The 132362-nt window shown below is 33.0% G+C and overlaps 2 protein-coding genes across 2 annotated transcripts; one reads left to right on the top strand and one right to left on the bottom strand.

Moving 5' to 3' along the window:
• Window positions 1-16710: 16710 nt before the first annotated feature.
• LOC129226932 (dual specificity mitogen-activated protein kinase kinase 6-like) lies at window positions 16711-66868 on the bottom strand. Its single transcript, XM_054861561.1, has 9 exons — window positions 66745-66868; window positions 41701-41788; window positions 38779-38944; window positions 37614-37733; window positions 33974-34090; window positions 33645-33824; window positions 25184-25261; window positions 18433-18572; window positions 16711-16867 (listed from the first exon to the last, which is right to left on the bottom strand). The coding sequence occupies exons 2-9, from the start codon at window positions 41763-41765 to the stop codon at window positions 16711-16713; spliced, it is 1023 nt and encodes a 340-aa protein (XP_054717536.1). The 5' UTR covers window positions 41766-41788; window positions 66745-66868.
• Window positions 66869-67146: 278 nt separating this feature from the next.
• Window positions 67147-120160, top strand: LOC129225637 (splicing factor U2AF 50 kDa subunit-like). Its single transcript, XM_054860105.1, has 13 exons — window positions 67147-67192; window positions 67952-67980; window positions 72709-72862; window positions 89955-90070; window positions 94813-94946; window positions 101272-101388; window positions 101626-101764; window positions 103111-103190; window positions 107372-107494; window positions 109802-109891; window positions 110122-110245; window positions 118130-118233; window positions 119579-120160. The coding sequence occupies exons 2-13, from the start codon at window positions 67965-67967 to the stop codon at window positions 119723-119725; spliced, it is 1344 nt and encodes a 447-aa protein (XP_054716080.1). The 5' UTR covers window positions 67147-67192; window positions 67952-67964; the 3' UTR covers window positions 119726-120160.
• Window positions 120161-132362: the final 12202 nt, after the last annotated feature.

The following is a 132362-nucleotide window of genomic DNA, read 5'->3' as shown; positions in this document are numbered from 1 at the left end:
TGGGGACGTTGCAGCGGGATTTCCCGTTTGTTTCAGATGGGTAGTTAGTTTTTTACACGTAATATCTGAGGACGATTTTCATCCTTTGAGTATGGCTGAAGCAACAAATCATAAATTTTATAAAGATCTTTCAAGTACACGAAAAAAAAAGTTAATAAAACAACTGCTCAGTGGACATTAGATAAATCAAGTTGTAATAAATATACGCCTTCTAACACCAACAGCTTAAAATATTTTCTTTTCACTTATTTTTGTCAACAAAAAGGTTCAAATACTTGATAGTTTATTGAAAATTTTCAACTTTTCAATTTACAAAGTTTAAACAGAACAACGTTTGTCGGGTCCTCTAGTATATATATATATATAGTCAGGGTCTTTAGAAGAGGAGACTAGGGTTGGACCATCTCCCGAAACAGGTTGTGGGGGGATGAAATTGGTGACGTAGCTCCGGAAGCACTCGCGGAGCACTTTAAGACGGTTTCAATAGGAAATGGCATTGCTTCGCTCCTATTTTTGGACATAAAAGCATAATTTGAAAAAAAAAAAAAAAAATCAAGTCTTCGTGTCTTAATTTACCTTCTTTGATACTACTACCCTTACGAAAATGATTGATAGAGCTTAATAGAATTCTATAGAAAACTATATAGAAGTCTATAAGAAAGTTCCTATAGAAATTATTTCTATATAATTCTATAGATATCCATATAGAATTTGAGAATGAAGTTTCTATAGAGAATTTATTCTATAAAGTTCTATAGAATTTGCTATAGAATTTGACCATAAGGTTTCTGTAGATGATAAATTCTATAGAATTTGATCAAAAAAACTTCCCTTACTGTAGAATTTTGTAAAAAGTTGAGAATTCGTTCATTTTGTTTACAATTATAGTTTTCATTAGTGTTTATACAATACTTCTAGTTTGGAAAGTCTAAAAAGCTCTAATTAATTAGGAAGTTTAATCCCTAAAATGAAATAGTTTAATTCCTAATTAATCTATATAATTTTAAGAATAAATAATTTTAACAATTAATTATTTGTTAAGGTCATATTTTTTATAACAATGGCGGATTTAGTATGGTCTTTAATAATAATACTGTTAAATTTTGTAATTGTTCGAAGAAAAAAAAAACTTAATTAAATAAAAAAAAAATCATAAAAGTTAAACATTATTTATTATTTACAATGTTTAAGTTATTTTATAATAATAATAAAACTTCTAAACATTGAAATTAATTCTAAGTGCGTGAGAAATCGTATATAACTTCTTGTCACTGTTTAGTAAATAAAATAATCAAAATTCCAAGATGCAATCTCCATATTTTGTTGCGAGAGCTTCCAGCAATATTTCTCTCAAACTCTTTGCGCATGCGCCAGTCTGTTTTCCCCTTTCTGTCCCGAACGGCGAATCGTCCATTTTGCATTGCACGTGCTATATAACATAACGCTGAAAATGGCCGAAACTTGCGGAATTCGTTAGAAAGTATGTATTATTTTTGTGTTGTTTTGTTATATTTATATTTTTATTGTTATTTTAAGCCAATTGGGAATGAATAAATTTATGAATAGTAGTTATAAAACAAAACTTGAATTTTAAATCCAGAATGAATTTCATTATACATCGGAAATAGCATTTGATTTTACTACATAAATAGAGCTCATGACTGAGTAATGACATTAATTTACTAGTGATTTTTGCATTATTAATTGATATGTAAGTAACAATAACCGAAAGTTTAGACATGTTAACATTGTTTTTTATACTGATAGGGGTTTTAATATTTAATCAGCACTCCCAAATGGTACCACTGTCCAGTTTTATGAAGTGTCTTTATCTAACAATGCTGTGTAATCGTTGTAATAAATTGCTGCATCTAATATTTTTAGGCATAATTTGGTTTTGTCAAACGTATATTAATTATGTAAAGAATTGTCATTGTGTTTTATGAAGCTCTTAATAGGATCTAGAGGCTGTACAGGAAGATCTGTAGAGGCTCTATAAAAAGATCTATAGAAGTTCTATAAAAAGATTTATAGAGGCTCTATAAGAAATACCTATATAGAGTTTTATAGAATTATGGCCCAATTTTCTATAGGGCATTTCTATAGGATTCTATAAAAATAACTCTATAGAATTCTATAAGAAGTATATAGAATTCTATAGAACTAATTTTATAGAAACCTATAGAATTTTTCACTATAGAATTCTATAGGAAACGACCTATAGAAAATTGGGCCATAATTCTATAAGATTCTATATAGGTATTTCTAAAGATTTTTTTTATAGAATTCCATAGACCATTTTCATAAGGGTAGTTTCTCACCCATATTTTACGAGAATTGTTTTGAATTCGAATAAAATGGAGAACAAAACCTGATCATGAGTGATTTCAAACGATAATTATTATGAAACTAAACCAAGTTTGACTACAACTTAAAATAATTTTATTAGAAGAAAATGGTAATCTATTTGAGTCATTAAATTCGTAAACTGCTACAAAAAACTTTTTCCTGATTTGGAAGAGAAAGTAATGTTATTCATTTATTAAAAGTTTATCTTCACAAAATTGTAGAAGAGAGAAAGAATCATTATTAATATTGATAACATAATAAATTAATATTAATTCTAAGAAGTAAAAAACGAATTTTTCAATGAATAATGATTGAATTTAATAATATATAGCAACTATATTAGTTCAAAATAGTTATATATTTACATTTATAAAATATATACAACAGCATAGAAGGAAAAATACAAATACTCAGAAACTGATTACCACATGGTAATACTTCATTTATACGTCTTTTATGAAAGTAATTAAATATCTCATGAAGCATTTTTAAAGCAATTACTGTTATTACAAGCGGATATTTCCCAAGTACTGTTACTCGTGTATAATGGAAAGATTTTGTAACTACTATGTTGATTCAAAATGCAAATAGCTGTGTACATAAATGACTACAATAAATACATATATTAAAATATTATTTTTGCAGAATATTAAAATAACTATAGAGGAGTAAGTACGGAATATCAGAAGCTGGTTGGTACATAACGTTTCTTTAATAAACCCTCAAAAAAATTATCCTATGAAATATTTTTAATATCAAACCTTTACTTTAAACTGATATTTCCAAGAACTATTGGCCATGACTTTTCAAATGGATACCACTGATGAACATTCAAAGTATGATCAACTATGTAATTCCTGATGTTTATGATTCAAATAAATGAAATAAGCTATAATAAATACATATACTGAAATAATTGCATTTGTAGAATATATGCGCAACTCTAGATGGAAAAATATGCGTTATACGAAATTGAACATCAAAGAGATGCACCGCCAACCCTTTCATGTTTTCGACTTGATGCTCAATTGAAGAAATTTCGAACCTATGTTAAGCAATTTTTGTTAAATATTTTGCTTCTTGTGTACAGGTAAGTATGTTTCATAAGAAGATTTTAAACTCGAAAAAAAAAAGTAAAGAATAACCACTCAGGTACACAACTATAAAACGGAAATAATTGTGAAGCGATCCGAATTAATACGAATTGAAATGAAAAGATGCACAAGTCATCAAATATATGCATATTTTTTTTATTAATCTCCAATTAATTTACATTCTTAAATAATTTCTATCAATAAACATCATTGATTATGAAATAACAAAAAAGTGCATAACATTTCAAATTCATTGGTATTTTTTAAAAAACCACTCTGAAATCCATAACTATTCAGGGGCGAACAGGATTCCCCAAGATAGAATCAACCTTGACTCGTAAAGGTTTCAAAAAAAAAAAAAAAAAACCTCGAAAGTTTACAGGTTTAAGGGCGGGGGGGGGGGGGGGACACCCCTAAAGCGCACAGGTTTTAGTCCGTAAAAAATTAAGTAAAATAAAATAAATAAACCGAAGGTACACAGGTTCAAGGGATGAAAGAAAAACTGAGTTTAGGTTTGAGGAAGAAAGGAAAAAAAAAGAGGCTCATGATTGAAGGGGTGCAAAAAAAAAAAAAAAAAAAAAAAAAAAAGAATGAATGGGAAAAAAAAAAAAAAAAAAAACCCGAAGTCACACAAATTTGAGATTGCAAAAAAGAAAATAATAATAACCAAGGTACATTGAGGGCGCATCGGTCGGCGGGCCCGTCCGCCCCTATCACTGTCTGACCCCTTTTTTTCCAATATACCAAAACCTATGTTGCAGCTGCTCTTAATTTTCGTCATTAGTTATTTTATTTTTGCTTCTGTGTTTTAAATTCATTATAAACTACACCCCCCCCCCTCCACCGAACGAAAAAGGGAAAAAAATATAGGAAGGAATATTAAGAATTAAAGAATTTATTTCAAAGCACTGGGATAGTTTTTGAAAAATAATTTAAATAAAGTATAAAAAATTCTCCTGTTTCTTGGAAATGTCATGCCCAGGGCACGGGCAAGGGGAGCCCGTGCGATAAACAGTGCGAGCAGAAAAATTAAAATTGAAGATGCAAACCAGTATTGAGCTATGGAAATACGCAAGTCAGTGCTTCCAGGATGACGTCAGAGACGGCCGTTTCACCCCTCCTTTAGCCACGAGCGGCGAAACTGAAACATCAAAGACACGGTCCCACCCTAGTATTTTTATCATTATCATCTATGCCAATAACAGATGATCTGGGCTAAGTAAGGAGATACAGGATTGCATCACAAGCAACTTGTATGCTGTGAAATGTAAATTAGTTAGGGTAAATGTAATATTTAAATGGTTCTAATTAAATTAACACACAAATGAATTCCAGAGAGGAACCAAGATAATTTTTTTAGTGCCAATTGTTTAAAGTTTAAGGAGAGAGCAATTTAGAGCAATTTTGAAGTCGGTTCTTTTTTTTCAAAATCTTTTTTTATAGTTGATGTATTCTTATTTAGATATTAGTAAATCAATTGCTTCACTTAAATAAGCCATACTTGCTTACTGAAATTATTACCAAGTGTTCGTGAAATCGCAAAATACTTAGGAGAAAATAATGTGAGTCTAATTCATGTCTAAGTGTTTCTTCCGGGAAAGTTATTGTGTATATAATTCATCAAAATCTGAAGAAAAACATGTGTTTAAGTGGCCCTAATTATCACTCATATGCTATCAAAACTAGCTTTAGCAAAATTTTGTATTTTTTTCTTCTTTGCTGCCGCTAAACATCCTATGGTGAAAACCATAGGATTTTTAGTTTTAGTTTTTTTTTTTTTTTTTTTGCCCATTCCCCTCACTTTTCAGTCCCAATCTCAGCCTCTGTTTGAAGTTATAAAAATTTTTGAAGTTATTTCTTAGAGGGAGGGTCCCACTCCCTAAATACTCTCTTGACCCCTCCGCACTCTGCCCGGAGCAAAAGGTCTGAAAGAAACGTTGGAATCCACTCTTCCTGAAAAGACAGAAGTAATGGTGTTGGCTTTCTTCTAGTCTTTCTCAGCAATTGTCATGGCAGACAGTATTGTAAAATAGAAACATCTTTACAATGCCTTAAAAGTTTTAAATCAGGATTTGTGTAACATGTTGGTACGTGCATGCTATTTAAGGATATCAAAGAATGGAAATTGTTTATTTCTTAACATTTTTCAAATATAGCAGCTTTAACTTCAAGATTATTATTATTTTTAAACAGCCTTTTCTTAAGATGTCATATTTTTTTCCAGCATTTTTTTTCTGTTCTGGAGTCATTCCGTCCCTTCTAAAGAATGTGATGTGAAATCAATGAAGAAAAAATTAGTAGAATAATCTCTTTCACAAGAATATTTTCAAGAATAATCCCGAGAATGTTCCTCCCTAAATTAATTACCAAGGGTTTTACACCACTAATTTCTTGCAATTCTTTGCTCCAGGCTATACATGTTAAGCCTATTAAGTCTGGTATCATAATCTAAATCTGAGAGTCCCTTTACTAATTTAGTTACCCTTCTTTGAACCCTTATGAAGCCCCCCAATGAAGCCTGAAATAAGTTTAATAGGCTTTGAAATGAAAAACCTAGCTGCTATTTTGAATAAATTAAAACAGTATGAGTTAGAAAAAAATCTAGAAATAATGCCCATTTGCAATTAAAAAATTTCAAAATTGAAGACCGTTTTTTTTTTTTTAAAAATCATTCACATTATTTGTAAGTTGTATTGCGATGACTTGAAGGAAAGAAAGGTTCAATAAAATTGAAAAGTTTCGGTTCAAACTTGGCACCTAGGATTGCAAATTTGGGTAGGAAACTGAAGTTTTGGGTAGGAAAACACACGACTACTTTTGTCTAACTCTGTTTAAATTTTACAATGATTGGAAGTAATGAGACAAAAACCAAATGGTAATCACTAATATTTACATTCTTTTATTCACAACTAAGATTTAAAACATCACCACAATTTAACATAATACAATTCACGGTGTCATTAACATCTTTTAGGTTGTACTACCTTCCATAAAACAAACTTTTTTGTACTTTAAAACAGAACTAGAGAATAAAAAACAGATGAAGGTACTGGTGTTATGTACATATTTTGTGTACATGTTTAACAAATTACAACAAGATGCACCAGATTACGTATAATTATATACAGATAAAAACTTCAACTCTAACACATTTTTAAAACTTTTAAATTGAAACAACAACATAGAATTCAAGTATTTTCATTCCATTTTAACAAGTTTTGGGATAAGAGGTCATACATACCAATCCAATTGCACATAGTTGTAAGTTAAAGTATAAAAACTAATTTGCATTAAAATACTCTTGAAAAACATTTTATAGATTTAATAAATATTTGAGCATAAACACAAATAAATTTACAGAGAATTAATACTATAATGATTATGAGGAGCCTAAACGCCGCAAGATATAAGAAGTTACTGAACTTATTCTATTCTGCCGTGCTAAGTACAAAAGTGGTATCTGTAGCTCAGTTCAAAAGGAGAAATGCCTGATTAAAATTTTACGCCTCCATATATTTGAGATAGATGTCACCTTTTCAAAAAAAAAATTTCTGACATTTCCCATCCACAAATGACCAAAAAACATTGTGTTTAGGTAAAGCTTGATCACGGAGAGATGGATGATAACTTTGAAGTAGAAACATCATTTGTACCATCCTCATATAAATAATAGCTGATGATCAAGTAACCCGCGTGTTTCAACAATGAAACTCGAGTCACAGCCATAATAATTTGATAATGTGTTTTGGTAATGTTTAACAGGCAGGGAAAGGTTTTATTGGGATAAGGCTGAACTCGATCACATAACTTAACTGTTTGACTGGTAAGACTGTCATTTCAGGGTAGTGAAGAAACGAAAAAATGGTTAACAATGAAGGCTACCAACTTGAGTTTAGGGTTAATCCACTGGAGTTAGGGTTACAATTTCAACTATCCAAATATCACCAAACAGGCAATGGCTTCGTTCAAATGTAAAAGAGTAGAAGCAATTTTCACTCATCATACCTTGATGGGCGACTTTCTAGTTTGTAATAGTAGTTTGTTATTATTTTGCAATAGATAGGATCAGCAAGGCCATGCCCCCCGTACTACTCAGCACTTTCTGGCTAATTCTAATAATTTAAATGATACAAATGATGTTTCTGCTTCAAGGTCATCCGCCATCTCTCTGTAGTTAAGACTTAAAATGTACCACGAAGAGCCACTTAGAGACAATACTTCATTTTTTATAAAAACTGCAGATACAATGTTTTCTTAGCAGGGCAGTATTGTTTAGTAACATAATTAAAAGTAAGAAAAATATGTGTCACAGATATAACATGAATATGATAAATAACACACCAGGCTAATATACACACCAGGGTGAATAATTTTGAAAGTTTTCTCTGTCAAAGTTTTTTCTTGAATACTTATCAAGATCATCAATAAGTCAAGAAACTGGTTACATGGATTAGTCCTTGTTGCATAATTATTTTCAATTTTCCTCTAGGACGGACAGTTAAGGCATTCAATTCTCAGCAAGCATATACTTTTACAAATACACTTCGGCCAATATTCTAAATTGTATCGACACCAATAGAGAGAAGACGGAAGTTAATTCATTTCTACGGATTCAACAAAGACAGCAGCTTTCCAAGACAGAATTTGTGGATAATTTTTTTCTATCAAATTAAAGTGTAACCATGGAAAGCTAATGAGCACAACTTGCAATGGATCCAGAATGTTGTCTTGTTTGTACTGGTGGAATTAAATTTTAAAATCAAATGAAAGAATTCACTCGCTCACACAATCGGTAACTAAAGTAAAGCCTGGATTGTCTGTAGAATACAGTGGCACGGCAAGAGTGGATAAGCGAATTTCATGGATAATCCACAAAATAGGCAAAAAATGATACTAATGCATTAGCTAAAAACATTGATAGCACTTACTTATGTAAAATTAAACTATAGCTAAAACTAAAAATGGTGGGCGCAAAAAATTTACTGTATTTACTCACATATAAGTAGAGAAATTTAGCACAAAAAATGAAGTCCAACGTTGGGAAAGGGGGGGGGGAGGGGAGTAAACTCTCACGCAGGGTAGAATTTCCAAAAAAAAAAAAAAAATTGTGAGTAATTTATGGGGGAAAAAAACTCAAAAACCTGAAGATGTTTCCGGTTTTAGTCTAACCATTTTAAACCAATGCTAAAGATGTTGATACTCACACATTCTGCTATAATTTTACATTTTCTGACTGTAAAATAAACTAAATAATTACAGCAAAGGCTGGCTATGGTAAAGTGCTGGAATTGCCAACTCAGGAATTTCCCGAAAGTTGGTAGTGTGGAATTTAATACTCATTTCCAAAAATGAATAGCCACAGCTCAAAATTTTACCGAGATTAATTCAAAATAAAAGCAACAAGTAACAATAATCGTAACTGTAAAAATGAACTTTTTACAAAAACTGCAAACCTTAAAATAAAACCTTTTTGTACAAAAGTATAAAATCAAGAGCTTTCGATCGTAAGAAAGTTCATTACAATTCGTTTCCTCCTTTTTAAAACGTTTACTTTCAAATTTTACCTACAAAACATTCCTGATTTTTTTCAGAAAGTAAGGGCTCAACTTTAGGGTTTATATTTTTTACTGATTTTCTTCTTAAAAATAGGGGTGTCAACTTACAGAGGAGATTGACTTTTATGTGCGTATATTAAGGGTGCAAAAGCTAACAAAAGAATTGTTCATTACTGCAGATGAATTACATATAGACAAGTATATAGTGCAAACAGATTAACGAAAACAGAAAAAGGTAACGAAAAACATATAGGGAAGGGGAATTTTTTTGAACAAAACTGATCAGTCCAGTTATCTATAATAATTATACAGTGAGAACTGTAAGTTGACCACTTGCGGTACTTTAGTAGTAAACTTATAAAGGTTGAATTATATGATATAGATAAAATTCTCAGCCTGAAAATTGCAATCGACGTAGACAGGTGGTCAACTTTTTAGGTTTTACTGAATAAAGTTGTAGAGTTTGTTTGTTTGAACGAGCTAATCTCAGGAACTACTGGTTTGAATTGAAAAATTATTTTTGTGTTGAATAGTGCATTCATTGAGGAAGGCTATAGGCTATATAACATCTCGTTATGACTAATAGGAGTGGGGCAGCAATAAAAAATGTTATGAAAACGGGAAAATTTAAATTGTTATATAAAATGCTTGGAACGCAGAATAAGCGTAGCCACGGTGGCTCAATCTGAAAATGCGGGCAACGCAATCTAGCGGGCGTAGGTTCGAGTCGGTCATGGGGCAAATCTCGACCATACTTTTTAGAGAAAATCCAACAAGGCTAAAAATGATTTGTAAAAAAAATAATAATAAATATGTATATGTATCATTATCTTAATTTTTGTATTGATTAACTATATAATATAAAGCTGAAGAGTTGGTTTGAACTCGCTAATCTCAGGAACTACTGGTTTGAATTGAAAAATTATTTTTGTGTTGAATAGTCCATTTATTAAGGAAGGCTATAGGCTTCTTTTTTTTTTTTTAAATCAGATTGACGGAAATATTTGTAATTGCAAATTAAATGCTTAATTAATTATTTAGTTCTATGAATTCCCAATGGGTGGCGGGGTAAGTTTAGTTTTATGAATTCCTAATAGACGGCGGGGTAAGTTCGAGAGGGCGCTGGCCGAGAGTGTCGATAGCTGCAAGGAACCATGCCCATGCTACGCTGTTGGGATCAGAGAACAGATTTTTTAATGCTTTTTTTCGATGTTCTGGTACATAATTCGATTTTGTAGGATTTTTCTATTGAGTTTTGTTTTCCTTATTTCTTCAAAGTTTGTTTTTGTTCTTATAGTTGAAGATAGTTACTTATCCAAGTTTCTAATTTTATTTGTTTGTATTATTCAATTGTGATTGTTCTTTATAACGTTTTTATAATAGCATTGTTTATTTGGCGAAACACTTTAAATTTCAGGGGGAAAAACCTGCTTCACTTGCTAAAGGGCAGGGTTAGGGTAGCAAGGTTACTTGGCGCGTTAAGTGATGAACTATGTAGTTGAAGGATTATTTGGAGTTTTAAAGCTACTGTTAATCTTTTTATGTGCTTTGGCGAATAGTTTTAAATTCCAAAGAGACTTTAATAGGACTTTTGAAAAGGTGTGTATGCATTTTAGTTGAAGAAAGATGATCATTTCACATCAGAAGGGGGGTGGAGGATGTTGATTTTTTTTTTTTTTTTTTTTTGTTCAACAGGCTGCTAGTTTGTAGGAGATAGATGTAAGGAGGGTAGATGTAAAAATCAGGTTTCAGGGACCTTGGAAGATTTGATGTCAATAAAAGGGAGGGGAAAGAAAAAACAGGAGTCTCAAAAAATAGATTTTGCCCTTGTTAAGTAAAAACGGGTGCATTTTGTTAAATTCGACAAATTATCATAACATTTTTTTTAGTGAAAGACTACACATAATTGGCAGTTACTGTATATTGAAAGATTTTTGGTCCAGAAAATGATATTGATTGCTGAAGTATAGGACGGCAGTTCTAATAATGATTCTTTTCACATTCTTCCTATTAGGAAAACAATTGGTTCAAAATATTGTTCAATACAGAACAAGGGTAGCTAGGATAAGGTTTTTTTGCTGTTTTATCTCATTCTAAAAATATTTTGTTCAGCTTATTACATAGTTTATGGCTTAATTTCATATTGTTTTTTAATGACCTTCATTGCAAAATGCATTACTAGACTGTATTTGGAGCAAAAAATAGCAGGATAACTCATGTGACTAGAAAAATAATTTTGATACATTATTACAAAGATGTAAGAAGTGATTGAAGTTATACCTCTATCGTACAGTCTAAAATTGAGTTCACTAAAAGCAGGTTAATCATAAAAGGAGGTTAGAAAAATATTGCACTTAAAAATGCACTATAACCAGTAAAAATACAACAGATTTTATCAATATTGAGAAAAAATTCCTTGCAAACTTGTGTCTCAAACAAGTTAAGGCTGTTACTACAGTGTTCAAAGCCATATTCATGATCCTTTCTATGGGATTTGAATTGCAGAAACAATATAACTGCTTCGTTTTAACACATGTGCTGTGTTCAAACTATTAACGTCGAGTTTTAACTTTTAACTTTTGTCGAAAAATGTTAAGAGGAAATGCTAGCATTTGCTTTGTTAACCTTTAAATAAATTAGTGGTATAAAATAACTGAGCAACTATGCAATACATTTAAGCAATGTCTATTCATTAATATTTTACACAATGAAAAATTGCCTGCAAAATGCTTTGCCATATTTTAAAACATTTTTTCCCATAACTGACTTATGGTGCAACTTGCAAAGCAACAGCTTAAACAGTCATTTTTAAACTGATTTCATAAAATAATAATAATAATAAGTAAACATTTAGTAACTTAAAAAAAAAAAATAAATAAATAAATTCTGGATTACTTCTCTAGTATATTTTAAGGAGTTCAGGGGGCAAGAAAACCAGACTGGTGGTTGATTACTTCCATCAGAATAAATAACTCTAAGTAGCAATAGAGCTTAAGTTATGCTAAGGAGTTTGGTTTTATCTTAAAATAAGCTTTTTGCTTCATATTTAAAATTAATTTACAAACATATTTCAGGACTATACCAGATTAACAATTGCTTAATAAACATTCAAACACTTCAAGGTAAAAATCAGATGCCAATTTTCAAAAGAAAACATGCTTATTCAATTTGAAGAATTCCTTTTTTACGTTGGGTTGCAGTGGATTATGAAACATGGTTACAGTGGCAAATTCCCTTTTGGGGGTCTGTGTAATGCATTTTGGGGCCCTTTTATCGATTGCAAAACTATGCAAAGTATTTATCACATTCATTTTCGTATTCCCTTTAGGGTCCCTTGCAATAGTGACATGGTAAATCTGCCACATAGTTTACCATTTCCGCTGAAAACCTTAAAAGATTCCAGTTACATAATCTAACACAACTTGTCTGACAAATTTATAAATTGTTAAAAAGTGAATTTCCAAAATGAATAAGTGCATATGATTCCTTCAGAAAATAAGCTGTTTCCTTCAGTAAACAATACATTCAAGAACAATGATTTTTACACCCATATATACTTGAGCAGTATACTTTGATAAAAATCTAACAACTGTACATTTCAAGAGTATAATACATGGATAAATTCCATACACAAAATAATTTGCAATCACATGACTAAGGAAAAAAAAGAAAAACTAGCTGCTTCCCTTGAAAGGTTTGAAAGCGTGCTTAAATTGTTTCATTTCAATGTACATTACACAGTGTCAAAGCTACCAAAATATTATCAGCTTAGCAAAATAAATGATTTAAAACAGACCTCTCTTTCTCTTTTATTCTGGAGGGCCATGAATGGAATGGGGGTATGAGAATAGGGGGGGGGACAGTAAAGAGGTAAAAGAGGCATTTTGCTCAGCCGTTTCTTTAAAGTGGGCACTTAAGGCATATTCTTGAAGCTTAAGACTGTACTGTTGTATATTCAATATTATATAGGACTTTGTCATGCTATGATAAAAAAACAGTATTCATGGCGATGCAGTTATTGTTGCACAGTAAAAAAATATATATTTTTTAAATCTATAACTTATGAAATTAGTCTTACGGCATATTTTTCACTGAGTAGGCACAATACTGAAGCTGCCAAAAAGGAAGCACACTTCATTAAAGCACTATTTTTAAGTAGTACATATTCAGATACATTCTATTACATAAATTTAAACTACTTTCAATGGCTGGAACTCATAGTGCTTGGTCCCTTGTCCCTCGACAATAATTTTAAAATGTTCTAAATTACTCACTTAGATCTTTAGAAATGTTGAAATAGATAATAAATACTATTTGTCTAACACAGTGACTAAACGTAAAAAGAAGCAGTTGTACTTTTTAAATTACTTGCTCCTAATTTAACCAATAACAAGTGCGTGTTCATAGAAAAAAAAAAAAAAGGTCAATACTCAATAACTTATTTTCTCTCACTTAATAGTTTTTTGGAAATGTGATAGACATAAAGAGTTTGATTTTAGCATGCTGCTAGCAAGCTAACAGAAAACACTTGCATCTAAAACAGACTTTCCTGGACATAAAAAGCAAAATTTTCTAAACATTCACTTGCATGCTTCTTGTAATCTACATAAATGAATTATATGGATAAAAATCATAAAAATTTGATTTATTCAAAAGTATTTACAATATTAAATGGTAGTTTAGAATTTTTAGGATCATTTGCTGATTTACACACCCTTCATATAAATGCTGTCAAAGGCAAGACCAAGAAATGTTTCATAATTTTTTATCTGCTGTTAATATGAATACTAATACATCCAATTTCTTACTACTATAGGTTATATGACTTCCTTACAGTATGACAAATTTAACTTTAAATTCATGCAACAAAATGATGGAAAAATATATCAGAAACACCAGACAAAATTAGTTAAGAACAGATTCTTAAAAAGCTATATTCATTTAATAATAGGCATAGCCAAAAAAAAAAATTCGAACCTAACCACCAAAACAAATGTTTCAAAACAATGCTTGTATGCAAACACACAAGATGAAAAGAAAAAGTAACAAGCAAATTCTGTATCTAAGAAGGTCATAATATCAATGAGAGATCTCAGAAACATTCCCTTATTCTACATTTTAAAGACATGATTTCATTTGAAATTATTATTAAACAAAAAGATAGCTTTATCTCAATACACAGACATAAATATTTATTTATCACTCAAGTTGCTCATTACTTTCATACTTATACAGGGTGTTCCGTTTTAACCTGCAAGACCTTTATTTTTTGCAATCGTTAGTCCTAGATGTATACTTACAATGGGAAAAATGTTCAAAATCAGATGCAGAGTTAAGATATTAAAAATTTGAAGCAAAAATAAAAATGTCAAAAAATAAAAAATTTAACTTTTTATACGAACTCTAGGTCTCTTAACTAATATTTATAAAAATAATCTCCACTAAAAACTATTACTGACACAAAAAACTTGACATTTGTGCGACCAAAATTGAAGGAGCTATTCCAGTTCAATGTTTTAAGGGACCATACAGAAGGTGACTAATCGCCTTTTCAGAAGAATGACAGGTCGTCAAAGTAAGAAAAAAGAGGTATTTATATTTTCCATTGCTAATATAAAATAAATGCAAATGTTATGCCGTGATATGCAAAAACGCACTACAAAACTCCGAACAATTTGAAAAACCACACTCTATGCACACATATAATTTTGAACACTTGTTAACAGCTATATTTTCCCCCAAAATGTTTTTTTGACAGTGAGTGAAAAGTGGTGTAAGTCACAAAATGCTGTGTTTCATCTCTTATTTTTTAAAGGAGATTATTCCCCTAAATATAATTTAGGGGACCTGGGACCTGTATAAAAAGTTAAATTTTGTACTTTTTGACTTATTTTTCTTTTCACTTCAAATGTTCAATTTTGCAGTTGGAAGTATAAATCTAGGACTAAAGGTTGCGAAAATAAAGGTCTTGCAGGTTAAAATGGAACACCCTGTATACATAGATATACCAGTCAAAAATTTAACTCATCAGCATGCAAGCACATTTTAAAGGGTTTTTTTTATGATGAAATAAATTTTAAATTCTGCATTGCAACGAATAATAGCAAAAAGAGTTACAGATATTTAATTCAACTGTCATTTGTTTATTTAATTATAACGCACAAATTTATTAATCACAAATGATTTTTACAGGCCCCCCTCCATATTGTTGACTTCTATATTTCACCCCTCATTTTAAAAATGAGGGGGGGGGAATTGGGCCCCTTCAGGCTAGGGCCCGGGCCAACACGTGACCCTTCTCTCGCCCCCCCCCCCTCCTGTGCACGCCCTTACATGTTAATGAAAAAGTAAGCTACTTTACTTTACACAATTTCTGAATGTTGAGTAGCAATCTCTAAACATCTGCTACTGGTTATTTATATTACTTATTGTTTCTTAAACAGTGGAAAACACAAATCATGCTGAGCAAAAACACAAAGTCATTTTTTGAAAGTATGGTTTTTTTGGAGGGAGGGGGGGGGGGGTGCAAATCTGTAGATTAATATTTGCAGATGAGCCACATAGCAAAAAAATTAAATGTATGTACATCGGAAGGAAGAGGTGTTTTAGTGTGTGTTCACAAAACTTAACATAAAAAAATATCAAGCTCTTTCATTAATTGCATGAAAAAGATTCATAAGTCTAAGTTTATCATTTATCTTTCCTAAAGTACATAATCCCCACTAAAATGTTGAAATGCTTTTGATTTCTTATAATTTAAAATTATTTCTACTGTGTTTGTGATATTTATAATATAACAATAATAGATTACAATAAAATATTCTTTTAACATGCATATACACACATGAAAGGCTTCATGGATTCATACATTTTAATGTACTTATGAATACAGAATAGTAAAATAACACTTTATTTTTGTCAAGGATGAACAAAAAATGCAAAAATAATTTCATTGAATAATGGAATTAAAATAATGCATTTTAAATTTTTAACTACAATTCATTGTACCTATGCATTCATCTAAGGCTTTAGTAAAAAAAAAAAAAAAAAAGCTTGAGCTACTTAAACAGTAAAAAAAAAAAAAAAAAAGTTCTTAAAAACATTTTAATGAATATTTAAAATGGTAAAAACAAAATAACAAACAAATCAATAAGTAAGCTTACAACACATTTAAACAAGAAATAAGTTGTAATACTTAAAGCTCTAACATACTGATTCAATCAGATTTTTTTCATTCAATAAATTACAATGGTAGCTGAAGCCTACAATACAGCACACATAGGATTGAATATCAATACTGATTAAGAATTTTATAATTCATAAAATAATAAACAATTATCATAAAAAATTATATGATACTGCTGTTCAAACAATTATCATGAGAGCACACATTGTAGAAAAATATTTTAAATAACTGTACATAACAATTTTGTAATTAATTCATTTAAGCAAATAAACAAATTCATAACAAAATTATCTGAGTAATTGAGTTAAAATACAATGTGATTGATTTCAATAGGTCTTAATAGAAAAACAATCTAATAAAATTTTAAAACGTAATTTGTTAACTTTTTTGTTAATTAATAACAATCATGGTTTAAAAGCTTCAACTCTGAACCTTCTAAACAAGAGCTCACTATAGTTGATATAAATGAATAAAACCTACAAGATTTAGGTTAAGTCATGAAAAAATGAAAACTATTCTAATTATACTAAGAATGAGAACTCAATTGAGGCACTCGTTCATAAAGGTTCAACACAAATGAAACAAATTTTGCGATGTCATAATTGCGAGTAGAATCTGATGATATAAATGGATGTTGCAGCAGCATTTGATAATTGGGCCTTTTCCTGTAATCCTTCTGCAAACTAAAAAAGAAAGTTGTATATTAAGCACTATCTATTTCAGTAGAAAAAGAAAAATAAAGGAATGGGGTCGTTTCCAAAATTTTAAAAATATTTTTTTCGGAAAGAGCAAGCTTAAAAACATAGAATCTGACCATTTTTTAAAATAATTTCTTTAAGTTTAATATTTTTAAAAAAATTACTTAAATCGGTGCTCTTTCATCGTTCAACGCTTCTGCCGATGACATCACAAATGATGAAATGCCATTTAGTGTTGCCATTTTCACGGTCCAAAATATTTAATTCGCATCTTTACTCACATGTATTGTCAACGATATGGGTGGTAGTAAGCGTAGGTCGCAATTTTAATTCGCTGCTTGATTATCATAACGTGGAAACGTAGTAGAAAGATGCGGCAAAGTGCATCATTTGTGACGCCATAAAGACCATGCCTTGTTTGAAAAATTGGACATTTAAAAAAATTAATTAAAAAAAATTGTTGGGAAAATGAAAGCATTTTCTGGGTCCATGTTATTTTTTTTGCTCATTCTATCTATTCCAATGACTAAAAGTAGTACTTTTGACTGAAGGAAACCAGCCCATTATATGCTCTGGTGGATTCGCCTGAGAAAAATAAAAGTAAAGAGAAAGACAGTAAAGTATCGATTTCAGTGGTGCAGCAAGGAGCCGAAGCTTTAATCTTAAGACAGGCTGTCTTCAGACAAACTCTTCACAATCCCTCCTGATTTCCTTTAGAAAAGTCCTGGCCGTTTTGTGGCTCACTTGATGAAAATATTTGGGACTTTTAAGTATTCATAAAGAGCAGTAAAATAATCAAAGTAAAGATATTTTCAAGTCAAATGAATACAAAATTCGGGTGAAACTAACGTAGGTCCAAAAAGTGCTACATGCAGGTCAAGTAGGTAAAAAGGGAGTTGTTTAAAACAATTCTAGCCCCTCCACCCCACCCCAAATTAACAATATCCTTAATAATAGTCATTTTCGGTATCACTTAAATTCTGGCAAAATTATTCAAAAACCTTTCATTAAAATATTTTCACAGAACATTAAAATTATTAAAAGCATTCAGATTAAGAGTTTCACTTCTCCTTTTCTTGCAAAGAATATCCTTCTCCTTTTCATTTGAAAAATTTCTTTCACTCTTGATCATTTTAGCACAAATTTCGCCAAGTATTTTTGTGATGTCCGTATTATGTAAGTGTGAATATATGCAAATCACATGTATATCTATATCTCATCAGGGGCAGATACAGGCTTTCACTTTGTGGGGGGGGGGGGGGTGTCATGGCCAGGGGTAAAAGTGGCCTCAAGTAAAATTTTTTGAAAACACTGAAATTTCCAAAAACTAATCAGAAAATGTAAGTCCTGAGAAGCCCAAAAAACCTAACTAAAACTTTTTGCCCCCTTTCCTATGCCATTTTGTTATTACTTTACTATGATTATGACCTTGTTATCTCGAAAACTAGATTTTTTTTACCGTCTCTTCGACTTTATGATATCGAGAGTATACTGCACTTAAAATACATACATTTGAAAAGAAAAAAAATCAGAAGATAATTTGTATTTACCACTGAGAGATAAAATCTTCATGATCCTTGGAGAATTTGCCACTAGGAAGGCGTGGAGGATCATCTTTAACTACTTGTTTTAATTGGTCAAAAGGTGTACCCCAAGGCTTGTAAGGGAAAACTCCAGTTGAAAGTTCAAACTAAGGGGGAAAAGGAATACAGAAAATGCTTAGTTCAATTGTTATCAAACAAATTAAAACAATTTAAATTATAATATTTTTCATAAATCATTGTTACAAAACATATTGATTTTACATAATGTTTTCTTATTTAATATATATTTTTTAATACAGGACTAAAAGATCACTAAGAGTTATTGCCTGCCAATCAATATACCGATTTTACCTTACCCTCTCAGATTTTGATGAAATTTGGTACAGAGGTAGTGTTATCTCTCACATAAAAAAATGTAAAAATTTTTTTGAAAAGTACGAAACGGTTTTGAAGATACAGCATTGTAAAAGTACCAAAAATAGGTCAAAACATGTGAATGATCCAATTTTCAAAATGACCTAGAATATTTTTTTTTAAGATAGAGAGCTGAAACAAGTGCCATTGGACAGCCTCATTAATGACCTTTCCAATGATATGCAACATGATTAGATTTGAAAATAATTTTTTTTAATTAAATTAAAATTTTAATTTTAAATTTCTCAAATGCAGCATTTCAATTTCTTCAAAATATTTTGAAAAATGTTTATACATTACTGAAATGGCTGTAGAAGTTTCAAGATGGGATCACTATGGGTTCATGTGGAAATATTTCATTGAATATAGCATTGTTATATCTAAAACACTATCATCACATAATGCAGTATGTTTTAGGTAGAGGAAGATACTTATCCAAGGTATGAAATCAATTCTATTTGAGTTGGATTGTGTCAAGTAATTGATTGCAAGAGTGTTTTCTTGTTTGGAGTTGTTATCTGTGTTTGTGAGGGGGGGGGGGGGAGGGATTTAATTTCACTTCCCTGAAATTCAGTGTTCTTTAATTTGTGGCATAGTTTTGATAAATTTGGGTTAAAGTTTGAAAGTAGAATTACTCCATGTTTTTAAGCTACTGGTATTAGATAATCAAATTCTCGATCACTATCTTCATATTTTTGTAAGCAATGCATTATATACCACATATGAGTTCCATTCTGACCTGCCAGTATGCAAGGTTTAGACTTAAGTCCAGCAAATTTAACAAAATTTACCTTTGCATCGGAATTTTTTTTCTGTTTATTTTATGTAAAACTCAAATTGCAGAGAATCAACCTCCTAGATGATTTGAATTTTCCCTACTATATGTTCGTGTTTGGATATATAATCTTTTACTCCTGGTAGCATTCAGCTTATGTCATCCGATTCATAAAAGGTCTTTAAGTTTCCTGCAATTTTAATTGGAAGATTTTCCTCAAGTTTTAGGGATCGGATACCTTTATCCTGCAGGAGTCGCCCCCCCTCCCCCAACCCCATTTCTTCATCACGTAAATAGGAGCTGTGAAATATCACATAATTTTTCATACTTCGTGACTCAGGCCTCATTTTTTTTTTTTTTTTTTTAAACATCAGGAGTAAAAATGGAAAATTTAATTTTTAGAATCTTAAAAAGTGTTTCTCCATTTGTTTCAGTCTTGCTTTCCGAAGGTGTTTTAATTTTGTAAAAGGTTTCCATTTTGATGCAAAACTAATCTCTTTTGATATTATTTGATATGAGCTTTCTGATTTGCTTTTATCAATCCAGGATTTTCCAGTTTTTGTTTTGTAACATTTAATATTTTAACAGTTTCAGAGTTCTTAGGAGTAAAGATTCAAATCTTTAGAACCTTAAATATCTTCAACTTGCTGGCTTATTTTATTATCTTTTTTTGGAAAGAGACAATTGTTTTTTGGAAAATTGATAAATTTTGGTATTTAATTGAATTTTAAAGCCTTTGTCTGTCATCCAGTCGGAAACATATCTTTATTTCTTTTTATCTTTTACTGTGTTATCTTCATTTTAAAGTAAATTAAAACACTGCATAGTCAAGTATCTTCAATTACCCAATTTTTAAATTTAACAATATATTTACATCATGTCCAATTTCGATAAACACTTGATACATCTAGGCAATTTTTAACATTATAAAATACATTTATTTTGGGAACATACAATTAATTAGAATTTAAAACTAAAATTTTAATTTCCTGTCCCTCATCATAATATAACTGAAACTCAGCATATTCACTATTTCCTTGGTAATGAAATAGACATATGTGATTCAGAGCTAATCAGATTGAATACTGAGCTTGAAACAAAGGTTTTTTTCTTTACAAAATATACCTAGACATACTCATTTTTTGATCCAAGATTTTCCAAGGATGCGTACAATTTTGGTCATTCTTACTTAGTAAAGCCTAGTAAAAATTTAGCAAGATATGATAACAAAATTTTTAATTTAATTAAATTTTCATCTTTCTTTTTCAATTTGGGGAATTTATGTCTTAATGATTGTTAAGCATACTTAAAGAATTTCTTAAATATAGCAAATTATCATTCAAATGACTAATAACTCATTTTTATTCAACTATCCTCCCCCCTACCCCTTTTAAAGCATCAATTACAAAGCCATAAAACTTATTAAATAAAAAAGAGATTGAAAAAGAAACCGATTTCATAGAATAAGATATTTGTTAAACTACTTGTATTACATTATTTATCTTTAATCAACTATTCAAAATAGATTTAAAATATTAAGTGATTCTACTTTCAAACTTTTATCCACATTTATCAGTACTATTCAGCAGGTTTAAAATAATAATAAATTTTGCAAACAAATAAATAATTTTTGCAAATAACAATAATAATAAAAATATCAAGAAAACCTCCTCCCAACCCCTTCCACAAACACCTAGACACCTAGAATAACTCAAAACATGGAAATACTCTTGCAATCGTTTACTTGACACTATTCAACTCAAATAGAATTAATTTCATGCCTTGGATAAATGTCTTCCTCTACTTAAAACATGCTGAATTATGTGATGATAGTGTTTTAGATCCAACAATGCTATATTCAATGAAATATTTCCACATGAACCCACAGTGATCCCATCTTAAAACTTCTACAGCCTTTCAGTAATGTATAAACATTTTTCAAAAAAAAAAAAAAAAAAATGAAGAAAATTGAGGAAATGCATTTTGAGAAATTAAAATTTTAAATTTTAATTTAATTAAAATAAATTATTTTTAAATCTAATCATGTTGCATATTATTGGAAAGGTCATTAAAAAGGCTGTCAAATGACACTTGTTTCACCTCTCTATCGTAATTAGAAAAGATTCGAGGTCATTTTGAAAATTGGGTCATTCACGTGTTTTGAGCTATTTTTAGTACTTTTACGGTGCTGTATCTACAAAACCGTTTCGTATTTTTTATAAAAAAATTTATATTTTTCTATGTCTATATAAACACTATCTCTGTACCAACATAATTCTATGGAGCATGAATTTGATTATTAGAAGTTAAATTATTTAATTTCCTGTAAATGGTATCCATGATATCAATTGAGAAACCCAGATCCAAAGCGTTGTACTTAAACATTTTTTAATTGATTGTTCAAATACAGTAGGGGAGACTGCGGATACTTGATCCCCACTTTACTTTATAATTTTTCTTTCTTTGCTGCAAATTATCAGTCCCCCCCCCCCCAAGTATGTGAACAAAGGTAATTTTTTCCTCTATCTGACAGTATTTTTTTAAGTTGAATTTAAACAGATAGTTTTGGTAAAATAGTTGATTTCAAAAATTTCATAAAGGGATCATGTATCTCTACATCAAGGGATACATAATCCCTTCATGGGGGATACTGATCCCACTGAGAAAATACATAGACTTATCATTAGATCGGCAATTTACTAATGGATTTTAGTTTTTGACATAATGTTTCTAAAAAATAACACTATTTCTAATTTTCTTTATTAGATTACAATAATGAGAATACAAAATAACATAGTTTCAAATTTCATTAAACATTTGCAAAAAAAATGTACACAACCTTCATGAACTTATGGATGCTTTTGATCAGTAACTTATTATCTAATACAGTTGTGAACAAAAAAAAAAAAAAAAAAACCTACATTTTATAAATAAAACTAACAATCTTTTTAAAGTAACGTAATGAAGCTAAAATTACAAAAAATAAGAAAATAGGATGACAAGCACGAAAATCATCTTGTTTGCTTCTTGTCTTGTAATAATAAAATTAAGAGTTTCATCAATTGAATTAATTTTAAAAAAGAGAAGAAAGCCTGGCATATGTTTTCAAAACATAAAGAGTCCAACGCAAACAATTTGTTTGTTGTAGTTCTTAAAGTTCCGCTCAACCCAACTGGATGTGTGTCAATTTTACTTATTTTTCACACATTTTGTCAATTTTTCAGGAAAAATAGATTGATTAAGCATATTACCTTTTCGCTTCAGAAAACTTATTTCAAACTCTAGAAATGCAACTTTGCATTCTATCTGCTAATGGGGCTATATAATGGGCAACTCACTTTTTTGTTGTAAATTTAACTATAGCAAAATTATTTTTTTTCCCTTTCAAACAAAGGTTTGACATCTATTCAAACTTGTTCAAGCTCATTTGGCTGACATAATTTATCAGTAGAATTAGTTTATGTTTAGATGTTTGAGGTGTTATGTGGGTTACAAGTGCAAACTGATATTTTTATTGTTTAGCACAGGGTTCGTACTCAATTTCAGAAATGAAATGAAGGACTTTTGGAGGAGTTTTGAAGGAGTAAAATGATATTTTGAAGGAGTACAACGAGCGTCATTAAATGATGTCGCATTTTTTTATTTGACCCTCTTCCCCTTTATCACAAAGTGTCACACTTCACATAACTCCTCCTCTTATCACATGTCATATATTTTATAAACATATTGTTACAATAACTGTGTGATGTCACTTTTTGTCACCCTCTCTCTTCTCCTTGTCACAATTTTATGAGCACGTCTCCCCCTCAAGGCATGACATCACTTGTGGATGACCCTCTGTACAATATCGTTACTACGATTTACTAAACAATTGTTTTTTGAATACAATCACTTAATATAGTACATCTATTTCTGTATTTTTAAATATTTAAATAATAATAAGACAACCTGACTTTTGCTACTGAGAGTGGTGGAGAGGAAAAGAATAATCATAAAACTTGAAAAAATAGCCAAGCACCATTTACGCATGTTTTACTTCACATATGAATTGTCTTAGTCATCTAATAATATTTTCACCTTCAATTTTTATGACTTAACTGATCAATTTGTGAATCACAACTTTATGAAAAAAATAAATGTACGAAATTGCTACATTAAAATTGCCCTTGTGAGGAAGAAAAGTTGTCGATCAAAGTGTTTTAAGTTACTGTCATAGAGGAAGATTATGTAGTCTTGAACTAAAAAAGAAGGAGTTTTGAAGGAGTTAAACCAAAATGAAGGAGTTTGAAGGGCCCTTCAAAAAATTTCCTAAATGAAGGAGTATTGGAGGAGTTTTGAAGGAGCGTACAAACCCTGTAGCATATTTACTGTATATAGTGATTGTTTAAATCTATCACTCAAACTATGATAAATTTTATTCTGTTAACATGGTTTTGAATGTTAAAAGATAATGTCAATTAAGTAAACAACAGTTATATTGTTTTCATTGCATTTATATTGTCATATGGATACTTGATCCCTGAGATCATGTATCTTTCTAAACGAAGGGATCAAGTATCCCTAATATGCGATTTTTACAAACATACTTGTTCTATTATTAACAATCAGTGGCAATTTACAAAAAATATTTTTCAATTATTAAAGACTCTGTCTATACTTTAACATTACACTTCGATATTTTTTTTAAGTTGTATTTAACGGATAATATAAACTTCGGAATGCTTTCCTAAAAAAAAGTTTCCCTTGGCACATTCAGACAATCATTTCTTGAGCTAAAACAAAATGGATGAAAAAAAAAATGTTGCCAGTTTTTATATACAAGTATAACTTTAATAAAATTGTCAGGTTTCAAATCTCTATTCAATGATTTTGGTACATTTTTGGCTATGGGATCATGTATCTCCAGTCTCCCCTGTGTTTGATTTGGACACCATGTATGATGTAAATGTATGTAAAAAAAAAACTAAACAATTTTCTGTTTGAACCTTTTATAATTTACAAAAGAAAAAAAAACTACTTTCTGTCAAAAGAATGGTTTAACAATTTACAAAAATCATCCAACCCAATAGTAATGGTTGAGTTATAATTTGATTTGACTAATTTGGTTAATTTTTGGTGTTTTGCACAAGAAAAGCTACTCACAGTTATGAAACCGAAAAGCTACTTCTTTCATAGTAAAATTTCTATGTATAGTTACTGTAATTAGTACTGTTAAGATGTTTTGAAGAATAGGCCTTGTTACAGTCCTAGGTAACCTTTCATTGAAATTTGTTTCTAAATCATGCAGTATAATAGCACCTAATAGGCATACTAGTATTACTATCTTTTGCTCCAAAACAGAGGAAATGCCCACATTCCATTGGTACTGGTTATCTCCAAATTTTTAATTTTAGCACTTACATTTCTTTGATTCTCATTGTCTCATATTATGTAATCACAAAGGGAAAATTTAAGCACATAAATCTATTTGCAATGGATGAAATTTCTCAAGCCAAAGCTCAGACAGTGATTTCCAATGTTAAATAGGCATTACAAAGATTAAAGGTATCAATGTCCACAATGACTTACCATTGTTATTCCTAAACTCCAAACATCAGATCGTATGTCATAACCCTGCTGATTAGCGTCAGGATTTATTCTTTCTGGCTAAATTAAAGATACATAGCGGTAAATTAATTTTAATACTAAAATTTCAAAATAAATTAATTAATTATTAAAAAAGCTGAAAATCAACTTGATCAGACAGAAATCAATTTCTAACAAAACAATGAAAATTCAAAATTTAATATTGAATAGTAAGGTTGTTGAAGAGGGAAGAGTAAGGTTGATTTAGCATGTACAGTTTGACTATTTAGGGTTTTTTTGACTTCTTGAGTCGAAAACCTTCTTTCATATTTAGTTTCCCAAAGTAATCCTAGGACCCTTTTTAAGAACATTTTAAACATTTTTTGAATTTGGACATTCGTCCCTTCTTTAGAAAAGTTTGAAGCACTTTTTGAAACAGCTTTCAAAAAATTTTGTGAGAACACTTATTTGATTCAGCACACTTTTTTGCATCATTGGAAACACTTTTTGAACACTGCCACGTGTCTCTTCTTTTAAAACACATTGTAACACAGTTTCTTGGACATTTTTTACAGTACTCTTGACCCCCCCCCCCCAACCCCTTGATTATACCAGTAGTTTTTGCTGTTAATTTTACAGTAATATCGTGGGGCAGCTGTCAATTCCCGCTGGAAATGGACAGCCTTGGACCAGGTAAGTTCATTCTTTTTCTTGGCATTCTCGGCAAAAACCGATTGCGATTCATTCCAACAAAATTTCTAGTAGTATCACATTGAGATATTCCATTGATTGGTATTTAAAGAAAGATGTTGAAATTATATTTGAAAGAAAGAAAGCAATGATTTCGCAAGTGTGCTCAAATGTGTACCCAATCTTAAGTTTAACAAATATCCCGAACGGGACACATTTGAAGCAAATTTGGATCATAGAGGCTATGAGAAGCAAAGGGATGCAAGTGGACATTTTCAAGTTTTGAGTAAAACATGTTTAAAGATTAGCTCCTAGGTAGGCTTTCATTGAACTTTTTTTTAAATCATGCTGTATAGCAGCAACTAAAAGGGGTACTAGTACCATCTCTTGCCCCAAGACAGAGGAGAGGTTCACCTGCCATTTGTACTGGTTATCTCCAAATTTTTAATTTTGCCACTTACATCCCTTTGCTTCTCACTGTCTCATACGTCAGTACACTTTATTTATTTAGTTATTTTTACAGAGCAAATTTGGAGCACATTTTAGTGCACTTGCACATTTAGGTAACTGGAACATTTTTTATGAATTAAAGGGTTCCAAATAAGTTTCCAATGTGTACTGGAAATTTGCAGTGTAGTGGCTGCATAATGTTGCAGCAATGTATCTCGAAAAGTCAGGAAGTTGTGTTCAAAGGACAACTCCAAACTTCGAAAGATTCTGGTTTTCAAATTTTAGAGCATTATTTAAATATTATTAAACATGCTTAAAATATTTTTTCCTGAAGTTTGTAGCAGACCTCTTGATAGGCTCGGCGGACCCCCCAAGGAGTCCGCAGACCACAGTTTGGGAAGTCCTGCTTTGATATTTTCCCTAATTTTGTTTCAAATATTTGGTTGGTTTAATTACTTTAATATTTGACTTCAAAAAAAAAAGGTGGTTATCAGTTCTTGTCGTATGTATGTTTTTTTTTTCTTTTTTTTTTTCATGTCAGCTCATAGAATTTTCTTTCAGGTTCCCACTCATCCAGCAGATTAAAAAATAAGGCATTTATGTGGCACATTTTCAACTATATGGGATCACTTTACACCATGTGCACAACAAGAAATTTTTCACACATTATTTGCCATAACTGCTGATCTACAGTGGAACTTGTCTATCTTGAATCTCGAGGGTTCAGGAAAAATATCGAGAAAGACAGGTCTCGAGGTATGGAGGTTTTGATTGATGCATTTAACTCCAGCGACTATGAGTTGTTCAAGCAACACGTACATTGTCAGTGAACTGAATAAAAATATGATGTACAAAAAATATAATAAATAAATTAAACAAATAATTCATAACAATCTAATGCAATACCATAATACATACCTCAATGAAAAAAATCTGTTAACAAAGGTTGATGATTGACAGTTTTTGTTTCATCTACAATTCTTTTTAATTTCCCAATTGCTGTAAGTTCTGCTTTTGATTCTTCCTTCTACTACCCGCCCTATACTCTGTCCCTTATCTTTTTGGTTTTTCAGGAGAAATAAGAACACCACATGTCCAGTTAGTCAACTTTAAGTAACACATTTCATATCTCCCTCCTCTTGTAGTACTGTGGGCCAGTCAGTGTTTGTACCCTGCATTCGCTCTTTCCCTCCCCTCTCCTCTCCTTGACCCAGGCCAGGTATTGTCCCCCGTTATTTCTAATTTAGGGCTAATCTCCTACCTACTTTTGTTCTTTAAACAGTGAAAAGAAAACAAGTTAGGACAGCAAATTTTGAAATTCGAGAAATAAATGTTTTACGCATGAAGTTTTCGAGAAAAGCAGGGGCAAAAATATGAGAAATTAATTAAGATTGGTGGAAAGTTAAAAAATTCAAGATTTGCAGTTTTTCCAGATACACAGGTTCGACTGTATTCATAGTTTCACTCGGGAAAAATTTGGATGTATTTTAATACATTTTTCCCCACAAATCATATTTTTTTACAAGTTTTTGAAGGACACTATCTTAAATTGTGAAACATTAACATTTGAGAAAAGAATTTTCCTTAAAAATTACTAAAACTATATAAGAAAATTTGTGCATATAATTGCCTTTAAAATGAGCAATTATATAACTCTGTTGCTCCCATAGAACTTGAATTAAATACTTTAAAACACTGCTGGCAAGTAAAAAAAAAACATGGTGTTCACAAGAAATTTTTAATAATTAATTTTACATCAACTATGAATGATAGATTAAAAAAAATCTTTGCTAAATTTAAGACGACGAAGATGAGTAAGGTTTCTGAAAGTGTCGAAAAAATCCGAGCAGGTCAGGTTTCTTTTTTTTGGTTATTTTGACATATGACAGAAATCCTACAAAATAGAGTCTTTGATTTATTTTAAGGGCTTTAGACAACTAAATACGGTCTTTATATGGGCCTCCACAAACAATGCTTGAAAATATAGCCTTTTGAGGGCCCAAAAGAACCCTGCCGTTTCTGAACCATATTGACTTTTTTTAATGGATAGGGGATGGTCAAACTTAGGTCTAATATCTTTGCTTGACCATACTTGTTCTTGAGAAAAAAATTAATGGATAAAAATCAGTAAATTTTTCCTATAAAGTGATGAAATGTAAAACACATTGCAAAAACAAGTGGTTGAACCTCACATTAAACATTAATACTAGTTAGTAGAATCATAATGGGAATTTTGAAAGAAGTCTTCTCTGAAACAAACATGAAATTCAGTGACTGCCATTGTTGGTCATCTAGTGGTATTTTTAACTTCATCCATGCCACTAATAGATAATGGGGCCAAGTGAAGAGTTTTTATCAAGAGCATGGGTGCAAGTTTGGTGATGTGTTCAAGACGGAAAATATTTTCAGCCCCCCCCCCCCCTCTGTCCGCATGCGTGCTTAAGGAAAAATTTATGTGCATAAATGTTGCAGATTTTAACAATGCCAGTTTTTGAAACTGTTTGATTTGAATTTTAAGCCTTTAAATTGTAACATTTCAGCATTTTGATATCGTAATTCCAAACACCTAAAAACCGCCAATAACGGGGGGTCTGGGGGGCTCTCCCCCAGACTTTTTTTTTAAAATTGAAGTCCAAAAAACGCAATGGTAGGCCATTTTGGTAAAGTTCAGGGACTTTTACATCAATTATTTCAAGTTGATAGTCCCAAAATCACAATATTGGGCAACCTTCAAAAATATTAGAGAAAGAGGGGGGGGGGGGGCGCTCTGGGCTCTCCCAAAATTGAAGCTTTAAAAACGAAATTGTAATAAATCTTTCATAACGTTTTTTTGTTTTTGAATGCATTATCGAAGGGATGGAGTTCAGGAACATTCCTTCGGCAATATTTCTAAATTGAAGTTCCAAAAACGCAATTTTAGATGATGTTGGATAATGTTAGAGGTAACACCGTTCGCAGCTCCTCGCAATTAGTTTTTTGCCGATCGCAATCATTTTTATTGCAGCAATAAAATCGCTTGGGACATAAGATTTTCACTTTTACAACATGAATTAGTTTTGATCGGAAAGTCTACCCAAGGTAGCGCCAATAAACCAGAAAAAGGAAAGGTGGGGCGGGGGAAGGGTATGGGCGACTAATGATAATGAACTGGCACCATTACCCCACAGTTTTCATTTGAAAAAGAATTTTTAGGTGGAAAAGGTGAAAGGAGAAAAAGGTGGAGAAATTAGCAATAAAAAAAACCGCTTCAGTGAAATAGATATCTTTTTTAAACGAGGTACACTTTCCAATGTTTATTAATTAAAAAAAGAAACAGGGGAACTGAATCCTTACCCCAAGCAGGGCCTTCGAATCACATCCTTCTTTAGGTACTCAAATGTAGCCTAAAATGGCTTTTTTAATATTTCAGCATCAAAAAATTTTTGGAAGAGAACTCCCGAACCCCCCTTCCTCTGAGCTCACCACAAATGCCCTCAAGTTGAATTTGTAAGGCTTCAGTTTCTAAAATATTTTCTGGGAATAGTACCCCTCTTACCTATAAAGATGATTTACGACTGCCTAAAAGTTTTAGTACTTTAATTTCGGAAACTTTTTGAAAGAAGCTCCCTACACCCTTCCCCCTTAAGTCATCCAAAGATAGCCGAAAACAGAGCTCTTAAAATTTCAGAAACGGAAATATGTTGACCTAACAAATTTTGTCTAACTCCCGCAAGGAAGGTAAACACCAAGTTTAGCAGATGCCATTCGGTTTCACATTTCTGTAGCTATCAAGTGAATGAAATGTCAGAATTCAAGTTGTATGGCTAAATCATTTTATTTATAATTATCCAATAATTAACAACTGTAAAACAAACTTTAACATGAGTAAATGGTATAAACAAGTATGAGGAATTTCAACACTCAAAAACATCCTTCATGTTCCAAAAGAACATCCTCCAAAAAAAAACATTTGACACCCTAACATGAATTATCCTAAAAATGTTTCAAAAAATTTTAAGTCCCTAACTCTCATGGCGAAATTCTAAAAGCCATCCCCTAAGTGCAGGACGTCGCCCCAACAGCGAACGATCCTCTCAAAAATACGACTATCGTCAGTCGAAAATGAGAAACGCGAGCAGAAGAAGTGATTTCCTTCTCATTTCCCCCTGCTTATATAATACAGCGCACTCAATGCACGTCACGCCGGATATGCCTACGTAAGAGCTCAGGCTGGATGCTTCCAGAACATTCGATTTGCCGCGGAGCTATCGGGAGATTACATCATCTCCGCTCGTGCTCTGACGTCACATCTTTCTTCCTGACGAAACACGTCGTTCGAAGTCGTTCTGATGTTTACAGGTTGATTCTCCCGTATGCGAATTGAAACAAGCATCCTTTAAGGGACAAGATTAACTGCCTTTTCATTATTAAAGAAATACAAGTGAGTAAAAACATTTACACTTAGTTTTCACTTAGCTTTCAAAATGAATTGTTGAGAATATTTCTCAAATAGACATTTTTGGCTATCAACATATTTTGGGCTGAGCGGCGAAACCCCCCCCCCCCCATCTCTCATTGTGTTTACTAAAGGTAGTGTAAGTTTGTGTTTAAGATTTATTTTTCTCTTAAAAGAGCAACTCCCCTCCCCACATCGCCAAAGACAACTCTAAGTTTTAAGACTTCAATTTCGAAAATGTTCCCAGAAAGACCCCCCCTTCCCCCGAGTTTCCTAACTCTTAACTCACTCAAAATAGCCAAAATAGTATTTCAATACTTCAGTATGACGAAATTTTCGAGGGAGAGAGCCCCCCCCCCCCCCCGTCCTCATTCCCCTAAGTTCACTAAATTTGACTTAAATTTACGGTTCTCTTCATCACCGAAGTTTTAAGAAATTCAGTTCTAAAATTTATTGACAGAAAGCCTTCGAATTCCCTGTTTTTAAGTCCTCCAAACATTACCTAAAGCTAAGTTCTGAGTATTTCAGCTTTGAATATTTTTCAGGGAAGGGGGACCCCGAACCCCAAAACCGTCTAAAGTTGCGCTTTTAAGACTCAAGTTTCAGAATTTCGCCTAAAGAGCGCCCTCTCGCCCCTCTTGACGTTGCCAAAGACAGCCTAAAAATTTTAAGACTTCAATTACAAACACGTTTCCGGAAAGGGTCCCAAATTCCCTTTCTCTTAAGTATAGCCTCAAATAGCTACAAAACATTTTCATGTTAGAACACCACAACCATCTCTCATCAATTCACCAAAGATTGCCTAAATTAGTGTTTTTAAGATTCCAGTTTTCGATTTTTTTTAAACCTCCTCCTCCCCACATTTACATCATTAAAGACATCCTCAGGGCCCGCTTAAGATAGCAGGGGGCCCGAGGCCATATGCTTTTTCGGGGCCCCTGTGTAGTCAAACCTTTTAATTTTAGCCATTGGCGAAAACAGTTTTAGCTATTGTTTTTAAAAACATCAGCCATTTGGGGGCCCTTAAAAAAGGGGGCCCTAGGCCACGGTCTAGTTGGCTTATTCAGTAATCAGGCCCTGGACATCCTAAACATTTGACTTTTAAATTTTTAAGAGTTTGCAGAGGATAAATCCCGGACCACTCCTAGCTTCAAAAATGGTTTTCAATTCGGTTTTCGATATTTTATACTGGAGCTCTTTAGTAGCCCCCCCCCTAGACTGTTTAAGATATAAACTTTTTAAGACATCAGTATCGTGGATTAATTTGCGGACTTACCCTCTTTGCAAGAGCAGCATTTTTTCGCAAACTCGTGCTGCTTTTATTTTTCTGGTTTCTTTAATCTCCCCCCCCCCCTCCCCTACCCCATACTTCCATTCTAGCGAGTGCTAGATTGAATGACATTGGAATTTAATGATTCTTCAAGTCTTTGTCAAAAATGCAGGAACGGTTGCAGATCGGTGTTTTAAGCCGGCAGCAATCACTCTCAATCGGTGATTCTGATTCGACTCTAAGACATTTTAAGAGCGCACATAATTTTCATTTATGCGTGTAAAGTTTGTAAAAAAAAACGAAAGGATGATCGAAAATAGCAAGGAAAAAGGCTAAATTTTCAATTAGAGACGATTATTTCGAAAATTCAGGGAGAATAGCAACCAACTACGCAGTCTGCAACGCAGTAAGTTGGAAATAACAGAGCTGTACCTAAAAAAAGTCAAACAGCGCAAGTCTAAAAGACACTCCTCCAAAAGCACGTTGCAAACAAAACAAGCCCATGGCGGAAAATCAAGAAAATGTCGATGTCAATTCGTGGTAATAGAACGGTCCAGTAATATTACAGCATATTTTTCTAACACTCAATTTTTCTTTTTTAAGTAAAAACTGAAAGAAAGTCATCGAATTTCTTTCCGTCCCGATCTCCGTCTCGAAAATTTGTCCAAGACGGAAGGTCTTGCACCCATAATCAAGAGTAACTTCTATTGGTGTGAAATATAAATTAGTTTGAAAAAGCATTAATATTTAAACAATTCTAGTTAAATTAACAGATAAAATAAATTTCAGCAGGCAACACAGATTAGTTTTTATAACAGTGCCAATCGCTTAAAATTTCAAATATATTAATAGTTTTTTTCTTAAATTTCTACAAAAATACATGGTGAAGTTTTGTGCTGGTAACATCATACTATATCTGAAATGCATTTATACTAAAAAGAATAAAATAAAAATATTAATAAAATAGTAAAAAATAGAACTGACTTCAAGACTGCAGCTGGAAATTGCTTTAAAAAGTAAAAATAATTTTATTTTTTGAAAACCATTAATACTACCTTTAATTCATTTCCATAATTCAATTACAAATATAATTTTAATGAACCCAGGTTCATCAAAAACATTTGAATAAATTACATTGATATTTGTGTAACGGTTAAAAACGTTTCGTTCTTAAAGTCTAGGGGTTATTCTGAAAAATGTAAACAAAATTTTGCTACCCATCATTTCAACAATTTTTTATGAGCTGACTTCAAAAATCATGCTTAGAAGTATTGATGGGGTTTAAAGGATAAAATGATTTTTTTTTTTACTTTTCAGAACAATTTCTAGCTGCAGTTTTCAAGTCTTTTTTTTTTTTTCTTTACACTTTTATTTGGCACATAATTTTCAAAGAAAAAAAACATTCAAAAGTCATCTTCTAACTTGTAATGAATGTACAGGCTGATAAAAATTTTTCCAATGAAAATATCTTTATAATTTTTAACTTCTCATGCATTTTTATACATTTAAGTTTTTGTTTTTTCAATTTCAATTGCTCATAAAAATCTGATGAGCTTAAATAATTTAACATTTTCATTTTCAGCAGAATTAATTTTGAAAAGTCAATCCAAAAGTCTCACCGCCATGTAAGGTTTACACCCAGCTTCAATTGTTTTGGCAAGTGAATCCACAAGTTGACCTGAAATTCCAAAGTCACACATTTTCACAGCCCCACTTCGATTAATTAAAATATTGGATGGTTTAACATCTCGATGGATGACCCTTAACTGACTCTGTAAATAATGCAAAGCACTCACTACCTGAAAAGGAAAATTACACAAGTGTAGTTATTATATTTCAATATCAATTAAAAAAATAAAATAATATGTAGAAAGATGCAATTATTTAAAAGAAAAAATAATGTATGTATTTAAATAAATGCAAAAAAATAACAATGTAATATACATACTGAAAAAGCTATTTTTGCAAGTACTTCTTCCGGGATACTTTCTCCCACATTATACACTTTTGGATAAAATTTATCTAAAGATGTATCCATGACTTCCATGCAAATCCATACATCACCCTAAAAAGTTATAGCAAATATTTTCAAAATGCTAAGCAATATTATTCATCAAAGGCAATCAGCTTTTTGCTGAGCCTGATTTAAGTGTAAGCCCGAGAAGCACGGGCTTTGGGGCCCCCTAGCTTGGAGGGCCCCGCAAAAATAACTGTTTTTTTTTTCATAATGAATGTTTTCATTTGTTTTGCACTATAATTATTTTCCAAATATTTTTTTCTAGTTTAAGTTTAAAAACTAAATTGTTATTGCTGGCTATGTTTTAACAAAGTTTATGAGTTCAGAAAAAACTAACTCTCCCCCATGGAGTGAGAAAACTATTTGGAGTGACATCTAGTGTAGAATGAGACCACTCAGATGTCACTCCATGTTAGTAGGGACTACTTTATGCTGCACCATTACAATTACTGCTTAAATAAGGCATTTATTTTGTTTTAGTTGATTTACAATATTTCAAGATGTTTGAATCTTTTATAATTGTTTATTTATATAAGTTTAAAATTACAAATACATTATACAATGACATTATGAAAACATATATATATATACATCAGGCTCGGAGTAATTGCCGATTACAAATTTGGAATCTGAGTAATAGATTACATTTTTGTGTAATCATGGGTAGAAGTGACTGACTTGTCACATATTTTCCACAAAAAATATAGGACAAATATAGGATACATTATATGAATAATTTTGCTATGAAAAAAGAAATAATACATATCATATATTATTTAGTTATTCTTATCAATGATTTTGTTTTAAAAAAAAACCCCTAAACAAAACTATAACTTACATCTGAAATGAATTTCTTGTAGTTGAAAGAATAATTTTTGAAAAAAGTGTACTTTACAGTAAATAACTAAACAAAATTTGAACAAAGATAATTTTTATTTTTTCTTTCTCACTCATGACCCAAGTACTAATTCCACTGTTCTTTGGTTTTATATCTAAACTGAACCCTTTACCACTTGTATTAAGAACAAACAGAGCTTCCTTTAGTGCACCTTGCACCAAAATTTGTACAATTAATGTCCTCCTGGTTCAACCCCTCCACACGAAACTTTGTTAAGCGATGCAATTTTGCAATAACGATTGAATATTAGAACATTCCGTTTAGAAAATGCACTGAACACAAAATATACCAACGAAAACCATGATGGAAAACAAAACAAACGGCTATTGCCCCCCCCCCCCCCCCAAAAACGCAAAATTCTAAAACCAACTACAGATTTAGTTCTCGAAACTCCACCCACTAATAGAATGACGTCGCATTGCTGTAGCCAATGAGAGAAGATGCCTGTCGTAGGATTTACTCAGTTGAGTTTTTGGGGATATTTCGATAATTGGGAATCTGGCGCAGTCGTCTTATTTTTGGCGTAAATAATTTTATTTTGGTAACCCTGCTGATTTATAGTAACCCTATGTGAATAGATGTTTCCTTTCTCTCTGTTTAGATTTGCAATGAAAAATACCTCTTGTGCAGGTGCTGGAGCCAAAAACTGACGCCAATTAAGAATGATCGCCAGATTCCCAACTATCGAAATCTTCCCGAGTTTTTTAATTTGAAATTCGTTTGGGCTCGTACTTTCAGCGAAAAATCCGATGTCAGAAAGTTTATTTACTGTTCCTTTTAAAAGATATATTGGGTAAAAAATGGGAATATAGGAAATATAAGACATTTTTCAAAAATATAGGAAATATAGGACGATTTTGATGCTTTTTTTGAAAATATAGGAAATATAGCATATATAGGACTACTTCGACCCCTGTATAATCATAATCTGTCAATGAGATACTCTCGTAATCGTAATCAAAATCATAATCAGGCTTTTCATGCAAAATCGTAAATGTAATCTAAGTAAAATAATCGTAATCTGACCTTGTAAAATTGATTTAATAGTCTTATGTTTCTATGTTTTCATGTGCAAATATAGCTACAAAATAAAGAAAATTTATAGCACAGCTGCATTGCATTACGGATTTATAAGGAGTTTTTAGTCGGAGAATTTTCTTCTAAAGTAAATAACTGACAGCTTATTATGTATAGTAATTGTTTTTTGGGAATTAATTTTATTGAAAGTTACAAATTAAAAAACAGTATGATTTAAAAATGTACTTAAAAAAAATAATTCCTTAAAAATGGATTCCATCTTTATGTCAGGTATTTTTTTTTAAATATCTAAATTTTATTTTTTGAAATTTGTTCATACATTTTTGCTTATAAGTGCTTCATATAAATTCACAATCAAACTGTTAAGAAAATGCATTTTTCTTGCCAAGTAATCCATCAAAAAATAAAAACCCAATTTTAATTTTTGAAAGAATCCTCATTTTTTCAAGTTATGAACAGACATGACACTGCAAAAGCACTTGTTTTCACGAGGCTTTAATATTCACGAGCCAGTTGTAATCTCGAATATTTAAGCCTTGCGATCTATTTCAACTTTATACATACAAAAGTGACTGGCACTGCCCATTGCCCATATAAAATTCATGAAATCACCGATATCTTCATTTTCGCGAAAATAAGTTACAGTAAAACCTGTGAAGTTGACCACCCTTGTAAGTAGACCACCTGTCTAAGTTGACTGACCGATTCTATCAGGCACAAAAATAGTCATTACCATATAAATCAAACTCTGCAAGTTGACCACCTGTTTAAGTTGACCACTAAAGTAGTACACAGCAAGTGGTCAACTTACACAAGTTTTACTGTATTTTACAATACTAAATTTTTTTTATAAAAATGCATACTTTTTATTCATTAATAGGTTTACACCTTTATAAAATGATGCTGTAGTACGATGAACATACATTTTAAATCATTTATATTCGAAATGTACAGGTTTACAAATAATAAGATTTTTTTTTTTTAGTTGGTATTTTTGTTTACAACTCGTAATTTAGTTTTTTACGAAATTGTAGAACACAATCCATAAGTGATAAGAACGCCAGTATAGCACCGCGCTCTTGTTTTCGTCTCACCTCTGGCATCAAACCGGCATGCGATAGATCAGCCTGTCTTCTATAGGAGCTCTAGTTTTGAGAAAAATGCGCTTGAAAAAAGCTAATGTGAATGTTTTCAAATCTCCACAGTCACTTAAGTGAACTAATCGGAATTTTTCACTGAAATTTCGGTCAAATATTCTTGAATAGTTTTACTAACAGTTTATGACATTAAAAAAAAAAAAAGTATATTTTTTGACCCGTCTAAACTGGTTTCCCCCCCTTAAAGTAATTTTATGGCAATATATCTTATAGCTCATCATCATTCAATAAAATAGTGAGGCATAACTAAGGGATTTGAATAGATGAATGAACATACAGAGAGAAATTCTGATTAATGAATGATCAGCAGTTAAGTAAATCTTTCAATCAATTTCAACATCACAGGAACATCTGAAGTGATTTCAGAATCAAACTCATAAACCAAGAGTACTTTGTAACAAAACCAAAAAATGCCCTAAGAATTGTCATAAATATTTTGCATCAAAGTAAAAAACTAAGGAAATAGAAATTTCTTTACCTCCCTAAACAGAGCTCCATAGAACTGTACTGTGTATGGACAAGCACTGCTTCGCATCGATATATCTAAATCCATCAACACTCGTTTCTGTTCCTCTGTATTCACAGTTAGTGTTATCCTCTGAGAAGAACAAATAAAATCGACAAAGTAAATTTAACAATGGAATGCAAAAAAAATTAGGGACATTTTTAGTTCTAAAGTTCTCAAATGCAATGCAAATCCGTAATTGCTTTTGAGCAAGTAGCTAATAGCCGTCCTTTTGTATTTCATAATACAGGGTAAGCATGAAAGAATATCACGGTTTTAAGAATTTTAAGTTCATAAACTGTTACACTTACCACTATAAATGATACATGAAAATGAAGGTAAACTGTCGAAATTTCTTTTAAACGTATGTAACTACTTCAACGTGCACGTTCCGCACCAGTACAACCAGAAATTACTTCCGGAAGGGGTTTTGGTCACAACAGTCCTTACACATGTATTAACTACTGTATTAGGATTGGAAACAATGTTAAAATCAAGAGCTCTGGAAGGTGTTTCTATGCCCAAACCCCATCTCCTCAGTCCCTGCCCCACGTATGTTCCGTAAAAGTGGATTGGTCATGCAGATGATGACATTATGAGTAGGCCGGCCAGATCCCCAAACCTAACCCCATATGTTCTTATTTAAAAAAATTTATGGTGTTTCGTCAAAGATAGTGTATATACACCACCATTGCCTATAACATTGGAAGAACTGAAAGATCGCATATGTGTAGCATTACAAAAAATTGACAGTGAAACACTCCAAAATGTGTGTTATAGATGTGTGTTGTGTTACAGAAGGCGCACACATTGATCATTTGTGAGTGAAAAGGAACTTGGACAGTTTATCTTTATGTACAGTTTATTTTTATGTATCATTTACAATGCTAAGTGTAACAGTATATGAAATATAAATTCTCAAAACCAGGATATTCTTTTATGCTAACCCTGTATTAGTGGATCAAACAAATGACCAGTATCAGTAAGGTGACTATTTATATTTTTCTCTTAAAATTAGTCATTTGAAATAATAAGAATAATAACAAACAAAATCACGGATTTCCGGTCTTCCAAAAACTGGGTCCAACTTCGTGATGTTGCTTAGTAACCACTTAAAAGGGAAAGGAGAGATAATTACCTTGACAGCCATTTCTGTTCTACTTGGTCTATGCAGCATTTTTTCTACAAAACCGTACGCTCCTCGTCCAAGTTCACAAATTACTTCTAAGTCATCTGCTTCAACTTCAAAAACTCTGTCATCAACTGTTATTGTAGTTCTTTTGTCTAAATTCCTCGGTGGAGTCCTAAAAATAAATAGAATGTCAATGGCAAAATATTGAAAACGTTTAAAACTTGATTTCATATATACAGTTAACGAATGATAAAAACAAACCTCTACATCATGCTTTGTGTAAAGTAAATATTCTGAAGAGTTGAAGTGTACTTAGTGAAACTAGCTTAAGAAATGTCTTTGTTTACTTTTGTGAGGCATTGTGGCTACAAACTATAGGACACCATTTATTGGTAAAATCTCTGTAAAAACCTTTTATGTATGAAAAATATCTCCTCACTCTAAGGCATTATTATCTTGTATTTTTGTTCTTTTTACACATTCAGTATACAGTAAACTTTTGATTATCTGCAGAATAAGGTGGCACAGTACCCACGGATAAGCAAATTTCATGTATAATCTTCAAAATGGGTAAAAAATTATATTAGTACGACACAATAGCTTAAAAAAATCATTAACATTCACATGCATTAAACTCACAACTGAAACAATACCAGTGTGTGTAAAACATGTATGTAAAAGCTAAAAAAAGATAGCTTATTTTTGCAAACGGATTACCAGGGCTTGAGCTGAGTTCAAAAGCTCTTCAGCAAAAAAGGGAAAATTGGGAAAAAAAAGCTCTTGCAAAATGCTAAAATGTTGATTAATGATGATTAATGAATATGTTTATATATATTTTTAACGGCCTTAATGCGTTTCATCTCCAGTTGAAAGCGAAATATTCTAGATTTAACCAAAACACCTTTGAAGAAATAATAGACAGCAGCTAATATTTTTTCCAATTTTAACTAAAAAATTTAGAATTATATTTAGCATAGAGATAATCCAAGTTTGATTTTTTAAACATCAATAATGCATTTATTCTGGGGATATAATACCCATTAAGACAAAGTATTATTGAATTTAGTTGTAGTTTAAACATGTAAGCTAAAATTTATAATCAGATTAAGTTCACTATTGTCATACTTACTTCCTCTCTTGGATCGTACAACGTTTTTGTTTATTATTCCTTTTTCCTTTTTTTGAGCAAAAATGCCTTGCTTCATTTTCGTACTTTAAGTTGTATTTTAGCATTTTGCAAAAATTGCGACTCTAGCAGGAACTTTGTGGATTACACACATACGCAATGAAATAGGGCAAACAGATCAAGCTACATTGCACCAAAAATGTATAGGGGAGGGGAATTTTTTCCAACAGAACTAGTCTGATCACTCGTTTACTCGTCCGTGTAAGTTGCGTAGCTCTGAAAGTCAGTAAGGAGTTAAAGTCGGTAAGGATCCCAGATCTCAGATTCAGATTTCAACTAGACAGGTTTTACAGACTTAGAAAGGTTTAATGTCATTGTAAAGGAAGAGCAGAAAAGAAACAGGGATGTCTAAAAATAGATTTTGTATATGTTAAGTTAAAATGGGTGTCTTTATCCAGATTCAGGTAATCATCACAGATTCCTTTTTCATAGTTTCTGCACTGCAGATAAGCCGGCCCTGGATAGTCGGCAGTTTTGAGTGTTTTATTACACTACAGGGTCTTTCGTACATACCACTACAGGCGGCAGGCGGTTTAACCAGTTGGAGAGGTTCTGAAGATGGCTCTTTTTTCATGCAGAACAGGAGCTGAGCTTCGTGACCAGGACATATCAAATGTGTCCCATTCACCATTAGAGAACACAGAGAGTTTCCAACCGGCTGGCTTCGAACCAATGATCCTTCAGTCACTAGTCAACGCCTTAATAATCAGACCATCATGGCAGAGTTTCTGCTATGGTTGCAATTTTCGCAAAATGCAAAAATACTATCTAAAATATGAAAATGAAGTAAGTAATTTTTGCTTTTTTGCTCTTAATAAAAACTAAATAAAGAAACGATTCCAGAGAGAAAGCTAGCATGGTGATATTCAAGTTAATTTTATTAGAAATCTTAGCTAAGGTGTTAAATTTACTAGTGGGTTCAACAACTAATAGTTTTAATGAGCATTACGTCCCTCTGTACTGCATGTATTGGGGGTGGAGCGGACCAGTTCATTTTTAAGAAATAAATTTGTGTTTTCCCAGTAGTAAGAGTACAATTCTGATTTTTTATTTCAAACAAAAATAGCTACTGCATATTTATTTCTTTAAAGATGTCAAGGCTGATCTTTGAATTTAATTTCCAACTGTGGCAGTTAGAAAGATATGTGAACATTAACCTTCGACATTTTGGCATTTTGCTAAAGTTTTTTTAGTTTTTTTGCTAAAGATTTCTTGAACTCAGCTTAAATCCCACACCATGGTCACACATTCCATGTAATATTTGCTATCAATGGTGCAATTTCAGACCTCAGATGCAAACAAAAACTCTTCATTACATTCTAAAAGGCTATTCTCTATGTTCATTATGCTTTTATAAGTGCATGAAAGTGATTAAAAAATTTGCATGAAAGAAGTAAATTGCTACCACCATGCATACACGCACCGATTCTTTTGAATTATCAAAAAATATCAATTATGTAGTAGACATTCGAGGACATAGTTTTGGGTCCACACAGGGCGGACGACGGCCATGTATGCCAAGTCATAAACTAGGGGCCCGTCCCTTAAGGGGTATAGGCTCCGAATTGGAGTAGTACGATTTTGACAAGTTTATGATAGGAGAGGGACAAGGTGACCAAACTGACAAGAGACCCTTAGTCTGCCTTGTACTCGGCAACCTTGAGTCCACAACAAATTTTTAAAATTTTGTTATAAATTTAGTAAGCAAGGGAAACATAAAAAAACATAATTATAAAGCTTACACTGGTTCCTGATTGCTTCCTCCTCCAAGGTTTACTTTTAGTCCTGGTCTTTTCTTTCCTGCCATATTTTAAAAGTTACTTGACAGTTCTGCAAAAGAAAACACAAATGTAAAAGCCGAAAAATTTTTAGTGTGCACACATAAATAAAAATAATAATAATCAGTCTTTTCATTAAAACACTACAATGATTCTTGGGGAAAAGCCAGTTTTTTTTTTTTTTTTTCGAAAAGCTCCAATCCACTGAGTATCTTGGGGGTTTAATTGGGCTTTTTCAAGTTTGCTATGTTTTTTTTTTTTTTCAAAACTTTCAGGGTTTTTTTTTTTGATTTGTAACGGCTTTATCAAAATACGAACTGTCTCAAGACAGATTTGGTAGTTTAATCTTCTGAGGAAAATTCAGGAAAAACTTTACTAGTAAAACCAAAAAAAAAACACTCTTTTCGCCGTGCAAAGGCAGCCATTGCAACTAGTCGACAAATATTTAGCAGAGCAGCATCTCTCAAGGAAAGACAATTTTTTAGCTTGGTGGGAATCGAGATAACATAAGTACTCCGTTATTTGGGTCATTCTTTCTCCATGTGGTGACTGGAGCAGAATAGTCCCAACATAGTCCATGCGTGTCGTAAAAGGCGACTAAAATGGATACCCAATCTAAGGTATGAGGCACCGTGCTGATGGATGGATGGCATCTGGGTTGTATGATGTCTAAACCGTCCACTGGAGGAACTGAGTAATTCGCCTTGCACTCGTACAGGGTGGTTGTGGGGTGTTGACCTTTTACCACCGCTCAGTTCCCAGCTCCTTTGGAGCTGGATACTGGCTTGAACGAGAGAACCAGCAACCTTGCTGTTGGAGAAGGTGAGGGTGCAGGAATGAAACCCACCGACTGCTAAGGGGGCATATCTGCAACCCACCGACACTGCAGTAGGGGGGCAGGGGGTACTAATTTATGCACAAGAATGCAATAGGCCCAGGCAGGAGGGGGGAGGCTGTTACAGAAGGTATAAGTCACTGGGCCAGTCATTCTTGAGAAGGTAGGAGAAACCAAACGTCATCGATTGAAGGTTTCGACTCCTTCCTCTGCACAAACTGCTGCATCTTAAACCACAGTTCTACGCTCAAGCAGTGTGTATGTTTAAGATGGCTGTTGTGAGAGAAACCTTCCCGTCGGAGAGGTTATCTCGTGATGACATTGAACATATTCAGCTTGTCTTCCTAAGGAGGACAGACTTGATTATCTCTGAGGATTACATGCCAGAAATGCAGTAGGCTTCTTAACAAAAATAGTATCAGGAAGGCTTTTAGTCTTCATACTGGTTTTACACCTTAAAACGGCACCTTTGTATAATGGGTGTCAGTAATGACTCAATTTGCGGAGGTCACCTCTTTAAGGAGGAAACTATTACTCACACCCTGTATGATTGTGAAGTGTTTTCTGCCTACAGGTTTGAACACCTTGGTCATCATTTGCTTGAACCATGCGAGATTCATGATATTCCTATTAGGTGTTTGCTGAATTCTGCTTCAGTTACTGGTCTGTTTTAAGACTTCTGTTTGAGGACTAGTACAATAGACCTCTGGTCACAGTGCTTGATTCGGTTGAGACCCCCTTTCATTCACTTCATTCATGGGTCATTCTTCAAAAAGTGTAACTTTTCTATCACACGCCTTTTACAGTAAAAACTTTAAGGAACAATTCGTTTAGCTAAAATTTTTAATTTCATCAAACATATATCTATTTAAACCTGCCAACAATTTTTTATTAATAATTTTTATTTTAGAATATTTTTAGTTCACAACATGTGAATTCTCACCTCCTTGCCATGTCACACACCTATGTGACTGTTTTTGTTGCTTAATAACTTGTTTAATTAAAAGTATATACTTATTTATTTATTCTTCCTTTCACAAGTGTCTCAAATACTAACTGTTTAAGTATATTTAATTTTTACTTCCTTTTACAAAAAAGGAAGTATTGTATTCGCGAAAAAATTTTCACTCAAAAATCGCCCTTAATTTCCATTTTGCTCACCCCCAAATGAATGTTGAGTTTTTTTTTCGATTCGACCACATGCGGAAAAGTGCCTAAGAATGTATAGACACGCGAAATATCCATTTTGACCATCACCGAGGTAATTACAACGACTTTTCTCGTGACGTCTGTATGTATGTGCGTATGTGCGTATGTATCTCGCATAACTCAAAAATGGTATGTCCTAGAAAGTTGAAATTTGGTACATAGACTCGTAGTGGGGTCTAGTTGTGCACCTCCCCTTTTGGTTGCTTTCGGATGTTCCTAAGGGGGTCTTTTGCACCTTTTTGGGGGGAAATCATTGTTAATTTCGATGTAAACTCAAGTGGCGTTATAATTTGTCGGACACTTGGCGATATATCGCCAGTCTTTTGGTCGCCAAGTTTTGTCGCCAACTTGGCGACAAATTTGGCGGAGTTTTTTTTTTTTTGGTTTCAATTTGGCCATTGTTGGTGATATTTAGAGAATAAATATTGAATCACATTAAAATAGCGAATAATGGGGAAATGACATTAAATTGGAGTAAAAGGAAGTCATGTGATGCACACATCAGCTCGTTTAACATTGTGTTTTAGTTCAGTTTAGAAGGACAAGAATTCATGCCACACAATAAATTCTCACCTTCGTTACCAAAACACAAAATGCAATTCCTCATTAACAAGTGACAGTAATGACATCAAATTTTATTTTCCATGATGTACCTAAGGGAGCCCCCTTGTTTATTTTCAGCTGTAGTTGAAGTTGTGAGATTTTTGTAGAAAAACAAGAAGAAAGATTTTGCGTTATAAACTTACGGTTACTCTGACTTCTCACCTCTGTGAACTTAAATTTCAGGGATGTAAATTAATGTAAAAAAAGAAGTGAACATGTTTTCATATGCTTAACATGTGCAGATTGTAACAACAAAGGGAAAACAAATTCTGTGAAAAATGTATCTATTAGGCCTACATTAATGGAAAGATCCTCACCTCCGTGACAGACCTTAACAATGTCATTATTTCTGAGGTGAAAATAACTGATGGAGGGGAAATTTATATTAATATTATAAAGATAGAGGGCGGATTTTTGTGTGTTTATATGTTTGAGGTAATCTCGGGAACCACTGCTTCTATTTGAAAAATTCCTTCACTATATGAAAGGTGCTTTCTTACTGAGCGACATAGGCTATAATTCGAAAAACCCGATAAATAGTCCTTCTTTTATTCCAATTTATTCCCAAATTTCATATAAATTACCAAATATGGGAGGGCAATTCCACCGTTACGGACGTAACAATCACAGACTTTAAACACGCATAATTTCAATTAGGTTTCATAAAAAGCTACAATTTTTTTTTCTGTGGTATAGTTTGGTGTTATTAATGCTATCAAAAATTTGGGTGCAGATTGCTTTATTACAAAAAGTAACAAAAATTAAAAACTGCCTGTTACGGACGTAACTCAGAAAACAGCAAAATGTATACATTGTCATACAATTGCTAAAATTCCTGTGAATTATTCATAGATTTCTAAAATTTTCTTTGAAATACTTAATCTAGAGATTTCAAGCTTTCTAAAACCATAAAGTTTTCATAGATATTGTTTGTAAAATTTATGATAAAAATTTATATATTTGTTACGGATGTAACAAAAAAGTGTTATGGACATAACATGTCTGATATGCTAATTGCACAAAGCAAATAAAAGCTTAAATATACTAATAATTTTTGTTAAGAGAGTGCAATGGTCTAGATTAACACATCATTTTGACCTTTTAAGTTACACTTTGATAGTTTTTAAAGATTTGGGGAGGTAGGGAGCAGTCCACGTGCATATACCGCCATGTAAATAAATATAAAATATAAATTGGTGCGTCATAAAAAGTAAAATTATCCAAGGAGAAATTAAGCAAAACAAAAGTGGAATTATTCAGTTACAAATAAATTTTTCAAATTTTTAACATTAACATGGAGGGAGAGGGGGGGGGGGGCTTCTACAAGGGAGAACTTTTACAGTTTGAGGATTTTCGATGATTTTCTCTATCTCTCAACAAACATATTAACTGCCAAATTTCTTTTAAAATTTAACAGTTGCCTATGATTTCAATCGCTTTTAAATAGAATTGACACGTTTTTGCCAAAGGAGGAAAAAAACGGTTCAAACTGACATCGGAAAAATGCATTTTGGCCAACATTTGCCTAAGTAATTTAAATCTTGCTTCAAAACTAAATGTGTTTTATTTGAGGATCAGATGTAGCTAATTTAATATTTAGTACTTTAAGTTTTAAACTATAAAATATTCAATGCATCAATGAAACAGTAATCTAAATATTTTTTTTTTTTTTTTGTGGAGAGTAAATAACAATAAAAAGTAACTCTCAGTAACTTTGGTTTAAACTATTCAGCAGGACAAATTCTTACCTCTAAGTTAGTTTTTAAATAATATCAATTTGGCTATGCTTTCAGAATGATAGAAGTTTGAAGAGAAAAACTATAATTAATATCTAATATAAATTTTTTTGAAAAAGAAAAAAAAAACTTTATTAATGAAAATTACCCACAAAATGCTTTGGATTTCATTTTGTTAAATGATCAAGTAATTTTCACAAAAATCTACTGGGAGAACACTATTTTTTTGTGTCATAGTGTATTGATGAAGCAAAGTTTGAGAAATTAAGGAACCCTCTAGAATATTTTTTATGCACGTTATTAAGCATTAATTGCTAATCTAGAATTATCAACACCAATTGAATTTTTTGCATGATTTGGAGAACAAAAAATCTTACCTTGAGAGGAACACCTCAGAGCAACAGTAGGATATCTTAGTGTTATTCCTAGGATTAGATACCTTAATGTTGCTCTGAGGCGACAATGTGTATTTCAATAATTTTTAAAAATGAAATTAAATATCCACTAATATTTTTAAAATTTTGAAAATCACAGTATCAGAAATTTTGTTATATCATATTACATGTCATACTCAATATTTTCATTGCCCATCCTGTACTTTTTTCTTTTTAATTGGAAATATACATGTGTTACGGACGTAACGTACTGCTTTTTGTTACGTCCGTAACAAAAAATGTTACGTCTGTAACGCCATTTTTTTAAAAACTAAAAAAGTTCTAATGTTTTAAACTATGGTAAACAAATACTCTGATGAATTGCTAAAAGGACAAAAAAGGATTTCTTTTAATTTTGATTTTTTAGGAAGTAACGACAACTTTTGCTAAATTTTTGTTACAGACGTAACATTTAACTTCATTTTTTAAAAATTTAAATTGGCTAATTTTATTTTGTAAGAAAAATTAAAATAAATACATGTTATTATAGTATTATGTTAATAGTTTAAGCTGTACTGCAATTAATTTTGTTTATTTTTATTTTGTTATTAGAAATAAGCGTTTGAAAACATGGTATTTTTATCTGATTATTTTGAAGCCCCGACTATCATACTTCCAACTACGAAAAAAATTATTATTTAATTTTTATTAAAAAAGCAATGCAATATTTTGAAAATGCACAATTCAAGCTTTAGAATGATGTATAATATAGCAAAATAACTGCAATATGAAATTTTGACCCACTGGTTTCACTTTTCATGGAATTGCCCGGGAGGGAAAAATTACTTGCACATATTAATATTATATATTGTTAAAAAGTGTAGAATTTTCCGCATTCTAAAAAATTTGTTTCAATGCTCTAAATTTATTATGGCGGGAGTAATTTGCATTTTTAGCTCGAACTTTTTTAGGCTTAGCTGAAATTTAGGCACTACTTTCTTCATTAAATCTATCAATAAAAAGTAAAGGAATTGTCCTACAGTTTTTTTTTTTTTTTTTTTTTTGACACCATTGGAAAAAGCGACATTTTTTACTCCAGATCTCTCTCGACCTATGGTCAAAAAATTAGCTTCTATCTTCAAAGGAAAAAAAGTTACAAGCGTTTTTAAATCAATTTCGAAAAATATCATTTTAATTCAGGTTACCAACCATTTTATTTTCGCATTTCCACGGTTACGCTTTTTGAATCCATTGTTTCTTTCATTATTTTGCATTTAATTTCTTAAACTTATTTTAATTCATCTTTCCATGGTTACGCTTTTAAAATCTATCTTTCGCATTTAAATTTCTTAAAAGTATTTTAAAATCTGTCGTCATAGTTTGAAAGGGTAATTTTGCATAGTGCTTTTTTTCTCTTTTATTTAAGCCTGATTATTGAATATATGTAACTTGACACAATTTTTATTCTCAAGGTAGACCGGGCAAAGCTGGGCAACACAGCTCTCAATATATAAAGATTTGAAAGCTACTGTTAATGTGATTTTGTACTTTTTTGTTTGTTTGGCGAAACATTTATTATTGTCAAAGAAAAAACATCCGCTTCACTTGTAAAAGGGCTGGTTTCCGGTAGCGTGGTCGTTTGGCACGTTAGGCGCTGAGTAGTTCAGTCTAGTATTATTGTTTTAAGCAACCGTAAACATAATTCATTGTTTTGGTGATTTGTTTTGAAAGAAAATAAACTTTAGATTTGTTTTTACTCGAGTGAAATGTACAACATTTTCTTCTTTTTACCTGACGATGATTTTTGAATGTTCCACAGGATGTTTTTTTTTTCATTAGATCGATGGATTATGATAGCGTGGTTGCTGGGAGCGTTTGGCGATAAACAATAGAGTTGCGGAATTATTTTTACATTTGAAAGATATTATTGGATGTGTCATTTTTTGTTCATTTCGCGAAATATTTTGCATTGCAGTAAAAACCGCTTCACTTGCTAAATAGAGTTTTAAAGCAACTGTAAATATAATTTAATAATTTGACGAAAAGTTTTAAATTCCAAAGAAACTTTAATAGTTTTTTTTTTTGGAAAAGGTGTGTACACATTTTATACAAAGAAAAAGGATCATTTCACATCAGAGAGGGAGGGGGCGTCAATTCTTTTTATTCAACGGATGTTCATTACGTTTTTAGCACGGGCATCGCTGTGCGGTTACTGCTAGTACATCAATATAGGCATTCTACCAAAATTATAAATGGCCAGTATATCCTCAAATTTACTAAATACTATTTTTAACAAACATTTGAAACTACTTATTAAGCCATACTTTAATTAAGAGAGCTTAATATTACCTTCCCACTAATCATTAAAATACCTGATTGTTTGCACAACTAACAAAAATACTACTTTGAAATTAAATTGGCCTCATTTTTTAAACATTAATTTTTTTTTTTCGTGAAAAAGGCATTTTTAAATTTTTTTTTTTAGATTTATGAGTAAAATAATTGGAACTTAGCTGCGCCGTTGTTTATGGCTACCTCTAGTAGGTAACATTTTCATGTAAGAATGAAAAAAAAATATAACCAAAAGGTTTTAAAATTGAAAAATATTTGCATTCAAAAGTTACATTTTCTGGAGAATGACTTATATATGACATCATGCTCTATAGGTTGTGCATACCAGCGACATTGGTTCCTTGTGAAAGAACATTTTGAAAAGCTTGACAAATTGTTACTGAAAAAAGGAGTCGGCTTTCTACAAATTAATTTTTCATGATGTTGTTTTAGAGTAAAAATCCTGGACAGCAGTAAATTTAAGAAAAGATAAATAAATATTTACTTTTTTAGGTTAGCAAGTGAGTTGCAAATTGCGAAAAAAGAATTAGTTCTTTTGAGTGAGAGAGTCACTTAAGAGTCGCTTATTCAACTGAATTGACTTCTCCATCGCTAGTTTAAAGCAGAGACACAAAGGCACCTCAAGTATCCAGTCCCAAAGCAAGAGTGAGAGGTCTGCCTCTGTCTGCCCCCAATGAACTGGAGGAAAAACCACCTGAATTTATTCTGCATTACACAGGGTTAAGGGGAGGAATGCTTTGCAAAATTGGTTAGAGAGTTTTTGAGTAATGGAATAAATTTCTGTTGTGGTCAAGCATTTTGACAAGATAGTATCATTAGAAACCGCAGAGGCTGATTTGGCAAGTTGATCTGCCACCTCTTAGGCTACTCCTAGTTAGAAAAATTATCTTAAATTTAAAAGCAAGCTGAGTGGATTTATCTTTTGTATGAAATATATTATGTTTATACATGTAAAGTAATTAATATCTACAAATTTTTGAACATTTAAAAAAATAAAAACAAATCTGATTTAAATAAAAAAAAATCTGATTAAAAAAAATCACAAATCCTAACGATAACTCAAATTTTTCGATATCTCGAAAAAAAAAATTATTTCCCTGTAACTTTGTTGCTTTTTTGTGAAATTTTATCTGTTTAACTCAAAATATTTTTCACATCTTCTCAATAACTCAATTTTTTTCCCGTTCACTAAAATTTTTTTCAAACCTCCAAACCTCAAAATTTTAAACGACTTTGGCTTTTGCTATCAGAATGGTTTGTTATCTTTCAAACTTACTTGCTCTTGGGAAAGAGAAATGTGTTTTCGGGATCTCTTTTATTTGTGATTTTTAAAGTTGTGTTTCCCCAGGTATGTGGGAGGGGATATGAGTTTTAGCTGAGGCTGTGTCATCTTTACTGACAGCAAATCTAATCATGATGCATTTCTTTTGTTTTAAATCCCATTCTGCATTTTCTTCATACCTTAAATCCGCCATTGAAGCTCTTCGGAGAGTCAAGTCAATCTCTCTTATTTAAGTTCCAGGTCATATTGGTATTCCAATTAATGAACGTGCTGATCAACTTGCTAAAAAAGGAGCCCATTTACTACCGACTTTTTCTACCAGATGGCTACTGAAGATATCATTACCTTGAAAAGCAAACAATAACAAGAAGAGGATCGAAAACGCTTGCACCAGTTGTAAATATTATAATCATATGATCTACCTTAACTCTATAAATAGTTACATCGATTGGACTCCTAATCAGAAAATTGGCCTTTTACCCCCCTTTGCACCTTTTGTAATCAAACAGAGTCAACTGATCACTTCATGCTGTTGTGTCCTATTTTGGCTCATCTTCGGCTGTCCCTTTTCGCAGTCTTCGTATTCCTGTTTGATTTCCCAACCTTGCTCTTGCCATCTCGCATATTTGTTGCAACAGCTCTTCTATTAGAGCTTTCACTTCTATTATTGCTAGTTTTGGGCATTTCTAAGGGGGTTTTTTCCTTCTTCTTCCTGCCCCGTGCTAGCCGCATTCTTCGTTCTGCCGTGGTGTAAGCCTCCCTTTGCAGGATAGGCAGAAATAACCAAATCTTTCAATCAGTCAATCTAGCTGCTGTTTTCTGTCAACAGTGAACTTCATTCCGATGTGCACCCGCCACAGGCGGGCTTTGATGATGTTAGAGCATTTAGGCTCTTTTGATCAGTCTCATAGGATTATGCTTCAAAAATTTTAGATAGCCAGGTAGGAAGCACGCCCAAAAGCTTCCCAATTGACTGACTTCAGATCGCCAGTTAGGCTCGCGTCATCTAATGTAAGGAATATTTAATAATTACGAAAACAATTATTAAGAGATAAAATAAGTTGAGGGTGAATTAATTAGCCAAGAATGAAAAAAACTTAAAGAATTGAGATGCAACTTTAGCTGTAGCAGTGAATATTCCAAAAGCGGAGTAGATGAGAGGCTAGAGATGCGCTGATTGGACAATTGCTCAATCCGCCGCTAAGCCACACCTACTAGCAAAAACAACCAGAAAAAAAACTGGTAGTAGAAGTTGAAAATGAAAAAATGAATGGAAATCAGTTGATAAAAATTTCTAACTAATTTCTAAGGTCAATCAGTGGTTTCTGCAAAGTAATAGTTAATGGATCAAGCACATTATTGTTCAATTTTGTGACCACAGAATAGTCCTGTTGTTTGTGATCACATTTTTCATCAAATTTTATACAAACTTCATTTTTGTTTTTTAAATTTCCATTTTTTAAGTTGACTAAAATTAGTCGCTTTGGACAGTTTTTAAATTTTGCAGGGTGTTCACCTCTGCAGTTGGCACAGGTGGGAGGTGAATTTTGCGTTTTTTGGCATTAGGAAATTTTATGTTGGCCGGCGAGCGCCAAACAATTTGGCGGGAAAGCACAACTAAATGAAGAGCAATTATATTGTTGGCAGTTCCAACATTGAATAGGTTCTTTTTTCCTGAGTCATTCTAGCGAAATTTTAAAATTTCCTAGTTTCTCAAGAGTCGTAGATTTTAGAGTTTTCTTCATATCCTGCAGATAAGTTAGAATTAGTGGCAGTTGGTCTTATTTTGACCGATTCTATGTTCTTGTGTTAAGTGTTGGGGGTTGAATCCTTCAGCTTCAATAGTTTCACAGAGCCATTCAAGATTGGTGCTGACAGTCAGACCCTGAATCACAACTTTGATTTGTTTTTTATTTGGGAGTCTCAATGAGTGGTTCCTAATGAACTTTTCGTCAAAATAAGTCTTAAGTCTCTAATGTGCATTGAAATTCAGTAAAATGCACATAATTTTGTCATTTTTAATTTTTCAAGTTACAGTTAATCTGGCAGCTTCAGAATAAAGCTTTAAACGACTGTTAAAGTCATTAGTTCCGTCGACCCAAATAGGGGGATTTTTTTCTCTTAATTTTACGGCTTTCCACCCGTTTAAATTCACTTTCATCATTAGATTCTGCAGTTTGTGACCCCTCCGTAGAGGAACAAGATTCACTGTCAGTCTCGATCTGGCTTGCTGAGTCACTTGATGAAATAACAGCTTTCACTTGCTCAGAATCAGAATTTCTTGTAATAGTATCATGAAAAACAGTTTTGTGAATAAAAACACTATTAACAGCAGGTTTTCTTCTTCTTTTTCTTCCTGCTCTTATTTGCTTGCTTCTCATAGGTCGATGAGAGCTTAGTTTCAATTTCAGTAATTACTGTTAAATTTTGCTTAGTTCATTTTTAATTTCAATTTTACACATACTAATGCTGTTATTAACATCAAACAACTCAGTATTTGTTTCACTATCACATAGTTAAACTTTTCCAATACCTTGCTTGGTATTGGTTGAAGAGTCAGTAGTTCTGGATTTAGCAATAAAATAAAATCTTAGACATTTTTAAGTTTTGTTCATCAATTTTGGAATTTAAGAGAACAATTTCATCATTTGGGACACAGGAATTCAGATTTTGCTTCAGTTGAAGTGCACTGAATATGAAATCAAATATTCTAGAATAACAATGTCAGATCACCGACAGTTAAGATAGAAACGTTTCATTTATATTCAAACAACACTTTGTTAATAAATTTAAATAATTCATCAAATTTAACTAAATTGGGTTCATTAGTTAATTGAGTTTCAGGTAAATTAATTTTGTCAACATAATCCAAGGAAGAGCTAACACACACCACACTCTCTGTCCCGTCAGCTGGAAAAAGCGGGCTAGTTTGCTGTGGTAGTTGAGGCAGAAGGTGTGCGTATTTTTCACGAGGGGACAATTTGGAAACTCGAAAATCAGCATTGTTGTTTGATAAGACATTCCTTTTCATGTTGCCCCTGAAATATGACTTATTTACCTCTTTCTCAGCTATCAATGATAGCACAAGGTGAAACATCGTGTTTGTAGTGTAACTTGGAATTGCTCATGGCAGAGCGTTCATCGGACACGTCTACCACAGCTAGATAATGTAGACGCACGCGCGCACGCCGTGCGCGGATACATGTGCTGACGTGCGGAGACATTCGCCGCAGAGTTGCATGTTGTCCGATAATCGTAAAAGTTCTTAAATAAAAATAAAGATTAGATCAATTGAAGATCAATTTGAAACAAAAAAGAAGTAAAGACAATATCTTTACTTCTAATTCGTTTTATATTAATATTGATGTTATTTATTTAGATTGTAAAAATTATTACAAGTTGTATATAGTACACCTGCACGTTCGCTGTGCGTATACATTCAATGTGTGCACACGCACCTCGCGATAATCGTTTAAATTCTTACTGCTTATTTCAAATTTGTTTTAAACTGATGTTTTTAATTAATTTGTAAAAGTTATAAATAGATAGTATATAAGCAAGCGCGTAAGGTGGATACATTCGCTGTGGGCACGCGCATTTCGCGATAATCGTTCATGTTCTTACTTTTCTCTTTTAATTTGTTTTAAACTGAAATTATTTAATTAATTTGTAAAAAATACTAATAGATAGTATCTACGAAAGCGCATAAGGCGAATATATTCACTGCTGTGCGGATACATTCGTTGCGAGCACGCGCATCTCGGGACAATCATTCAGGTTCTCCTCCTTTACTTCTACAGGGTGGCGACAGGAATTGTGAAAAAAAGTTCCCTGACTTTTCCCTGATTTAGTTCACCAAATTTCCCTGATTTACGTTACCAACGATAATGGTTTTCTTTCTTTGCTCTACTTGAAATTCATTGTATGTTTGTATAAAATGCAGTATTTTAAACGTTTTAAGTTGTGTAAAGTTGTTGAACAAAAGATATATTTTAAAAAGATGCTACTTTTTTAATAAAATGGTTAAAAAAAAAACCAAGACATTTTTTTTTGGAGGGGGGGGGGGGGGGGGGAACCTACAAAACAGTATATTAATTTTTTATTCCTTTGAAAAATTATAGAAATTTAAAAAAAAAAAACTTTACTTCCAGAAACCACTTAGAATAAGAATTTTAAGAAACTATTAAAATTACTCTTAAAAACATATGTGTATTTATGATAGAACTAAAAAGTAATCGAAATTATTTTGAACTAAGTTTTCAAACAGTATAATAATTGCTGCTAGAATAACAAGCAATAGTGAAAGAATAGAAGTAATGTTGTTATTCTTATATAACTAATTGACATATTTATGCAAAACAGATGAAACCATTTGACATCCATTCATAGGGAGCTTTTCTCTAATCAAGAACATAGGTTTTAATGAATGAATACAGCATTTTAACAATAAAAAAATAAAGATATTTGCTTAAGTACACAAGTTAATTCTATTTCAAAATGATTTCAGTATGTAACGAAAAAAATTCTTAGATTGCTTTTGTAACAAACAACTTTGAAATGCAAGGGAAAAAAAAGCAAAAAAAAAAAAAGCAATTAGTTAATTTTAAAATATATAAAAGAAGAATACAACTTGGTTATAAAATTAAAGAATCACTTAAGTCTGAAGAAAAGAAAACCTTTACAATCTGCGGTGACAACAAATAGTATAACGGCAAAAAACAAAGTTTTTTTTTTAAATTGAAAGTTTAACTTTAGCAATTAAATTAAAAACGCGAAGAAGTAATAACTTTTAAGCTTTTATGGTATTAATTCAAAAACCAAAGATTTCTTCTTGAAATCGTGATTACAGTATGCTAATTACTTTGAGACAATGGAATAAAGGCAAAGGAGCTAAGGCATTAATGAAGGCTCCCTCTTTGCCTGTATGGTTGTTTATTTTACGTAGCATTGAAAGCGTAAAAGGAAATTTCAAGCTAGGTAAAATAAAAACCTAACAGACATAGAAACAATCTTAGGAAGTACATCCTGTGGTTAATAAGTAAGACTCAATACTTTGACGTTGAGGAAAAAAGATGCACAAATATGCGGCAGTGTATAATCGCACCTCATTAATTTACTTTTTTTTTTTTTTGAACAGATAATTGGCAGAAAATGAGTAGGGAATTAGAGTACCTTATTTTGTAAAGCAAAAAAAAAATTGTTTCTTCATAAAATCAATTTTCCCTGATTTTTTTGTTATTTTTTCAAAATTCATTGATATTTCCCTGACTTTTCCCTGATTGATAAAGTTCCCTGACTTTTCCCTGATCTCCCTGATCTGTCGCCACCCTGTTCTAATGTGTTTAACATTGCTAATGTAAAATGTAGTAATCAAAGCTAGGTAAGTTAGCTGACTATCTCAGCAAGTTAGCTGACTATCTGAGCTATCTCAGCAAGTTAGCTGACATTGGAATAGGAGGAAAAACTTTACTTTGGGTTAGAAATTGGCTTACTGGTAGGAAGCAAAGAGTAGTTGTGAGAGGAAATCATTCTAATTGGAGTGATGTTTTAAGTGGGGTTCCTCAGGGATCAGTTTTAGGGCCTCTTTTGTTTATTATATTTATGAATGACATCAATGAAAATATTTCTGGAAGCATGAATTGTTTTGCTGACGATGTAAAAGTTATGGGGATTGTCGAAAATGAAGAACAAGTAAAACAGCTGCAAGAGGATTTAGATCACATTACTAAGTGGGCAGATAAATGGGGTATGGCAGTTAATGTAGGGAAATGTCAAGTGCTACACTTAGGTCATGGAAATAAACGTATGAGATATCGTTTACAGGGTTCAGTCATAAATCAGGCAGAAAATGTTATGGATCTGGGTGTCTTTATAAATCAGGACTTCAAGTTTAGTCAACAGTGCAGTATTTCTAGTAACAAAGCCAACTAAATGCTTGGGTTCATCAATAGATCTATTTCAAACAAATCTAAGAAAGTTCTTCTGCCTTTATATAGGAGTTTAGTAAGACCTCATTTGGAGTATGCTGTTCAGTTTTGGTCGCCTTATCTGAAGAAAGATATTTTTGTATTGGAAAGGGTTCAAAGAAGGGTAACTAAATTAGTAAAGGGACTCTCAGATTTAGATTATGATACCAGACTTAATAGGCTTAACATGTATAGCCTGGAGCAAAGGAGAGTCAGAGGGGACATGATTCAGTTATTTAAATTTATCAAAATGAAAGATGTAAATGGATTAAATTTTTGCGGGGAAAGCAGGACAAGGGGTCATTGTTTTAAGCTATTTAAATCTCAGGCTAACTTGGAAATCAGGAAAAACTACTACTTTAGCAGGGTCGTGGGCACTTGGAATAGCTTACCGGAAGAGGCGGTAATGAGCAAGGGAGTGGATAGCTTTAAGAGGGCCATTGATCTTCATTGGGGACTAATTAATTGACTAGGACCAGCCTAGCTGGGCCCAGAGCCTGTTGCTGGTCGTCACATTTGTATTTGTATTTGTATTTGTAATATAGACTGCTAAAAGCTTAGTTTTAAAATTTTGAAATTTAGCTTAGGTTTTTGCATCCATAGGCTCACATAATTGGCATGAAAATTAGTTCTTTGTAACCTCAAAGCAAATACCTGCAAGTATTTATTTCTTATGATTGAAAATGTTTTTTTTTTCAATTATTATTATTTTTTATTTTATATTTTTTTATTTATTTGTTTATTTATTTTTTTTTTTTTTTGTACGTGATAGACAATGGTTAGCTTGCAGATACTTTTGAGTTGCGTGCAAAGATACTTTATATTTTTATCTGACTCTGACGTCTACTCGCAATGAGTGCTAGTGTCAGAAGTGAACAATTGTTGACTTTTCAGACTAAACGTTAGTGAAGCTTCAACTTGCATGACCAGTTCTCAGACCACATTTAGTTACCTACCCTGCCCAGGATGGCGACAGAAACTGTGAAAAAAAGTTCCCCGACTTTTCCCTGATTAGGTTCCTAAAATTTCCCTGATTTACGTTACCAATGATAATGGTTTCCTTTCTTTGCTCTGCTTGAAATCCATTGTATGTTTGTATAAAATGCAGTATTTTAAACGTTTTAAGTTATGCAAAGTTGTTGAACTAAAGATATAATTTTAAAAAGATGCTGTTTTTTTAATAAAATGTTTAAAAAAAACATATCAAGTCAATTTGTTTGGAAAAAACCCCTACAAAACAGATTATTTTTTTCTATTTGGAAAGATATATAAAATTTTAAAAAAATACTTTACTTCCAGTAACCACTTAGCATAAGAATTTTAAGAAACTATTAAAATCACTCTTAAAAACATATATGTATTTAAGATTGAACTAAAAAGTAATTGAAATTATTTGGAACTAAATTTTCAAACAGTATAATAATTATTGCAAGAAAAACAAGTAAAGGTGAAATAATAGATATAATGTAGTTATTCTTATATAACTAATTGACATACTTATGCAAAACAGGTGAAACCATTTGATATCTATTCATAGGGAGCTTTTCTCTAATCAAGAACATAGGTTTTAATGCATGATTACAGCATTTTAACAATAAAAAAATAAAGACATTTACTTAAGTGCACAAGTTAACTCTATTTCAAATGATTTCAGTATGTATCGAAAAAAATCTTAGGTTGCTTTTGTAACAAACAGCTTTAAAATGCAAGGGGGGGGAATTGGTTAATTTCAAAATATATAAAAGAATACAACTTGGTTTTAAAATAAAATAATCATTTAAGCCTGAAAAAAAGAAAAACTTTCTAATCTGTTGTGACAGCAAATAGTATAACGGCAAAAAAAAAAGTTTTTTTGATTGAAAGTTCAATTTTAGCAATTACATAAAAAATGCGAAGAAGTAATAACTTTTAAGCTTTTATCAGTATTAATCAAAAAACAAAGTTTTCTTCCTGAAAACTTATATGCTTATTGCTTCGAAACAATGGAATAAAGGCAAAGGAGCTAAGGCATTAACGATGGTTTCCTCTTTGCCTGTAGAGTTGTTTATTTTACGTAGTATTGAAGGGCGTGACGTGAAAGCAAACTTCAAGCTAGGTAAAATAAACAACTTTACAGACACAGAAGCAATTTTAGGAAGTTCATCCTGTGGTTAATAAGTAAGATGCAATACTTTGACGTTGAGGAAAAAAGATGCACAAATATGCAGCAGTGTATAATCGCACCTCATTAATTTTAACTTTTTTTTTTTTGAACAGATAATTGGCAAAAAATGCATAGAGAATTAGGGTAATTAATTTAATTTTGCAAAGCAAAAAAAAAAAATTTTTTTTTCCTTCATAAAATCAATTTTCCCTGATTTTTACTTTCTTCTATATCTAATATATAGAAGAAAGTATTGGATTCGTGCAAATTTTCGAATTTTGACGGATTCGAACGTTTTGAGGTGTGCTGAGTCCATTTCGACTACTTTTGGAAAATGTCTGTCTGTCTGTGTGTGTGTGTGTATGTGTGTCACGTCTGTGTGTGACCAGTTTTTTGTGGCCACTCTACAGCAAAAACTACCGCATGAAATTGAACAAAATTTGGTACACATATGTGCCCCTATGTGAACTTGTGCCCATTGGTTTTTGGCGCGAATTCCTCCAAGGGGGGTGGAGCAATGGGACGTTTTTTGAGTTACGCGTGCTTGCTATTCCTCAGGAAGTAACTGGCGGAATCAAACAAAATTTGGTCCATATGTTGCCCCTAACAGGAGCAGGTGCTGATTCAATTTTGGTGTCAATAGCTCAAACGGGGGTTGAGTTATAGAACGTTTTTTTGTCGTCAATTGTGACTGCTGTATCTCAAGAAATAACGAAAGGAATCAAACAAAAAATTTTTGACAAGTAGCCCTTAGTGGGTATAAGAGCTGATTTTATTTTGGTGTCAACAGCTAAAAAGGGGGTAGCGCAATCGCCCGTTCTTTTTTTCCATTGTGAGTGCCCTATCTCAAGAAGTAATGCTACATTCTGGTTGAAATTTGGAATATATGTGAATCCATACGTAAACAGACTTTGGTTCAATTTTGACTCCAATCGCTCCAAGAGGTGTTGATTTTTTTTTTTTTGCGAATAAAAATAGTTTTATTAATGCAACAATAAGAAAGATAAATCGTAATAGATTGTCGTCTGCGTATTTCTCGCGATTTTAATTGTATGGAAATGATCGGAAATATTATCTCAATGCTTTAAAATTTTTAACTGTTGCCATCTTATGTTTGTTAATAAATAAAATATTTGTAATTAATTCAAGTAAGGCTTTTAAAGTAACTTTCAATTTTCGCTCTTTGTTTTGTTTTTACAATAATTCAGACATTGGGATGGTCGTCAAGTTTTTGTATGTGTAATTTTGTTTTTGTTACGAATATTGCTTCCTCGTCAAGCATGGGGAGGGATCAGAAAAAGGAAAAATATAGAAGAAAGTTTCGTGATGGCCACAACATACTAGTTTGTTATTTTTTCAAAATTCCCCGACTTTTCCCTGATTAATAAAGTTCCCTGACTTTTCCCTGATCTTCCTGATTTCCCTGATCTGTCGCCACCCTGCTGCCCTTTCTTGTTCTAGTCTTCATCTTTTGATGATGATATTGAAAACCTCAACAATCTACAAAAGATAACCTTTAAAGAAGCGGAAAGTGCCATGTATGCGTGATACAGCATTTATTGAATAAAGACCTGATCTGGACACAAGCACATTTAATGCTATTTCCTATTTGTAAAATATTACTGTCGTCAAAAGAGAAAAAAATACCTGTCGAACTCTTCTTGACATATATTTTATATAAGTTATGATATGTTCTTACTTTGTGTTCATTTTCGTTAATGAGGTACTTTGTATGGAATGATTTTTGTAAGATTTTCGGTAACTCGATATTATTATGTCTTCCTTTCAATTTCAAGTTAGCAACAGGCAACTGTAATTGCCAATACTTAAATGGAGCCAAATGAGAAACTATGAAGGTATTATACCTCTCTCCTTCCACTAATTGCTCACACTGCTAATGCAAGCCTAGAATTTTGCTCACATTCTATAGGCAACCCTTTCAAAAAATTTGGGTTCGCTCCTTTACTATCTATATTTGAAGAGTATGCAGGACCCTTCATACAGTTCAGTTTATAAGCTGTACAGGGCCGAATTTAGCTTCATGTTGACCCTAGGCAGATTTGAAATCTGCTGTCCCCTCCACTTAAGTGATTTATTTATCCAAGGTAAATTTAAATACTGAAAAGCACTTATTTTCACGAGGCTTTAACTTTCACAAGTCTGTCGTAACACAGAAAATTTAAGAGTCCTGAAATATTTTAACTTCATTTATTATAATCAAATTTTGATTCTGTTAAGAGTAAATTCACAAAATATTCAAAATCCGAAATCACTGATAGTTTTGTTTTTGTGAAATTTCTAGATCAACGGGGCACACTGAACCTAATTTCGCAAATGGTAAATATAGAAGTGTTTTTATCATAAAAAGTACCGTAAAAAGACGGGGGAGGGGGGGAAGGGATTTTCTCCTATGAATACAAATACAAAAGTGACGACCAGCAACAGGCTCTGGGCCCAGCTAGACTGGTCCTAGTCAATTTACAATCCCCAGGGAAGATCAATAGCCTTCTTAAAACTGTCTACTCCTTTACTCATTACCACCTCTTCCGGTAAGCTGTTCCAAGGTTCCACTACCCTGCTAAAATAATAATTTTTCCTAATATCCATGTTAGCCTGAGATTTAAATAGCTTAAAACAATGACCCCTTGTCCTGTTTTCAGCGCTAAACTTTAGCCCCGTAACATCTTTCGTTTTAATAAATTTAAACAGCTGAATCATGTCCCCTTGGTCTCTTCTTTGCTCAAGACTGTACAAACAATTATAATAATCGTAACGTAGTTAAATTTATTTAGAAAGTAGAAATATTTCGAATGTATTGAGGTTGATAATGAACAACAAAATACCTATATCAAAATTTATAGAAAATTATACTTGATATGTTTCAAAGCATTTCTGTCAAACATGTCATTAAAATGCACACTGCAGTTAAACGATTTATCAAAAAACGTTTCAAGAAAGAAGCAAGCAAGAAATTAAAACCAAGCACCTAACTTCCGTTTGACACTAATGAGACACTTGAGCCTGCCTTCAGGAGCAAAGACGTTTGATGTTCGGCTCAATGCTGGAAAGAGCTACACGAAGTTCTTGATCCAGGCTCTTTATAGATGATCCCCTGCTGTTTTTTTTTTATAAGTATAAGGGCTGAGAACTGAGTTCGCAGAGATATGTAGTTGAAAATAGTTGCAGCACATCAATATCAAGACAAAATATGGGATACTCATTTTTACCCAGCAACCAAAATTCGTCCTGATGCACTTCGCTCAATTTAAGTTCAAGAGTATGGTCGCTCTTGAGGTCCATAAATTCTTCTCTCGCCTTCAAAGAAAGGTCTTTAACTGATGCATTCGCAGATAAAGAGAATGGATCCAGTCATTCTGTTTTGTGCTAGTGTTCTTGAAATAGTGCTTAAACTTGTCCTGAAGTATGACTAAATGTTCTGCCACCACATTCAACAGCTTCTTTCACGCCATTTCCTTTACATACCATGTTGACGGTCCGTTTTAACATGTTCAACGAGCCATGCTATACTCCTCTCTACTGCTGAATTTTTGATTTGAACCCATTCAACTTGTCCATACATGCAACCAATTTTTCTCCTTGTCCTTGCATTTTCCGATTCAATTCGTTAAGGTGTTCAAAAATGTTAGCCATGTACGCTAGTTTTGCCAGCCAATATTTGTCTTGCAACAAACTGGGGTAGTGCATTTCATTTTTTTTAAATCAAAAACTGTCGTACTTTGTCCCTCAATTCAAAAATTCTTGATAGTACCTTACCTTGTGAAAGCCAGCGAATCTCTGTATGAAGAATTAGAAAGTGGTGATCTTCCCTCATTTCTTCACAAAGTAAGGAGAAAAGGCAAGAATTAAGCCGACCTTCCTAGCATTCCCCGTACAATTTCTTTGTATGCTGGTAAAATAAGCGTTTCACCGATAGTGTGTGGATTTTTCGTTTTGGCAATTTACCGTGCAACACTATAGCTAACTTTTTGAGCCCTTTCAGAAACTTTTGCGCAGGCTTCATGAAAGAACTTTGCTTCAAGTTCTTTTCCTGCAATCGCTTGAAGTAACCGACGTCTTTGCCTAGGTAAGAAGGATGTTTAGTAGACAGAGGAGGTTTTAATTTGCTAGGGACCCATTGCTTCTTTTGAAAGTTTCTCCCCGCAAAGAAGACACTCAGGTCTTTGTTATTTTACATCTCCGATACACGAAAAACCGAACGCCAGGTATCATTTCTAGTACTGCCTACGCAGCGACTTAGCTTTTTTTACTTGGAAGTCCATCTGTATCAGTACATTCAGTCGCAGACGTAGCAGCTGATGAGCCTTCTCCAACCAAGAATTTTTCTATATCAAATTCGTAATTGAAGCGGATGTTTTGCTCCAATCCGAATAACACCCTGAGTGTATGAAGACACGCCAGAATGTCACTGCTAGTGAATCGAGCGTAAATAATTTGTGTCCAAAACCAGTCGAATAAATAATATTAATAATAAAGCCAACAGTAAACATAAGTTTGAAAAAAAAAATTTCTTTTTTTCTGATTTGTTTTTTTATAGATCAACAACAACAACAAAAAAAAAATCTTCAGAAGCATACATGTCTGATTGTTGGTGCCAACATATGCAAAAGGTAAAAATGTCTGCTCTTTTTGCTTTACTCTCAGAGTTGTTCAAACAGCAGTAAACAAAAATATTCATTCGTCCTAAATTTTATTTTTGAAATTTAATTTTTTTGTTTTCATTTAATTTCTATTTTGCTAAGTCTCAGAATCGAGCTTTGAGAAACTACAATAAAATGAAATTAGTATCGGATCTGGAAAAGAGGAAAACAAAAGCTAAAGCTGGGGCGGAGGGCACGATCCCCGCCTGGGGGAGGGGGCGATACTCCTGTTTGCAAAAGATTTAGGGAAAATTCTGTACAATGAGTTGATTTCGTGGAAATTAGAATCCGTTTTCAAAAACTGAAAATAGTAGGATAACAAGAAGTTTAAAAGAGGTGAGGCAGCAAATCCCACCTCTACCCTTGTTGGGTTTGTCTTACTGCACATGATCGACAGGGTGAATTGAGAAGTTACAAAACGATACAAATGCTATTCTGTCGCGGCACACCGGTTGCGAAGCCTTGATCTAGTGCATGCACCCATGTTTTCCCTTTTAAATATTGCAAGTATTTTGATTCATACAATACACGGCCAGCTCAGTCATTTCATCAGAGGACTGCAGTTTCACGCTTATTAGCACTCATCAGCCCGGGATAGGAAGTGACTGAGCTGGAGGTGGAAAACATTTTAAGGAATCCAAGGGTGCCAAATAAACTGGTAGCTAATATAGAATTAGCACTGACCAGGGGGGGGAAGGATTTATTTAGATTGCTATTAAAATTCATAATAGATTATTTTGATTGATATTAAAATTTGCAATCACAAACTTTTCAGGGACTCTGTAAGGCATGTTGAATCTCTACAGGGCTTTAAATCTATGCAAGGCTTTGAGAGTTTTTTTTATATATTTTTTAGTTTGTTTCAAACGCGTGATAATTTCAAAAACTATTTATTACAATTATATTCTACCTTTTAGTATTTGTGTGTCTGAAATTTAGCATTCGATTTTAAACACTTTCATAAGACAATGACAACGGCATTTAAATTGCAAAACAGAATCTAGTTCATTTTTTCATTTACAAAGTAACCACACAAAATTAACTGAGCAATAAAAAATACCGTAATTTCAAAATCATTCGGTTCACTTACTTTTTTTGTTTTCAATATTCAAATACATATATTAAAACTATCAAATTCTAGCATTTTAAAGTGTCATCTTTCGTAAATAAACAATACATATAAAAAACTTAAAAAATATTTGGCTCTCCTCTGATATGCCCCCCTCTTGGCGAGATTTTAATTTTTCGCTCGATACGAAAATCGCCAATAAGGCGATAACTTGGCAACCCTGGTTTTGCAACTTGAACGCTGGAAAGTAGTTTCTCGAAGTTTGTCTTTTTGCACGTGTATGTGTGGTAGGAGGTAGGTGCTCATATGTTTCGCTCTTAGGGAGATTTTAAGTTGAATACTCTAAAATAAAGTTTCAATTCAAACTTTATTTTAGAGTATTCTTTTTCTTGTTGTTTTTTAATGTTAATTTAGTTGAATTTTCTATTTTAATTATGAGTTCGGTTTGTGATGTTGTCCAAATGTATCAATTGAAATTTTTGAATGAATCTTCTTTTTCTTTTTCGTCAGGTCGTCCAACGTTTGGACGTACCGGAGTCCTAAATAGATTTTTTATATTTAAACTAATTGAAAATAAAGAGGTTTTTTTAGAATTTTTAAGGGAAATTGGTTTACTTAAGAATGAAATGTTATGTTCTAGATGTAATTCTGTTATGAAAATTAAAAAAACTAAAAAATGTTCAGATGGGTTAATTTTTTTTTGTAGAAAGGTTATTGGGGGTGTTGTTTGTGGAAAAGAAGCAACGATCAGGAGTGGATCATGGTTTAGTTCTAGCAAGTTGAAAATAGAGGAGATTTTTTTGATAACATATGAGATTTTAATTGGGACCAAAACTGCTGATATTGAAAGTCAATATTTTTTTTCATCACAAACTTTAGCCGATTGGCGAAATTATATTAATGAAGAAATATTAAATTACATTGAATTAAAATCCGAACAAATATTCCTAAGAGCGGAACATATGTGCACTGCCTCACGTGAGGAAGTAAAAGAAAAGTAAAAAAGGTAAGTGAACATATTTTGAATTATTGTGTTTTTAGTGTGTTTCTGGTAGTTTGTATTTTGGTCTGGTTGGCATTTTTGTAGCACAAAAATGGTGTTAATTTCACATAAAATCTGTGACTTTATTGTATACTGAACGGAGGAGATCTGTGACTTATATCCGACTGTGATGTATATTAAAAGTCGGAGGGATAACGGACCGAGCGGCAGCGAGGTCCTGACGAGCCCGAGGTCTCATAGTACTTTCGTAATGAGACCGAGGCAGGGCCGGCGAGCCGAGGTCTCATTACGAAAGTACTGTGAGACCGAGGGCTCGTATCCCGGAGAAACAACGGAAAAAAATTAATGCATTAATTTCATTAAATAATTAATGACATAATTTGAATTTTTCCTGTTGGCGCTAAAAAAGCATCGCTAAGAACGATGTATGACATATGACGTCATACATAGTTTTCTTGGCGACGCTTTTTTGGCGCCAACAGGAAAAAGTCGCCAAGAGGGGGGTATATCAGATTTGTTCCAAATATTTTGATTCGTTCTACAAATATTTAGGAAACGAGTAGGTTATTAATGTTTTGGAAAGGGTTCAAAGGCTGGCTATAAGGCTAATAAATAGACTTTCTCATTTGGACTATGATTCCAGGCTTAGAAGGCTAAAAATGTAGTCTTGAGCAAAGAAGAGACTGAGGGACATGATTCAGTTGTTTAAATTTATTAAAATGAAAGATGTTACAGGGCTGAAGTTTACCACTGAAAAACAGGACAAGGGATCATTGTTTAAAGCTATTTAAATGTCAGGCTAACATGGATATTAGGAAAAATTATTATTTTAGCAGGGTAGTGGAACCTTGGAACTGCTTACCGAAAGAGGTGGTAACGAGTAAGGGAGTAGATAGTTTTAAGAGGGCCATTGATCTTCACTGGGGATTGTAAATTGACTAGAACCAGTCTAGCTGGGCCCAGAGCCTGTTGCTGGTCGTCATTTTTGTATTTGTATTTGTATAAATAAGTAGTTTCTACAAATAAATGGCCAAAACAGTATCTAAACTTTTCCGAAAGAAGTAGGTTTTTAATAACCTACTGAGCGGAAGTAATAATCCTAAATCACTTCCCAATTCTTTAAACATTCAAATAATGTTTCATGATGAACACTCCTAAGGGTATAAATGAATAAAATGCTCTCATTGAATGCAAGAGATAATGGTCACTCAGCCCTTCCAGTGCTGCACATAGTATTTTTAAGAGAAATCAGATGTTATGTCTGTGTTAGCTGAGGCTCTGTTCTTGGTGCGCTCTTCAAGGGTCTTCTTTAAGTTAAGGGAAAGAAATTCTCGGAAGGTATAGATCAAAGTGCATGTTTTGTATAAAAGATGGATAACGGTTCCATAAAGGTCCCGCTCTCTGAAACTGCATAGGAATAAGTCGCTTAGTATGGCTCTACTCAGATTTAGCTGTTTATCTCAATAAAGTAATGCTCACGCTTGTAATTTGGGAGTTTGATAGTATAGCGACTGAGGAAAATAAGTCGAAAAAAATCAAAATAAACAGACTTGATAACATAAAAAATCCACGTTATTTGTAGATAATTTAGAATGCATTTCAAAAGCACTTTAAATAGTTAGATCGAAAGCGGATACAAAATTTTATCGAAAAAACAAAGCCTGGCAACTTTTTGATAGCAGAACAATTTGAGTTATACACAAATTTAATAGAAAACAAACCATCAGGAGCTTTAAATTTCCATTCGAAAGAAATTTATGAAATACATTGAAACTCACCTGATAACACGTTAATGCATTTAATGTACTGGTATTTTATTGAAAGTTTCAACTTGTAAGTAAATATTTCTTAATATAAATGTAAATATTTATTAAAGAACCTATTAAGAAAACTCCTTGCGCGAAAACATAAATTTGCTAAACAAACCGATTCCATCCTCTACCAATCCCAACATCAAACAACTGAGCTAAGCGAGGTAACTGGAACTCATTCGTAATAAAATCGTTATAAATTTGGATCTATGCAGTATTGATTCGACAATTTCAAAATATATTTTAAATACATATGTCAGTTCTTTCGAAGCAAAAGCAAGCGTATTTCTCTACTAATAATATTTTTTAAGAAAGTTAATTTTGTAACATTTAGAAACATTAATTTTAAATGCATATGGCAACATTACTGAAAAGCGTTATTTCTATTGAAAGCGGCCATATTTTTCTTTCTCAGGTATGTGTAAATAAAATAATAAAAATTGTTTTTTCCTTAAATATTACGTTTGTGCAAGGGAAAAAATGAAATACTACTTTTCGAATAGCTCTGTAACTATTACGTTTACCCATAGAATTTTTGTCTTCTGTTTTAAGCTATCATTTTATGCTTCGTTCATTTTCTACCATCACCAAGTAGCCGTGTTTCAATCCATAACATTTTAGCATTGCAGTATAAATTTAGCCTATTAGTCGTAGTAACAGATTTACGTTATCGGATTTCAAACTGTATTTATTTTTTCTTATTTTTGAAATTTGACGTTTAAACCTTTAATTGGCTGCGCATCAAAAGAGTGATGTGACATGTGTTAGTTAAAAAGTTAATAGCACCGTCTGTAAGAACGCTTGATATATGAAACCTTTTCAGTCGAAAATAAATGTCGTGCATTTTTTTCCACCAGAAGTTCATGTCAAGCTGTTACATTGTGTAGTAATTTTAAATAACAACGGAACGATTGTGTATCTGTCGGTACTTTAACTAGTGCAAAAAGAACTAACGCCAAATTTTATTGCATAGTATCATAGGTCTCACAAAAACTTTTAACCTCTCCAGAAATAACAAATTTACTCTTCAAAAGTATAAGCTTCGAGACTGAATTAGATTCACACTATTGCCTGCAATGTAAAAAATGTTACTGCGGACACTCGTTGAATTAATTGTATTATTTGAGATTTTTATTATAAAGAATTCACTTTACTTTTCTCTTTTTGCTATTAGGTAAATCTTCAGCATGGGTGAAGATAAAGGTAAGTTTCATTTTCCCAAACTTCAAAGAATATCAAGTTGCAAGTTAATTATTAAAAATACTTGCAGTGATATTATATAATTGCAATGGTTTCTCAACTGATGTTTTCAGTAATTTTAAGCAATTTTTCTTACAAAAGTGGTATTTTTACTTACCTTCTCTTATACGTTAGCATTACTGTACAAAGTCAAACCCTATTAGTAATTGAATCCCAAACATGTTCCTTCAAAAATCTCAATAATTCATTTTGCAGATACTGCTGTTTAACTGCCCATAGCAATTGAAGTTTTGTAGCTGGGATAAACTTTACCTCTTTGGAATTCACATGAGAACATATATTGTTCTAACCCTTCCTGGTAGCCTTTTTGTTTCGTAGGTGGAAAACATTTTCATCGCAAATGACAATATCGTAAATGACATTTTAATGTCAGCAAGTTACTGTCGTTATACAGCTCATTGCAATGTTTAACATCTTCACAGAAAGTTGTTATTTTCATAACACTAATCAATTATATTGCTTTGTAGTGATGTTCTCAAGTGTGTAGCTTTCGGGAAATTAAGTCTTTTTTTTTCACCCAATTTTTTTAAGTTTAAAGCCATTCTTGAGAAAAGAAAGTGTTTATTTACTAATATATTTTATATTTTTACTTTTCCCAAAAGCTTTAAGATAACGACACCAGTTACTTGCTTAAGGCATCCTTTTCATACTGTTTTTAACGGGAGACTCCCGTTTTTTGCTTCCGTCTCCCAATTTCCCGTGTTTTACGATTTTCTCCCGTTTCATCAAAAATTTTACTTTCTTCTCAATAGATGGCACCCTTTTCTAGTCTACCAATGTCTGGGAATAAGAAAATTTATAACTCATTTAGTAAAAATTAATTTTTTAGAAGCTTTCTATATTGCATGTTCCACAAGGCATGTGCTTTGACAAAAATTGCAGCAGATTTCAATCCTATTGCATCCTGAAATTATTTCAATTATTTTTAATGTTTGAAGTTATTTTAACATGTGTGTGCTACCCTATACTTAATTATTTTATATTGTACTAGCAAAATTACCCGGCGTTGCCTGAGTCAGTAATAATTACGAGAAAAAATCGTTACTTGCTTTTTTTTTCTGGTTTAAGTGAAAGAATTTAAAACACATCTTTTTGACGTGATTAAAAATAGAGTTTCTTCCTTACTAATAAAAGTAAAATAGCAATAAGTATAAAGAACAAAATAGTATTGATTTAGAAACGAAAGCACTATATTTAAGCATATACAAATTTCCAAAACATGAAATTATTCTTCTCATGTTTAAACAGATTAATCTGTTGATACTTTTTTTTTCTAACATGGAGTCTAAAACCTTCTATGTATTGCTATTGAAGTTGCTCGTAATACCCTTATACTTCCTTTAGTTATTTTGGGAAATTTCAATCATTGTGGGCTCTTGGTGCGATTTTACCGAATTTGCGGGAATCGTTTTGGGATACCTTCGATGATGCTCCCCCCTTCTTTCCTTACTTTGTAAAACGATATGATATTAATTTTCGTTACAAAGATATTATCGTCAGGTGCTGAGATACTTTTGGTCACCATAAAATGGCGCTAAGAGTTTCATCCGAAATGTTTCCAAAATAAGTAGTAAAATTTGGCGATTGTTTGAAATTGTGCAAAAAGGAAAATTAATGGGAGTTTTTGTAAAAAAAGTTTTTTAAAGATTCTTTGATTGGCGATATTTTGTTTACATGGTGAAAGCTGAGAAACATTATGACGTAGTCTTCGGCTTCAAAAACAGCGACGTTGAAAAAAACTGCCAAATGCATCAGCTACGGAAATCTTTCTGCAAAAATTTTGGCAATCTGCTGTTTGATTGGATAATGAGTAAGTGTTCAATCAGCGTAAATAAGAATAAAAACCATTAATTACATTAAAGTTCTGTTTAAATGGAAAATGATCAGACAAATCATATATTATTTGCCAATCTTGTGCAAAAATCTTACTTCAAGATTTGACTTGAGAAAAGCCTTGAACAGTCACGAAAAGCAAAGATAGTCAACAATACAACAATTGTCGCTATCGACAGGGAGTTGAGATGATACCCTAAATACTATATTGTGCTGAGGAAAGCCTTCGAACATGGAACTAAAAAGGTCATAACTCGTTTTTTATTCTACTTAGAAATTTGGAACAGGTGCCATTTTCAGCAGAAAAATCAGAGCTTTCGATGGACATATAATGTAAATATGTGCAAGTATTTTTTCATCCCTATATTAGAGAATTTATACGAAAATTGTATTTTATTGCTCCCCTAAGGGGGTTTTGACCCCCATAACGGAACGAAAACTACCCTATGTGTTATTCTGATGCATAAGCTTTATTATTGTAAAGTTTCATCGAAATCCGTTCAGTAGTTTTTGCGTGAAAGAGTAACAAACATCCATATATCCATACATCCATACAGACAAACTTTCGCATATATAATAGTAGTAAGATTTTCATTATATATTGATTTACTTTTTTTTTAATTTTAGTAATTAAATTTTTGTAACTACTTTTCTGGTAGAGACTGGAGAATGTACAAAACTTTAAGCAAATTCACTCCTTATTATTTAGTTTTTCCTTTGCAGTATATTTTTCTTGCTGCTACCAATTTGCTTACATCTGCAAAAAATCCCCATTTCACTTTAAATTTAGTATTTAAAAGCATAATTTAATGATTCTGTAGCAAGGATATGTCTGGTGAATCACCTATATACCTCTAGTAAAATCTGTTTTTTTCCTTTCAAAGGTTGGCAAGTATGGGTTACATCGATTTTGGGCCTTTTAATGCATTTAGACTTTTTATTTTTAAAACTATTTTTCTCTCATGCAACATCTCTTTTAACATTTGGCTGCTTCTGGATCCTCTAAATTATTTAATTACATTTTTATCTGCTAAATTTCGAAAAAATGTTCGACCCACAGTCAGGGGTGATTGTATTCTGGTATTTTACCGGATCTCCGGTATTTTCATCTTGATTTCCGGTATCTTCATCTTCAAAAATACCGGAACTCCTTTATTTTCAGAAAAACCTACTTTTGTAAAATTTAGGTCGATGTTTAATGAAACGTCGAAAGTCCAAATTGAAGACGTTTCGTTTGGTATAAAAAAAATAGCTACCGTCATGTCTCATGTTTTGCAATCTCTATGGTAATTATTAAAGAACAGCTGTGGTTTGAGATGGAATAAAGGCTGGATAAGAAGAGGAAGGAGGGTTACTTGATATTTTCCCCCTTAATATTTTCTTTTCAAGATGTCTAGCATTTCTCTGTTTCATATCTTAATATGCAGATGATGTAACTAGGGGTGCCCGTTCCCCGCGACTGCGATGGCACCCCTCAATTTTACCAAGCCTCCTCTACTTCCGTCAAGAACTGCCACCCACTAATAAAAAGACGTAAATTCTTCTAAATTAATTTCTCCAAAAGTTTCTGTGGTATAATCTGCCTCATGATCCCCCCTCCCCGACATAAACGCATGAAAATCCTTGCTGTAACTATATTATTAGAATAAATTGCTAAAATATTTATTCACTAAGATGACCTATGGCTTTTTCCTGTTGAAGATGCTTATGTAATAGGCTTTGCAGTCCCGCCCCCTTAAAATGTTGAATTTAACGACCTATACGTACCGAAAATATTGATATTTGGAGAGCGATATATCGTGGTATTAAAATTCGGATATCTCCCAGCCCTATTGCACAGTGATCATAATACATGCTGCCCCTTTTGCATCAAACTTATTTAATTCTGAAATCCTCATGCACTTTTAGTAAATGAATGTAATTAATGGTTAAGGATTCAGATACAATGGAGAAAAATAAAATATTCTTTGAAAAATTTTAAAAAATTAGAAAAATTAAAAGAATTTAATTCCTTCCATTCACATGGAGCACATGGACGTATTAAGTCCAATAAAAACTTCGAGTTTTAGCCCCAACAAATAATTATGTATATAAATAATGTGTACCTACACGTAATGTTTATATATCCCTATCAAAACACTTTTTCTTCTTGGAAAAAAAGTTCAGGTATTTTTTCATGGAGTCACAATCACCCTTGCCACAGTAACGGACACTGAAAAATCTGATGACATCCAGTAACAAACAGGCTAAAAGGGTGAGTAAGGCCAGGCAAGAAAATGATAAGTTATAGACAAAATTCCTCCTTTCTCTCAAAAATGTGCTAAAGTTCTTTATTTTTAAAACTAAAGTCTTATAAAATTCAAATGAACATAAACATCAGCTGACCTCGTGGTGGCTGTTCATAATCTTTTACCACTGCCTTGTAAATACCAATTAGTTCACTTTAATAATTATGATGCTTGCACTGTAGATTAATTATAGATGCTTGGGCCACAGCAATATCAGGTTTACCCGATTAAAAAGTATTTAAATCCAAATTTATGACTGTGTTACGGGTGACCTTACCCTAGTCTCTAACTTTTTTTAAATAACACTTTAAATCACTTTTTGTGATTATATTGGCAAAGAGCTTTTTAGGTGTTGCATGTTTTTCAAAAATAGATGTATCTAACTGAAGGAATTCCTGATCTATATTTTAACAATAACTGATAGTTTTGATCAGAACATATAATCTAAATTGAATGTATTCGTTAAAGTTTATAAAAATGATAATTATACTGTACTTGCAAGAATTTTGTTTTACACCACCTATTCATAGTTTGATGTCATTATTTTTAGATAAAGATTGGGATAGAGAGAGAAGACGAGAACGTAGACGGTCTAGGTCAGGTTCTCGTGGACGAACTGGACGTAGGCGATCAAGATCTCGATCCAAAGAAAGAAAACGTTCTCATTCTCGAGAAAGAAGAGCAGGGGGAGGAGGAGCAGCAGGGTATGCTATATTGTTATTATTTTGCTTACTTTTCTCTACCAGCTTAGGTTTCTTAGATATTTCATCTATTTCAAGCTTATCCTTTCAGCCAGATTTTTTTAGGATTCTCCATTTATGACTTGCATTTTTTCCGCTAAAATTTGTTTCAATTGTTTGAGATTTCAATCCTTTTGCATCTTGTAAATATTTTTTTTTTTTTTTGGAAAATAAAAATTATTTTGACAAATGCTACTTTGGTTTAGCTTGTTTTATGATATTTTTTTAACAACTAAAAAATAAATTACTTTTGTTTTCTTTAATTATATCCTTTTGCAATTCTGGTTTTATCATTTGCTAATTTTTGGTTTATATAGATTTTTTGAACAAATTTTTAATTTAAACAATTGAGCGCCTAACATTTTAACTTGAAATTTGTATTTTAAATATAAAATTGAATAATATAAGTTGAATTTTTTAGTGCATCACTTTCTTTATGTCTGCTAAAATAATTAACGTATGTAACAGGGGTGATTATATTTTGATTATTCACTAGAAATCCAGTAGTGTTCATTATGCTGATAACTCTCAACCTCCGATCCCCCCCCCTCCCCCACCTTAAACACTTGGCTATAGTGCCTAGAAAGAGTAGTGTGCCGATTGACGGGGAAAAAGTGAGGTCAGATCTGAGGAAAAACCAGATGGCGCTGCCCTCGATGTGTACGTTATGCTCCTCAATCAGACTCGTTTTAAATCAGCGATTGCATGCTCATTTCGCAGTTTAAAAGCCCCGTTTTTCGGATTGAACTTATTTCTGCGCAAAAGACAAATTCTGTAATAAGTGCTATTTGTTACATGGGTGTTCATTTATTTTTTGAAGAATATAAAATTACCTTATGCTAATTTATCTTCAATGAAAATAGTAGACTATAAGGGGTCATTCATTAAATATGTAAGGGTCCCGAGGGGGAGGGGGGTTGGAAAAGTCTCTGCGTACCTTTGGGGGGGGGGTCAAACTCATTCTTGCGTAATATTTTCCAGGTCGGTATTTCACATTAGAAATTGCGCGGTCAACAAGTGATTTGGCAGAGATTATGTTCCATTTGCGTATGGAAGTTAAAAAACGTGTTAGGATAAGATGTTTTTTTATTTCTTTTACAAAGAATGAATAGTGTAAAATATAATAAAAGAGTCGCATTATGTATGGCATGTTTTATTTTTAATTACTATTACATTTAAAAAAAATGTCGAAAAAACATTCAGTTTGGATTCTAACTTTTCAGTAACTATTTCTTTACGCAAAAGTTAAATTTAATAATGTGAATTTAATAACGATTCCAAGATTTGTTATTTTATCATTTGGAAAACAAAATTAAATTTGCCACTTTTCTTAAAATTTCGGAGACTTAAATACCTTTTATCTCGATAACGGGGGGCGATAACAAAAATAATTATCAATTTCGTACAGGATTTTAAAAGGCTAAAATTTAAAAAAAAAATTTTAATATAACTTACGTGCTCGTTGATTCCGTTTGTCCGAAAGTCGAATGGTCGGTCGCTAACAGTTACCAGGCGTAGCGTTGCTAGAGATTTCCAACCTATTTTCCAGACCTATAAACTGTAGAGGTGATGCTACCATATACCGTGCCCAAGTCGGGCTCTTTCTCATTTAGGGGCCTCATTGACTCAGGGGTCGCTCCATTCTGCTTTAAACTCATGCTGGCTACATGAATGGGGCTTGAGTCTCCCAAGTGGCATTAAAAACAACATCAAACTCCGCCCTAAGCCATCTCGATTGATAATACATTTGCCTTAAAATATAAGTATCAAATTTTCAGTCAATTGTGTAAAATTTTGTTTTGAAAACATCCTTGTCTTTGTGTTTACTTCAATAATGATCTTTTTATCGTCAATATTATTTTCCACATAATTTTCATTATATACAAAAACTACAATATTTGGAGATTTTTTAAATTTCATACAAACCCAATATTCGTTAGGCAAATTAATATGAACAATTTCATTTATAATAGATTTATACATGGTTATTTCAGTTTCATCTGCGGAAAGATCAAGTTTTATTTTTTTCAAACAGGGAACTTTTTCCTAACTGCATAATTCCTGATGGACCTTTTCTTTGGTAATTTTTTAGTAAAGTATGTTGGCAGACTTGGGGAAAATTGTCGGAATTGCCTCATCTTTAAAAAAAGTTTTTCCCCGAGGAATCAAAACTTCCTCACCATTTATAACATGCTTAAAATGCGTTTCAATAAAATGTTTTTCGAAATGCAGAGCACAAATTGAGCAATATTTATCAAAAACTTTATCTAACCTGGGAATTAACGAGTTCCACTTTTAGTTTTTCTTCATCTGCTGGAGCTTTAAAAAGCGCAGCTTTTTCCTTGCATGTTTTGTACCCACTTTTGCACCCTGGTACGAAATAAGATGAAGTTTTTTTTCTTCCAATGTTCAACTTTGATGTCTCCATTAAAAGCCTTAAACGCTGTTTCATGAAATATTCACGAAATAAAGGTAAAAAAGAGAAACGTGGAACTAAATTGTAACAAAATCCCGCGTCTACTAATGTAAACACCGCGAAATTGAACGTACATCTCGACCGCACTGCCATCTAGCGGTTTTCATACAATTTGTCTTCAAGAATCGTGGGGAAAAAAGCGCCGGTCGGCACACTACTCTTTCTAGGCACTATAACTTGGCACAGCATACTGGAAGAGGCTGTAATCAGCTAAGGGATTGATAGCGTAAGGAGGGTCAATTATCTTCATTGGGATCTAATTGACTTTTACCTGCCCAGCTAGGCCAAGTTCCTGGTACTGGTTATCAACAAGCGCTGGGCCTGGTATTGATATGCATAATATGTTGACTTAATAAACTATTTTAACATAAGAATTGAATTTTATGTATATCTAAAGTAATTGTCGTGCAAGTGTATATTTAAGTAATAGGGTCTTAGTTTTAAAATTTACTCCCCCCCCCCTTTTTTTTTTTTTTTTTTTTTGCTCTTTGAAAAAGTAATTTTATGAACTCACAATCACACCTGAATATTATTACCTTTCTAAATCAAATACTAATTTCAACAGTAACTCATTTGTTCTTGAAATAAAACTTTGTGTCATGTATCAATATATTGTGAATCTTCTGAGTATTTATCACTACTTAAGCAGATTTTGTTCATTTTGAGGTGTGAGACTGGACTGGGGGCTTTCATAAAATGTTTTCTTTCTTACTAATTTTTACTTGAGGACAGTTGAAACTCTTTATTGGCTGAGCAACTAATACATACACATACTTGCCAACTTTTACGGATTATCCGTAAAATTTACGGATATTCTCAGAATTTTACTGATTACGGATTGATATGTTTTTACGGAAATCTAATCTTAAATGCGCAATCAAAGAAGGGGGGGGGGGGGAATTCTGTCGCTTATCTCCAACGGCGACGATCTGCATCGTGTGTGTCATGCGCTGCATCCCGACGTCACGGAATAGGCGTGGCTAACGGCTGGCAGCAGCTTGTGATTGGTTTGAATTGCAGACCGTACAGCCGGTTCCCTATGCAGGCAAGACAAGAAATGTTTTCTCCCATTGGGGAAAAAAAACTTCTGCTTCCGACCGCGTGTTGGTTCGTTATGTGTTGCTTGTTATTTTTGACCTTTTGCTAATATATGGAAAATTCTACATAATTTGTTATTATCAAAAACATGAGTGCTAAATCGGGTAAAAGTTACCATCAGACTTTTAAGGAAGAGTATATTAAAGAATTTCTAAGTCTATTAAAAAATCGAATAGAGGTGAAAAATTTGCCTTTTGCGATGTATGCAGAAGTGATTTCAACATTGCACATGGAGGAAAAAATGATGTATTTTGACATGTTAATGGTCCAAAGCACAAAGAAAATGTTAAGTGCTCGGAAAACATGCCCAAGCTAACTTCATTCCTGAAAAATTTGAGTGATCTACTACCGGAAGTTACGCTTGCAGAGCTTTTATTTACATCGTTTTTGGTTGAGCATAATATTCCATTAAATGCAGCGAGTCATGCTGGTCCTCTTTTTCGGCAAATGTTTCCTAAATGTGAAATTGCGAAACGCTGTGGCTGTGCAAAAACCAAAACAACTGCGATTGTGCAAGAAATGGCACGTGACAGAAGTTCCAAAAGCGTGGAAATTCTAAAGAAAGAACCCTTTTCTGCCGCTTGTGACGGGAGTCATGAATCAGACTTCAAACTATATCCTATTGTAGTGACTTTTTTTAATTCCACTTTGGGGCAGATTGAAAACACATCGTTGTCATTGCCAAATTTAGTAGGACATTCAACTGGAGAAAATATCAGTTCCCTGATTATAGCAGAATTTCAAAAGTTTGAAATTCCTCTTGAACATTGTGTTTCATTCGGCACAGATAATGCCAATGTCATGCAAGGGGAGAAGCTTGGTGTCATTTTTTTTTGAAAGAAAAAAAATGAAAATATCATTTTTGCTAGATGTTGCTGCCATTTAATAAATCTGGCTTCAAAGAAAGGTGCAGAAACTTTGCCAGTAAATGTTGATGAAGTTCTTATTGACATTTACTATTACATGAAGAAAAGTGCTAACCGCAAAGAAGGGCTTCAGCAGTTTCAAGAACTTTATAATAAGGATGCTCAGAAAATACTTAAGCATGTATGTACACGGTGGCTTTCTCTTGGGCGAAGTTTGACCCGTGTTGTGAACCAATGGGAGCCACTGACAAGTTTTTTTAAAGAGGTAGTAAATTCAAAATCTTGCAGTTTGTCCTCATCCATGTCTTTTTACAAAATACTCAAACTTGCTGAAAAAAAAGGGAGCCTGAAAAAAAAGAGCATGAAAAAAAAGTTTTAAAGGAAGAGGAAAGAGTAAGTAAGAAGAAACTGAATGATTCTTTGAAAAATAAGGAACACAAAAAGAAATCTATCAAAAGAAAAAATGAATCTTCAGAGATGAAGCCAAAAAAGAAGACTGGATTAAATACAGTTTTGACAAGAGAAGAAAAAAATTTCTCGCTTTTATCATCAGATTTAAACAAGGCATATTGTTTGTTCCTTTTAAGCATCATACCCATATTTGAAAAAACTAATGTTCTTTTACAATCATCTTCGCCACAAATACATCGACTTAGAGGGCTTTGGCTGGATCTTCTAAAAGAGCTTCTCTCAAAATTTCTAAGACCATCAGAAATTAAAGGAAAGTGTTTGACTGACGTAAATTTTCACAATCCATCCTGTCATAAAGATGAGAATTTGGTGATTGGTAGTGCAACATCAAATATTGTTTCAAAGCTATCACAGGAAGAGCAAAACTTATTTTATGCTGCCGCTGTTAAGTACCTAGTAACAGACTGTGATTATATAGTGAAGAAATTTCCGATTAAAAGCAAGGTTCTTGAGAATGCTGAAGTTGCAAACTTGAAAAATATTGAAAATGCAAGTTTTACTTCTATTAAATATTTTATAGATTTCTTTCCATGTTTTTTAAAAGTTGATAGCAATGAATGTCAAGACAAAAAGATAGATGAGTTAGAAATTGAATTCTCTCAGCTTCAGCTTGAAGATACCTCATTCATTACTGAAACTCATGATCGAATTGATGCACAGTGGGCTGAAGTGAGTAAAATCAGAGGTGCTGATGGTCATATGAAATTTGTAAAGATATCCAAAATAATGCTTAACATCTTGCTCATTCCCCATTCAAATACTGAGTGTGAAAGAATCTTCAGCTTAGTCCAAAAAAATCGAACTGAATGCCGATCTCTCATGTCTAACCAGACATTGGAAAGTTTATTAATTTTAAACACAAAAAATGTAAAACCTTGTTTCGAGCAGAAGTTTAGTGAAGAAATGTTAAAGAAAGCTAAAAAAGCTACATCAGCTTCACTTACATCTTCAGCAGTCTCCTGTTCTGACGAATGAATGTTTTGCTATTTATTAATTTATTTATGTTTCCTCATTTTCAGTTTATTAAGTTTTTATGAGCAATTTTGGAACATATCACTATTTGTTTATTGTGTTTATAAGTTGAAGTTGGATGAAACTACTTATAATCGTCTTGCCTTGTGGTTTGTAATGTCGTTGTACAGCTTGTAAACAATTAAATCCCTGTTTTCCCCATGCATAATTGGTGTCTTTCAATAACTCTTACTTTCAAAGAACTTTACAAAAAATAAATAAGTAACTAAAATAATCATAAAAATAACTAAAAAATATATAAAATTGAAAGAGGATATTTAAAACAATCTAGAAGAAAAACATGTTTAAAAGGTTTTTACATTCTGCAGAAAGTGCTCTGTACATAAATGAAAAGTATGTCAATTGAAAAAAGAATCATTCGACATCAAAATAAAAATTTTTGGTGGTAAGTATTCAGGGGTCTGGCCAGAGGATATTTGGGTCCGTTAACGGACCCTTCACAAAAATCCGATCAACCAAAACGGACCTTTCACAAAATCCCAAACAAACAAAACGGACCTTTCACAAAATCCCGGTGAAACAAAACGGACCCTTCACAAAATTATGATAAACAAGATCGGATCTTTCACAAATTGTTTACTGAAAGAGCAAAAGCAAAATAACGCATATTTCAGTGTACAAACCATAGTTCTGTGCATAAACCGATAATTTTTGGAGCCTTTTTTGAAGTCAAATTAGAGGGATCAGCTTATACTAAACCGGCTAATTTTGAAAAAAAAAAAAAAAAAAATCGGCACTCTTGTGATACTCCTGCAAGTGATAAGTAATTGCTACTGCCAAATAAATATAATGGTTGTTTGTTTTATCACAGCTAATTAGCAGCGGTGTTGTAGTAAACTTTTCTGAAAAGGCATTGGTAAGCACTTTTCTCCGGGCTCATGATTTAATAAACAATAATAATATATATCTGCGAAATGAACTTAGAACTGCAAAGAGATAGATAGTAAGGGTGGGGAAAAATATGATCTCTTCAGATAGGGTTACCAACTTCAAAATTATCACCACTTAGCGTCTGGCGTTGAACCTTTATAATGACTTGATTAGAAAATAGTCTTATCATTTTACCAGCTTGTCAATATTTGCGTTTTTGCGGTGAGGTGGTGCGATGTTTAATTGTTATTTTGGGAGAAAATTATATGAGTTTTGATTTTTCGATGCTAACAAGGATGATTAACTTTAAATAAACGCTTTTAATTACCGTTTTTTTTTCTTTAGATGTCTACATTTTGAAAAATGCAATCTTTTAACATCCGATATAAGAATCATATTTTGTTCTTTTTCCAAGCTAACTTCGCTTTATTAGGATGCAAATAAATGAAAAGTCTCTTTATTTCTGTCGGAACTCTCATTTCAAGTTTTTAAAGCAAAATTCAATTTTCTGTTATGAGTCAAAAATTAAAATGCTGAATAGATGGTTTATTTTATTTATTATTATTATTATTATTATTATTTTTTTTTTTTTTTGCGTCAACTGTGTCCACAGATATTAATGAAATGTTTATCATAGGACTCTTAAATGCAATTTTAAAATAATTTTATCAAAAATATTTCTTTTACAAGCCGTTTTTATACTTTTGATGCCTTCACTTTGAGAATTGCGATCTCTTTGCATCCGCTATGGGAATCCGATTTTTCGAATTTTTGATGTTTATTACGCTTTGTTAAGAGGTAAACAATTAAAATATCTTTTTATTTTTGTTAAAATCACGGAATTTATAAGCTTTAAACGAAATTCTGTGCTTTTTAAGAGTGTCTTGGGTCAAAAAGTTAAATGCTGAACGCTATTCTGAATTTTATTTTATTTATTTATTTTATTTCATTTTATTTTTTTTTTTGTTACAGTTATTTTAAATACTGTACAGGAATATTTCTAGTATAATTTAACATAATGTAGAATGGTAGATAAATATTGATACTTGAGAGAGCGATGCCCCCCCCCCCCCCCACTCCCGCCAAATATCAGATAAACACTCCAGAATGATTTTTTCGACATAGAAGAGTAAAAGACTCAACTTTAAGTTTAATTGATGCAGTTTGTGCCATCTCTAAATTGTAAAATTTCGTTTTAACAATTTTTTTTTTTTTTTTTTTTTTTTTGCGAAATTATTTGATTTTTCACAAAATTAATTCATTTTTCACAAAATTATTTGATTTTTCACAAAAAACGGACCCTGTGAAAAATCCTGGACAGACCCCTGGTATTACAAAAAGCTATTCTAGTTATCCATTTATTACCACTTATTTAACATGTGTTTAGTTGGACAATGAAACTTTTTGGTATTGTATTTTTTATCACTTAACTCTTTGCATGAATTTTTTTATATTTTTTTATCATAATAAAATTCATGCTGTAGATTAAAGGGAAAATATTTTAAGAAAATTCTTGTATAAACATATAATGCATAATAGTGTTGGACATTTCCACTATCATACAAAGGTAAAACTTATGTATTTAACACAGATTAAAATTGCTTCATTATTGTTTCGAGGAGGTATGTTGTTCACGGAAAAGTGTTACTGATGCCAATTTTCAAAAGTTGGCAAGTATGCATACATAAGACTATTTGATTTGCATACTTATAAATGATTTGTGAACCTCTGATATTTTATAATTTAACTAGCAGTACCCGCACTGCGATGCCTGTGCTAAGAAGTTAAAGGAAGTCTGTTGAGCAAAAGTAATACAAGCCCCGCCCCCTTTGATGTGAGATGATCATTTTTCTTTAACTAAAATGCATACACACCTTTTCAAAAGATCTATTAAAGGCTCTTTGGAATTAAAAACTATTCACCAAAACACATAAAAATATTAACAGTAGCTTCAAAACTCAAAGAAATCCTCAACTACATCGTTCATCAGTTAATGCGCCAAGCAACCACGCTACCGTAACCCTGCCCTTTAGCGAATGAAGCGATCCCCCCCCCTCCTCAATTTAAAGTGTTTCGCCAAATAAACAATGCTATAAAAAAAACATAATGAACAATCGATTTAATAATACGACAAATCAAATTATTTGCTTCTATAAGTAACTATCTTCAACTATAGGAACAAAAACAAACGTTAAAGAAATTAGGAAAACCAGAATCCAATAGAAAAATCCTACAAAATCAAATTATGTACTTGAACATCACAAAAAAACGCATTAAAAAATATATATTTGCTGATCAAAACAGCGTAGCATGGGCATGGTTCCTCGCAGCTATCAACATTGCCAATTGTTTATATGTTTGCTTAAAATGGAATATGCATACAATATCTTTAGTACAAACTTGTGTGATGTTGCCTTGGAAAAAAAAATTCCCTTGAAATGTACTTGAATTTTTTTCTTCCTGAAGGATATGAACCCTAATAAGGGAAGAAATACTGTCTGCTATTTCTTTACTGTAAGTGAAAAATCTTCCAGAGTCCATGGGTGCCTACCTAGGGGTGTTGGTCATGGCGTAGACTGCGGCATTGAAATTCCTAAGCGGGAATGTTTTTTTTTTGGGGGGGGGGGTATTTGTGACTGGTACTCTCGTGCCAGAGTCAATGGATGCTGGATCCCCTGGCAGAAAGTTTCATAAAACATCCTGCAACAGGAATTGTTTCCTTTTCTGTTTTTTTTTTTAATGGTTTGAATTGATTATCTACAGGACACAAATTTGATTTAAAAAAATTTCTTTAAATCTTCATTAACTATATCTCACACCCACTGCTGGTCATCAAACAGGACAGCAATCCACTATCCTTTCTGAAGAGACTGCTTGCCAGGGTTCGGAAATATGATATTATGAAAAATATCTGGATATTTTGATATATATATCCAATATTTTCAATCAGTGCAAACTGAAGTCATTAAATCGTAACTGCTTCCTCAAATCTACTGTTGTTTATTTCCTTATGTTATTATTATAATGCATCAATTTTAAAATTAATTTTTCTTTCATTAATTACATTCATAAATATACAATGTATATAAAAATTTACGTACTTTAAATGGCACTTAAATACAAATGATATGTACAATCATTTGTAAAATTTGATAATTTAATCTATTAGAAATAAAATATAGCATAGATAACTGATACATTTACATTAATTTTAGCTGAATTACTTAAGCCTTACTCATTTTTCTTCGGTTAACTACTTGTATGAATTTTAAATGTTTCAGAAATAAAAAATAAGCATTAGTCAGTACACATCCCAAAACTTTTTTTCTGACCAATTAAAATTGGTACATGACTAATACTTTTATGTATAGAAAATAATGAAGAGATATAATAAAATTTATATTATATTGTAACGGATTCGGTGCGACTTCCACTTTCTTGAAATGAGGACACAGTTCTTGATAAAAACACAGGAAATTTATTTACACTATGTACAGGAAAGATCTTCAACAACTGCCAAATTATTCATCAGCAATTAAGCAATTATCACACAACACCGTAAACTCAACGTTTACACACGTATTTACTTCCAAATACGAAAACAACACAGCGAAATGCCTCGCTATAAACAGAGCAAAAATCTTCTCGGTTCGAAATATCAAACGAAACTGACTGTTTATCCATCGCCAACGGCTTAAATACACCGAAAAGAATTTTCTCAAATATTCCACACGCTTCTCGAAATGCGTTGACCGTTATCAAATTTTATCAATGAACAAAAAGGGAATAGGGGTCGTATATTTTAGCCATATGAAAAAGGGGTTGTATATTCATTACGGGAAACTATTTACAGGTTACGTTCCTACAATAATTACTATTTACAGAATTTGTAACATTGCCCCCTTCCTAAGGACTGCACGTCCCGGGCAGTACAATCCCCAGAAAGGGTGCCAAACTTCTATCACAAGTTTACAAATATACACATTAATTAATAACTAACAGATACAGAAAACACAATAATAACAAGAAATATTACTAAACATTAAAAGCAAAAATTAATTATCTACAACTTTTATGTTATCAACCATGGTTGTTTACGTAATACTCATGAACTATGGCCATAGTATGGGGCTAACCGATCATAATGTACAACCCTGGGTTTTGCATTAGGTGATTTTTGGATCCTCACTACGACGTCATTTAGTCAGTTAAGGACTTTGTAGGGTCCATCCCAATGCTACTGCAATTTGGGTGACAGACCTTTCCGTCGGATGGGATTCCATAACCAAACCTTGTCGCCTTCGTTGAATTCATGTCCAGTAGACCTTGTGTCGTATCGGGTCTTCATCTTCTCCGCCGCGATGTTGATTCGCTCTCATGCGAAGTTATGAACGTCTTCCAACCGGGCCTGGAGATCCTGGATGTACTCCTCAGGCGATGAAGGCGCATCCGGAGGACGACCGAAGACGAGATCACAAGGTAGCCGAAGCTCTCGTCCGAAGAGCATCTGAGATGGGGCAAATCCGGTAGTCTCGTGGACAGCACTGCGGTAGGCCAGCAGGAACAAAGGTAGCTTCTTGTCCCAATCCTGTTGATTTCTGGATACCATAAGTGAGAGATTATTCAGGATTGTGCGGTTAAATCTCTCCACCATGCCGTCCGATTGTGGGTGTAGTGGTGTTGTCCTAGTTTTCTCAATTCCGAAAATTTGACATAGGCCCTTAAACACAGCAGAGATGAAATTCCTCCCTTGATCGGAATGAATCTGCAAAGGTGTTCCATACCTCGAGATCCAATGTTGGACTAGAGTCTCTGCTACGGTGGTAGCCTCTTGATCTGGAATGGGATATGCTTCCGGCCATTTGGTGAAGTAGTCGATGGAAACAAGAATGTATTTGTTCCCATCAGCAGTTCTTGGTAGAGGACCCAGGATGTCGATCCCAATTCGTTCGAAAGGAGCTCCAACGTTGTACAGATGTAGCTTCCCTCTGCTTCTTTTCTTCGGTCCTTTACGAGCAGCACAGGCGTCACAAGAATGGCACCACTTCTCCACGTCATCCTTCGCCTTGCTCCAGAAGAAGCGTTCCCGAACTTTATTGAGGGTTTTCAAGACACCAAAATGTCCTCCAGTCGCACTACTATGTATTTCTTTCAGAACATCTGAAATCCTTGATCGGGGAAGTAGTAACTGCCACCTAGATGTTTTGCCGTCGTCAGATTCCCATTTCCGGTGTAGCACGCCGTTCCGTAAATGGAGTGAGTTCCATAAAGCCCAGTATCTTTTTGTTGCAGGACTGAAGATAGAAACGTCCTGCCAGCTAGGGCGTCGACTGTTACTTTCCATGAACTCCAAAATTGGTTTTATGTCGGGGTCTTCAAGTTGATCTTTTCGAACTTGGTCATCACTCCATGGATCAGGTTCTGATGATGTTGGAGTCACTGTCACCTGATAGGCGGTAGGGCTAGTCGTTCCATACTGTTTCTCGATTCGGGAACAATAGTGGCAGTTCTCAGGACAGGGTCTCCTTGATAAAGCGTCAGCATTACCGTGAGATAACCCTTTTCGATGCTTGATCTCCATGTCATATTCCTGGAGCCGCTGTATCCATCTGGCTATCTGGCCTTCTGGATTCTTGAAGTTCAAAAGCCAAGTTAATGAGGCATGATCTGTCCGAAGCAGAAATTTTCGGCCGTAGAGGTAATGATGGAAGTGTTCTACAGCTTTCACTATGGCCAGTAACTCCTTTCTGGTGACGCAGTAATTTCGCTCCGACTTTGATAAGCATTTGCTCCAGTAAGCGATGACATGTTCATTTCCGTCAATTTCTTGGGATAAAACAGCTCCGATGCCCTCGTTGCTCGCATCAGTGTCCAGGATAAAGGATTTTTCAGGCTGAGGATAGGCGAGGATAGGCGATGTTAAAGCCTCCTTCAGTCGTAGAAATGCAGCTTCGCATTCTTTGGACCATTCGAACTTTTGCTTGCTCTCCGTCAGTTTATGCAAAGGTCGTGCAATGTTGGAAAAACCCTTCACAAACTTCCTGTAGTACGTGCAGAGCCCCAGGAAACTTCGCAACTGATGGATGTTTTCGGGACGACTCCAACTCTTGACCGCAGATACCTTCTCTGGATCGGTTTGCACACCCTCAGAAGAGATGATGTGACCAAGATAGTTCACTTCCCGGCGGAACAAATTACATTTGGACGGACTTAACTTCAGATTGGCTTCCTTAAGCCTTTGCAGCACCTTCCTAAGATTTGCCAGATGTTCTTCAAAGCTGCGTCCCACGATGATGATATCGTCTAAGTAGACCAGACAGGATTCGTAAGAGAGTCCTCTTAACACTGTCTCCATAAGACGCTCGAACGTAGCTGGTGCATTGCAGAGGCCGAAGGGCATTACTTTAAACTGCCATAAGCCTTGTCCAGTTGTAAACGCTGTCTTCTCTCGGTCATCAGGGTGTATCTCAACCTGCCAGTAGCCGCTCTTCAAGTCCAGGGTCGAAAACCACTTGTGTCCGGAAAGAGTGTCCAAGGTGTCGTCTATCCGTGGAAGAGGGTAACTGTCTTTCTTGGTGATTTCATTCAGCCGTCGGTAATCGACACAAAATCTGGTGGAGCCATCTTTCTTTCGGACTAAGACGATGGGAGAAGCCCAAGGACTGGATGAAGGTTCGATTACATCATTCTCCTTCATCTCTTTCAGGAGGGTTTCAACCTCTTCCTTCTTAGCGAACGGTAGTCGTCTTGGATGCTGTTTAATAGGGGGGTGTTCTCCAGTGTAAATCCTATGCTGCGTTAAATTCGTACGGCCAACATCCTCCGATGTAGATGAAAACAGATGTTTGAAGTCGTCCACCAATTGTTCCGCAGCAGTTCTTTGATCCTTCGATAAGGGTGCACTACCAATTAACTTCGACGTCAAGGACTCAGAAGACACAGTTTCGGGGGAATTGATTCTTCTAATGATGCAGTTTACTGGAGTACAAGTTGCCAACACTTCACCTTTTCGGATATTCCTTGGCCTTTCACTCACGTTGGCGACTCTCACAGGAATTACATCCTTAGAAAGGTCCACAAGCGTAGATGCTACCAGTACTCCTTTTAGGCTGTTGCTTAGGTTAGGGTATTCAATGAGTCCAAATCGAAAACTATTGCTTTCTTCAAGGGAGCCAGGTATTAATGATTCTGACCTTGAGGGAATCGATAAATCTGTTTGGGCTATTATTTGATGAGCGGATTTTACATCACTTTCTGCAGGGAAAACGGCTATGTCTTCTCTCATCGAGTGCAGCTCATTAGTCTTGAAGTCGAGAGTGAAGTCATATTTCTTCAAAAAGTCCAATCCGAGAATGAAGGGGTCCGCTGCGTCACCTCTCAGGGATGCTGCAAGATGGCAGGCCTTGGTAGCAGAGTCCCATCCGTTCGCTTCCGCCACTATCATGAATTGAGTTTTGTAAACCTGCCACGAAGTTTTCCCATCAAATGTGGCAAGTTTAATGGACGGTCGAGCAACCGATGTGGGAGCGCCAAACTGTACAGAACTGCTTTCCGCGGTCGCCAATCTCCTTTCCACGTCCTTGATTATTTCTTCCTTAAATGAAGTCAATTTCTTGTCTTCTTCTTCCAACTTATTTTCCATATTGGCGATGCGCTCTTCCACAGTATCAAATTTTTCTTCCAGGGCATCGACTTTATCTCCCATGGCGGTTAGTTGATTCTCCATCATGGTTTTCATCGACGTTAGGTCACTTTTCATTTCATCGTGACTTGTAGTGATTTTAGCAGTTAAATCACTATTTAACAGTTCTTGGTTAGTCGCTAATTCATTTTTCAATTGTTCCTGATTTGCAGTAAAACTTGCAGTCAAATCACTTTTCACAGAGGTGATTGCGTCAAGAAGTTGTTTTAATTGTTCATCCATTGCGCGAGTAATCACCATAAAAACAAAGTCCAAATTTAAAAAGTCTTTATGAAAATAATGTCCAAAGTCACACTTACTCCAAGAAAGTCCAGAAGTAGCCCACGTTGGGCGCCAAAATTGTAACGGATTCGGTGCGACTTCCACTTTCTTGAAATGAAGACACAGTTCTTGATAAAAACACAGGAAATTTATTTACACTATGTACAGGAAAGATCTTCAACAACTGCCAAATTATTCATCAGCAATTAAGCAATTATCACACAACACCGTAAACTCAACGTTTACACACGTATTTACTTCCAAATACGAAAACAACACAGCGAAATGCCTCGCTATAAACAGAGCAAAAATCTTCTCGGTTCGAAATATCAAACGAAACTGACTGTTTATCCATCGCCAACGGCTTAAATACACCGAAAAGAATTTTCTCAAATATTCCACACGCTTCTCGAAATGCGTTGACCGTTATCAAATTTTATCAATGAACAAAAAGGGAATAGGGGTCGTATATTTTAGCCATATGAAAAAGGGGTTGTATATTCATTACGGGAAACTATTTACAGGTTACGTTCCTACAATAATTACTATTTACAGAATTTGTAACAATATTAATGGCACATAAATATCTTACATGGCAACACTGCAAATCACTTTTTGCTCATGAATTCTGAAGTTCTTTCTATGATAAAAATCTCCTGTCACTGCATTAGTGTTTGATTTCCTTAGAAACCGCTCGTCCGATTTTTATGAAATTTTTTATGTGTATTTGGCAGGTGTGGGAATAGGTTGTGAAGTATATTTTATACCAGGTAATCAGTGTCCCTACCCAGATTTTTTTTTCTTTTGTAAATCATTGTTAAATCATTGTAAAACCCTTGCCTAAATTAACTACAAACATTTCCTTTGTAGATAAACAGAAGATGACAAAAAAAAATTCTAATCATTGAAAGTTTTTCGACGTTTTGCCGGAGCGTCACATCATTTTGACATTTCATTCTGCATTTATTTTGTATCACAGAACAACATGCGTGCAAAATTTTGAACGGTACAAAATTTTTGTCTAGATTAGTGTTAGATATGCCTTCCTATTGAAAATCAATGAGACGCAAGGCCAAACGATAACGATTTGCGGCTTAAGTTTGGGCACACCATGGTTTCCACATGGACAATTATACATGGCATGTTTTCGCATTGACAAACGGCAAGCAATCGAGCTTATTTGTTAGCTGAAGATGAACTGACAAAAAATATCGTACACTCAATTGCTCTTCCAAATGAATATTGGTTTTCTTTATTTCATTTTCATATTTTAGGATAAAAAATATATCACATTTTTCACATTAAATTTAACTTTTAAAAAGATCAAACAATAAGTTACGTTAATAAAATGCATTGTAGTGAAAAAATGATTTTTTTTTAATTTGTTTGATTATCTCATAGGTTGATGTATCGTCTCATAATCTATAGCACTCCATTCCTCTCTCTTTCTGTCAAAGATTTCATCCCCAAAAACTTAAGATACATTCGTTATTTTTTAGTTAACAACCAAAATATTCACTAGAAAATATTTATATTGGCAGAACAACATTTGCAGGTTCAGTATTAAATAAAAATCAACAGCAACAAATTAAAATTATAAGAAATATCTTTAAAAATGAACCTCTAAATTTATAGCCGTCCTTTATACCAAAAGAGTCAAGGTCACTGAAAGAATTCAAGCATCCTAATTTCTTTCTACTGAATAGGAAACAAAATAAGATCATGATGTTGCCAAAATTGAAATGCAAGAGATAAAACAAAATATTCTGCTAAAAAAAACTAGTGTTTTTTATCTAAAAGCAAGAAGGAAGTGAAAAGTAAAATGAATGAATAACTGCAAAAAATAAAATAAATAAAATGCCTTTTGTCTTTAAGTTCTACAATTGATAAAGAGTTGGAAATTTAATTTAAAAAAAAGTAGCCTGAATTTGAAAAAAGGTTTTCAAGAAAATTCATTTAGGATAAACATGGGGAAAATACATTGAATTTATGCTATAAATGCAGAAATAGATGCTTTCAAGTAGACTTTGGTGACTGTCAATAATTAGGAGTTCTTTGCAGGTACTTTTCCATAGGATGGTTTCCTTGCATAACCTCCTTTCTATATTCCTTACGGGTCCTTCCTTTGGTTATTCTGGATTTTCCTCATGGAAAATTCCTTTTGTTTCCTTATATATCCTTCCGGATTTTCTGGAAGATTCTTCATGGTCTCTAGTCAAGTTTTTTTTACAGAGCATACCTACCAATAGGCATTGATTTTTTCTTGTTTTAATTTTGCAGGCGAAATAATAATAATGAAGTTCGAGTTCCTCGTAGGCGAAAGAAGTCTTTATATTGGGATGTTCCTGCCCCTGGCTTTGAGCACATATCTACCCAACAGTATAAAGATATGCAGAGTGAGTATGCATTAAAATAATAATGAAGTGAAGTTGAATTAACGTAAAGTTTTTTTTATTGTTTAAAGTGTGATATCTGAAGTACTAAAAAACATAAATGCTTGTATTATCAATTATTATTTGATAAATGATCCTTCAATGTATGTTAAATTATTCAAGCATTGTTTATGGTAAAATGAATTTAGTCTGAATGTTCTTTTTTACTCATTCTTTGGATGAACTCATGTGCCTTTAGTTCTAATAACTATGAAGTTTAGAAATCTCTCTAGATATGCATATTTACGTAAGGGTTTCAAAACATAAGGTAACTAGGTTAAAAGAGATGGAAATCACTTGGTGTGGGTTCGGGATTGTAAGGAGGGTGGTTCAATACTTCCCAAAGCTAAAACCTTCTCACACTTCTTATTTCATTGTTGGGACATGTTTCTGTCAATACAGTCGCCTTTTAAATGACATTTTCACCTGTTAGTGACATGACAACACTAGGCCTCCCCACCTATCGGTACTGCTAGAAAGCTCTGAATAATCTTTTTTATCTTCAGTGGGATTATATTCAGCACTACTTAACTTTTTGAATGACCCTTGTGTATTAATAGTTTAAAAGCATCACTCAATACTTGATGAATGATTCATAATTTTTCAAGTCACATTGATGCTAAATTAAATTTTAACCTTCTCGTAGGAGTTATATTCATGTATATTTTTCCTAATCAGGTTGAAAACAGTACAAATGCCACCTGAATCTGCTTGTGTAATCAGATTTCGCACGCACTTTTTTTTTTAAAAATAAAACTCAGTCCTGACACAAAAGTATAGTAATCATCTTTTTCCCTCCTTAGTATGAAGTTATTTGCTTTAGTCGTAAAATTTATGATGTTTAGAATTATCTATATATGATATTTATGTGATTAGTATGTTTAAATATTTTATGGCATCACTCAATACTTGATAAATGATTCATAGTTTTTCAAATCGCATTGATGCTAAATTAAATTAAGCCTTCTCGTACGAGTTATATTAATGTATATTTTTCCTAATCAGACTAAAAAACATCATAAATTCCATCGTAGTGTGCTTGTATAATCAGATTGAATTAAGTCTGATGAAAAATTTTCCTTCTTATGATGAATTTATATGCTTTAAGCTTAGAGGGGTAGACTTTTTTTTTCTTTTGTAGCCAGTGGCTACTAACACCAAAAACTTTGGTAGCCACTTCAAATTTTTGGTAAAAAACACACACACATTTCTCTCTATATATATATTTATATACGTGTAAGTTAAAAATCTTTACCCTACTCAAAAAAAAAAATCAGTACCAGTCATTATTTTCATTTTCTCGTTGAAGAAATCAGAGTGATTTGAATTGAGTTATAATGTTGCTAACATCAATGCTAATTAAAATTTCAGCTTACAGATCCATTCAATCCACAAGTCGAAGCTCCTTAAATTTACTCCTTATTTTTAGGCAAACTTCAACTATTCATCTTCTTAATACATTTAAGCTATTTTTATTTAAGTGGTTACAGTATCAAAAATGATGAAACAATCAAAAAAAATTTTATTGCTTATTTCATAACTAAAAACTATTCTGAACACAGGGGAAAAGTTTCATTGCTTTAGTTCAAATATTTAAGAAGTTATAAGTGTTTTAGGCCATGCTCGCTATGTGTTCTTTTGCCAAAATAAAAACTTCAAACTGCTTTTTCTCGATGATGGTATTTTTGTGTTTTCATGTCATTAGAATCCCTAAGGAGTTTTTTCTATTAAAGATACCGCTTTAAAGTAATACTTTTTGCAACTGGGATAGCATATTTGACAAAACTGCATTGGGTAAGCATTTTATAAATTACTCAAATGTTTAGAGCATGTTAAACCTTTAAAAACCAATTTAAAAAAAAAAAAAACTTTGATTTTTTACATAATCAATCACAGAAAATTTTCTAATAAGTTCATAAGCAAATGAATGCACAGATTTTTAGAGATGATTATAGTGATCGTTTAGCAAAAAAAAAAAAAAAATTTAATTAGTGCAAAAATAGAAAAGCCTTAGGGATTTCAAAAAATTGAAATTTTCTTCAATTTTTTTGAATTTTTAAAAAAAGTAGGCCATATTTTTAAATTTTGAAAATCAATTATTGATTAAGAAATAAGTGCATGTTATAGTTTCAAAGAAATATAAAATTTACTTAAAAGAAAAATGTTTGAAAGGTACTGTGACCCCTTAAGGCGAATAATATTAATTGAAAAAGTTTCATGGATTCATAATGATTTTTGGCATTAAAAACAGGTCATTTCTTTGTTACTATTACATCTACTATTGGGTGATTTAAATGATTTTTTAATAGAAAATTCTTTAATATTTAATAGTAATTTGCATTACTCAATACTTGATGCGTTCTTTAATGCATCAAGTCGCAATGATGCTAAATAAAAATTTTAGTGCTGTTTATTAATATATATGTGTATATACTCATGCATATATTGATCAGTCCAAAAACAATAGAAGAACGGTTTTTGTGACATTCTTGTCATCAAAGACTGCAGTCTCTAAAATTAAATGAAGATCTGATAAGATTTTGGATTGAGCTGCATTCAAGCAGAATTACAGGGTTCGTATACTCCTTCAAAACTCCTCCAATACTCCTTCATTCAGGAAATTTTTCTGAAGGGCCATCCAAACTCCTTCATTTTGGTTTTAACTCCTTCAAAACTCCTTCTTTTTTAGTTCAAGACTGCATAATTTTCCTCTGACAGTGAATTAAAATACTTCAATTGACAACTTAACATCGTCACAAGGGCAAAGGTATAATTACAATTTTTGCGTAATAATTTCGTATGTTTATTTTTTTTTTCATAAAGATGTGATTTACAAATTGAGCATAGAAGTTGTAAAAGTTGAAGATGAAAATATTATTAGATGACTAAGACATTTCATAAGTGAAGTAAAACATGCTTAAATGGTGCTTGGTTATTTTTTCAAGTTTTATGATTATTGCTTTTCTCTCACTTTCAGCAGCAAAAATCAGTTTGTTTAATTATTATTTAAATATTTAAAAATATATAAGTAGATTTACCATATTAAGTGATTGTGTTAAAAAAACAATTCTGTAGTAAATCGCAGTTATGATATTGTAAAAAGGGTCATCCACATCCACAAGTGATGTCGATGTTTTGAGGCGGAGACAGGTTCATTAAATTGTGACTAGGGGAAGAGAGAGAGAGAGACAAAAATGTGATATTACACAGTTATTATAACAATATGTTATGACATGTGACAAGAGGAGTGTTAAGGTGAAGTGTGACACTTTGTGACAAAGGGGAAGGGGGTCAAATATCTTTACTAATAATAAAGCTGAAATGCTGTGTCTCTGGATCTCTGTCTGTTGCATGCATAGAGCCTAGACCGTTTGGCCGATTTTCATGAAATTTGGCACAAAATGTGTTCATAACATACTGGTGAGCACCTTAAAGCGATTTTTTCTCTATTACCATTTTAAGAGCATTTTATCGAGCTGATTATCATAATGTGGGCAAGCAAATTACCATAATATAGATGAGCAAATTACCATAATATGGATGAGAAAATTTCCATAACAGGGGCAAGCAAATTAACATAGAAAATTGGCGAGAAATTCATCATCCATTATTTGTTACTTTACAGGCGAACCAAATGCCTTTTAATTTTCTATTACAAGCAAAGCCGTGCTGGTACCACTATGATGAATAAAAGAGCAACATCATTCAGGGACAGCTCATTAGTACTCCTTCAAAATCTCATTTTACTCCTTCAAAACTCCTCCAAAACTCCTTCATTTTATTTCTGAAATTGAGTATGAACCCTGAATTAGTAAGCCTGAATTTAAATCAGGATGTAAAATTTGATAATTTTAGGCTTCTACCGCTGACTAGTCCTTAAATCTGCTCCTTATTTCTGGGCAAACTTTAATTATTTTGCTTTTAAATACATTTAAGTTATTTAAATTTTTTTAATGCAAATAATATTAGAAAAAAAATGGAAAAGTTCAGAAGCCTTTTAGCGTCGAAAAAAGGTTGTTGTTTGTTAGTGTTACTGCTACTTGTTGCTTACATTGCTATTAGGCAATTTAAATCATTTTTATTGAAAATATTTTGAAAATTGTTTTATGTATGTAATAGTAATTTGCATTACTCAATACTTGATGCGTTCTATAATGCATCAAGTCGCAATGATGCTAAATAAAAATTTTGGTGATGTTTATTTTTATATATGTGCATAGGACTCATGCATATATGTTAATCAGTCCAAAAACATTAAAAGTATAGTTTTTGTTACATTCTAAGTCATCAAATTAAATGAGGCGTTAAAAAGGTTTTGGATTGAGCTGCATTTAAGCAAAATTTGTGAGCCTGAATTCAAATCAGAATGTAAATTTTGTACACCTGTTTCAGAATTTGTAGTGCCTGTTTATATGCCTTTCTTTGTATTCACGATTGAGGGGTTTTTTTTAAAATCTATCTGCTGCTTTATGTTTAACAAGCAGCAAAAACATAAATCTGCATGACTTGTAAAAGTGATTGACCTAACTTTAATAACCTGTCTATTAACTGTCAAAGAGTCTTACTCAAAAGAAGAATTAAAATAAATCAGGGGAAGCAAAAACTTAAATATTTGTTAGGAAAGTTCTTATCTACTAGTTTTAATTTTTTAATTATTTTATTGTGTTGTTCAGTTTAATAATGAAATTATGTTATTAATTTTAAAGGCTCTGGTCAGATTCCTCCAAGTATTTATACTACTCAAGGACCAGTGATTGGAACAGTACCTGTTGTAGGAAGTACAGTGACGAGACAGGCAAGGCGGCTTTATGTTGGCAATATCCCATTTGGTTGCTCTGAGGTAAGCATATTTTGCTTTCATGTTTTTCCTGTATTCTTAAGGGTCCCCCCCCCCCCGCCCTGCAAGACTAGAATATTTTGCTTTTGATTTTATAAAATCAGTTATATGTTTTAAAGTTTTTATTTTTTTTCTTTTGGTTCAAAGTGTCTTAATTTAGAACTTAAAAAGGCTTGCTCATTTAAAAGTCATAATACAGTTAAGGAAAGAAAAATCTGCACTACTCTGTAAAAGTCAAGAGAATCCAGGGGTCTAGCCAGAGGATATTTGGGTCCGTTAACGGACCCTTCACAAAAATCCGATCAACCAAAACGGACCTTTCACAAAATTCCGATCAAACAAAACGGACCTTTCACAAAATCCCGATCAAACAAAACGGACCCTTCACAAAATTCTGATAAACAAGATCGGATCTGTCAAATTGTTTATTGAAAGAGCAAATCTGAAAGCAAAATAACGCATATTTCTGTGCATAAACCGATAATTTTTGGAACCTTTTTTTAAGTCAAATTAGAGGGATCAGCTTATAAAAAATCGGCTAATTTTGAAAAAAAAAAAAAAAAAATCGGCACTCTTGGAATGCTCCTGCAAGCGATAAATAATGGCTACTGCCAAATAAATATAATGGTTGTTTGTTTTATCACGGCTAATTAGCAGCGGTGTTTTTGTAAACTTTTCTGAAAAGGTATTGGTAAGCACTTTTCTCCGCTCATGATTTAATAAACAATAATAATATATATCTGCGAAATGAACTTAGAACTGCAAAGGGATAGTAAGGGTGAGAAAAAAGTATGATCGCTTCAGATAGTGTTGCCAACTTCAAAATTATCACCACTTAGCGTCTGGCGTTGAACCTTTATAATGACTTGATTAGAAAATATTCTCATTTTGCCAGCTTGTCAATATTTGCGTTTTTATGGTGCGGTGCGATGTTTAATTGTTATTTTGGGAGAAAATTATATGGGTTTTGATTTTTCGATGCTAACAAGGATGATTAACTTTAAATAAACTCTTTTAATTACCTTTTTTTTTTCTTTAGATGTCTACATTTTGAAAAATGCGATCTTTTAACATCCGATATGAGAATCACATTTTGTTCTTTTTTCAAGCTAACTTCGCTTTATTAGGATTCAAATAAATGAAAAGTCTCTTTATTTCTGTTAGAACTCTCATTTCAAGTTTTTAAAGCAAAATTCCATTTTCTGTTATGAGTCAAAACTTAAAATGCTAAATAGATGGCTTATTTTATTTTTTGGGTCAACTGTGTCCACAGATATTAATGATATGTTTATTATAGGACTCTAAAATGCAATTTTAAAATAATGTTATCAAAAATATTTCTTTTACAAGCTGTTTTTATACTTTTGATGCCTTCACTTTGAGAATTGCGATCTCTTTGCATCCGCTATGGGAATCCGATTTTTCGAATTTTGAATGAATATTACGCTTTGTTAAGAGGTAAACAATTGAAATATCTTTTTATTTTTGTTAAAATCACGGAATTAAGAAGTTTTAAACTAAATTCTGTGCTTTTTAAGAGTGTCTTGGGTCAAAAAGTTGAATGATGAACCCTATTCTGAATTTTATTTTATTTATTTATATTTTTGTTACAATTATTTTAAGTACTGTACAGAAATATATCTAGTATAATTTAACATAATGTAGAATGGTAGATAAATATTGATACTTGAAAGAGCGATGCCCCCCCCCCCCCCCCCCACTCCCGCCAAATATCAGATAAACACTCCAGAATGATTTCCTCGACGTAGAAGAGGAAAACACTCAACTTTAAGTTTAATTGATGCTGTTTGTGCCATCTCTAAGTTCTAAAATTTTGTTTTAACAAAAAAAAAAAAAAAAAATTTGCGAAATTTTTTGATTTTTCACAAAAATAATTCATTTTTCACAAAATTATTTGATTTTTCACAAAAAACGGACCTTGTAAAAAATCCTGGGCAGACCCCTGGAATCACAATAATATGGAAATGGCAACATTGTTAATAAAGTTCAGTCTTGCAACCTTGGTTGCCTAATCTGTTATTAGAAAAGAATGTCTTCTTATAGGGCTTCTTAATTATTTTGACAAGTTTTTTTTTTTTTTTTTCAAGCAAATCTTTAAATTTGTTTTCTCTTCTTTTTTCTTATTATCTCTCTTTATCTCAGTTTAATTTCAAAGCTCATTGTTTATTTTACTAAAGCTTAAAATTGCAATAAATTAGCAAGGAAAATTGCCTATCTTTGTTACTGTTGATTTTTCTTTAATGAAAATTCATTATTTTTGAAAGCCCTCACTGTTTCTGTTTCATCAGTTTCTTTTCATTTTCTGTTTCAAACTGATCATATATTTTTAATTTTTCGGGGAAAGCTACCAGTCTTTGTTATTGCTTTTGTTTGATTGAACAGGTATTTCAATAGTTGCACACTATCAGCTTTTATGCATTAGCAGAAACTCTACAAAGAAGTTTGCTTCTGCATTTCTCGCCAAAACTTGATTAAGCAGTTTCGTGCAATTGCTCAACATAACTTAATAAATATGTTTTTAATTTTATTACTACTTAGTTTTTTTTTTTTTTTTTGCTAATGTTTTGAATGATTATCAAAATAATACAAACACAAACCTTAGAAAAGTTTTTTTTTTTAATTTATTTAATGATTTTTTGTATTGAACTGCTCTGCAGAATCGCAAAATATTTCTTAAAATCACCATAGATGGTTCTTAATCGTTTAAGGTTAACAGTTTTGCATTAGGCTTTTTAATTTTGCTCTTTATATGCATTTATGCTGTAGTGTTTTTTTTTCCCCATTTTACTTTATTAAACAGGATTGCCATGCCACAGGGAAACCTGAAAAAACAGGGAATATTGGAAAATTCTTGAAAAACCTGGAAAATCCAGGGAATTTTATATTTTTTTTACTGAAGTTGTAAAATCAATGCCCAAACTACCAAATAATAATTGATAATATTTTTTTAACCCATTCCTTGCCCCGGCCGATACAGGATCGGCCGCGCAGTTTGTGTTAATACTGCCCCGGCCGATTCAGGCTCGTCGCAAGAAAATGGTACCTAACTGCCCTCGACGATCCTGTGTCGTCACGGCGTTTCTAGCAGTTTTTGCTTCGGCCGAATATGTGTCGGCGATCCTTCCAGGAGCAGAACCCTGTTATTGCGCTTCTCTGTTGGGTTCTGGAGCTTTTAGGGGAGCGGTAATCAAGCTCTTTTCTTAGACAAAAGGGATGTAACTTATAGTATTTCACAGAACTTGTTGTAATTTATTTTATTTTACTAAGATATTAACTTTTCAAGTACTCTTTGATGGGACACGTATAATGCTTCAAATAATCAGGCATTATATTTTTATCTTTTCGTGGAAGCTTTGTTTCTTAGCATTCTGGCATTTGAACTCCTGATGAACAAGTGTGAAAATATTTCCTTACATATTTATCAATATTTCTATGCCTGAATAAAGCAAATAAACAGAAATATGTTTTTCTTGTTATCAAAAATCCACCTTCTTACGCAAGTATCCTTCACTAAATTGTTCATAATCCTCAAATTTTATAATTTATTTTACGCAATATTTTTTTAAAAATTATCTTACGTATCTTAATTTTGTACGAGTACGTTTTTTTTTATTATTATAATGTGTTTACTACGCTTTTTATTTATTTGTATACTATTATTATTTTTTAGTGCTTATTTATTTTTAAATCATGATATTTTGAAACGTAAATTATATCTTTTTATATTCGCGGCACCCTTTGATGGATTTTTAGTGATACGGTTTTGAACATTTTTTATTTCACGAAAAAAAAAAGACGGCCGCATTGACTATACGTAAAAGTTGACTATGTAAAACATAAAACAGATACGACAGTACGAATAAAATGATAATATCTTGAGTTCTTTTTTTGTACGCTTTACTCATAAGAAACAAAACATTCCTTTTCTCCCATTCTTTTTCAGATTTTATTTATTGTCTTAAAATAGCTCCAATGTTTTAATTGTACCTTCTTTTATGAGATTTTAAAAATATAAATTAAATATTTGGTTTCTTTTCAATAATCAAATTGCCATAATTAGTAAATAATCCTATGAAACTAACTAAAATTTATCCAAGTATGTTTAAAAAAAAGATTTAAAATCCGACTCGATTTCAAGCAAGATCTCCCTTTTTTTTCCTTCTGAAGACATGTTCCGTCATATAAGCATAAAAGCTTGCTTTGAAATTCCTTTCTGAGCTAAACTGTTTTGTTGTAAGAAAATAATGTGGAAGGGTTGACCACAAAACACTAAAACCTTCTGACCATTCTTTGAATGGAACTAACTTGCTCGGATGTTTGCAAAGAGGGTCCTTGGAGAATACAGACCTCCCAGTCAGTCTAGTTATTCCTCTCTCAGCTGGGGGCTTTTAGTTGCATGCACAAAAGTATCCTTTAGGGAAATAGGGGATTAGCCGCAAGTTTTGATCTTTTGTAATCATTTATCTTTAAAATACTTCCCACGCTTGAGCAACTGATATCTGGGCATTCAGAAGGGATTTAAAAGTCACCTGAATTACGATAAAAGTCGACCATAGTTCTGCCATCAAAGGGTTCTGTGTTTATTGGTCGTTTTGAAGTGTCACAATATATCAAAAGGCACCGAAGAATACTTTTTATCCTCTTAGAATATCATTCCCACACTTAAAGCGTTTTTGTCCATTCAGCGTTTTGTCCGCTTGCTCACACGTTGGATCGATCAGTCAATTGTTTGAAGAATGTTTTGTTGAGGCCTTTTGAAAGATAGATCATCTTACGTTTAACAGTAAAAGAAAAAAAAAAGATATACTGAGATAAAAGCAAAAAGAAAAATAAATTAATAAAATAATTAGTGTTATGAAAATAATTTCTTTTCGTCCAATCCTCTATTGTTTCTTATTTTCCTGTTATGTACTGCGTAAATGTATGAATATTTCAGCACATATTAGCAACCTTGTATTTTATTGCACTATTTAATTCAGCGCTTAAAAACAAATAAAGCGAAGCGATTTTCGAATGCAAGCTGAACAGCAAAAACAACATTAAAATACCGATAGCAAAATGGGGAGAAAAGTGTTATTACAACGTAGCAAAAAGCAACTCCGTTTCGTTATCTGCGGCATGCGCGTTAAGGGTTTTCGGGCTGGTCATCGAATGGGTTAAAAAAATCATAAATAAAAAAATTTTTAATTTGTGTTTTTTTAAGTAAATATTAAATGGTCTATCATGACAGTAAAAATTATTGTTTTATTTGACATGAGGCTTGAATTTTATGCTAATTTTATTTAGAGAGCATGAAATTCGTGATCAATATTTATTGTTCTGTTTACTTTCAAATTTTTTCTCTGATAAAGTCTCAGTAATGAATGGTAAAGAAGTCTTTCTTCTTTAAATAAAAAGTTTGATAAATTCAGTTGCCATGCTATTATTTCAGTTAAAGCAAATTCTTCTTTTTTTCCTCTTAATTTAAAATAATTTGTTTTTTCTCCCTGTCTATCGGGATATTAATGTTCTTTTTTAAATATCAGGGTTTACTGGTTTATAATGTTGCGGATTCATACAGGTAAAACGCAGGGATTTTTTTCTCCCGAATGGAGTGACGATCCTGTTAAAATTTAAATTCTTTTTATTTCACATTTGTTACTGGGATCTCCAGGAGCCAGATATGCAAATTTTGTTAACAATTAATGTAATGAAAATTGCTAAAATGTAAGTGCATGAGAACCTTGTTTGTCTTATTATCTGCAGCAAGTTTGTATTCTTTAAAAAAAAAAAAAGAGGTTTACATAGATCTTTTTGAATTATGATAGCTAAGTTTCCAAACTAGCTCTAAGTGGCTGAACATTCACTTTATATTTTGATTACATGTAGAGTTTCGTTATAATTTATATATGAAATATGGTACACAAACACCACTGCAGCTGAGCTATAATGATAAAGCTTTAGATTGACTGCTTTATACTAGTGACACACCTGTTTGAACTAGAGACAGTTTTTAAAAAAAATTTTGATATTTTTTTTAGTTTCTCAATTAGTTCTAGGTAATTTTGCTGCAAAATCTACTCAAAGGATGTTTGTTTATATATTTTCTTTGCTTATTGCCCTCATACCACCAAGATTTTCAACCAACCGGGTTGCCTTCGCTCCCAGTTAGTGCAGATAAACAAGGCTGTTGTGTATTTGGCTTTTAAGAATTATTAAATAAAAATGAATTCCCAGGCATAACTGTTGTATCATTAACTTTTTCATTTGATGTGTGTTTGAAAAATCTGTGAAGTGAATTTCAATCTTTGTACTAATGTGTTTTTAGGATGAAATGATGGATTTCTTCAATGCCCAAATGCATGTTTGTGGATTTTCTCAAGCTCAGGGAAATCCAATTCTCGCCTGCCAAATTAATTTAGACAAGAATTTTGCTTTTCTGGAGGTAATTTTTTTTTTTTTATTTTTGAAAAGTAAAAGCTTTACAATTCTTTGGGTTGAAATTTTGGGCTACAACAGTATTTGGTTTGACTTGTATCCAAGATACTTTGAGTGTTATACAAAAAAAAAAAATAATAATAATAATAATAATTTGCATACATTAAAAAAAATAAATAGTAAAACAATCTGTATTGAACAAAAATCTTAAGAAGTGTACTTATTAATTTTTAATTCCCAACAGTTTAGGTCAATTGATGAAACAACTCAGGCAATGGCATTTGATGGCATTAATTTCAAAGGTCAAAGTTTAAAAATAAGAAGGCCGCACGATTATCAGCCTGTGCCTGGAATGTCTGAAATTCCAAATTCTGCAGTTCCTGGTAAGTGTTTTCAGCAATGGTTTAACAGGTATTTTAATTTTAATTGAAAGTATCACAGCATATGAGCTGTTCATAAATGATGCCATACTTTTGTTCAACAATTTTTCTCCCCTTTGCCACATGTTATGCTGTTTTTGATAAACTGTACCTGGACGACCGAGCCTCGCTCGGCTTTAATAGAATTATATTTTGTCAAATTGTGCTTTTTTTAAGGTTCATTACTTTTCCAAATATAAAAAAGCTTTAAAAGCTTTGTGAAGCTTTAAAAGCTTCATGTTAACGAAATATTATGTACTCGACCTTCTTATAACACTAAAGTACCAAACAAAGAAGATTCTGCATGTAATTAAATCAACATTTTGCTTTAAACTATCTGTTACGTTTGTTTCCACTATACAATTTTATTGTCAGTAATTAAAATATTTTGACCTTAGTTTTGCTATGGTGAAATCGGTTTTTAAACCAAATACTTCCTTTCATACTATGATGCGTTTCACGATTTTATCCCCATCGAGATTTTCTTTTTGAATAAGTACTTAAGTTTTTACGCCAGAAAATGCTACATACAGCATGATATCCATCAAAACTGATGATCCACAAACCATTCCAACAAATGATAACAACTGTCTTAACAAAACATAAACAATCTCTAGACACACACTTCTTTGAAATAAAATTTAGATGCATGATTTAAAAAACATGTTAAACTATTTGAAGTGTAAAAATAAAATAAATAAAATAAAATAGGATGGTCAAGCAATAGTTTCACTTAAAAAGAAAAAAAGCCATACATCGACTTACATAATGCTTTTGAATTTGTTTTCAGCCAAGTGTGTTTGAAATTAGCCAAAGTGGCCAATATCAGCCAAGCCTGGCAACTCTAAGCAAGTATAAAATTTTAAAGCGAGAAGAGACAAATTTTCATTGATATGGTTGCAAATTGTCTGCCTGATGCGTCAACTCACAGTTTACTTCAAGGCTTAACTCAATTTGACTTTATTTAAAAAACTGTTTTTTGTAAAAAATTGCATTTTTACAGAAAAAACATTGATGTAGATGAGCTTAGAATGCAAAACTACAATTAAATCCAAAATTTCATCCAAATCGTTAGAGCCGTTTCCGAGATAAGAAATATATATATACCCACAATAATTGCTCGTTTAAAGATATAAGATATTCTTATGAAAAAAATACATGTCACACTTCTGGTGACACCCTCCCACCCCTTGTCACAATTTCATAAACCCCCTCCCCCTCAAAGTGTGACATTTGTGTACAGCCCCAAATAAAATAATGAAAAATTTAAAATTAAATTATTTACGTTTAATATATCTATTTATTTTTAGGTGTTATTTCAACTGTCGTTCAAGATTCCCCAAATAAAGTATTCATTGGTGGCCTGCCCAATTTCTTAAATGAAGACCAGGTATAAGCTTTTTTTTTTTGTATTAATTCTTATGTGAAAAATAATTCTCTTATGATTAAATTTTGAAGCTTGTCTATCTTAAAATGTTGACTTCAACAGTCCCAAAAAAGGATAAAAAAATTAGATTTTTGTACTTTGTTATGACAAAATTTTTAACAATGCTTTAAATATATTTATAAAGATTTCTCATGCAATAAAATATGAATACTTTGTATAGATTAAAATACATATTTATTCATGTAAAGTGTATGCTAAGTTTAGGATTTCTTCCTTACAATGCATTAATATATGTCTTAGTTCTTAAATCTAAATTTGCACCATATTGTATTCAGAGGTGAGATGGGTATGGTAGAAAGTTTTATCTTTTAACTGCCTAATTCTTGTAAAAGACTGAACTTTACATATGTGTTTTATTAGTTTTGCATTGTATTACAATTAAATTATTTAGATAACTTAGAACATGATTGGTAATTTGCGTATTTAGTTTATGTTCGGGATAATTTAAAGCAACTTGTATTTTGTTTTTGCTTCCAATTTAAGAACAATTTTACTGATTGTACTTCTCTTCCCCATTTAATTCGTAGCGTAGGTTACGAGCTTGGTAACCCCGTACCTAGTTGCTAAACCAAAACATGAAACTTCACAACTGTGACATTTTGTGGGCCAAAACAGGCAAGTTTTATATAATTTACAAATATCAAATCTGCCTTGCAGGCTTTAGGACAGACAAGTTGCACCCGGTGTGCTTGGGAGACATCTTTGTGTCGCTTCACTGCAGTAGGCCTATGTTTAGTGCCTCTGCAGTGCATCCAGATCTGCTGTTTTTTTTCACGCTAGAAGAGTTATTTTTGTGTTTGATAATATAAAATGTTTTAATTTCAAAGTTTTATACTGTCTACACATACTTAATGAAATATTTCTCAATTGTAAATATATTTCTAAATTTTATGATTTGTGTTGTGAAATGTTAATGAACTTCACATGTTAATTGATGATAATTTGCATTTCTTAAAAGTTTAAAATGAGTAGTGTTTTTTAAAATTAACATGCAATGCAATGTAATGAATGTATTCTACCCCCTTTTCAGCTCTAAATATTCAGTGTAATGCGTTTACATAATTTTACCATCATATATTGTATTCTGTATGTTTATGTATAAAATTTGTTCTTCCTTCTCGTGTGTTAAATCAAATAATTACTGTGAGTCAATTTTAATACTTGAGATTGAGATATTAAAGCTTCGAAGTGTACCATTTCTTATTTTTTATTGGTCGCTAAATTGAAAAAAAAAAAAATCTAGTAGTACAAACATCAAAATAAAATTCTTGAGCTCCTAGTGTAGAAAATGTTTTATTAACTAAATATTGATTTATACTTCAGTCTCTTTCTTGGTTCGCAAACCATGCAATGTTTCATTGAAATACTGGTTTTAGTTTTTTACAAAATTTAGAGCATTTGAATTTGGTGACTTTCTGTACTTTACTTATATTTGTACAAATTCATTTTTGTGAACAGGCAATTTTTGCTCTAATTATTTTTGTAGCTGTTTACTCTTCTGATATGAAAAATTTTTCATTATAGAAGAAACTAAATTTTACACATACCAAAAAAGTTTCCTTTGGTTCCTTTTGTGCCTAAAACTGGAGAAACCATTAGATTTGCGTGTCTATAAAAAGCTTTTCCAGCTAAAAGTTATTTATTGCTGATGTCTGATTGGCATTTCATGCTTCAAACAAGCTTTTTTAATTTTATGCTTGTGGCAAATATTTGTTTAATCCAGTTTTTTCACAATGCATGGGAAAACCTCTATCATACTTTAGTTAGACATAAAGTAGGAGAAGTTTTTCCGTCGAAGTATTGCATTAAGAATCATAGTGCAAGACCTTTCGTCTTTCCGAGACGGAGGATGGGACGGAAAGAAATTTGATGACGTTATTTAGTTTTCATGTTGAAAAAAAGGAAAAAACATGCTTTGATCAATCTTCACTTTCTTCATATTTCGATAACCACACATTTACATTGACATTTACATCCTCTTGATTTTCCGCCATCGAGAGCTATGGGAAGAACATCGAAAGTTAAGTCATAAAAACGCAAGGGTGGTTTGGAATTTTTCCTCTACAAAAACTCATGGAAACTTCAGTTAAAATTTTAGGCTGTTTTTTGCAATGTCAAAAATAAAAGGGGGGAGAGAGGCCTCAAAAACATCAGAAACTCGAGTTTTAACACTGATTTAATCTTTGGTGAATTATTCTAACCTGAAACATTTTCGTAGCTGAAGTATTAAAAACTTTATTTTAGGCTATATTTGGATGACCTAAAAGAGAGGGCATTCGGGACACTTTCCCAAAAAATGTTAGCAACTGAAATCTTAAAACTTTTAGGCTGTCTTTGGTAATGTCAAGGAAGCTAGCTCTCTTCAGGCGAAATTCCAAAAAAGGAGCTTCAATCCGCAAATTAGATCATCTTTTGTTAAAGCAACGGGTGAGGTTCGGGGGATCTCTACACTCCCTTTCCCTGAACATTTTTCAAGTAGAGTAACATTTTTCAAGATATATTGAGAACTCTGTTTTAGGCAATCTTTTGGTGACTTAAAAAGAGAGGATTCAAAAGCTTTCTCCAGATAAATTTCAGAAATTAAGGTTTTAAAAAATTTAAGCCTGTCCTAAGTGATATAAAGTTAGATGGCGGGGGAGAAGACGGCACAGCTCGTAGTACAATTTCTGAAACTGAAGTCATTCTTGCTCAGAAAGTTTTTTGAAACTGAAGTCTGAAAACTTTTGGTTGTCTTTGCAATGTGGGGAGGGGAGGGGGTGCTCTTTCTATTAAAAAAAATCTGGAACACAAACTTACAGGGTTCTACCGCCCCTCTTCTTTTTGGCTATCTTTGGATGATTTAAAAGAGAAGGGAGTCGAAAACTTCTTTCCAAAAGTTTCTGAAATTGAGTCTTAAAACTTTTAGCCTGTCATTGATGATGTATAGGTAAGTTGAAAGGAGCGCTGTTCCTGGAAAATTTCAGAAACTGGAGCCTCAAAAATGTTAAATTAGAACATTTGTGGTGAACTTAAGGGAATTAAAACGCTACTTTAGCCTATATTTGAGTGACTTGAGAGAAATGGGATTTAGGGGCCCTCCCCAGTGTGAGGATTCAAATCCTTTGTTTTAAAATTAATTAACATTGGAAAGGGTTTAAAACTTTTCTACTTTGTAATGAGTTTTTTTTTTAAGATAAATTAGTAATGTTAACACCTGCTATCTTGTGAAAATTATTTTTCAAATAAAAACAAGGTGGGGGAACGTTGCCAGTTCATAAGTTGTCCATACCCTTTCCCTACTTTTCTGATTTCTTTGCTCTACCTGGGGTAAACTGCTCCAATCAGAACTGTTTTTACTCGTTTAATGTAATAAAAATTTTAACAATTGGAAAAAAACTAATAGCAGAGAGCCCTCAAACCCTTTTACCCCCAACTTGAACATTGTCTAAAATTGCATTTTTGAAACTTCAATTTGGAAAATATTGCCAAAAGAGAGTTCCTGAAGTCCATCCCTTTGATAATGCATTCAAAAACTTATAAATGTCATGAAAGATAGCTTACGACTTCGTTTTTAAAGCTGCATTTTGAGAAAAAATTCCGGGAGATGCCCCCCCCCCCTTCTCTAAGATTTTGGAGATGGCTTAATATTGCAATTTTGGAGCTCCCAGTTTGAAAAAATTGCTGTAAGAGTCCCTCAACCCCATCCTATCTACAAACATTATTAAAACAGTCCACAATTGAATTTTTAAGACTTCAACTTAAAAGAATTTCTGTGGGATAGCCCCCGAAACCCCACTTCTCCTATTCTTGGAGGTTGTTTAAATCTTTCAGAACTGCAATTTGGAACAAAGTATAGAGGAAACGCACAAAAACAGAAAGCTTAAAATTCAAATTAAGCACAAATTCCAAAACTGGCATAGTTAAAATCAACAACAGCTTTTCCTTAAGCACACATGTTGGGGGGGTGGAGGGGGGTAGCTCAAAATACTTTTTGTCTTGAACACTTCACTAAACTTGCACCCCCATGTTAAGATACTAAATGCCACTTTAACTTGCTTTTCCAAGCAGTACAGAGTTTTTTTTTTGTTTCATATAGTGATGTATCCCTACTGTTTAGTAATCAATAGTCTACTATATTTTTTTAGGTAAAGGATTTCCTTTTATCATTTGGACAGTTGAAGGCTTTTAATCTGGTTAAAGACACTGCTACTGGTCTTTCTAAAGGTTATGCGTTTTGTGAATATGTTGACACAATTAGTACTGATCAGGTAATTTTTTTTTCTTACTGTGTTATTTAACTACTTATTTATTTTTATGGTTGGCGTTTTAAGTAAAACTTTTTGATCATTCTTTAGAAACTTGCTTTAAAAAACAATTCATGCATTGAATGATGTTTGTGAGTTGAAGTTCATGAAGTATTTCTATCATACATTGACTAAACACTATCAGGGTGGGGTTTTTAACAGGACATGATAAAAACCTAGAACATACTATTAACCCTTGTTCACTTGCTTAAAGTGATTTATTATTTTTATTAAAGTTTCCTACATATATTATAGTTAATTATAATGTATAGTCATGTATAAATATATTACATATCAGTAAATAACTGTTGTACTGTTTAACAAGTAATAAGATGACAACAATCTCATGAGTTTGAGCTGCAGGAAAAAAAATCAAAATAAGGGGAAGCAAGAGAGACAGGTGTTGTGCTATTAAATCATTAAATGAGTAATTCCATTAAATTTTTCGAATTTGTCAGTAGCTATTTTAAAAGAAAAAAAACAGTGCTACATGTGTATTATATCAATGCAGATCAGTCTTATTGTAACTGCTCTGTACACACACTCACGCACAAAACTTGTAATTTGACACGAACTATTAAGAAGGCACAAAGATTTAGATTGGTTAACTCATGGTTTGCTTGTGTTGAACTAATTTAGTAAATTCTTGTTTTAGCTCAGAAGAAATGAATTGCCTTTATTTCACTGCGCAAATGAGCTTAAAGATCCTACTTGAAAATTTATTTATTGAATAAAATTACAGAAAAATATTTTTAAGCATAAGAATTTTTACGATAACATATTTGTTATGAGTTAATACAATAATAATTATTATTTAATACATTATCATATCATAGAAACAAGTGTTTTGTTTTTGCAAAAAGTTGGCAAACATATTCATTTATTCTTCAGTCTATATTATTTTATGTAATATCAATAGAAAACTTTTTTATTTTTTTCTTAAAATGAGCAGTATTGTCATGGGAAAATCAGCTAAATCAATTTGTATTTTATCATCAAAATGTAAAAAACTGCTGCCCTTTTTCATTTATACTGGCCCCTTTCATCAGAGTCTAAAACTCATTTGAGGGCTGTTGCAGTAATAACATGGAATAAATTATCACTGTCCCTGAAAACTGATTTGAGTTTCAATAAAAATCGGAACTGTTCATATTCAATATGAATAGCTTAAACCTTAATTTTCTTTTAAAAAACAAAAATATAAGTACAGAAATACCAAAAGCAAAAAATAACGTGATTTCTTTTTTTTTGTTTTTTTAATTTCCTTAAAATGGTAGAAACCATGGATTGGAGAAAAGTTTTTTGAAAGGCAGTAAACACCACAGGCAATAAATAAAAAATAAAAAAAACATACCAGCCCTGATTACTACAGCATACTTGCCAACCCTACTATTTTTAACATGAGATTCCTGTTTTTTACGTCCGTTGTCCGTTTTTTACCATTTTCTCCTGCTTTTACAGTTTTTTCAATCGATCATGAAAAAGTTTCACTTCTTTCTCAAAAGATGGCACCCATTTCTAGTCATCCCCCAATGCCAGGATAGGGGAATAGAACTCAATATAGTGCATATGAATATGGACAGGAACCAGTTTTCTCCCTTATGATAGGAATTCTAGAACAATTCTGCTAGCAAGTGCCAAAATAGGTTTTTTGCACCAACTTGTAAGGAAGCTACATGTATGGGCGAATCTGTGCCATTTTTCTCCTAAGCATGGTTGGTAGGTGCGCCAGAAAGGGGTAGCTGCTAAATTCTCCATTTTCCCTATATTTGTGTGCGACAAAAATTCGATCCTTCCCCCCCCAATTTTCGCCAAATTTAGTGTACCAAGGGAATTGGCTTGCTCAAGAGTTTTGCTTAAAAGCATTTTCCAATTAAAAGCTCATTTAGTAAAAAATTATTTTGGGAAGTTTTTCCACATTGCATGTTCAATGAAGAACGTGCCTTGCTGAAAATTTCAGCAGATTTCAATCCTTTTGCTTCTTGAAAATATTTCAATTATTTTGAAGTTTGAAAGTTATTTTAACATATGCTACCTTATACCTACTTATTTTATGTTTTATTTTAATAATTTATTCATATTTTTTCCAGACTCCGAATGTTGGCAAGTATGCTAAAGGCCTATGTCAAATCGTAAAACACTTTTGCATGAACCACCTTCCCATCATACTAATCATTCCTAATCGTAGTAAAAATGTGTTAAAATATTCCAATGTTGTTTATTTTATGTTAACTTTTGTTTTAATTGTAAGTTTTTGAAATATTTTTTTAGGCTATTCAAGGTTTGAACGGGATGCAGTTGAGTGATAAGCGCTTAATTGTACAAAGAGCTAGTGTTGGAGCAAAGAATGTTCAAACAAATGTAAGTTGTTTTTACTTAAAGCTGCTGACATAACAGTAAAATATCTCATTTTTATTAATTGAAAAGATAAAAAAATATTTCATTATTTAAGCAATATTAAATTTTTTAACTTACTTTTCACCATATTAAACTTATTTTTGGCTTTGTATCTGTTGCTTTAAAATGCAAAGTAAGTTTCCCCTCTAAACCTCTGTTCATACTACAGTACTATATTGTGTATACTTTTTAAGGTTCCAGTTCAAGTTCAAGTTCCCGGTTTGCAAGTTGCTCAAGGCCCTGGTCCTGCAACTGAAATTTTATGTCTTATGAATATGGTTGTTCCAGAAGAACTAATGGATGAAGAAGAATATGAAGGTAAGTTTTCTTTGCTATTAATTTATTGTGACCTATTTAAGTGTAGTTATATTATTACATTGACACATCTTTCAAATGTATTGATAGCATTTAACAGCACAGCTGTTTTATATTATGGATTGTTTTTTTAGCTCATAGGGAGTTTTTAGTTGGATAATTTTCTTCTAAAGTAAATAGTTGAAAATTTATTACTTATTGCCAAGATTTTTTTTTTTTTTTTTGAAAAATGCACATTCTTAAAAATGGGGTTCATCCTACACATTGGGTATGTATTTTTTAAATATCTAGATTTTATTTTTTGAAATAAGTTCACACATTTTTGTAGCGTATTGTTTTTTAATTTTTCATTTATTTCTAACGTCTTGCATTTACTCAGTCGAATAATAAAAACCAAATTTAATTTTTCAAAATGATTTTTTTTTTCCTCCCAGCTATGAATAGACATAAAGCATTTATTTTCGTGACGCTTTAATTTTTGCAAGAACATCCCAATTTCAAAATTTAAGTCTCACAACTATTGCAACTTTGAAGAAGGTTTTGATACTGTTCATACAAAAGTTTGAAAATGGCCCATATCTTCATTTTGGGCGAAAAGTTACGACTTACGAAAATGCTTTTACAGTACTAAATTCTGTTATGAAAGCATTCCTCTTAAATCATTTATAGCCTTGCACAATAAAAATATGATACTGTTTCACAACATTGCAGAATGAATTCATATTAAAAGGGCACTCCTAAACCACACAAAAACAATGATTTTAAGATAGGAAGAATAAAAGAAGCAAAAATGATGAGAACTATATCATATGAGTTAGCTTAACCGACAATGAAGTTCCTTATGATTCAGAAATTGTTTTTCTGATTTAAACATGGAAGTAATCTTTTAAGGGTATAAAGATAATCTATCCGTGCATTCATTGCAAGCACTTTTCAGTTTTTATTGAGCTGCGCATAGGTTTTACCTTTGCATTGTAATTCCTTAAGCATTGCTCTTTTCATGGCTTTTTACCAAAGATACCTTTCTAAAGACATTCTTCAGAAGAATTGTGAAGACAGGGAATATTACACAAGCTTCAAAATAATAGTAGTGCATAGTTCAGAAATGTTTCATTCTGATTTTCCAGCATTTTTATGCCACTTTCCTGAAATTAGTAACACATCTGTTTCATTGAGTTATTTGAAGTAAAATTTGTCTAAAAATTAAATGGAATTGGAACAATTATGTTGTAATTATATTTATATTGTACATTATTACAGTGCTTTCCAACTAGCGGCCTGCCAACTTCTTACTCAGCATATTTCTTTTTTCAACATTTTGTGATATCAAAAAGCATCCCAGACTACTATTCTTGGTCAAGCCGAGGTCCCCGAAATTTCCTCTTGATTGCTCTTTTACTCCTTTCATTTTATTTGGAGAAAAAGGCACAGGACAGTTACAGGTCAATGTCAATCAGTCTTGCCCTGCACGCTGGTGTTTCAAACGAATTCCTAGAAATAGTATTTCCTCACGTTGGCGGGGGGACACAGGGAGTGAAGAGAGAGAAACTTTTCAGATAAGCAAAGCCTGCCTGCAATTGGTTAAAAATAAAGCCCTCCCTCACTGACTCTATGGCCTTTCTTAATTTCATAAAAGAAATTGAGAGCTTGCTGTCGTCAACACTTCTCTCTTTTCCGTTGATGATATTGATCTGACTGGTTTTGACGAATGTTAATCTCTCGAATAATCTTGCAGCTTTTGGTTATGAAGTAAATCACTCTTGTACTGTAACTATATTTTATTGGAACGTGTGAAAACTAATTTTATTGTTGATTGTTAATATTTCATCTTCCAACGATGAGTAAAAAACGGAAGATAGATAGTGAGAATCAAGTGTTCCAGGACCGTTAGGAAACCCAGTATTTAATCATGAATAGAGAGGACAAGCTCTAGTGCTTGATTTGTATGCAAGTTGTGGCTGTGCGCAAAGAATATAATGCCAAAAGGCATTATGCAAGTTCTCACGAAAGGAACCACAGTAAATACAGGGTTTGTACGCTCCTTCAAAACTCCTCCAATACTCCTTCATTCAGGAAATTTTTCTGAAGGGCCCTTCAAACTCCTTCATTTTGGTTTTAACTCCTTCAAAACTCCTTTTTTAGTTCAATAGTACATAATTTTCCTCTGACAGTGATTTAATATCTTCAATCAACAACTTAACATCGTCACAAGGGCAAAGGTATAATTACAATTTTGAGGTAGTAATTTCGTATATTTATTTTTTTCATAAAGATGTGATTTACAAATTGAGCATAGAAGTCATGGAAGTTGAAGGTGAAAATATTATTAGATGACTAAAACATTTCATAAGTGAAGTAAAATATGCTTAATATTGTGGTATTATATTGGTGCTTGGTTATTTTTTCAAGTTTTATGATTATTGCTTTTCTCTCACTTTCAGTAGCAAAAATCAGTTTGTTTAATTATTATTTCAATATTTAAAAATACATAAGTAGATTTACTGTATTAAGTGATTGTGTTAAAAAAACAACTGTGTAGTAAATCGCAGTTATGATATTGTAAAAAGGGTCATCCACATCCACAAGTGATGTCATGCCTTGAGGCGGAGACAGGTTCATTAAATTGTGACTAGGGGAAGAGATAGAGACCAAAAAGTGACATTACACAGTTATTATAACAATATGTTATGACATATGACAAGAGGAGTGTTAAGGTGAAATAGAGCCTAGACCGTTTGGCCGATTTTCTTGAAATTTGGCACAAAATGTGTTCATAAAATACTGGTGAGCACCTCGAAGTGATTTTTTGAAAATTTGATTTTTTTTCTATTCCCATTTAAAGAGCATTTTATCGAGCTAATTATCATAACATGGGCAAGCAAATTACCATAATATGGATGAGCAAATTACCATAATGGGCGAGCAAATTAACACAGTAAATTGGTGAGAAATCCATCATTCATTATTTGTTACTATACAGGCAAACTAAATGACCTTTTTTCTACTACAGGCAAAGTCGTGCTGGTATCACAATGATGAATAAAAGAGCAACATCATTCAGGGACAGCTCATTAATACTCCTTCAAAATCTCATTTTACTCCTTCAAAACTCCTTCATTTTATTTCTGAAATTGAGTACGAACCCTGAAATATCACGGAGAAGCAAGATCTCTGATAGTAGAGGTGCAGATTAGCGGTCGCCACTCGCCAATTGGCGACCAAAAATTTTCAATGGCTACCAAAGATTTCAGCGCCGATCGCCACCGGGTGACCAAAGGGGAAAAAAATCCCCCCAAGTTGAAGTTATCGATTGCACTGTGCTTTCGGATCCAGTTTTTCATGCTGTGGTAGTCACTCGTCTAGACGCGAGGTCACTTACTGACCTTCAAGAAAAGTTGAAATGTTGCCCCTCTCCTCGCTGATTCGTTGACCACTTCCCGTTTGCTACACCTACACTGCGTTCGGGGCTTAGAGCATTGTTCGGGAAGGGGGGGGGGTGAAAACTGAAACCTCCCCGCGGTCCAGCAGACATGATCCCTGAACCCAATCAAGGTCAACACCGCAGCATCTGCAGTGCCTGAGGAGGGGAAACGTAAATACGGCGGCGTAGCTAATTCTGATAACTTTTTAAAAGGTTGAAAATGACGAGTAGAGGTAGCTCAAAGAGAATAAAATTGGATACATCTTCCAAGACTTTATTTCAGTTCTTCAAAACGAAGACAACCAGCATCAAGTCAGTTCATTTTTCATTATTATAGAAATTTTTTTTTTTTTGGAAAGATTACTGTAACGTGTGTAACAAACTAAACATGGCACCAAATACATTATTTTTCTGCTGTATAATACGCTATCGATTTAAAAATCAATTTTTAGAAGTACCAAATTACTTTAAAGTGGCCGACTTACACCGGGTGTCATGAAACTTTTCACGACTTGCTTCGCGAAAATCTGCTTCCCTTGTTCCTTTTACATCTTTTGCGAATATTTTAATATAATATAATTTTTTTTCAATCTGAAAATATTTTGACAGATGCAGCGTTAAATTAGCTTATTTAATGTTTAATTTTCATGACTTTTTATTTAGGAAGCCATATTAAATTTGAAATCGTACTTCGTGCGAAAAATTGCACTTCGTGATTTAGATTTCAAACCTTTTACATCTTGTAAATATTAAAAATATTTTTTAAAATCGGAAGTTATTTTGCGCAGGCTAAATTTAATTAGCTTATTTCGTGTTTGATTTTAATGAATGGATTTATTTTTGGATCCATGCTTCCTTTGTAATCGTACTTCGCGGGGAACTGCACCTCGTGGTTGAGTTTTCAATAGCTTTGCATCTTGTTCATTTCTTAATATTTTTGACAAATGAAAGTTATTTTGACGTATACTACCTTAGATTAGCTTGGTCTATGTTCCATTTTAATAAAAGAATTAATTTTGAAGCCACGCTTCCTTTGTAATCGTACTTTGCGGGGAATTGCACCTCGTGGTTGAGTTTTCAATCCCTTTGGATCTTGTACAGATTTTAATATTTTTGATAATCGGAAGTTATTTTGGCACAGGCTGCCTTAAATTAGCTTATTTTTATGTTTATTTTAAAGACTTGATTTATTTTTGGAATCGTGCTTTCTTTGTAATCGTACTTCGCGGTATAACTATAACCACGTGGTTGAGTTTTAAATCCTTTTGCATCTTATTCATATCTTAATATTTTTGACAGACGAAAGTTATTTAGACAAATGCAACCTTATATTAGTTGTTTTATGTTATATTTTTATAAAAGAATTTATTTTTGAAGCCATGCTTCCTTTGTAACCGCACTTCGCGGGGAGCTGCACCTCGTGGTTGAATTTTCAATCTTTTTGCATCTTGTACAATTGTCTTCATATTTTTGATAAGCAAAAGTTATTTTGATGTGTGCTACCTTAGATTAGCTTGTTTCATGTTCCATTTTAATAAAAGAATTTATTTTTGGAGCCATGCTAACTTTGGAATCGCACTTTGAGGATAATTGCATCTTGTGCTTTAGATTTTCTTTTGCATCTTGTACCAACATATTTTAATTTTTTTGGCAGTCGGAAGTTGTCAGCTTATTTTAAGTTTTATTTTAATAAATAATAAATGCAATTATTTTCGGGAAACGTGCCGACATTGCACACCAGTTTTGCTAATCTTTTTGCATTTTTGAATACTTCAGAAGTTTTGATAATTGAAAGTTATATTTTAATAACTAAAAAGTAATAAATCCTGTTCATATATTTATTTTTACAGGCTTTATTTTAATCAATTTAATTTATCCTAAAATATTAAATCTAAACATTTTTTTTTTGCTGTTGAATTTGAAATGTATTATTTCTATAAACGATACTAAATGTCGTATGTTGAGAGGCAGATTTCTAGAGTAGTGGATAGCTACTTTATTATTAGTTCAATTCTAATTCAGACTTTTAAAATAACCATTTGTTCGCAAACTACAAATATTTTTCTAGTTTGTTTTTATTATGTGGTTTTGAATTTTAAAATTTGGTCCTACAAATTTAAATTTGCAAATATGTTGGCTAGGGGGATTCCATGAAAAGTGAAACCAGTAGGTCAAACAAATATTAGATTTTTAACTTAATGTGTTCCTCCATCCTATTTCAATCCAAATCTTTCTCAGATTTCTTCAATGAGAGAAGGAAAATACTTACCAATCTTCACTGGTACTGATTTTTATTGTGCTAAGATTTTTAATACATAGATATATAAAATATATGTACAGTGAAGCAGAGTTTATACGTTTTTGAAGGGACTGTATGAAAAAAGTGTAATAAGGGGAAAAACGTACAATAGGTATGCATTAAAATGTATTGGATTCTGCAGGGACCAATTCAAAAAACGTACCAAAGAGAAATGTATAAACGGTGCTTTTCTGTATAATACATATATATATATATATATATATATATATATATATGTGTGGGTGTATGTTTGGCTACCAAAAATTTGAAGTGGCTACCAAAGTTTTTGGTGTTGGTAGCCACTGGCTACCAAAGAAAAATACCAGTCTACACCTCATCTGATAGTTTCAAAAACTAAAATCAAAACTGCAAAGACAATCTGAGATGTTTACTCAAGTAAAATCTGATCAGCAAAGTCATATCCACTTCACTTGAACTTCTTGCTAAAGCGAAAAACCTTACCTGATGGCGTCATGCTGTTAAAAAGTGTGCTGTAGAAATGGCAAAGCATTTGGTGATAATCAAAATGGGCTACTTGATTCAGTTCCAGCTACTCGTCAGACATTCCAATGAAGAGTTCTGAAATGGGTAACCAAATACTATAGAAATTGTCCCGAGACCCTTGAGATTGAAAATGCTGCTATTTCTCCCTGTATCGACAAAGAGTACAGACCAGTGTTGGACGTTAGTCAACTCTTGATTTTCATTTCTCACTGCTAAAGAAGACTTTGAGATCAAAGAGGAACGAAGCCTTACCATGTGTTATCTTCACTCCACAACAAAAAGGTAGGGACATATATGAAGCACAATGAAAGTGGTCAACAGTGTCGGTTTTTGGAGAAGTGTTTGTTGTAGCTACTGGTGTGCAAAGGCCAAAGATAGGATTGATTTGATGTTTGATAGAAAATGGAATGAAATGCCCACACTTCATTGCATCATTCACCAGCATGCTTTATGCGGGAAATCGGTGAAGAAACTGAAACCCTCAAAAATTTGTGCAACTCATCTGCATGATCAGAGGCAACAGGGCTCTTATGCATTGGCAGTTCCATAACTTTAGAGGAAATTGAAGCAGAGTATGGAGACCTACTTTTGTACAATCAAGTTGAGTAGCTTAGTGCCAGAAACTGCCTCAAGAGATTTTTCAAATTGAGAAAAGAAACTTTTTTCCTTCACCAGTTTTCTCCATCAGAAAACCTTGAACAAGAACTTTTAAGCATGAATTTTTCGTGTCACCTGGCATTTCTAACTGATATTACTGGCCACCTCAACGATGTGAACTTAAATTACAAAAGAAGAGGCCAACTGGTGTCTGACCTAATGACACATATTGATGGGTTTAGAAACAAGCTCAAAATTTTCTATGCAACTTTGGGGGAAAATAACTTATCTAACTTCTACAGCTACAGTCATTTCGCGTCAGAGTGTGAGGACGCGCTAGATTTTTCTGAATTTTGCTCTGAGTTGCAGATTATTATTAATGAATTCAACACGAGATTTTCAGATTATCAAGAATGACGTGGTTCTGTTTAGTAACCCAGTCGCAGCAAGAATCGAAGAACAACCAGCCAACCTACAAATAGAGTGTGATCTCCAGACTGACCCGTTCTTTCAAACAAGAACAGAGGGGGGGGCCCGAGATTAGAAGTTGCTTCTAACTGAACGGTTTCCAAATCTGCGTGACTTTGGACTAAAAATAACTTCCACGTTTGGAAGCATATATTTATGCGAATGTGCTTTTTCAGCAATGAACTTTATCAATAATCGTCATAGGAGCTTTCTCTCTGACAGTTCATTGTTAATCCTTCGGCTGGCAATGACAAACATTGATGTTGACATTCCTGCCCTTATAAAGAAGGTGGATCAACCTCAGTTTTTCCATTAAAATATAAGCAAATTATTTTAAAACCCTCTGTTTCATTGTTTTATAATTAATATTTCAAATATTAATTGTTATTGTAGAAGAGGTAAGAGGTTATAGTTCAACTTTTTCAAATTGCGGCCCGCCAGGTGATCAGTGACGGGAATTCTGGCCGTGGGCTCTTTGCAGCTGGACAGCCCTGCGTTATTATAATCATGCATAATATGTGTAATGACTTCAATGTATTCTTATGTAATTTATGCATTTATTTATGTCATAAATTAATCTAGTATGTATTGGTTTCAGATATTTTGGAAGATATTCGAGAGGAATGTTCTAAATATGGTGCTGTGAAGAGTATTGAAATTCCAAGACCAATTGAAGGTGTTGATGTACCTGGATGTGGGAAGGTGATAAATTCTCATTTTTCTTTTTAAACCTCTTTGTTGCTCTGTATCTGAATTAAAATGTCAGTGTGGTGGTAAGGGAGTTAAGATCAATGGGCTATTATTTTCCTTGCTACTAGACTATATTAGGAATAAGCCCCGTGAAATCAAAAAGGTCATTTGGTCAAAGAGATTTCTCCCTTGGAACAAAACAGCATAAGCAAATGATATATCCCAGTTGCATATCTATGGCATCCTACTGTAACTAAAATTTAAAGCAATATAAATGAAGCACCATTTGTACTGTGTGCTGCCAAGTACTACCTGCTTCACTCAAGCGGTGCCGAAATACTTACATTCTTTAAAATAGCCATTTTTAAAATCATTTCAGCTACTGATTAATTTAGGAATGGTAATTGTTGATTATAAAAAGCTCTTGCAATTTGAAACAAGCATATACACTCATGTCAATTTTTGTTTTCAAAAAGATTTTGCTGCTGCTATTTGATAACATAAATTTTTTTTTTTTTAGTGCTTCCGCTTCTCATAACCATGTATAAATTCTAATTAAAATTGAATCAATTTCATTTAAGTGTTTCCTCTAATGCATTGCTAGGCTGATGTTTCAAATAAATGTAGCGAATAAACTGAAAAGTAGCATAAATCAATTTTTAAATTATCTTTTAAATCTTTACTTAAGCTCAGTCTCTCTGTCTTGATCTCTGTGACACGCACAGTGCCTAAACAGTTCAGCTGATTTTCATGAAATTCGAAACAAATTTAGTTTGTAGCATGGGGGTGTGCACCTCGAAGCGATTTTTCGAAAATTCGATTTTGTTCTTTTTATATTCTAATTAAAAACATTTTACCAAGCAAATTATCATAACTTGAAACCGTAACATGGACAAGCAATAGCCATAAAAAATTGGCAAGAAATTCATCATCCATTATTTATAAATATACAGGCGAACTAAATGACCATTTAATTTTCTACTGTGGGCAAAGCCGTGGGGGTACCACTAGTGTTGTTAATAACTTAAAATAAATTCTACATTTTGAGAATTATAATTTGTGTCAAAGAGCATTAAAATTATCAATTTTGTCCTTGGTGCAAATATCTCTCCTATTTTTTTAATATTCTTTCTCCTGCTTTTTCATTTTGTAAAGTTGGCAAATCTGCACTCCCATTTGTTTAGCAGTTTAGGTCAAATTCACCCTGTGTTCAATGAAAAGCTTTTAGTAATAGCTTAGTATCAACTTCGTTTTTGTTGTGCTGATTTTCAGATTCATTTTAGTTGATAATGAGTAAAAATAGAAATGCTTCATTCAAAAAACTCATGCAGATAATATATTTTTTCTTTTTTTACAGGTGTTTGTTGAGTTTAATTCCATTATTGACTGTCAGAAAGCACAGCAATCTCTTACTGGAAGAAAATTTGCTAACAGAGTTGTTGTCACTTCTTATTTTGACCCAGATCGATATCACCGTCGAGACTTTGGAATGTCTGTTTGTTAGATGTATATTTTTTTCATTTCTTGTTAAATGTTTCTTCAATATGTTCTGTTTTGTCTTTTTGTCATTGTTTATCTTTGCTTTGAAATTCATTATTTGCTCTTTTATTACGCCCTTATATCTTATAAAATATCTTATATGTTTTTGCAACAATTGTTACTTTAATTCTATATTTTAAATTAAATTATGATGGTGAAGACCCTTTTATGGACATTTCTAAAGCTGCAAACATTGATTACCACTTGATATAATTGGTAATGAATTATAACATTTGGCTAGATAATCAATACAACTTCTAATGTCCTTCAAACAAATGTCTGATGATGATATGGAATTTAAAAAAAAAGATATTTGAATTGTTTGTGCATTTTATGTTTGCATTCATTGTAATCATTTTCATACATGACTTGGCTGGAAGTACAAACATGGACAAATAAAATATCATTTATGTTTTGTTTTGTGTTTAATTAAGCTGCAACACTCAGAAATTTTGACATTATGTGAACATTGCTGCACACCTGCTATAGTAATTATTTCTTTCCTTGTTTATATTTTTTAACACATTTCTAAAAAAATCTAAAATGTAAAAGTTCGACTATATGTTGGAATAAGAATGTGTGCAAGTTACTTTTTTTTTTTTCAATCAGTACATGATTAAATACAGGCACATTAAAATAACCAGTCTTAACAGATGAGTCAAAGAAATAGTTCATAGTGAATCACTTTTTTCTGGAAAAAATCTTTTTAGGCACAAGCTATTTTTCATGAATTAAAGGTTTTTTTTTTTTTTTTTGACTCATCACGCACACATCAATGTTGAATTTTTCATGTGACCTGTCAAATACAGTTATAACTGACATTATTTTATCAACGCATAAGATTTCCTGATTCAGTCGAACTGGCTTTTAGCGAGTACAAAGGGACTGCAATTCTTGCTCGTTATTGCTCCACAAATGAAAAAGAAGTGCTGTCAAAGCTTATTCTCAGGATTTATGATGTATCACTAATTTTGGTTGACTTTGGAATGTTAAAGAAAATTTACCAAAAAAAAAAGATAAGCTGACTGGAAGTCAAGAAAGAGAATTGGTCACTATTAACAGATTTTAATCAGTAACAGGGCTGAGATTTTTCTTGCTTTTGCCGGAATTCCGGCTTTTTCTGTTCACTTTTAGAAACTTTCCTCCTTTTTTTGCCTCTTTCAAGCCTTATTTTTCTCAAAAATCGGAGGAAAACTTTTCTCCGGCGAATCTTCATCCTCCGCGATGTCAGCCAAAAATGTATGTTTTGGAATCATGCCAACGATGTCAAACACGTGCTGCGCCGAAATTTGCATGCCTTGTTTGAGGTTTATCTTTTTGCATCTTGCAAGTATTTCAATTGTATTTAATGTTGGGTGGTTTTTCACTATATGCTACCTTATATCTGCTTATTTAATTCATCATTTCAGTGATATTTTTATCTCTCTAATTTATTTTGGAAAAAAATGCAAAAGTCAATCAAAAAATGTGGCATAGCACCCACAGTCTCGAATTTTATTGAAACTTGGCATGGTTACTTTTTTTTTTGTGTATTTAAGAAAGTGCAAAAAATACTTATGGGGAATCTCAAACCGTTTAGGCTTTATAGCCTGTTAAAAGTTTTGAGATTTCATGATTAAATGAGGCGGCTGCAAGTTGTTCTTTTGATTCCGAAATCGTATTACGAAGTTTTTAAAGACAAATTTTGGGTTCCAGTGCAAGGAAAAAGATAACTAACTGTTTATATACATATATATTTATTTATTTTTAATTCTTACTATGAAAATTATGTTCTATCACATAAAGAAATTTTTGATTTTTCTCTCCGTTGTAAATTTTTACTTTAGAAACAGACCCGAATTTTAAAATGTATGTTCTCACTCATTTAACACTATAAGCTCAAATGGTTTTAATGAAAAAAATATTTTTCTCTAAAAAATATGAAAAGTTGACACTATTATGTGATACAGCCAAGATTAACCTCTGACTCCCCCAACCCTTTGTTCAATAGCTCGAGTTAGAAATTGTTGCCTCTTTTTCAAAATTTAGATTTATTAATAAACACTCTTGCAAAAAATGGTACAGTGCAGCAAACTGTACAAAATTATTACTTATACTTAATTATATACGTGTTACCTTTAAAACTGGTAAATTAGCCATTTTTTATTGAATTTTTGAAAATCATGGCTTCCAGGTTCTATTTTGATGCGGTTTTGGATATCATCCCTTTTACGAAATTTTTTTGGACTTCCTCCTTTTTGCTCTCTGACCACTCATCCCTGCAGTCAAGTCAGTTTTTTTTTGCAAATGTACTAAATTATTTTTAAGATAATGTTCACTCAATTTTGTTTCCATTTTTAAATCAACTTTAAAAAGTGCCAAAAGAGCAATCAGATGCTAATATAGCAGCCAGATTTCACCTACCTGGTAGTCTGTTTTACTTGATAAAAATCTTTGTTATTCTTTTATTGGATTGGGATTATTTAGTTTCATGGAAAACCTAGTAACCACACACAATCAAATTTGTTATGTTTAAATTCTTATTTTAAATTGTTGACTTTAACTTTCATCGTAAGTTCTTGCAGTATAAGTGAACTTACACCCTGTCCCAAACATTTAGGCACAAACATAAAATACAATTCACAGTAAAAACATAAATATGGTAGGATATTTATATTCATATGTGTTTACTTTGGTGTACAAATCAAGATCTCAATTCCTCCCAGAAATGTCTGAATCTTAGTCTGAAAGGCACTGCAACATAGGCTGCAGATCTCAATTGCTATTAACCCCAATAAGTGTTTTTTCAACTGATCAGAAAAATCATGGAACCTTCCAACCGGTCTTAAGAATTGAGGACTCCATTATTGAGCGCGTTGAAAATCTTAAATACCTAGGAGTGATTCTAGATCCAGAATTGAGATTTACAAAACATGTGAAAATCACAGCAAATAAAGGTCTAAAGAAATTTATTTGCTGACATCCTTCGCAAACTCTCGCACAAACTGGGAATCAGATCATCAACATTAAAAAGTACCTACTGCAGCGTCATCAGGCTGGTATTTGAGTATTGTTCCCCCATTTGTGCAACATGCGTTCAAATCTGCCAAAGACACTTTAGACAGTGCAATATAGAGCATCCAAAATTATCATTGGTGCAGTGTCATCTGCTAATAACACCAAGGTTGAACTCGAAAGTGGTCTTGTTTCCCTCGAGAACAGACGGAAACTTGCTACTGTGAAGTTCACAAATAAAATCAGAAGCCACAATAAAGACCACATTGCTTACAGAGCTTTTGACGCTTGGACAGGCACATTAAGGCTTCAGAGATCATCAACGCTGCAGTTAGACAGGGATATCATAGGGGCCATTCATCTTACCCATTCTTCCCTGGACATAACTCAAGAACCACTATTTCCTTTTCGATCTCCTAAGAGTACTAAAATCAATACTTACCTACTTGAACCATGTTCTAAGAAAGAACCGACTGAAATCTATTATACATTGTACTGCACTACAGTGTACATCTGTTATACTGTGTTCTTTTATTACAGAAAGGCTAAGACACTGTTCATTCACTTGCCAAAGAAAAGTGTATTGATCTACACAGATGGTTCCTCGGACATTGACTGTAATGGAGGTGGCGCAGGCATCTCCATCATTTATCTCTCCGGAAATAACGTCAAACTTAAAATACCCACTGGGCCAGATCGCCTCAAACTTCACCAGCGAACTCATTACTATTAAAGTGACTCTTTCTTAGCCTCTCTTCCCCTACTCCTAAAAACCAAATGGAAAAAATTGTGATCTTTTCCGACTCAAAATCATCATTCAAAGCCATACGTAACGGTGTGACAAGACTGACACAAGAAATTAATTTTTTTCTCCAGTCAAGATAACTTATGTTCAGTGGCGTACTGGGTCAAAAATGTGTACCGGGAAAAACACTTGACCGGCGCCTTGTTCTATTTTCGCACTCCCCCCCCCCCTCCCATTCACCAAGTTCAACTAAAAAATTAAACTTGATGAACTTCCCATCCGAGGAGTAGATAATCTTCAACGCCCCAAGACAACTGAAACTTTTGCGCCCCCCCTCCTTTTTTTTTTGTCGAAATGAGAGAAAGTTTTTTACTTCCTTCGGTGATGGTAGAAAGAGGAGTGTTTTAGAGGGAGGGGTGGTTTCGAAGTTAGAACTTCTAAAAATTAAACTTTGGACGAGTTTTTTTATAAATAAGAAACGAGTAAAAAGAGGAATTTGAAGGGGAAGAGGATAGAGAGCGCTCCCTCGTCTATTTTTCGGGATCGATAAAGTTAAAGTTCAATTGTTATCTACAATCATCCTAATAAAGAAGGGGGGTGGGGAGTCCGGGGCTCTCCCCGAGAAATTTTTCGAGATTGTAGTCCCTAAAACGCAGTTTTAGATGATCTCTAAATATTATTCTAAAACTGCGATATCTAAAGATTATCTCTAGATTATCTTTGGTAATGTTACGGGCTGAAAAGGTTCGATGATGCTCCCAGACATATTTCGAAATTGAAACTTTGAAAACGCAATTGTGGATTATATCCAATTATTTTAGAAAGGGTGGTTGGATCTTCCCCGAAGTTGAAGCGGTAAAAAGGCAATTAGACTATTTGCGGTGCAGGGCCGATCCTAGGGTGTCGGCCGCCCGTGTGCAAAGACCTGATGTGCCGCCCCTCAAGAGTTATTTGCATATTTTGACTAATCTTTAACGTCTATATAAATCTTTCTTTAAATTTCTATGCCAAGTTCGAATTTTTAAAAAAAGGGGGGGGGGCAGAAGAATGATCTTATAAAAAGGAAGAAATGTTTTATAGTAAGAAACTCCTTATGTACAATTTATTTATTTGAAGAAAGTAATAGATACCAAAATTTACTAGTCGTAAAAACGCATTTTCTAGTCTTTCTTCGGTGACATCAGAGAAGGGACGGAGGAAGGGGAAGCGTGGGGGGAAGTGTCAGGGGTTCAGGGGAGGAGGATTGCTCCAAGAAAATTATTGAAATTGGCGTATGAAAAATATTTTTAGTTAATCTTTAGTTGTGTTTGGTTGCAAGGACAAAAGAGTCAAGTATATTCAAGGTGCATGGAGAAATTTTCGAAATTGACGTCAAATATCGCAATTTTAGGAACTTTTTCGAGACTTTAGGTGAAAGTTGCAGTTCTTTCCTAAAACTCTTTCAATTTGAAGCTAATTTTTAAGACCGTATAACTTAGGAAGGATCGGCGTTCTTCCCGAAAAATCTCCGAAACTGAAATTTTAAACCCGCAATTTTGGATTACCTTTGTTGACGTTGCAAGAGGGAGGGAGATTCAATCGTCTCCCATCGAAAGATTTCGAAAGGGAATCTGGCGGCTATCCTCCGGTAATTTCTCTGCACTTTTTTTTCAAAAACCCGTTTTTGGCTAGATTTAAAAACCATTGGGGAAACGTGAAAATATTCGTAGAAAAATATTTTTCGGAAATGAAATCCATTATAGGCTATTTTTTGGGAAGGAAGGATTTTGGAGTTCTTAAGCAGATATTTCTAAAATCGCAATTTTATATTATCTTTGGTGACGTTAACAAAACTGGGAAGCTTCTACGGATCTTTCGGATATTTTTCAACACTAATATCTGAAAAACGTAACTATAAACTTTTGTCCACCTCACCTCGACGATTGACGGATATGCCCTAGCGCCGTAAAAAGTTACATAGGCCTGACAGTTCTCCTCCAGAATTCTTCAGAAATATAAGTCCCAAAATCGTATTTTAAGCATTGTTTGATAACGATGGGACTAAGAGCGGCCAGGGGTTTAGTGTGCCCTCAGGAACTGTGTTTTTGAGACTGAAGTCAATATCAGGCTAGTTTAGGCAGGAAGCTGTGGCTCCACGGAACCGTCTAAAAACGAGATTTTCAAGTATAGTGATTGCGTTGGAGAAAAGGGGGATCCGGGGTCTTTCCCAAAAGTTCTTCAAACTGATGTTTGAAAAACGCAATTTTATTTTGTTTTTCAATACGTTAAGTAAGAGGGTGTGGAATTAGGGGCTTCTCTAAAGACGCTAATTGAGACTGTCTTTGGTAGTAATGTTTGCGAATGGATTTTGGGGTCCTCCACTGCAAAAATTTCGAAAAATGCCAAAGCAATTTTATATGACGGTTGATGGTAGGAAGGGTTGTCGTCTGAAAACACGTTCTGGATTTTGGAGTCAACATTTTTAGGCTATGTTTGATTAAGTTAAGGTGGAAGAGGTGAATCAGAGACTTAATTGGGTCCTTAAGATCAATGGTTCAACCAGCGAAATTTTCCGAAAGTAAAGTCCTAGAAACGCAAATTTAAGCCTTCTTTAGTTTCGTCAAGGAGGTCATGGCATCCTTTTGGATCTTCGTTTCGGAGCTACATTTAAATTTGCTTCCCGGGGCAAGGGCCCTGTCCTCCTACCTGATCTGAAACCGGGCAGTTCATTCAAGGTTTTAATCAGAAAAATTATCGTAAAGGGGGAAAAGTACAACATTTTAGTTCGTCATTCACATATGTTACTCTCAAGGGAGTCGCAATTTTCCACTTTCTCTCCACGCATCCACGACTGTTAAACACCGAAATGGGAAGATTGGGCGGAAGATTGAGCGCCGACTATTGGGCGCCGCATATTGGGCGCCGGGAACTTTGGGCGCCGAGCATTTTGGGCGCCGGGAACTTTGGGCGCCGAGCACTTTGGACGCCGGGACTTTGGGCGCCGAGCATATTGTGCCCAGTATTCCCGGGGCCTAAAATGCTCGGCGCCCAAAGTTCCCGGCGCCCAAAGTGCTCGGCGCCCAAAATGCTCGGCGCCCAAAGTTCCCTGCTCCCAAAGTTCCCGGCTCCCAAAGTGCTCGGCGCCCAAAGTTCCCAACGCCCAATATGCGGCGCCCAATAGTCGGCGCACAATCTGCGGTGCCCAATCTTCCTAGACCGTTAAACACAGAGTTTGTTGTTTGAAATGCTTGCGAGAGTATCTATTCAGTATAGCTTTTTTTAAATAAATAAAATATGTCTTCATTGTTTAGGTCTATAAAAGCTTGGGGGGGGGGGTAAACATAAGTGGCCGCCCTCAGGACTCCTTTTAGACTGCACCATTTCATACTTCAGAAAGGGGGCTTTCCCCTCCCCTGTATCCATGCCTGATTACCGGTTCTATCACAAACTTTGCAACCAAATGAAGCATGTGTGTTAAGAGTAGATATTAATGGACAAAATAAACTAACACAATGTTCCCTAACATTCTATTTTTCTTAAACTATGCTATGCTGCCGGGAAATCGACACATACTTTGACAATCAGCATATTTATTCTACTTATTATAAGTTATCTTGTGAGAAATTCTTGAGGAATTTTGTTTGATTATAAGAACTATATGATGCGGCCTGCGGCCGCCCCTTGCTTTGGCCGCCCTTGTGCGGCGCACACTCTGCACACCTGCTAGGATCGTCATTCTGTTGCGGTGATATTAGGGGAGGATAGTTTCGGTCACCCACTCTCGAGAATTTTTCGAACGTAACGCGTTTTTCGACGTAAAAACGGCAATTTTTCGCAGGTGAAATCTTAAAACCACGATTGTAGGCCATCTTTGGTAATGCTAAGAGGACGGGCCTTTTTTCCGAGTTTGAGGCTCTAAAAACTTTATTTCAGTTGACTTTCAGTGATGTAAGGGAGAGGAGTTCCTGAGAGCTCTCCCCCGAACCCTTTCGAAATTCAAACCCTTAAACAAAATTTAAGACGATCTTTAATGATTTTAGAGCTAGTGATAGGATCGTTCCCCAAGAAAGGTTTCAAGGTTAGCTCCTAAAACACAGTTTTTAGACGAGCATTGGTAATATCAGTGGGCAGAGAGGTTCGGAGGCTTTCCTTCGGAAATTTTCTAAAATTGAAATTCCAGGAAAAAATTGCAGACTATCTTCGACGATGTATTAGGCAGTTTGGGAGCTCCTCCCGGAAATCTTTTCAGAATTGAAATCTTAAAAACGACCATATTTTTAGACCGTCTTTGATGATATTAGAAGGGAAAGGAGGTTCGGGAACCTCTGGAATTTTTAGAAATTTAAGCCCTAAAAACGACTATCTTTGGTGATATTAGGGGGAAGGGAGGTTCAGGGACTTCTAGAATTTTTAGAAATTTAAGTCCTAAAACCGAAATTTTAAACGATTTAGGATGATGGGGTGGTTGCGTTTCTCGAATATTTGAGTGGGGCGCTCTCCTAGAAGTTTTTTGAAATTGAAGACCTAAATAAGTAATTTTAGGCCGTCTTTGGTGACTGTAGGCGACTGTGGTTAGGGAACTCTTCCTCGGAATTCTATCAAAATTGAAAAAACACGCTTCTCGGCTACCTTTGGCGACCAAAAACGAAGGAATATAAGGTTCGGTTACTTCCCACTCTTCCGCTTTCTTCTCTCTTTTTACGCATTTGTTTTTATTATTGGTAAAAATGTAGTGGAAAATGCTCCCCCAATTTTCTTTTCTAAACCCATTTGAGTGCTTTAGTTTTTCGAAAATGAAATTTTAAATTTCCAGCCTGATATTTTCATTTATTTGAAATACAAGAGTTTGCGACTCCAAAGAGAAAACTTTTCACATTTTGGAGTGATGTCTCTAGAGTCTTTTTTCCCCTCCACTTTATTTTAATTTAAACATCATGCCTCCTAAAACTCGGGATAAAGTTTTGGTTTACCTTCACGTTAAAACATTCAAACACTAAGAACTTATTATTAATTCATTGCATTATTTAAATCTCGTTCACTACTTTTTTTATACTTGTTTTGTTATTTTATTTTAACTTGTTTTCTTTTTAAAATATATTACAGCGGCCTACATAATGCTATTATGTTATTTATCTATTCATTTTTTTATTGAACTAAATGTCGTAATAGGTTTGTAACGATACGCTATTTTTTTTTTTCAATCAAAAGTGTTTGAAACGTATAATTTCAGCGGACTTCAGTTAGGTAAATTATTATGCAGGAACTTGGATGTTTCTCAATAATATGCGAATATTTCATTTTCATTTTAAATTTGGCAGAAAAAATACTTTTTGTCACTTTTATTCCTTTAGTTCATTGATTATTACAATTTCAATTCTTAAAGATTGCGAAGATTTTCTTCTTTTTAACCGACTTCAAAAAGGAGGCGGTTATCAATTCATACCGTATGTATGTTTTTTTTTTTTGTTTGTCCACTCATAGCGTCTCACCTAGTGAACCGATTTTGATGATTCTTTTTTTAATGGATAGGGGATGGCTCAACTTAGGTCCCATTACTTTGTTTGACCATATTTGTTCTTTAGAAAAAAAGTTATGGGCAAAAAACAGTAAATTTTATGCAATTTCCCTATTAAATGATATTGTAGCGAAGTTCGCACTTTTCATCCGTGGATAACGGTGGCTCAGTGGTAGAATTCTCGCCTCCACACGAGCGACCTGGGTTCAAATCCCGACTAGGACAAAGTGAATTTTACTAAAATTTCTTTTCTACTGTTTCCCGTATTTTCTCGAATCTTCTATTAATTTCTGTATCTTTCCAAGTCTGGAAAATTCCAGCACTTTCTCAAGTTGTATATAAGGAGATGTAACGTTCATTCGTGGTTCTGAATAAAGATCTCGAGTTGAGACTAACGAGTATTCGCTTCATTTGGCTTTCACATTGTCTTCGCTATCTTCATCTACGCGACAATATGAAACTCATTGTTATAAAAGTTTGGTGCCATATAACAGTAACATTAATTAACATTAATTGTAATGATAATTTTGAATGAAGGCTTCTCTGAAGCAAGCATCAAATTTCTTCAAGGGATATTTCGATAATGGGGAATCTGGCGCTGTCGTCTCATTTTTGGCGTAAATAATTTTATTTTAGTAACCCTGCTGATTTATAGTAACCCTATGTGAATTATCAAAATCCTTCCTTTCTTCAGTGCTATTGCTCCATAGTAGGAGTAAACCTAACCTGGAAGCGAGGTGATACAGTGATTAGGATCTGCTTAGCCTTCACAATGCTACCATTAGTTTTGACTCAACTACTCTGTAGTATTTTAATCGTTATCATCTATGCCGATAACAGATGATCGGAGCTAAGTAAAGAAAATACAGGATTGCATCATGAGCAACTTAGATGCTGTGGAATGTAAATTAGTTAGGAAAAACGTAATACTTAAATGGTTATAATTAAATTAAGTACGCATGATTTCCAGAGAGGAACAAAGATAAGTTCTTAGTGCCAATCGCTTAAAGTTTGACGCGTGTCAATAGTTTTTTTTTTTTAGTATGGAGCATTTTTAAGAAAAAAATGTGAAGTTTCGTGATGGTAGCTTCATATTATTTCTGAAATACCTACATTTACACTAAAAAGAATGAAATAAAAAAATTTTGAAAAAAAAAATAGAACCGACTTCAAAATTGCTCTAAAAAGTGAAAAATAATTTTATTCTTTAAACACCATCGATAATGCTTTTAAACATAATTTTTGAAGTTGGCGCAAAAACGATAGATAAAATCATTCACAGCCATAACTCAAATACAACTATAAATTTAACCAGGACCAGTTTCTTCACTATCACATACGTTATGCATTGACGACAACATATTTGAATAGCGATATAAATGTTTCGTTCGTAACTTTGGATTCTTTGCTGTAAAAAATATGAACGAAGCGTGGTTACACTGGATTTTACGTTTTGTTTTTGCGCCAACTTCAAAAATTATGTTTAAAAGCATTATCGATGGTGTTTAAAGAATAAAATTATTTTTCACTTTTTAGAGCAATTTTGAAGTCGGTTCTATTTTTTTTTTCAAAATTTTTTTATTTCTTTTTCTTTTGCTGTTTTTAATCACTTTCAGAAATTGGCGGCTCCATTTCTGAAAAACTGGTGGATGTTGGCGACGGCCCTAAGCGCTTCTTCAAAAAAGTTTCGAAATTGAGGTCTTTACAAAACATTAAATCATCTTTAATAAAGTGAATACGGTGGTTCGTCCCCGGAAAGCTTTCGAAATTTAAAGTTCAAACATCGTATTTGTAGGCCATTTTTGCTGACTCAAGCGAAAGGCATGCGTTTCAAAACTTTTCTGTGGAAATTTTTCGCATTTGAAGTCTTAAATGACATAACTGTATGCTGTCTTCGATAACTTTAGAGGACGGGATGGTGTTCGGGGACTCTCTTCTGGAAAGTTTTCGAGATTGAACAGCTAAAACGAAATTGTAGACAATTAATTATAATTTCGTGAAGGTAGGGTGGCTCCTCTAGTAACTTTCTGAAATTGAAGTCCAATATGTTAAATTTCAAACGATCTTTTATGATGTGGGTCATCTAGGTGCTATCCCCTGAAAATTTTCGAAATTGAAGTACTTTAAATGGAAATTTTGGCGATCTTTAGTAATGCTGGGGTAAGGCGTTGAGTTATATCTCTGGTATCCAAAGGAGCTATGTGCGTGTGTATGAGGTTGCAGCCTCAATCCCCGTCCGCACTTTGTGAAACCGAAGTTTTTGCCTTTCTTTTGCTTCGTTGGAAGCGTCATCAAGACAATATAAAAATTTTTGACCTTAGCCCCTCCCCTTCCCCCATCAGGACTAAAAACTCTGGCTTTGTCACCGAGTTATAGAGAGATGGACGCCGTACGTAAGTTAGATGTCTGAGATAGGCGCCTTGGTTCAAAAAAATCTGGAAGCTACGGCATTATTCAAAAATTTTAGGGGAAAGGTTTATAGTTTCAACTGAGTTCAAGTCGGCGCTGAATGGCTACTTGTTGTTAGATTCGCGAATTGATACTTCAAATTAAAAAAAATCCTCTGAGATCATTTTTATTTTAAAAAAAGGAGGGAAAAACTCCACAGCCATTTTATTCCTTGGGTGAAGGAGGTAGATTTGGATGGGAATGAAAAAAGCATTTTACATTAACGATTTTGATTAAACTGATGGATGGAGATAACTTTGATTTTAAAAAGGGATGGTACGTAGTTTTATGATGTTAAATCGTCTCATTTGTTCAGCTCATACGATAAATCTTATATACCAAGCGCCGCAATATCCGGTACAAAATTCATAAATAATAAATAAAAAAAAAAAGACTGAGGCGCCGGCGCACTAATGCACCGGCGCACCGGGAATTTTCCCGGTATCCCGGCGGCCCAATACGCCACTGCTTATGTTCTCCAGTGGATCCCCCCTCATGTCGGAATCAAGGGAAATGAGTGCAGATGCCCTTGCAAAGGAAACATGTGACCAAGATCAACCTCTAACAGCCACCTTCACAGACGTGAATGCTGTTGCCAGGTGAAGGATCTACGATCAGCTTTTCAGCAAGGCAACAATCCCCGACCTTCACTGCCCAAGAAACCTCTCTTGTACAATAGCTAGGCTATGCGTTGGGCATTTGAAGGACATGAAGATATTACCAACTAATAATAAATCCTATCCCATCTGCAAGCACTGTCCCCATTTACAACTCACCCATGATCATGTGTTTTAATTGTCAGGCCATTATTCGCTCCCTCCTCCAACTTGGAGCATCACCAATTGAAATTCTGTACAGCCATCGGGCTCAAGAATTAGCAGATCTTGTTATCAATAAAGCCCTGGATCCGTCTCTTAAGTG

Source organism: Uloborus diversus, chromosome 7, assembly GCF_026930045.1.
Source record: "Uloborus diversus isolate 005 chromosome 7, Udiv.v.3.1, whole genome shotgun sequence".
Lineage (NCBI taxonomy): Eukaryota > Metazoa > Arthropoda > Arachnida > Araneae > Uloboridae > Uloborus > Uloborus diversus.
This window is presented reverse-complemented; position numbering and strand designations above follow the sequence as displayed.

Excerpts from the sequence above, each read along its gene's own strand:
- LOC129226932 (XM_054861561.1), bottom strand. The coding sequence starts at position 41,765 with ATGGCAGGAAAGAAAAGACCAGGACTAAAAGTAAACCTTGGAGGAGGA. Across the intron at positions 37,734-38,778 it reads GAACAGAAATGGCTGTCAAG|AGGATAACACTAACTGTGAA; the intron begins GTAATTATCTCT and ends TGTTCTTCTCAG. Across the intron at positions 34,091-37,613 it reads ATGGAGCTCTGTTTAGGGAG|GGTGATGTATGGATTTGCAT; the intron begins GTAAAGAAATTT and ends ATAACTTTTTAG.
- LOC129225637 (XM_054860105.1), top strand. Across the intron at positions 107,495-109,801 it reads ACACAATTAGTACTGATCAG|GCTATTCAAGGTTTGAACGG; the intron begins GTAATTTTTTTT and ends ATATTTTTTTAG. Across the intron at positions 118,234-119,578 it reads ATGTACCTGGATGTGGGAAG|GTGTTTGTTGAGTTTAATTC; the intron begins GTGATAAATTCT and ends CTTTTTTTACAG.